This window comes from Tachysurus vachellii, chromosome 22 (genome assembly GCF_030014155.1).
Source record: "Tachysurus vachellii isolate PV-2020 chromosome 22, HZAU_Pvac_v1, whole genome shotgun sequence".
Classification (NCBI taxonomy): Eukaryota; Metazoa; Chordata; class Actinopteri; order Siluriformes; family Bagridae; genus Tachysurus; species Tachysurus vachellii.
This window is the reverse complement of record NC_083481.1, coordinates 8497191-8641369: the sequence shown is the minus strand read 5'-3', so window position 1 is coordinate 8641369 and position 144179 is coordinate 8497191. Positions and strand designations below refer to the sequence as shown.

The following is a 144179-nucleotide window of genomic DNA, read 5'->3' as shown; positions in this document are numbered from 1 at the left end:
ACATAGTTTAACAGTGAAAAATCATATAATAATTGATGATAAATAATTATCAAGAAAAGACAAACAACCTGTGTGTAACAAAAATGACAATTTTTGAATTACGAATCACTGCGTTATGAACTATAATTGTATTGGGTGGAAGCCTGAACTTTAAACTCCTAGTAACAGCACAGAATAATATACAGACTATATCCAACAGTTCATCCAATATTGCAAACTAATAAAATAGTGAAAAATTAAATGTAGTAATGTTATTTACAGGCATGAGACAAAACTTTAGAACAGAAGCTTTTATTTTGTCACATCCACATTACAGTTCCAGTAAAAAAAAAATTCTGCAAATTTCTCAACTTTGAAGGTTGGGGTCCGAGCACATGGTCAGCCATGATACAGCCCCATCCCCCTGGAGCAGAGAGGTTTTAAGGGCCTTGCTCAAGGGCCCAAGGTGGCAGGCAGCAGAACCCTGATCCTCCGATCAACAACCCAGAGCCTTAACCGCATGAGTTCTCTACATACACAGTCCATTGTTTTTTTAAATAGATTTTTTTATAATATCATATTTAACCAGATATTCCGGTCATTACTTTTTAAACTAGAGTGATCACAAATGCTAGCTTTACAGTTACACACACAACTACACTCATGGCCTTTAATTACTAATAAAAGCATATAGCCAAATAAGCAAAGAATTAAAGAACAACTAAACAGTTGAATACGAAATTTTGTTCTCTGGCTGATCTTCATGTAAAATCAGTTACATGTGTTGAATTCACTATTCCACACCTCTAACTGTGTGTACCGTCAACAAACTGAAGAAACCATCCTCAGGCCATTTCACTACAAAACTCCTTCCACCAGTCCTTCTACTAGAACATACCATACATGCTAGTAAGACTGGAATGCAGTTAGGGAAGAAATGATGAGTCATTATTAATCTTTTATTTTGTTACCTTAAGTGACTCTGTGTATTTTTACTGTCCGACAACAGGACGTGTGATGAAACCAAGCTGAATGTTTTTCATTCTAGAGGGACGTGATAGCTTAGCAGCTAATGTGTTGGACCACTGATCAGAAGGGCGAGAGTTCAAATCCCAGGTCCGTCAAATATCCACTACTGAGCCCTTGAGTCTGACGAGTGTTTAATGGCAGTTAAAATGACAGGTTTATATTAAAGTCCTTGTTTCTGACATGATGGCTCATTCACAGAAATAAATATGGTGGATTCTCCAGATAATCTCAGACTACTTAAATACAGATATTAAAATGTGTCATTGCTATTGTGAACATTTTTGGAAGGAGTCACCAGTGTCAGCGCTTCATAGCAGTCATAGTTGAAGCTCTGTCCATTTCATTTTTCTGCAACAGCAGTGTTTTTTATATACAGTAAGTTGTTTGTGCTGTACAGTTTCTCAGTAACATGACAGGCTGCCTTTTTTGACAGAGTCAAAAAAAGACCTGCTGGTGAAGGAAAGACTTTTATAGCTGCTCTGACACAAGGAATAACAAACATCCCTTAACATAAAAAACACAGAGATAAAAAGTAATAAGTGCTGGTCATTAACTGAAAATAAAATGCAGTTGTCTAACTGCTGTGGGAGAAGAGAAACAAAACTCCAACACTCAACATAGCATCCAAGTTTTCTTTACTAATTCTGTGAAAATCTTGACAGTTTGAGGTGCTTCCAACAAGTTGCTGTTACAGAAAATCATGTTGGTTTGTATAGCTTCATTTCTCTATCAACTCATATACTTCATCAGTGTCTTCGACTACAAATCCTAGATTACCGAAGCACAGTACCACATTTGTAAACATTCACCTGTATCTGTTTTTATTGGCTGAATAACAAAATTATTGACTTTTTTTGACTGAAGGTAAATGTTCCGCTAATCTCTGTTCAAGCTTTTTTCTATACTCATGCAACCTCTGGGTAAAATTATTCATAAACAGGGTATTAGGTTCCACTGCTATTCTTATGACAAATGTACAATAGTCATGAGTATCTACCTCCTACTTAATTCTGACAAGACAGGACAGTTTCTACTGGGACCACAGGCAGCTAAGAGGAAGTGTTCTGATTACACAGTAACTCTAGTTGGCCTTTCACTTACATCATGTGCAGTAATAGAAGACCTGTTATTATTGATGCCAGTCTCTTATTTAAAGCACGTTACTATGACAGCCTTATTCCATCTCAAAATATTGCTAGGATAAGAAATAATCCCAGGATAATTTCACTGAATTGTCTTACATTGCAGTACCTGAACTAACTTCTGTTATTTTTTTTAAATAATGCACCATGTCTGCTTTGATCAGAAGGTGAAGGTGCGGACAGAGTGTTCATCTACAAATCCCCACAGTAGGAACAAACTTCCATTTAGTTTTCAGGACTCCCACACAGTCTGACAGTTTAAGTGCGATTTTATTGAATACGATTTTCTCCTAAATTGAGGTGCAGATCTGGCGAGTTCAAGGAAATGGAGAGTTTTGGTAATCTGGGATGTTTGCATGTTGTCCCCATGCCTGTTACCTGGCTCTCCTAAATGCATTTCTATCCAGATCTGTAAAGCCATTTAGTTACCATGCTATTGTTAAAAGCATTATATAAATAAAATTCAATTGAACTGAAAGGCTCTAAATGGTGCGACACTGGTGGGTTGCCAAGAAAGTATTGGATAAAAGACATCCTGACATTGCGTCTCATATCTGCAGACTGCCTTACAAATGTCAAGGAGAACATTCCACTGACCAGATCATGACTCACAACTAATCACAACTCCAGCAAGCTGAGAAATGTTAACGAGTTCCTGCACGGCCTTTCTTCCTTCTTAGGTCTGAGTTATTTTGGGAGGTACTAACTAACAAGAACAAAAACACGATTAAGCTTTGGCTTTAGATTTTTAAAAAAAAAAAATGTTTTTAAAAGATAAACTAAATAGGACTTCTAAGAAATATCTGGATCTACATGTATATGCAAAGCTTGTAGACTCTGGTTTAAAGACCCCAAGATGCTAAAAGGTTTTGATTAACAGAAAAATGAACACAGAAAAGTGACAGTTTAGGGGGGCACGGTGGCTTAGTGGTTAGCACGTTCGCCTCACACCTCTAGGGTCGGGGTTCGATTCCCGCCTCCGCCTTGTGTGTGTGGAGTTTGCATGTTCTCCCCGTGCCTCGGGGGTTTCCTCCGGGTACTCCGGTTTCCTCCCCGGTCCAAAGACATGCATGGTAGGTTGATTGGCATCCTGGAAAATTGTCCGTAGTGTGTGATTGTGTGAGTGAATGAGTGTGTGTGTGTGTGTGCCCTGTGATGGGTTGGCACTCCGTCCAGGGTGTATCCTGCCTTGATGCCCGATGACGCCTGAGATAGGCACAGGCTCCCCGTGACCCGAGGTAGTTCGGATAAGCGGTAGAAGATGAATGAATGAATGAATGAATGAAAGTGACAGTTTTCCAGCCCATGGATATCATGTGAAAAATGTTAGAGTGTTAAGAAATGTTTGTTCATGCAGATGAAAAACTGCAGTTAGTGGCCTTTTATAAATCCTTCTTATAGTGAAATGTTGGTCTTAAGACTATGGCTTTTCCCAAACTGTTTCATAAAAATAAAATCCAGTTAGCCCCAAAAGTGAAAAGGAATAAAACAGACTTGTACAATTCATCATTTCTACACCATATAACATTGCAACAATATCCAAAGATCAAATACTGACATTCACTTTGCTTCTTATTTCCAACAAAATACCCAAATACCCAATATTCAGAAAAGAGAATTAAACATTTCTAATTTAGGAAAACTCTAGACAACAATAAGATTTTTGTATTTTATGAGAAACTATGACTGAATAAAGGAACAGTTGTTCATGTGCTCCATTGTTGAGCTCCTTGTCATATTTGAAACAAAACAAATCCAAAAACCTTACCAGCAGGGTAACGGAAATGAATTAATTAATAAAAACATAATAATAGAAATACCACAAGCGACATGGCATATGTAGTGTTTATAAATGTGTGAATTTAAGCGTTGGTTAGTGTGCTCATTCCATGAGATACTCAAAGATGACTAACATATGTTTGAATAAGACTTTTGGAGTGGATATACCTGGTGTCTCATTCACCTCTTTTGTGTTTGATTTGTGTTGCCATCACAACACAACGTTTTCACAAAGTTTCATTAACGTAACAAAGAATCTGAATTTCATTTTAATATGAATTATGTGGTCATAGATTCTGTTTATTCTGTTTTTGTTTCTGGAAAAAAAAAAAACCACACGTGTAAACGCACATGCACAATATGTGTAAGAAATAAAATCCAAAACTAGTAAAAATAAATAAATAAATAATAGTAATAATAAAAAAAATGTATTACTGAAAAAATCCAGAAAGGCAAAAATATCCTTCTCAACATTAATTTATTGCTGCACATTTTAAAAATATTCAGTAATCCTGGCAACTAAGATAATCACACCACTTTGCTGAATAACATCTTTGTCTCTCAAAGGTTTGGACAACAATCAACATACTTTATTAACACTTTGAGCTTCCTTGTCAAGCTGTCCTGTGTTCCTCAATAATCTTTTAAACTGAGCGACGCTAATCTGTGAACTCTTAACTCAATTGTGTGCTTGCTTTTCTCCCTTAACCTTTGAACCTCTGACGTTTACTTCAAGACCTTACGGCCATTACTCCACTCACCAGTGCTGCGAAGGAACTCTATCCTGCATTGCAAGAACACCATATTATAGTCAAAACATTGGCCAATGGGTTTAGTTAAGGGCATAAATATCATGTACTACATTAAAATCTTGGTGCAGATGGCAAAAAAATTGATGTTCCTTCTCAGATGGTGATGTTATGTACACAATCCCAATGAAATCTGCTATAGGGGGTTTTTGAAAATCTTTCACTTTATAAACTACCAAAGATTCATTTTTAACAATGGTTTGAACAATAGCCATAAGATTGTTTAATTTTCACCTCTTCAGACTTTTCTGTGTGTAAAGACCAAATGACAAATTTCGTTCCATCGTATGCCCACATGGAACAATTGTGACTCACAATCCTATCCTGCGAATCTCCTGGCAGCCGTGTTACATCTGATGCATGTTAACTTGGGACAAGCTAAAACATAAGAAGCTTAACAGCACAGCAATGAGGCATGAGACACGAACCTCACAAAAGAAATGGTGAGCAATTATGGACACGTCTGTCCGCCGGGAGCTGCTGGCATGTTGGGGCAGTCCGCTGAAACGATGACAAAGAACGTGCATCAATACGTCATGAAGGAGGGGAGGAAAAGTCTCAGAGAACCAAAAGGTCAACTTCCTGTATGGGTCTAAATAACAGATGCTAGTAGAAACAGTGTCCTGGCAAAAAAACGAGCTCTGTAAAGGCATGGAGGTCTGGCTCATTGTTTAACCCACCTCGTGTTGGCAAGAAGCCGTCAATGCTGAAGGTGAAACCTGAACCTCCTGCACTGCTGTGTAAACATCCAGCAGATGCAAGTTTCTTGTCCTGTCCACTACATAGCAATAAACATTTCACTTATCTGGGCAGCAATAAAGTTGTACAAAGCGTATCTCAGGAGTGAAGACTCAAGAGCAGACGCAAGTCAGAATAAACAAGACCCCAATAACACCAGCTTATAGTCTCAGATTTACAACACCTATATTTCACAGTGACCTGAACTTAAAGAAAGAATACTTTTTTCCAGCCATAATTTTCATATAATAGTGATCGTTGGGATTTCTTCTAAATTTATTACAGAATGTTCATTACACAAAGATAAATATATATTAAATCTGCTAGCTATAGTAGATAACTGACAGATATTCATCTTGCTTCCCTCTTTATTGTTAACTTGATAGAAACATGCCCACAACAGTCATTTCCAACAACTGGGAAAAGCCAAGATAGTAACAGACTTGTAATATTTCTCTTGTCCTATTATTGGGCGAAGTCCAGGAGTCCAAACAAGCAAAATCAATCAGAACCAGATTACGCTCTATCCCGGTCAATCAGAGTGGCACTAGCCAATCGTTGGCTTCTGTGAGCTTGTGACTGCTGAAGAAGGCAGTTAGCGTGTTCAGTTGCACTTTGACGTTGTAGTGGTTCTCTCCATGTGTCTTAGAGGAAGATGATGTCAGTCCTCAACCTCCCTGTTTGATAAGTGACAAAAATCTGGGATAAATCTCCCTAAGATTTGACTTTAAGTATACCAGTTGCCTTTGTAGTTTGGCTTAACTGAGTCAAAACATGTCCACCAAATTTTAAGAGAACTCATTAGTACAAATTAAAGCTTGGTCTTTAATTAGCTTATTTACAGTGAGTAAATATACTCTGGCCATGGTCTAGGCCTCTAATGGTATCAAAAGGCTTTATGCAATTGACCTGTGCTGTTTTCAGTCATGGGTCGGAGTAAAACCGAGTAGCCTGGAGAATCTCTGCAGTCATTTCCAAATCACCACCTGACTTAAATCAAAATAGCATAACTAGTTAGAAACCACTCCTTCCAAGTTAGCTGCATACTGTATTCTCACTGAATGTTGTTTCGTGGCCATAGATAGCAGCCAAAAGTGCACTTGAGCGAGTCAAAGCCTCTCCCTTGAAGTATTCCAGCAAGCAAGAGCATTCCTAGGATTTGTCTTAAAACAAATAAGACCAAAGAGCTTCAGTTGGGCTGCAGCATGCTATTGTGAAAACAGGTCAAGCGCATTGTGCGAGGACAAAAGGATGACGCACAAGAACAACAAGAGTGACATCACATCAGTTCAAAACAAAAACACAGCAGGGGGACTGTGGGGGGTGCAAACGTCCTGTCCAGCAACTTTTAGAAAACCCACAGTAAGTAAAGCAACTGAGGCGAGAACGTTCTGCTCCTGATTCTTCACTGTGGTTTCCTCTTCATGTATGTTTAAACGATCTAAATCTCTAAACTAAAAATTAGCTTTACCCAAGGAGATGGTAATGTAATTAATTCAGGTGTATCTGAACCAAATCAGCCATGTCAGTCATTTTTACAGACTGTGCAACCATATGGAAAGATTACTCTATATTTCACTTTGTTTTTTCTTCAGCATAGATACAGGAAGCAGTCTTTCTATCAAAAATAAAAAAAGGTTTTATTCAAGCTTCAAATGCGAAACAACTGTATTTTTTATTTAGATATTTACAACTAGACAAGTTGACACTTTCAAAATTTTTGGTGAGTTCCATGTTATGGTCATGTGACCTACTAAAGTTCAGACCTAAGACATGAAGCAATGCCTCCTACAACATTTAATTATAATTAAGATTAAATAATCAGTAATAAAATGTTGTTTATGCAGACTGAACCCTGTGTGACCTCAATCCCAAATCTTATACTTTACTTTAGTCTTTACTTTATACTTTAGTCATATCCAAGTTAAGCTGAAACTGAGCTTATGAGAAATATAACCTAAAAGTATCTCAGATTTTAACTTGTATGAGGATTGGTTTAATTATTCAGTTTCTCTCAACAGAGTGGGCTGCATGTTCACCCAACATGTGGTGAACAACATTGTTTAAGCAAGGCTTGAATATGTGTACTTTTTCAAATCACTAGGTCATGCACACCCAATCTCAGTAATCCTAAATGCCTGCTGAGCAGGATTTGTGTCAGACTTAATCTAGGAAGGAATTTATTTGACCGGAGAAATTGCAGGGTGATTATGGCGAGACTGTTGGCTGCGGAGTAACTGAATTTCTGTCTGAAGGTCTGCATGTTCTAGTTCAGATTTGAATCATGTTAAAGCCCTGACTGAAAAAACAGCTCTTCCTGTTCCCTGGTATACAGTGTTTACACTCTCACAATGCTGCAGCATTTAGCTAGAAAACTGGTAGCCTACTTTTACATTAATGCCAGTAACCAGGAGCAAAAGATTAAGGGATTTTGCATGGCCCTTGTGTGATATGATTTTGTAGTGATTTACTCACAGCCAGCTATGTTCCCAAAGCAACATTACATTGATGGAGTGCTGAGGGTAGAAATATCTACAATTAAAAGAAAATAGGACATGCTAAAACTGTTATGCTAAATGGGATTGGCTAAAAATGGCATCCTTCATTTTTTCCCAAAAAAAAAAAAAAAATACCACACCAACCTTCTGCTCTCTATTGGCTCATGTTTACAATTTTCATAAATTGGTAAGGTTAAAGCTTAATTAATCTTACACTGCAATGAACAAATACTGAATGTAAATGACTTTTATGCAATTCTACATCCTTTCTTAATGAACTATTTAGTTTATCACCAAAAAAAAAGATGACGTCACAAATCTGCAAAATAATATAATCAACATACTCTACAGCAAACGTTAATTACATTACAGTAACCATTTTGTGGTTGATTTGCAGTCTACACCAGGAACACAGGGTGTAAGAATTCACCCCAAAAGGGAAGACAGTCCATCACAGGGTAACACATACCCACACAATCACACCTAGAGGCAATCTACCATAAGTTGGTCAAAACTAGAAAGAAATCAGAGCCCAGGGGAAATAAATCTACAATATACACATTAAAAACTCCGGCTCAGGATGGACCCGGGGAGCCTGGAGTGGCAAGGCAACAACAATACACACTATACCGCTCTTACAGCAAATATCTCGCGCCACATTCTGATTGGAATTTGTCTAGAAGTATATTAAAGCCGCTTTTCTGCAAACATGTGATAACTGTGTTCAGCGTTTGGTTCCAGAGTTTGGTGTTTATCGATACAGCTTGTCCTCCACCGTCCAATTCATTTCGATAAGAAATATCCATATAAGAGATTGGCCTCGGTAGTACCTTGTCGGTATGCACAGCTAAAACTTTTAGTTTAAAATAGCAAACAATGGTACCTTTTTTTAGTGGAAATTAATTTACAAATCTAACCTTTATTTACTGAAGACTAGGGTGCTATTACTTTAGATTATGTAAACCAAAAACCTGATTATTACAAGTTACTACGTAGCACATTGTAATTGCCCAAACCAACATAAACCATAGTTTTGCTATCATGGATCCAAAATGTGTTTCAGGTATCCATTCATTCATTCATTCATTCATCTTCTACAGCTTATCCAAACTACCTCGAACTATCTCAGGCGTCATCGGGCATCAATGCAGGATACACCCTGCAGGATACACCCTGGACGGAGTGCCAACCCATCGCACAATTTTCCAGAGATGCCAATCAACCTACCATGCATGTCTTTGGACCAGGGGAGGAAACTGGAGTACCCGGAGGAAACCCCCGAGGCACGGGGAGAACATGCAAACTCCACACACACAAGGCGGAGTCGGGAATCGAACCCCCAACCCTGGAGGTGTGAGGCGAACGTGCTAACCACTAAGCCACCGTGCCCCTTTCAGGTATCCAAAGTTGGAATTTTATGGATAAAGACCCCTAATTGGACCAACTGCTTAATGAATCAGGTTGCACAGAAATACAAATCTGAAGCTGAAGCTTTTCTCTCTCTCTCCCATACTCACACACACTCACACTCGTACTCACACTCACACACACTCTCAGGATTACATAGAGACCTGGTGTTTATGTTGTATATCAGTATCACAACGTAATATTAATATACCGAATAGCCCATATAAGGCATTATATCATATAAATAATGAAATTATTCAGTGCGTACATGACTTATTGTAAAGAATACTGATTATTACTTACGTTTTTCATCATCAGCGTGCACTAAAGATGCTGCTCTTGACAAAACATCCAAAGGCGTTTCCATCCTCGATGAGACCCTGCTGAAAAATGATAAACCTCTGAATCCCCATGTTGTATACAGATGGGGGAAAATCTCAAATGTCAGGGATCTTTCTTCATCTGGACCAATCCAGTAGAAGCTCAAGCAGAGATTACTACGGTAGATTTAAAGCTCCAAGATACATCTAAGAGATCACTCATGTGAATATATGTATAGCTTGATTCTGTAAAACCTTGGGAGATTTCTCAGTGCTCGCCTTTGTTCCACGCGCTTCACTTCACATTCCTAACATACCGCCGCATTTGTACCGTGTTTACACTCCAAAGGAAACAATAAGCAGAACCGCACTCAGGTTTTACACTTGCGTTGCTCAGTAAACTGGTTTTGCATGTCCAAAGACTCATATGCTATCTCTCACAAAGAGAGAGGATCCAGTTCTATTATTTAAAAAGACATATTTTCTATTTTCTCTCACACTTAAGATGCACGATCAAACATTTTATTTATTTCATTTGAATTTACTTTAATTAATTAGTCAATTAAGTAATTAATTTATTTATTTATACATATATTCTTTTATACACACACACACACACACACACAATATATATATATATATATATATATATATATATATATATATATATATATATATATATACACATACAGTATATAAACATTTTTTACTATTTTAAATTAGTAACACCACGAAAACACGCGTGTGGAATAATCTTACCATTGAAAATGTATTAAAATAATAAATATTAAGCATTTTTCTGGGTAAATCTTGTGCTGCCCCTGAAGAGTCTCGAGCGCTTTTTTACATGTAAACAAACTTTTTTCAACGAATAACTGACAAACTACATACCACTTTGCAGCGCCACTTTGGAATTGTCCGAGACCACAGATAAGGTGCAGATAATTTAAAAAAGAAAGAAAAGCCGAAAATCAACCACGAACAGTCTAAACTCCAGGAGAAAGCGCCGAGTATCCAAACTTCCCGTGTAAAAGCCCAGCGAGGCGCGAGCGTTCAGGAAGAATGATAGGAATGAGGGAATTCTCTTCCTGGCAGGTGGCGCGAGCGGAGATTTTTGATTGGCCCAATGAGATCAGCATATATTATGCAAATCAGCCGATTACATCATATCCTAGTAACAGGTAGTTAAAGAGGTGATGTGTACATGGTGATGAGACTTCATCCTGCTTCTTGACTACATACAGCTTTCTCGTGCTAAAACTAATACCTTGTAGTAATGAAATGTCACTTGGTTTCTGTAGATGTTGTGAGGAAGCAGCATTGTACAATCATAACCCTAGCTGTTGTAACAAACTAATAATAAACAGACACTCAGTGACTGTAAAAAAAAAAACAGGATATTATTCTATAAAGGACATTATTCTTAATAACACTCTCCGGTGTTTCTAACAATGTATAATAACACCCTTCAGTTTCACGTAATTGTGGATGAGGTTCCTCTTTGAGTCTAATACCTCTCAAGGTTTCTTTCTTTTCCAAGGGAGTTTTTCCTCCCCACAGTCACCTCAGGTTTCTCATTGGGGTAAACACATTTAAATATAAGTCTAATATTAATCTTGATCATTCGTATAATATTAATCTTTGTATGATTAACTTTTTGTTCTATATTTCTTCTGTTCTGTAAAGCTGCTTTGAGAATTGTCTCAATGTCCATTGTTAAACGTGCTATATAAATAAAACTGAATAGAATTAACTACTCTGTTAGGAACAAAGAGCGATGCACACATTTGCACAGACGCAGGGAGAAAATGTGATCACTTTTGAGATCATTTTGAATATTTCTAGAACTGTGGAGCTGACAAGAAGGCAACGGGAACTCAAACAGTTACTCTTTACAACAGTGGTGAGCAGAAAATCATCACAGATTGTACAACACAGCAAATTTTGAGTTGGACAGACTGCACCTGCTGGAAAACACTCCTTGAGAGATGCCAGTCAGACAACAAGTGTTTGGACTGGGGGAGGAAGTCGTAGTAGGCAATGGAAACCCCCAAAGCATGGGGAACATACAAACTCTGCACACATTGGGCGGTGAGGGCAATCAAACCCATCGGAGGTGTGAGGTAAATATACTATTTTAAAGAGAATTCAAAATCATGAACAATTACTGCTCCCATCTAATTGTATACCCAAAAATATGTTCTATATATTCTATATACCCAATATAACTATGCTTTTTGTCATGATGCATCAAATCGCAGGTTTTCTTAAAGTTTAACTCTCAAATGAACTAATGTTATTATTTCTATAGTAACAACTCACTTTTTTTCTGGTGGATACTCCACATAATCAGATTAAATGTTTGTAATCATTGATATGGTGAAGTCTGTAAGGAGGTTTCTGTTTATTGGTCCTTTATAGAAGGGGTCTCCACTGTCAACTTTTTGTAACATTCAAAGGAAACCTGTATCTTTTTTTCCCCACATCAAAAAAAAAAAAAAAAAAGAAAAAATCGTTTAAAAAATGTCAATTGCTATTTTTTTGTGTTTGTGTGTTACCTACAAGACAGAACATAGGTCTGATCCATTGAAAAAATTACCCACACCCTCAGCTACTTGTTCACACAAGGATTGATTTTCCCAGTATTTTTCCAGCGGAATAACCTGCAGGCAAATATGGTGAATACAGCTGTGTAAAGTGTGTGTGTGTTTTCCCTCTGTTATGCCTGACACCTGAAATACCAAGACAGCAAAAGGGCCACTTATTTTGACCATAATATCTTGAGAATAATGTTTTAATGTTTTGTAATGCATTTACTCAACATACTGAAACAATTTTCATAAAAAAGAAATAATAATAAACCAATCCTGAGTAATCAGTTTTATGATACTAACCAGCTGCTTCGATATTAAACGATTGTCATCACATTATGCATATTAGTGATATATAATATATATTCAGTCTATATTCAAGTGCACACGTGTCTTCTATTGGGAAATTAAGTAAATAAGTAAACTGATAAAAAAAATCTGAAATCAGTAATCTTTATAAATGAATGTAATGATTTCATATAGATCTTTCTATGATGTTAGTTAATAATCCTAAACCAGTGTTTTCTTTTCTTTTTATAACGTTTGTCATTAAATCTTTTTTAACCAACATGAGCAACACAAGGGGATTTACAGCTGGACTGTTGTCCTATAAGCACCAGAAAGTGTCTTGTACCACACTGTGTTCAGTATCACTCAGTAAATAAAGGTTAGATTTGTAAATTAACTCCTTAATTTCTGCTTGAACATTTGACTGTTGTGTCAGATTGAGTGTGAATATGAATATCTAACACTTTCATGAAGCCAAACCACTAAAGAATACATATTATTTCTATTAATCATTTTGAAACTGAAACATCCAGACATTTTTATTGAGGTTTTGTTTTCTGTAGCATCTTTAATAGAAAAACCTCAAGCAAAAACAACCACATTCCAGCACATTCAGTACTGAAGCCTTAATATAAAGGAAAATTTAAGACCACAAAGTGTAACTTTACAAAAAAAAAAAAAAAATTACATTTAAATTAAATTTTAAGCAATTAAAATGTAATTGTTTTGTGGTTCATCCCCCAGAATGCATACTACTGTAGTAAGTTTAGCATGTGGCAATAATGAACGCTGATCAACTCTAAATGACAGGACAGTTGAATAAAGACTATATAATATTGACTAATTTATTTTAATAAATAGCATGTATAAAAAGTCCAAAACTAAATGTTTGAGGGTTTTTTTGACACACTAGCTGTGAAATGGTTGGACCTTGAACAATCAGATGTTTTTTTATTAAGCAAAACTTTTTGGCAAAATTTCTTTTATTCGAATGAATAGAATAAATAATAACCAGAATTACATCGATTTATTAAAATGTTGCAGTGTTTTGTCTATTTAATCTATTTATTCTTTTATCTGCAGTAAGTGTTTCTTCTTGGTCAGTTCTTTGCAATGAACACTGGACAGGAACACACCACGGATAGGATGCAGGACCATTGCAGGTCACCAGGCACATGTTTTTGAGAACCTGATAGGAATCCAACACACACAGCTTGAACACGAGAACCTGCACACATACAGTAACACAAACTCAGGATTTAACTGGGTGCCCTGGTATTGAGATGAAACCATGCTACTGTTTTGTTCAGCCATTGTTTAAACAGCGTCATTTTATTAGCGATTAAAGCCAATTCCTTATCACCGATGACCTGTTTTGCAATTCACATGTACATGCAAAATTAAAATAAAAGATGACAGAACACCCAGGACTGGGCAGTGTAATCAGCCTAAACATCTCACAGCATTTATTATGGAAATCAACACAAAAATCATGTTAACATAAATAAACCTCGGTCCTCAGTTCGCTTAAATAGTGCTACAGGATTACACATGTATTAGACATGACCATGTGGTGAGTTAATATCAAGAACACGAAGAGTATCAGCCAGCTAAAAACTCTCACTGTATATGAAATCATGGGGTCTTCCTCCTCCAACCTTTGAGCATCTTCCGAAGCTTTTTCACACTGTAGGACACCGTTTTCACGAGGCCTTTCCAAAAAAGTAAAAAATTATAATAGATTAGATTCATAACATAGGTTCAAAAAGCAAATGACTAAATATTATAACCGATTAAGAAGCACACCTGCTGTAACAATTCCTTTGGCACTTTGTGTTATGCTGGAAGTTTTCACAATTGTGGAGATTCCTATAAAGAGAAATGCATGAGATTATACACACAATGTCATAACACATTTATTTATTTCTAACCTAAATAAGCTATTTCACATAACATCTGCTTACAAATAGTCCACAAGACAAAATAATAACTGTATTTCAGCAAACAAACCAGTTCAAAAGTTTCCACACGGTTGAGTCTTCACACCGTTTGTGTTCTCTGGATGATCAGCGATTTGTTTTGTGATAGTTGTTTACTGTGGTTCAGAAAAAAACTCCAGCTCCTGCACATTCTGTGCTTTTCTAGCATTGTTTGCATACTAATAATAATACTACTAATTTACACCAAACGCTCTCCAGGCTTATGTTATCGTGTTGCCTGTTTGAGCGTCAGAGAACTTTTGCGGCTTTTGTAACAGTTGTGTAAAAGTCCTCAGTGTGAAAAGATGCATCTGATTATCCCATTGTCACTGATGGTAAAAGATATGTGTATGAAGGTAAAAGATATGTCAGATATGTAGAACATGTATAAAAAAAAAAAAAAAAAAAAAGTTACTACAGCTGCAAGAGCTGAAGATTGATCTGAGGAAATGTGGGCAGTTTAACTTCTCAGGACAAACAAGGGAAGATGATCACAAAACACAAAAACAGTGGTTGTTCATAAGGGTAACAACGCACAGTATGAAGAGCCGAGCAGATATGAACCGGTTTGAACTGGTTCATTTGTGTAAATTCAGTTCTTATTTTGTCCTGTGGACTATATGCAAACTATGTCATGTGAAATAGTTTTGCTGATTCGGCAAAGCGTATGGAAGTGTATGACCTCGACAACATATTCCTTATTCATGCACTTGTTCTAATACCTTATCGTTTCCATAGTAACAACTCACTGCCATGGACATGTCTAGAAGATGCTCCTAATCTAATTCACTTCATCTAAGTGAAGTTCAGAAATTCAGAAGTTTGCAGTGCAGAAGAGTTTCCACCGGTTTTTCAGTAAACATGACAGACTGCAATTTGTTTTTGTCTAAATAAATTTCAACAAAAAAATGAAAGATCAGAGCACCGAGTTTGTTTACAAGGTTAATTGTTTTAGTGTTTTGAAAACTGTGAACTCAGACACTCCTACCATTCTCTCACTAGACAGATGACAAAAAGGAAAGTAGGGCGAGGTTTCTGAAAAACGTTGCCCTATCTCACCAAACCGGCTTGCTTAGTTATGGACATGCAAAGCAGCTCGAGTTATTTTTTTTTTCTTTATTTTATTAAAAAGTGTCTTTGCAGAAATAAATAAATGCAAATCTATAAGACAAACAAGGTTAAAATTTAGGTCAAATTATTTAGCTGCACTGACAATTAAGGTGTGTGTGTGTGTGTTTTTCAGATCTGGTAAAAGCACAGGTGGCTGATGGTAAAACAAGCCGTGAGCTCATTAACTTTTACTCATGAGACATTTGAGTTTCTTTTGATTTGTGCCGATGTAACACCCACAAAGTGTCAAAAACACAGTCAAAACAACATCTGTTTTCTCACTCTCTTTATCCCTCTCTCTCTCTCTCTCTCTCTCTCTGTTAATCCCTCCATCCTGGCAGTGCTGTCAACGTTCGAGGAAAAGCAAGATGTCAGTGGTAGACACTGTAGTTTGGCATGTTTATCATTTTCAGAAATCCATCCATTCATAGCTCCCTCAATCCTCCCTTATTTTTACCTTTTCTCCGCTTCAGTGCCTGGTAGCCCTGCCCCTCTTTCACCAAGTAAAGCTGTGTGTTGAGTGAATGAAGTGTCCAACATTCCTTTTTTGTTTGTTTATGCACTTCAAGTAACCAGATGATGCATTTATTCACACTCCTTTCACTATTTATGTAACGACACACCTTGTATTTTAAACTACTAGCCATCATCGCTACTGAGTTGAAAGTCCATTGTACATCTCAGTTACCTTGCTGTACGAGCAGACCGCAGTCTGGGTCATGAGCGAGCTGCAGCAGGATCTCCTCCACATCACGGTTCTTCCCCGGAGGATCCACCAGCCGTGTGATCTGCTGCTGTAGCGTGTGAGGTAGAGCCATTAGCTGGGTAAACTGGCCTTCTGGACTCTTATCCACCTACCGGGAAACAAGTTCACAGCTCATTTACGCTTACACGTTTTCGGAAATCTATAGACATCAACACCTTCTGACCAATCAGAGTCCAGAATATAACATAACCGTTATATAAAAACCTTTAAACCCTTACAATCTTTGATCCAAATCTTATACTTATGAGGCCACAGACAGCCTGAATTTTTACGAATATAAAAGCATGATTGTGCTTCGCATCTTCATCTCATTACAGCTGTGTTTTCACAGAAAGGTCTGGGACAGCCTCCATGCTCTGGCACGAACCTACTGACTATTCAGCATTCTGTCTTGCTGCAATTATCCATCTTGATAATGGACCATCAATAGTATAAGCTTCTGGCAATATAGTCCTGGGCAAGTTTAAACAGCTCTAATGCGCTTAATATCAGGATATTTCACTTGGCAAAGAGCTTGGAAGAGTCAATAGCATACAACACCAAAATGAAGTCTTCTGAAGACAAGGCAGAGACATGATGTAATGATGGGACTGTCTAAACAAATCTTTGTCTTATTAATTTTGAAAGTAGACATAAAATTTTATGTAACCTAAAGAGCCAGCAACTCAGTAAGGAATGAAACAGGTGTGTCTGAATTTGTATTGTAGAAACATACTTCACTGACTACCAGTCAGACATCCTAGTCATGTGTCCTTCACTGAGACTGACAGGTACACAGGCCACGCCTCTGTCGCTTACACTGACAAGTACACAAGCCACGCCTTCTTATGGGAGACAGAAGCATGAAAGCTATACACCTCCTTTCACAGAGACAGACACACACAAACCACACCTCCTTTCACAGAGACTGACACACAGGCCACACCTCCTTCACAGAGAGAGACACACAGGCCACACCTCCTTCAGAGACAGACACAGATAGGCCACACCTATTTCACAGAGACAGACACACATAGGCCACACCTCCTTCACAGAGACAGACACACATAGGCCACACCTATTTCACAGAGACAGACACACACAGGCCACACCTCCTTCACAGAGACAGACACACATAGGCCACACCTATTTCACAGAGACAGACACACACAGGCCACACCTCCTTCACAGAGACAGACACACACAGGCCACACCTCCTTCACAGAGACAGACACACATAGGCCACACCTCCTTCACAGAGACAGACACACATAGGCCACACCTCCTACAGAGAGACAGACACACATAGGCCACACCTCCTTCACAGAGACAGACACACATAGGCCACACCTCCTTCACAGAGACAGACACACATAGGCCACACCTCCTTCAGTGACTGACAGACACACAGGCCACACCTCCTTCACAGTGACTGAAAGGGCTCAGTAAATTATTGTGCTTACTATCACCTTAAGATTGATCTTGATGTCTATCACCACCTACTGGACAAAAACTTTGATACCTGAACTCCAGCCTCACCTCCAGCTTCCCCTGCTGTGGCTTATAAACCACCTGTGGACATTCTTGGAGAATATTTTTATACAAGATCCGGAAGTGCTCCATGTTGTCCTTCACAATGTTGGAAACTTTGGATTTATCTTCACCAATCACCATCCTGAAATCCCCTACAATACATTAGATAATCACAGGAGAAACTGGAGGTGTAAATAGATACGATTCCTTAAAGCTAAAATTAAAACACATCAACTTGTATCCTGTCTGCATTTTGGAACATGTGTTTAAATCATTTGCTGTTATAATGAATGCGATTTCTTTAGATGGTTCTAGAGATGGTTCCTGAAAACAGTGTAAGCTACCTTTAAAATAAATCCTCCAATTGTACCAGTAATTGTACCAGTTGTTAGTTCTGCATTTTAGTTCAGAAAATAAACAAAACTGGTTGAAACGTTAACTAGCTAGAATGTATGTCATTAAAAAATTCTCTCCAAAATGCTCAGAGTTAAAAAACCCAACACAGCACTTCTTATCCTAAAGACATAAAAGTGGACATTTTTTTAATAATAAAAGGTGCGGTAATGTTGTCTAGCTACATACATACATGCTGTCTATATGTCTATGATGCCCAACAGTCTTTAGAGAATCTCTAAAACATCGGAATTTAATGAGGAATAAATCCCGAATGCAATGCGAGTGTGTGAATAAAAAATAAATCTATACATTTGATTTTCATAAGAAGTCGTCTTTTTTGAGTAAGTAGATAAAAAGGGTTATTTTTGTCACCGGAGTACGAGAGTCCAGCGATGTTGAGGAAAAGCTCTTCCTCTGAGAAACTCTCTGGAAGCATGAGGAAGGAGGCAATCACTGCACTCTTCAGATTGGCCACCAAAGCCGCTCGCAGCTTTGTGCTCTCCTTCTGCAACAGAATCCGCACCTGAGAAAAATAAAGTACAGTGTATAAGGCCACATATATGCATGTCCTAGTAAGAAATGTTAAACAAACGCTATATAAATAATAAGGCATGAGATCCGTGCTGAAAACCCCCCAGCTTGGTCTTAATACTTGGCTGAGCATCGTTACATCAAAATTTTTAAACTTTTCAATTAGCTTTAACGTTGCGCTATTTTGTTTTAAAACAGCTTGATCGAGAAACCAGCTTCAACTGCCTTCAGTTTTAGTTTTCCTACCAAACTGATTTATTTTTCCCCCAGCAAGGATTTCAATCCTAACAAACCAGACAATGAAATAAACGATGAAATCCGTACAGGTTTGTGCAGTCTGCCTGCTATATACAAGGTTTTCCAGTGAAGCAGGTCATCCATCAGGGCGTCCGTGCTGATGACACCATACTTGATCAGCTGCAAAGAAACATTTAAACACATTTACAGCATCACTTATGCCCCTTTTCCACCGAGGCAGTTTGAGTGCTGGTTCGGAGCCACAGCCTAATTTAGAACCAGTTCTTTCTTTTACCGACAGTCAAAGCACCGGCTCTGAACCAGGAAAAGTGGTTCTTAAGTAGCACCAAAATGTTGCTGGTCTACACTTAAAGGTAGGGTCTCCGATTTTTGAAAGCCAATGTTGACATATAAAATCATGTGTCTTGTCAATATGGGCAGAGAGAGTGTTCAGTGTGCATGTGTGACATTAACAATAGGCAAGAAGTAGGACCCGTGTTAATATAGGATCAGCTTTCCAGCGCTGGAGAGAACTGAAGGAGTGGGAAGTTAGCCGCATATTCACAGATTCAAGTTTCCCGAGTCAATAACTCCTGAGCTAAACGCTGTTACTACACAAATAACACCTCTTTTCTATTGTAGTAATGTAGAGAGGCAGCTACAACCGTGTTTTGCTAGTAACAGTGTTTAGCTCAGGAGTTATTGACTTTACTTAAGACACCAAGGCGCTTTTTTCCTTCTCGATAGGTGAGTAACGTTGGTTTTGATTTGCTTCACAGAACTAATGTATGCCGTCCTTTGCATGATTATGCTTGTGTGTCATTTTTGCTTGTTTGTTTATCTGCAATCGTATTGTTCTTCCCTTCAGCTATGATAAAGACACATTTCTTTCCATTTGTTGCCTGGGTTGCGTATGTACTGTATGTGTGGGCGAAGCTATCAATACAGGGGTGGGACCCATTTGGGTTAGGGACGTGTTTGTTTTGGTGATTTTATGTCAACATAGGCTTTCAAAAATCGGAGACCCTACCTTTAATACACTTTTACTTTACTGCAATATAATCAATTATCAGCAGACATGATAGTAGGTAGCTACATGCTAAGGCTAACATTTTTTTGTGTTAATGATAAAATAACGTTATGTACTTTCTCGATTACAACCTCCGTTTATACAAATTACATGGAGCTGCACGTACACGTTGGATTCGCCACGTTTGGATGCCAATGTAGGTTCACAAAGCCATGAGCAATAACAGTAAAGCAATATCCGCCATTGTTGATGTGTTTGTGTTTGCTGCTGCTGCGCTAACGTTGCTGGGAAACGTGAACCGTATACAGTGACGTCAGACTCGACTCTGTGATGCTCTCTAACCGATGGAAAGGCAAACCGGTTCTTAGAAGGTTCGCCAGTGGAATCAACTTTGAACCAGCACCAGTGCTAGCTCTGAACCAGCACCCGGTCCTTTTTGGTGGAAAAGGGGTATTAGGGATTGTATTATTGCTCAACACCTGAAATATACAGAACACAAAACACAATAAAAAAAATCCCTGATGATCATGACGCCAGTCCTCACCTCAAACACACCCGTGTTAATCTTCTGTGCTGTTTTGGGTGATACTGAGGGACAAACATACCAACCTCATCAAGATTTCTGATCAAAAACAAGCAAATTAAAAGGCTTTAAATTACTTACTAACCCTTTCCTCCGAGGGTATTAGGGTGTTGTAGTACACTCTGGCTCCATAGTCATTCTGAATGCTGCTGATGTATTTTGGACCAAGATATTTCAGAACAGAGTAATGTTTTCTGTTGTCTGTTAAGTTCATGCTGTGCCACTTGATGGGGTCATCCACAGCAAACACAAAGTCCAGCATGTTATTCTGTAGACAAAAACAACCACTTTAACAACCAATGTGCTGCGCTTATAATCTTATATTATGGTATGTAACTAAACTATATATACATTTTATAAATCTTACCCGCATCTGACCTTGACTGGCCCCAGACTGTTTAAATACTCCAGATCCATAGGCAAAAGCTAAGCTAATGTCTTGTGGAAACTGAGACAGAATCCTACGATAAAACACACCCGTGTTTTGTAACGCCGTGAGAGCCATATTAAATATATAACTACTTCTCCATGTTCCTTTTACAACCTTCAAATGAATTCAAGCTCATTGATTTAAGCTCATAGTAAAGTGCAATTTACACTTTAGCATGCAGCTAACCGCATAGTTAAGATACTGCAAGCAAGTTAGCTATGGTACAATCCCAAACGCCTTTCTGCGCTACATCTAGTGCGCTACATCTAGTGCGCTACATCTAGTGCGCTACATCTAGTGCGCTACATCTAGTGCGCTACATCTAGTGCGCTACATCTAGTGCGCTACATCTAGTGCGCCACATCTAGTGCGCTACATCTAGTGCGCCACATCTAGTGCGCTACATCTAGTGCGCCGCATGTAGTGCACTTAGCTTTATGTCATATATATATATATATATATATAGTGACCTAAAGTAGTATGAAGTAGAAATCTATTCGACTTTCAGCCCATTTAGAAAAGATTTTTAAGTAGTTTATCAAACCTAAGCGGTTTCTAACAATTCATAAATTAACATTAATTTAGTAGAATACATTCATTAGGAACAAAAATGTAATAAAGCCTCTCAAAATCAGTAGGTTAAACGTGAAAATATTTTTGAATTCGTCCTGTTCTTCTTCTTTTGGAGTTTAATGTCGTACATATGGCAGATTCCTGCCACCTATTGGTCTGGAGTTTGTAATGCTTTTGAATGCTTTTGTAATGCTTTTGACAGACAGATAAATAGATAAATAGATAAATAGATAGATAGATAGATAGATAGATAGATAGATAGATAGATCTTTAATCTATTGCATAGTACAGATACACAGCAACGAAATGCAGTTTGGCATCATATAATCTATTATATATAGGTATATATATAATCTAATATCCATCTTCTACCACTTATCCGAACTACCTCGGGTCACGGGGAGCCTGTGCCTATCTCAGGCGTCATTGGGCATCAAGGCATGATACACCCTGGACGGAGTTATAATCTAATATATATAGGTATATATGTAAACATATATACAGCATGTAAGATAGATAGATAGATAGATAGATAGATATGTTTACATATATATATATGTATATATATATATATATATATATATATATATATATATATATATATATATATATATATATATATATATATATATATACAGTATGTGGTTCTAAGGCTATTGCATTGGAAAAAAATGTGCAGACACTGTTGTACATTAACAACAAGTAGAAGGTTATAAGGTAAAAATTGTGCAAGTCCACTATATATATATATATATATATATATATATATATATATATATATATATATATATATATATATATATACGTATATATATATATATACATAAATATACGTATACAAACAAAACATAGACGTATGATCAAATTTCTTTTAATTCTTCCAAAAGATAGGTCCTCTGTCTTGCAAAACTCAATCACACAATCACAGTATAATAGAACATGATTGAGAGTTTTGCTGAGGTACTTTTACTGCAATTTCCAGACTGAATTTTTATATTTTTATACAGAGAATAATTCTGACATGTACACCCAAAGTGTCTTCTCCTCAGTTACCAACATTTCTTCTTTCAATACCTGATTTCCCTTTCTACTTCATCCCCCTTGCTACTATTTTTATAGCCATACTAATGAAATCCTTAACTTCTGTGTTCTAAATGAGATATTTGTCTATGTATGTGTTATATATTTCAGAGACTAAGATGGTCTACTACTTTGTTTCTATTCACCCAGACATGTGCTGAAAGAAAGAAAATCTCTATACCTTGATTATCCAACAAACAAACGTAATAGTGTTTTATGCTAAATATCTTGTCTGGAAGATCTCCCACTTAGTAGGCATGATGAAATGAGTCTGAGCAGATCACCATTCTCAAAAGGTCAAGTGTCCTCCACATCAAATAACTAACAAAATTGCTCTCACCTCTGGTGAGAATACTCCTACTTGACTATATTGGTGTTTATGACATTTTTATGTGAAAATGTGGAATATACACAGCTGCTGCAGCTCCGTTAGTTCCACGATCTTTACAAACCATCAGTAAAATTGTAACTGTACTATTCCAATAATATTTCTTCTCTGGATATTGTTTAAAGCACTACTAATTATTTCTTGTCATTTTAGATCCACTGAAGCCACTGAGAATAACCAAAGGGAAAATAAATGACACAACCACAGTAGCTGTCATATCTATATTTAACAATCCCAAAGACTCAAACCTCCAAGAAGGGTAGGAATGGAAGAAGATCTGAGTGTCCTGCAACATATACATAATAATACCTGACAGTGTATCAGATCAATTTTCAAGCATATTTCTTATGTCCACTTCTGTTTTTGTACATGGTTCTCACATGAGACTCTGCTCTGAGATTAAAAGTAAGGTGAAAGTAGAGTATCTATCTATGTGTCTGTCAGACAGACATATTCTGTCTGTTTGAGACTGGTAGTGCTGGTGTGTAATGTGCAGTAAGTCAGTTTTGCCACAAGAGGTACACTGTTGTACCAAAAAGGTTTTTGATGCAGCAGTACAAAACTATCATTTTATGAACTCATGCTGTGGCTAATTCCTGTGGGGAATGTGTTTGTTTTGCATTTAAATATAGCAACGAACATGTATAATTATAAAGGAATTATCCATTGGCTAAGCAATGACTACTATCATAGTAGAACACAATATTGCTCATATTATACAACCTTTAGTGCTGGTGCATTAATTTATTTGGTTGAGTACACGTATAATTCCACTTTATTGTTCACAACCATTACTACCAGTGTTCATGATAAATATGTGATATATCATCAGCAGACATGATAAATCATACAATTTAACCTTTGTATTAAAATATGAAAGCTCATCAGTTGAACTTGAAAATAAAGGGGCACACTTTTAATGGCTATGATCACTATGGGCTAGCGAGTTAGCTGTTAAAATGTCTTAGGGATTTATTTCTGCTAGCAGAGCATAAAAAACAGACATGCTGCATTACATCCAAAATTGTCACTTGATCTATATTAATTTCTTGTTTAAAGGAGTGTTGTGTATAAGCTTGCATAAGCTTGAGGTATAGTTTATATACATTGCTTTGATATTGTTTATATATTAAGAGCATCTAGATAGATAGATAGATAGATAGATAGATAGATAGATAGATAGATAGATAGATAGATAGATAGATAGATAGATAGATAGATAGATACAGCAAGTTTTAGCCATTTTATTTAATATCATACCAGCCATCAACGTGATAAAAAAATGAATTAGTAGTTATCTAATTCTTGTATATAAATATAGTGCTTTCCACCATATTTTTTTTTTTAACAACGTGTAATTCATGAATGCAGATTAGACACTCTTAATGTGGCATCCTTATCCTACAGTTCACTACTGCACATTGTGTCCTGATTGATATTTTGTCCTTTTAGATCGAAGCTCTCCATGGTGATGAGTGCACGTGAGTCTCTGAATGAATCTGAGTCTGTGCTCTCTTCATCTCCATCACGATGCGAATAGAGAGTGCTACTCCACTACGGAGGCTGTTGCCATGGTGATACACCTCCTATTTGGAGTTTAAACTATCTTCTGAGAACAGAGCTCCTTAACTGCAACACATTTCACACCACCAGCCTGCAGTCATAAAACTGTCAGTATTGCACTGCTAAAACAGAGAGGCTAGGTGTTAAATATAATGTTGCTGGACAGAAGACATGCATGTATATAACCTGTAGGTACAAAAATGGAAGTCATGCAGCATTTGGAGGGTAGGGTGGTTTGTTTGCCTCCTGTTTGCTTTAAAGTGTTAAAAAAAAGAGTGAAATATCAGTTACTAATTGCTGCTGTGCTTATTGCTGATATACAACTCAGTATACTACACTGCTCGGCCCAGGTTCTGTCTATTTATTTTGTTCTGCACATATTGTTCTGTTTATTTATTGTACTAATCTCAAACTACTGTGTATTTGTACATTAAATTGTCGTACTGTACGTACTGTACCATGGTGCTGGAGAGCCGGCATTTTGGGCTAGTGTACAGTATATGCTCTATATGTAAGCTCTATAAAGGAATGACAATAAAAACTTACTTGACTTAACATGACTTCACCTAATTAATTCCACACGTTTATAATCTTGCTCAAATGAGGGGATTTATTTGTGGGCATGAGAAGATATGAAGGTATATGTAAGATTATGCTATACTGGGTGGCACAGTGGTGAGCAGCATTGCTGCATTCAATATCGATTACGTGGATTACTTTGTTCACATGGGTTTTCCAAAGCACATCATTCTAAAATATCTTATAATAAATTGTATGACACAGAGGATGATTATACAGGTATAATAAAACATTGGAAGAAACGAAGGAAAAAGTACAAAGAAAAAGAAAAGTGCAGAGCACACATTTTTGTAAGTGTTTGTAAGCTTTTTCTTCTAGAACATTTACTGTACTTTTTAAAAGCCACTTGTATAGTTTTCCCACACTACCCCTTGGCTACACTCCTTCCACCAGCTTCCTGCATTAGATTTATCAGAATTACCACACCTGCGCTGCACCACTGCACTGTCTCCCTACGAAACACTAGCAGTGCTCGACAGCTCCCACCATCTCCCAGGGTACAATGAATGCATGCATCAACAATCGTCTCAGTTCTGGAATCTGAATTTGGACTGAACTTCCCTTCGATTTCTGAACAACTGAGTTACTAACTGGCTGCCTTCAAATGGCATCTAAAGACTTAAATCTTTATGGAGTACTTAAATTAGCATTTAAAACTAAAAAAGTCTGTGCTTTTCTTACTGTATTGCCTCCCAACAGATGTTCTAGTCTGCAAGTATTCTTAGTCAGTGACCTAGTGAACAGGTATTGCTGTATTTATGGATAATTGCTCTGAATTAGTGCATCTGCCAAATGTCATTAACATAAATGTAAATGTACTCAAGTACGAATATTGGTTATTCTCCACAATTCAAGATATAATGATTATAGATAAAGTTTTACTAGGTAATTAGAAAAATGGCAGACAATCAAGCAAGCACATTAAATAGATATCATTTTCTTGTATTCTAGTGTTTTAGATAACTTTTTTATGTTTCAGACTCTATCCATTATTTAGTCATGTGTTTACTCAGCATTTTTAAAAGTTTTTTTATTTAAGTTGTTTAATTTTTTTTTCAACTCAGTCCACACTAGGCTTTTATGAGTAGACACTAATGTCTTGTGGAAGTGCCCAAATACTGTAAAACAAAATGACTCGAATCCAGCCTCTGGTTCCAGATTTTTTGTGGGGTTCCAACAAATAAAGTCTGCCTATAATGTGGAATGTCTGCCTTTAACTGTTACTGTGGTTGAAAAAGAGTTGTTTTTATTTGTTTGGTGGTTTCGTCCAACCCTGTGGTCATATAGTTGTTGTCAATAATCTTTGCTTCTGGTACTGAGAAACCCAATAAGCCCATTGTTGGCTTAAATCTCAGATTGTTTTGCCGAGCAAGAAAGAACATCAGGGCAGAACAAGTGTGTTTTTATGTCAGATAGGGCTTTTCAAATGATAAAGATGGCTTCTTAGTTGAGATATTGTGCTGCACTTCTGCATTATGAATGTAATAACCACGGAAATAATGATAATGCTTCTCTGGATAAATGATATAAATTATGCATGTATTTTGCCAATGTGTTCTGGTTCTGGGTTTTTTTTACAATTATTAATGTGTGCCTATCCTCACTTAGTTTGAATCTAAATCAGTACCAGGTTTGTTTTTACATGCCTTGAGAAATGCATATGTAACACAGACAAGCACACAACACTTATTTGCAGCTTTAATTAAAATTGATATACAATATGTTATTGGCATTTGCACAATTATTCAGTACTATCTGGTCAAATGTAGTACAGCGATTCATTATGTAATTAGACAACATTGTTATGTAATTAAGATGAAATTAAACAGTATACCACATCAGAGATGATCACTGATGATTGTGATAAATAATTTAAAGAAAATGCCTGCAGATATGGATTAATTCTTAGATTAAGACATGACAGGGGAAATATTAGAAAATAACCATAGCGGTTAGCATCTGTGCATCACACTGCAGGGGTTAGGGGTTCAATTCCCACCTCCGCCCTGAAATTTGTGGGTCCAGAGACATGTGTTGCGGACTGATTGGCATCTCTAAGTGTGAGTAGTGTGTGAGTGAGTGTGTGTATGTGTGTGTGATTTTGTGAGTGGGTGTGTGAGTAAGTGCACGTGTGTGTGATAGACTGTGAATGGCACTCTATCCAGGGTGAACCCCACCTTGGCCCCAAGTCCACCAGGATAGACTCCAGATTCCCAGTGGTACAGGAAATAAATGGATGGATTAGTAAAACATGGCAAAGATATATTCAGTCATATTCTTTATGTTGTGTAAGAACTCTGTAAGGAATAAATCACAATGGGATGTCATTGTTTTCCAGTAAAAGCACATCCCAAAGTGTTTATTCCTCTATATACCACAGCAAGTTGTCTAGAACTTTATTTGTTAAAAAAACAACACATTCTTTTAAAATCTTATATATAATGTTTAGGAACATTCAGGAAACAAGCTAGTTACTAGGGATGAGCGAGTACAGCATTATCTGTATCTGTATCCGTATCTGTTAACCATATGAATTATCTGTATCTGTATCCGTACTCGGAGTGGGTGGGGCCTAACTTGTCTTGAAATGGGGCTTGTCTTGAAATGGGCGGGGATTTAACCGGTAATAATTAATTTGTAATATTTATAACACAAGCTTACTACCTTTATGTTTTTATGAAATACAGCAAAAACGTGTCAGACACTCAGTGTCTGGTTACTGGTTAGAGACAGCTGAAGGTTTAAAAAAGAAAAAAAATCTCCGACAGGCAGAGACGCAATGCGAGTCGCATTCTACCAAGCAAGCACCACGTCTGAACGAACCCACGTTTACCAGAACTCTACTGGTTAGTAAGTACGTATTATTAACATTACAACCCGAAGTAAAAAGCTGAAGAAACCCTAAACGTTAACGGAAAAGACCCGCGAACCCGAGTGACTGAGGGAGAGACAGAGAGCTGTTCTGTGTGTGACTGTGAGTGAGCAGAGCGAGACACAGCAACACAATACATCTGTATGTGTGTAGGGGAGGGGCGCTGTGACTAGCCTATCACAGAACGCTGACACAATCAGCTACCCAATGATGATTCTCATTCAATCCGAGCACAGATATTGACTCGTATTACTCGTATAATACTCGTACTCGGCAGAAGTGCTTTATCCGTACCGGTCTCAAACGAGCCAGATACTCGTCATAAGAGCTATTGTATAAACATCATAAGAGCTATTGTATAAAAAGCTGTTTCTTCACTAGCCTTCTTTTTTCCATTTCTCTGTTTTTAAGGTGATAAGATAAAGCTTGTGGCAAAGCACAATATCCTTAAGACTTTCCTGATGTACTGGTTGTTAGGAAGCACTGACACTGGTGCCTTAGAGGTATGTGGTAGGCTCAGTGGTTAAGTTGTTGGACTGCTGAGTAGAAGGTTGTGAGCTTGAATCCCAGAACCACCAAGCTTCCACCGCTGGGCCCTTGACCAAGGCCCTTAACCCTCTGTTGCTCAGTTGTATAAATGAGATAAATGTAAGTCGCTCTGCATAAGGACACCTGCTAAATATCATAAACATAAATGAGGCTTCTACAAATGACAAATAAATGTCTCCTTAACAAAAGCTTCATTTTGTCCCCAACAAATGTACAATTTTCTTTGTTAAATAAAGATGTTTTAGTTTAAGCTTTAAAATAAATAGGAACATGTAAGTAAGCTTTATACTCATATACATATAAGGCCTAAGCTTTATCCTCATTGTCATGGTTTCATTTAAAAATGGTTGGAATGATTAGAATTTTTGATCTGACCTACATTAGATCTACTTCTGATCTACTGATACAAGAAAACAACAGATTGCTGGCAGCATATCAAATACATGCATGATCAAACAGTTCTGTACATTATGTTCTGTTTGTGGTCAATGGCAAATCTAATACAGTGTAATTTACATTGTACAGAAATTTATATTTATAGAAGATAATTGTGCCAAATCAGAAATGCTGATATGCCTAATAGCTTTCATATTCCCAGTGTTTCCAGCATCAGTGTGCCTGTGTCTTTACATTTTCTAACGGCTGTAAAAGCTTTAACTAAATCATTATACTTGGTTATTAGCTAGCTTCCACATACTGCATCTGTATTTTCCAGTTGCCTAGCAACAGTATTCACATATATTTAACCAATTGAACAGCGAGTGTATGGTTTGTGCAGCTTCCTTTGCTCAGATCACAAATTCATGAGTTCTATTTGCACACATCAACCCCTAACATTGTGCCTTTGGTACAATGGGGTCTACCAAAGTGATGTTCAAGCAGAATAATTAGGATGCATTCTTCTAAAATTGGCAGACAGAATGTTCCTGTAAATTTCATTCTGTTACTTCCATAATGATTGATATCATCAATAAAGATGAGTGAATCTGTTCCAGAAGCAGCCATCCAAGTCCAAGACATGACATTACCTTCACTGTGCTTTAAAGCAGATCCTTTCATTCAAAACACTTTTCACTTAAAGGTCATAACAACCAAGAGAATAGTTTAGTTTCAGAAACTGGTGATTGCCCGAGTCCTTCTCATGCAGCAATGTCTAGAACAGAATGCAGTGAAAAGCTAAATAAATAAATAAATTACCACTCTTTATAATAATGGTAGCAACTCCAGCCAGTCATATGGACTACAACAGCAGATGACCACGTTCCACTTCTGCCAGTAAAGAACAAGTATCTGAATCTGCAGAATCACCAAATCACCAAAACATCACCTGATCTGATGAGCCACAATTTTTGCTGTGACATGCAAATATTGGAGTCAGAATTTAGCATCAACCACATGAATCCATGGACTCGACCTGCCTGGTGTTTAACAGTTCATCTTGGTGGGAGTTGTGTTACGTTGTGGAGAGTCCTTTCTCTGCAAACACTGAGTTTATTAATATCAACTGAATATATTTGCATGTCAATAGGTTATGAGCAAAGGGGAGACCTATCCAGTATTGGTCTACTGTTATTAATACAGTAAGATTCCCATACTATGGAAAAGAAACTATAGAGAGAATAATGAGATATCATTTTGGTTTTATTTCCTAGATGCTATTGCAGTGTACTCCAACATGAGTGCACAATAACCTAGATGAAGACTAGGTATATGGACAGTTCATCACCTAAACTGCATAGATAATCATTAAACACTTGCTTCTTGGATGAATGTCATTGTCTTATGGAGACATGATGTAAGCACAGAAGGCCTTCACACTAAGTAGATTGAATAGAGCACTTGCTGAGCTCCTCAAGGCCCTTTATAATGCTGTGAGTAAGATTTACATCGTCATTAACTACAGCAACAACACCATTTTCTCTGAGTTTTGTCTTCATTTTTCAGTTCTGGATGAGATCCACAGATTGAAATAATTTTTCTACACTTTAGTCTTGAGCTCCTTTTAAGTTCTGCATGCAGTTAAACCTCCATTAAAGGTTGTCCGTTATGGGATAGTGAGCTGAGAACACAGACTACTGCCAGGTTTCAGTTTCAAAATAAATAAAAACAGCTTAGAAACTTGACTATTTGTACATGCTGTCCTTTTGCACTTTACCAAAACATCACAAAAGCTGATTGAACATATCTGAATGTATAACTCCAAAAGAGCCTGGCATGGCAGGAGAGGGTTATAAATTTACTGTATGGTATTTTCAATACCATTTCTTCAGTAGATCATCCTGCAAAGTGTTTCTTTTTACAACTAAAAAAAGAATTCAAACATTATCAGGAGATATGGTTGAGGATTACATTGGAGATAACCTATAGTTTTTTAGTAATCTAGTTATTTCTTGTTGTGATGAAAATGATTTTTTTATTTACCCTTTATATCTGTTTAACTAATCACTAATAGCTAGGACCAAATAAATTCCTAAGTTAGCTGTAGCACTGAGCCTGCAAAATATAAAACAAGAAAAAACCAAAGGAACATCAAACTATTGTGGAAATTAGCCCATAAATATCATTGGTGAGAAGTGAAATAAATAATTAAACGAAACTAAAAGTCTGGTCTTTAAGATGTTTTTATTTAAAGAGAAGATCACAGTGTACATTTACAACATTTAGCAGACACCCTTATCCAGAGCGACATTTTATCTCTTTTTTTTTTTTTTTATACAACTGAGGGTTAAGGGCCTTGCTCAGGTGCCCAGCAGTGGCAGCTTGCTGGACGTAGGAAATGAACTCACAACCTTCCAATTGGTAGCCCAACACCTTAACCACTAGGCTACCACAGAGTAGCTGAAAGGAACAGAGCTCATGCACTGAATTATTGTTCAGCGGTCTTACAAATAATCAGTTCAAATGCTGTCTTTGTAATAAACGTCTCTGGCTTCTACTGTGATCATACTGTTATTTGTCACGTACACCAGAATGAGCTAACAGTTTCATGGATGTCTCCTGGTTATCACCTCAAACAGAAGATGGGTTCTGAACCATCAGATGCAGCAGAAAAAAGAGCACAGGTTCATCAGTTCATATTCAGGTAACAACTGACTCATCTGTACTAAAATATATGGTTACAAAACCAAATGAAGATTAAATACAAAATAAGAAATACAATAAGTGATTCATTTGACACAACAGAAACAAAAAGACTTTACAAAGACAATAAAATACAGATAGCACTATATATAGACTAAGGGCTAAACACAGAACGGTTGCCCACATTCAGGGAAAAGCAGTGACATGGGTGAAGACAGGACAAAAACCAAAACAAAGGCACATGATGGATGAAGCTTATTCACTGGATATCATCTGTCCTCTGTAGAGATTTACACTTAAAACTGCATCTGTTTTCTCATAAAGATTGTCCTGTGTTCTTCCCTATTCATAAACTACTCATACTTTATGAATTTTTAGTTCTTTATACTTCTGAACCTTTATACTGTAATGATTCAGAATTCCTCTGTCCATTCCTCTGTCACTCTGAAATTATTACCTTTTGGATATCATTCCTCTCAAGGTTTCTTCCTATTTTTGCCTCACTGGGTTTTGCTAAAGCTGCATTGTGGCAATGTCTGTGCAAAGAAAACTGAATTGAATTGAAAACACATACAAGACATATCTGAAAGCATTTGGATAGGATGCAGGTCAGGTCTTAGTATGTTTTACCATTTTCCATAAGCAGTACCTTTTCAGTGTCTGGGATAAGTCAAAAACTAATTGCCTATAGTTTAAAACCCAATGTTGTGTCAATTAATGCAGATGAATGGAAAAGGGATGCATGCAAGGTTCAATCAATACTTGGCAGTATACAGAGCCATCAGGCAGCAGTGTGAAAATGTCTATAAGTCTTAATTAAGCTTTGATATCTATATAGCTTTAGGTGGAAACATGAAACATTATTATTTGACCTGGTTTGTTTTTATTATTCATTGCATTCACATCATGTTAGATTACATAAGTCCTGCTCTTTATTCTTTCACCAATGAGATTGCTATTAAGTTTATGGCACACAGTATTTCAAAGGAATCTCAGCAATGGCACAAATTTCAATTAACCTTTGGCCCTTGCTTCGAGATACTGTGATTCAGAATTGCATTACCATAATTTAGCTTAACCATTAGCCATTTCTTACTGTGATATTTTGTACAACATACTGTTATTAAAAACAATCTTTAATGGATTTAAATAGAAATTCCGTAGCAATTATAAGAAAATCATTATAAGGAAATCAAAACAAACACAAATGACACACTTTTGTTTAGTACACCAAAACCCCATGAGACATGTTTGAATGTGAAGACGCAACATGCTGTTTTATTTTTAACCCCAGCATAAAATATTCAGGGCAGGATGAGCTTTGCATATCAGCATGCCTACAACTGTGATAAGCAGCAGAGCCGAGCACACACCCCTAGCTCATCACGTGATTTTATGTTTAGCATGCTCCACTGAAACCAACATCTTTCCAGTGATGCTGCAGAGATTTAAAGAGCAGCTGCAGCTGCCATTTTGCTTGTTGTCAGGTCTCCTTTTTATAACACCATCTGCGTCACTACTCCCTGGTCACACTGACGTAATTAGTGAGCTACGAGAATCAGAGAGATATAATTTTAAAATATTGGAAAGAAAAAAAGAGTGAGACCTCCTTTAGGTGTTATATAACAAGCATATTCTGAATGTGATCTATGGAAAGTGGCTTTAGTACTTAATTGCAATAAGCTTATTTCTTCAGGCATTAAATGCACTAGTATGCAATACACTTAGGCGTCGTTTATAATCAATATACATGTCTTGTATATAAAATCACATTTGAAGCTGCTTCCTTGCAAAGAATAGAGAACTGATTGCAGCACAGACATAAATAAAGTCAAGAGATTTCAAAAGAGGGTCAGGTCCTTGAATGGAAGTGAGTAAGGCAGGGATGTTGCTATGCCAACACTATTGTTTAAGGTCTGTGACCAAAAGAATATACAATAGAGATGTGTCAGATAAAGCCCAAGAAGCAACCCAATATCAGAAAATAGCAAACACAGAGCTAAAGAACATGACAATTCTTTCAGAATTAGAATGAGGTTTATTGGTATGTTTTGCACACACAACAAATTCGGTACTGTCTTTTGGTGACCCTCAAACGTACAGATATAAATAAAAAGTCAAGATTTCTGTATGCACATATTGATATTTACACATTATATCATTACTTGCACCTCTGGGGTTTGGGTAATGCTTCCTGCCTTTATGCTGTGTGAGCAATGTTTACAAGATCTCCCCTTGCTGCAGGAGATTCCTCTGGGTACTCGGGTTTCCTCCCCATTCCAAAAAGATGCACTGTAGGCTGATTGAACTAAATTTCTCATAGTTTATGAGTGGGTGTGTGTGCAATTGTGAGTTGGCATCCAGTGCAGAGTCCTTGATCTTGTGCACCAAGTCCCCTGGGATAGATTTCATGTACCCCATGACCCTGTGTAGGATAAGTGGTATAGAAATTAGATTATTTTTTTGAGTTGGAAATCATGATCACCTGAAAACAAATCAGATATGAGTGTTTTCCCATGGCCTTGGTATAATCATTTGTATGCAGGTTCCATTTTAGGGGCAATAACATCAGATATACAGCCACTTATAAATTAAAGCATTTTCCCCCTTAGGCCTAACTTCTAATACGTTTATCTTGTTCAAAAGGACAGAAGGATTTTATTTCTAAATCAGATATTAAAAGAGCAACATTATTCTTATACTGTTGTAGTTTTTTGTTTTGTTTTCCCTAAAGTTTTGAGTTATGATGGGAAGCGAGGCTGGCTGCCTTGGAGGAATATTAAACTGCTTTCATTGCTTGTCTGCGAGTGAAGGAGTATTATTAAGAATTATGGTCCTGCATTAGCATTAGAAAGGACAATTTTTCATGTTGACCAAAACAGTATAAGAGGTCTTTAACGCAAAGTAAAATGACATACGTTAAAAATACAATGTACAAATGTGTTTATTTTCTTGTAGTACATTTGTTAGTCATTTTTCTAATATTATTCTTCACTAATAACTACTGACATATCACTAATTGTTACAAAACCTATTATCCATCTGGAACAGGTATAGAAAGCATTCTGTGAGAAACAAAGCCTATGAATTACTTAGAGTTAGCATTCAATTATGGGAATGTGTAAGAATTTTTCTACCTGATTAATTATTAATGGGTCTGCTCACAAGACTCATAATGAGCTGCCAATTTGTTCCCACTTTGTTACAGAGATTTATTATAGTTCCTCTGGATTGATCTGCTATAAAAACTAAAGCCAGGCATACACCACAACAGTTTAAGTGCAATTTTAGATTTCTAGAAAAATATAGACATATTTATAGAATCTGATGTCATTTTTTGATCAAATCCAATTGTCATGGGTTAAAGCTTCTTGTTTCAGTTCAAAATGCCAGAAATATTATAATATATACTTATTTTCAGATGTGTCTTGTAGTGCAATATTTTAAAACATCAAACAGCAAAATCCATTAAGAAATCCAGGGTACCACAGAGATAGAAGAAAAGGTTTGGAACTCTTGTACGCTTATTAACGTATGTGATCTTAATTAAAATTCTGTGTGTTTGTTTCTTACATTTCATGTCTACACATTAAAGACAAAAAGAAGTGTCTAAGGAAGTTGTACATCCAGCTACATCACTAATGATACGTGTAGTTGATACGATAACAGGATTGGATGACACCTTGTGTAATCGTCAAGTACGTAATGCCGTACAACAGAAACAACTGAAAAACTGACATTTAATAGAGACGTTCTCTCTGTAATTTTTTTTTTGTTGTAGTGTGGTATTTGCCCACAGTACACAGTGGGTCATAAAAGTAATATCTTCTGGAAAGAGTAGATGAGTCAAAATGTTCAACATGAGAGTTAAATACAAAGATTGTTATTCATTAAGTCTTAAAATTAAATGCCTCAATTAGCAAGTGCTAAATTTGCTTTCATCAAGACTGGCCAGTATCAAATCGTCTTTGTGGCAAAATTAATATGTTTTTGTACCAAATAACCAACTAGTTTTTACCACTATCTGTCCCTAGAGAAAGATAGAAATTCTATCATATGCTTTTAAAGTAAATGTTCACACTGTGGAATTTATCAACTTCTTCTGACCTTTTAGAAAGAACAAAGTTTGGCATTTCAGTAGATGTGATTAATGAGAGCTACCAAAATCTAAACACATGCCTGCAAATTAGATTTCTAGGAGTGTGTGAGAGTAAAGAAAACAGACTGAAGGACACAAGTTAAATCAGTAGCAGCCGTCTTTAAAGTGGAATATTTACGGACACATAGGATCAGGTAGGAGGTGTGGCCTAGAAGTTGAGGGTATAATTGTAATATTGTCTTTATATTGTAGTTAATTAAACTGTTTATGTACAAATAATATAAATGATGCATGTATAAATGGACCTTGTTAATCAGCTTTTAGCACAATTTTCTTTAAAAATGAAATTCACTTTTAATTTGCATAACATTTGAGCAGCTTTATAAAAATATATAAAGGAGACGAATGACAGGAAAGGAATGTCAACATGTAAACTTTAACATTTTGTAGTCTATCACAGAGAATAGACTACTATACTACATATACAACATATTATGAATAGTATCATCAATGGTGTCAAAAACTGCACTAATATCAAGTAACACAAGAACGTTGACACAACACTGATTAGAGGCCTGTAGCTGGTCATTTCTGTTCTATGCTGAATGTTAATCCTATGTACTGTAGGTATGAGAATAAGTGCTGTGCTGTAACCTTTATTAGGATCTAAGGGGGGTTAATATTGGCCTATAGATGGATAACCAACAAGGTTTAGTTTAAGGTTAGTTTTATTTTTTTATCAGGGGTTTAATAACTGATAGTTTAAAGGATTTCCTGTATGTACACAGACTGACTATTTAAAGAGTCTGTGTAAAACAAAACCAAACAAAAAATACTTATTATTTAGAAGAGGTTAGAAAAGGTTTAAAGAAAGTTAAGGGATCAGATATAGTACACAAGTTGATGAGTTCCATGAGGAAATTAAAGAAATTAGTTCAGCCTTCCTAGGAGGAAAAATGTTGATGGTGAAGAGGGACGTTCTAATCGCTGTTACGGTTATATGATTACCTACATGTTTAGTTATGAAATTGCTTGGCTTTAAATTAATATCGTTAAATTTTCCTCTGATATTTTCAGTTTAGTTATTTTACATATTGATAGGTGTGCATGCTTCTGTGGTGGACTTTTTCCTAATTACTAAAGTATTAAATAAGAATCTCAGGCTGTTTTCTATTAGAGTAGAGAGATACATTGATCTGGCAGCACTAAGAGCTTTTCTAGAGCTCTAGAGAGTCTCCATCCATACTGTCTGGGATACTACCAATTTAGATTGACAGCATTTACATTCCAGTTTTCAAGTGAATTGAATGTCACTGTTCTCGTACACATAAATGCAAACCACTTACAAAACTTTCTAAAAAGGTCACAAACAATAAAATAACAAAAGGATAACTAGAGTCATCCTCTTCAATGCAGGTAAATCCAGTAGTCTAGCATGTCAGCAGCCATAGAACACACACCAACTCTTTTATATAGAATCGTTTTGGATTATAGTTTTTTAGGATTATATAGAATATCTTTTGGATTCCATTTTTTCAAGTCCTTAATATAATTAAACATGTAATCGGCATATATGTTCACTCATCGGCAGTTATATATGTCATTATAAATCAGTTATATATAATATGTTATACTGTAATACACTGTAATGCTATAAAACTGTAAAACTGTTATAACCTTCATTACAGTATACTGTATGTACATTTACACAAATGAAGGAGTTCATGAAGGATACGCATATAAATTCTCCTGCAAACAGTTTACAAATAAGTTCATTTTTGTCCAGTTTGACAAACCAAAATGAATGTATTTTCCCAAATCTTTGGTTTAATATTTTGCATGATGCTTAACTGGCATCATTTTGCATGATGCTTAACATGATGCTATAAACTTAGTGTCATTTACTAGAATCATAACTTAATTCAAAACTATTGTCTTGGCTGATCCTCATTTTAGAAACCTCTTTAATTTACTTTTATTCATTATTTTTTCTTATATTCATTCTATAAAATACTGTAGGTATCTATTCACTTTATTGTGCTTTACAATGATTACATTTTTGACAATATGTCTATATATCTCATTTTTGTATGCTGCATTCGGATAATGGTGTTATTTAAATATGCTAGTCAATACAAGGAATGTATCTCATGTCTATTTCAAACATTCTGCTTAGAGGGAATCAGTCTGCTTTTATGTTTAGTTTTAGCCTCAATGTATTGTGCTTATAAAATCTATGCATAAAGAATGTAATTCTAGACATCCCACAGCCCTGGGAATAGAAGGGGTTAAATAGTGTGTGGAATGAAGATGACACAATATTTGTTTTTCACAGAGCTACACTACCCAGAAGCTAGAAAGGATGAGAAGAGACGCTCCGCCCAATTAATTTTGTATTAATGTGTCCCCAAGTCCCTGTAGGTCACGTTGAAAAATAAAAAAGAAGAAAAATGATTTGGGGGACTGGAGATGGGAATGCCATCATTAAGGAGTAGAGGAGGGTAGTGCCCCCGCTTATGTATTTTCATTGGAAACCCCTACTGCAAACATTGCAGTACGACACAACTACGTCGGTCATGACGCTGCAGAGTGAGAAGGGGAGGGGTAGAGTGTGTGTGTGTGTGTGTGTGTGTGTGTGTGTGTGTGTGTGTGTGTGTGTGTGTGTGTGTGTGTGTGTGAAAAGAGAGAGGGAGGGGATGTGAGAGAGAGGGAAGGCTGAGGCAGAGCACGAGCATCTCTCGCTCAGGCTGTCAGAGCTCAAGCGCACAGGGAGCAGAGGAAGAGAAGCAGCATTTACTCATCATTAGGAAATCCATTTCAATAAACCCTTATTAGTAGTAAGTTTTACAGAATAGTGATTCAGGAGGTCCATCTCCATAAACACCTGAGCAGCTCTTAATCAATCTCCACCAAGGTTTAACCTTCACCAGTCGCAGCTATGAACTTCCTGCGCCGTCGCCTTTCTGACAGCAGCTTCATTGCCAACCTTCCCAATGGCTACATGACTGATCTACAAAGGCCTGATCCTCCTCCACCTCCTCCACCCAGCGCCGGCTCTCAGCAGGCCCCGTCCTCTTCTCCTGCTCCTGCTACAGCCACCGTTCCTCCTCCTGCTGCTCCGTCTGTCTCCCCAGCCCCTGAGCGCCGGCCCCAGGCTGCTCCATCCAGCTCTGGCTTCTTCAGCTCTATCACCAATGTGGTGAAGCAGACGGCAGCCTCAGCGGGACTGGTCGAGCAAAGCGTTGCACAGTCTTCCAAGAAGTTAAAGGTGCTCCTGGTGATTGATGAGCCACAGAATGAATGGTTAGTACACTCTATACCATGTCTAGTATGCAGGGCTGTTTTTTTTATCCTTTTGATCTCTGCTTGTGAATGACCTTTGAGAGTGTGCTGAAGTGGATGAAAAGCAATTCACGATTAGATTGCTTTAGTCTCCTATTGTTTTTTTTTGCACAAAATAAGAAAGATCTGGTGGATCTAGTTGATCTTAGTGGATTAAAACTGACTTTGACAGCTTGAGATTTGTAAAAATTGTAAAAATAAACATATTTGATGTCGACTGCTTCTACAGAATTATCTTATGTAAAATTATGTGCATGGTACATATATTTGTTTAATTGTTGTTGTCAGTAAATTGTCCTTGATAGTGTTGATGAAAATGAGTGGTGGTGTGTTGGGTGGGAGGTTCACGGCACCACTGAGGCCAATCCTGGCCAATTGGATGCTTCCTTCTCATGGGCTTTTAGATTATTAGAAAAACATTCATTGGTCCTGCTTACCATTCTGCTATTGAACAATAACATCTATATTGACAAGTGTTACTGGATGAATGTGTTATCATAATATTGAGAAATACTCTGCATATATATGATCTGTCTATTAATGGTGTTCGTTAGAGAAAAGCCAGACATCTTTCTATCCAAGGAAAAAGAAGCGACTGTTTTTCATTGGCACTATTGATTTTTCCTTCATGGATCATTGTGCAGAGCTTTTCACAGGATTGGCTGTGATAGCTCACCCACTTTTTGAAAGTAATCTCTGCTGGACTCAGTAAAGCATCCATGTTTATCTTCCATTTTTAAAGCCCGAGCATACATTTCATTTATATTTGAATAACACTGACCTGCAATCAACACGGTTTGAGTGTTGCATTTGATACCAATGAAATTCGCTGATACTCAAAGCATTTACGCATTGGTTTTTTTATTCTATTTTAGAAAATCATTATAATTCTTAACAGAATTAAGTAGTATTAAGAGATATGAGACATAAAAAATGTCCTCAGAATAAAATAAATATTGACATCCCTTTTAAAAGCCTTATTTTCCATTAACCCAGGGCATTTTGAGTTATTGTTTTTTTTGTTTTGTTTTTTGTTTGTGAGACATCAGTATTTAAATTCTCATTTAATGGCAGCTCTGAGCAAAAATGCTGTATGATTAATGTTAGATTTACTTTCAGTTACTCTCCATTTAAAATGGCCCTTGGCTGAATTGTTTTGTGCATTAAAACCTTGTGTCTCCTGCAAGGTTTCAATCTCTGAATTAAGGCATCTCCTTCTATATTCAGGACTGAATACAGGACAGGAAATGTTTATTTATTTTATTTTTTTTTTTACTATTTTAACACTATCCTTATGCATATCAAGAACATTAAAACCAAAATCTCAGTGGATGTTATGAGGCAAGGACATGTAAACTTTGATCATTTTAGCCACTACCCTTGAGAACCTCCTCTGTGTTGATGTAGAAGGACGGAGCTCTAGAGGCCTGGTCATGTGATTAAGTGATAAAAAAGGATGTGGTGAATCATCCTGCTCAGCCTGGGGCATGCTGCATCTGTGCCGACTGTGAACTGTGTGGGAGGATAAATGCACAAGCATGTGTGCATTCGTGTGTGCATGCGTGCGTGTGTGTGTAAGTGCCTGTGTTTGTGTGTGCACGTGTGTCTGTGTGTGTACCTTTAGTTTGTGCACAAGTGCATTGTTGAGTGGGAGGGGGGACAATATCAGGAATTATTCTCTCATTTTGTGTTCATCACATGTATTAGCCTTGACATGAATGTTGACACACAGTCTGCTTTTATTTGCATCTCTTTTGGTGTACAAAGGGAGCAGGTGCTGTTGGAGCCTGTCTCTCTTATCTCATCCAATAGGATGTAATTCAATTAAATTATTTAAATATATATATATATATATATATATATATATATATATATATATATATATATATATATATATAATTATATAATAAAGCTGAGAAATGATATATCAAGAAATTCTAAACTGAAGATAGATATATATATATATATATATATATATATATATATATATATATATATATATATATATCTTCAGTTTAGAATTTCTTGATATATCATTTCTCAGCTTTATTTGCTCAAAGGTGAACTAATAACTTCAACCAGGTTCACCGGCTCACAGGCAATATTAATTTGTCATCCTTTCTCTCCAGACATTTATCAATTCGGCAGTTAATACTTATCCTTAATTAGCTTTTGATCTCAAGTCAGTGTGTGGAAAACAAGAGAAGGCATTATCATCATGGCGGAATGAAAAATATGATTGATGAACGAACGACATGCATTTTATCAAACCCCTTAATAAGGTCAGATAAGCTGTTATTTTTTTTAAATGTCTAGAATACTGGATGTTTCTGGTTCTATTCTTGACATATTACTGATTGCTTTATTTCAGCAGTTGGATAATACAGACCATTTACCTAGAGTCAGTTGGCATATCAAACACGACACCCTAGGAAACAGGCTGCTTGATTTTTTGCCAGCAGACTAATTTGTGTAGGTGCTCTACACACTATACCAAAAACCTGCAACAAGAAATACTTCTTATGCTGGACTGCTCCTTTAAATGGCAGATTTCTTTGTAGCTGTGATTTTAAGGCTAAGCTCATATTGTAGCTTTAGATCCATAGTAACATACTTGTACCGTTATTGTATGCACTTAGATTCCACTCCAAGACACATGCCAGAAAGAACTCATTCCCAAAAAGGTTTAAATATCGTAAGTAAATACGTTTAAAACTAAATAAATAACCTTGATACATTTTTAGTAAATTAATTTTTAGATGATTTAAATAATAGTATCACCCGACCATTTGGGTTATAACACCTGTAACAATACCAAGCCAAGGTCTATGTGACCATGATTACCATTTAAAGACATCCGGCTAGACGATAGTATGACCCAGCCATTTGGGAGATACACAGTTCTTACACTCAGTATACTTTTAAAGTGAAACTCCATTTAATCTACAAAGAGGAAAAATGGTATAAAATGTTTGAGCAAGATTTAAAACTGTAATGTCATTGACTTTGACCTTGACATGGTCCTTGATGCCAGATGGGCTGGTTTGAGCTTTTCAGAAATTATTGATTTCCTATGATTTTTTATGCTTAGCAGCTGATAATTTACATAAAAAAAATCCTCTGAGCAGCAGTTCTGTCATTGGAAATGCCCTATTGATGAGAGGGGTCAGAAGTCAATGGCTAGAATGGTTTGACCTGACAGGAAGGCTAGGCAACTCAAATAGCAACACTTTACTCTTTACTGTGCAGAGAAGAACAGTAAAGAACAGTAAAGATTCTTCAGAGAAGAATCTCAGAATACACAACATGCTGAAGCTTGGGGAAGACACGCTACAACAGAAGAAGCCTATGTCTGATTCCGCTCATCAGTCAGTCAGAAGTTACAGTTGGCCTTAAACTGGAGTCTTACTGGCAATTGAGTGAAAAGACAATGCAATGTTCTTCCAACCTTTAACTCTGCCCACTTTAGCCTCAGACTCCTGATGCATTTACATTTATGGCATTTGGCAGATGCCCTTTTCCAGAGCGGAGTACAAAAGTGTTTTGAAGTCTATATCAATGAATACATTGGGTGTAAAACTCTCTTGGGAGATAATATAGAAACAGACGAACATATAAAACAAACCAGTATAAAAACAAGAGCTAGAAGAGGTAGGTCCTCACCCGTTGTTGAATATGTACTAGCTGATTGGATCAATGTAGAAGTGTTACCAATAATGTGACCAGTCAGGATATTTCTAAAGTTAGAGTAGATCAAAAAAACTTACTCATCGTGATATTTTCAACTCTAATTGTGTCTCCGAATTTTGCACAGCTTGATATAGCAAAGTCATAGATCACGTTTATAGTTTTTAAGTATCGTGCTTTAAGTGTTTAAAGTTTAATGCCAGAATCACTTGTGATTTACATAATGCATTGTGCGTGTTTTTTTTTTTTCTTTAGAGTTTGTGTTTAAAGGCTTACCATATAGCTCTTTGTCAGTGTCTGCTACTGAAATGATGCTGTCATCTCTGATGAACAGCCAACCGTAAAAAGCTTTTAAATCAGCCCGAATCGTTTACTGTTACAACATGGACTGGAAGAAAGAAGAATCACACTATTCGTCTAGTGATCTTAAACATCTATGTGTGAAGTAAAGCCGGCACAAAACATAGCATGAATGAATTTCACCTAGCCGGAGGCTACCTAGCAGTACTGTCTTGCCCTTTGCTACTTAACCAAGAAAGGCGGAATATCGTTAACATGCTAAATGATGCAGAATTTGTACATGTGTTCTGATAGCTTCCTGCTAGATGATTGGACTGGTATAGATTTTCTCATGCTGTCCATCAATGTCAGTTACTGATCTGATTTAGGTGTTTACAGTCAACAACCAGAAACCAATTGTAAGAATTAGCGATATTCATGCTTCAAGGTGCTCAAGGTCATAAGGAAATTCTCTCAGAAATTTATTTATTAGATTTCTATAAAGCTGCTTTGTGACAAAGTGAATTTTGTAAATTGTGTTAAAAATTCTGGGGCACGGTGGCTTAGTGGTTAGCACGTTCGCCTCACACCTCCAGGGTCGGGGTTCGATTCCCGCCTCCACCTTGTGTGTGTGGAGTTTGCATGTTCTCCCCGTGCCTTGGGGGTTTCCTCCGGGTACTCCGGTTTCCTCCCCCGGTCCAAAGACATGCATGGTAGGTTGATTGGCATCTCTGGAAAATTGTCCCTAGTGTGTGAATGAGAGTGTGTGTGTGTGTGTGTGTGCCCTGCGATGGGTTGGCACTTCGTCCAGGGTGTATCCTGCCTTGATGCAAAATGACGCCTGAGATAGGCACAGGCTCCCCGTGACCCGAGGTAGTTCGGATAAGCGGTAGAAGATGAATGAATGAATGAATGAATGTTAAAAATTCTATACAAATTAAAACTAAACTGAATTGAGATATCTCATATTGAATTTGCCCACCACCTGAAAATACTTAATTTGTTATTTTTTTAGTAAATTGTAATAAAAAATGTGTCTACTTCAGAAGGAAAGAGTACGTATCACTTCCAAAAGATTGCTGTTGTGTTTGCTGGTAGTTTTATTTTAATATCTCAGGAAAGATCCTGAAAGTTCTGTATTTACCAGCTAGGACATGGACTTATCAATTTAATACTAATGCCATTAACCTTTTCTGTATGCAGCGTGGTGTGAGGATGCTTGTGATACTGGTGATTATTAAGAGCCCTAGTTTTCTGAACCTTTTAATCTGAGGCAAATCTGGTCATTGGGATTAATCTTATTATCTTCGTGTTCATTCATTAGTGTCATCACCATGCAGATGTGACATTCTGTAGTATGTGTTTATGATCATAAAGCCCCTTTAGTTACTTTAACTACATGTAATTACAGTCCATTGAGTGATTTAGAGGGATATTTTGACCTTGAACCTAGCAACTGTTTCTATTCAAATATCCCCTTTGGGGTTTGTAATAATACAATACCTCAGACGAATCAGTTTTATATTATTTTATGAATAGGTACTGCATAATATATACAGTATAGCATTACTTGTCTGTAGGTTGTTGTTAAAACTGTAAAATCTTGATGTTGAAAAAATGAAGTATGAAGTTTAGGTTTGACAGAAATTCATATTTCTCTTCAATTGAATTTTCAGTGAGTTGCTTATCTGCCTTTCGGAATAGAGTATTTTCATTTTTAAAAAATCTCATTATGCCTATAGGCCTGAAGCTAAAATCCTCTTTATTCTGTTAACATATGTTGTTTTTATAACCACTGCTGATTCTGTTTAGAATAATAACATTCAGAGCTGTCATGCCTTGTAAAAAGCACACTCTCCTACTCTGTTTCTCCTTATGCTAACATTGATCTTTTGTATCCTGTAGTTTCTTACACACTGACATTTTCCCTAATGTGAATGAGTTGCATCACTTGCTCAAAATAGTCTAATTTTGTCAGTAATGTTTGCAGAGAAAATGAGAGCATAGCATAATGAAGTTGCTAGCATAACCATTCAAAGTGCAGTTACTCTCAAACATTCAGTTACTCTCAAACAATAAATCTTTACACAGATCACTAATTGATTAACTAATTTTACACAGATCACTGATTGAAATGTAACCTTTTATTGTCATCAAATTAAATCTCCCCTGCTACGTGACTATGTCTAAAAATGCATGCTAGTTACATGACTGTTTTAATTTTTTTTCAATGATAGCTTGTTTTTAGACTATTTTCTGTGATACTAGCAAACTTCAATAAGAAAGTTCTGTCCAGACTGTTTTAAACTGTTTTAAAAGAACTTCCAAATAAATACGATAAAAATAGATAAAAAAAAAGAGAGGAAGCATGCAGTACATTCTGTGCTGTCAGAGTGCAGATGAAGGTCTTGGTAAAGTTTGAGCTTTTGTCTAGCAGCTTTATTCTTCACCCACAGGTCAGTGAGTATGCCATTCTCCCTGCCATGATTCAGCAGAGGCTTTGCCTAGAAATTGAAAAGAAAAACTTAATCATACACAAAAACCACACCTGAATTTACAGTAAAAGGTTTCAGAAAGAAAGGACATATTTATATTCCTAGCTAATAGAGTAAAGTTAAGAACTGGAACTTAGTAACAGTATTAAAGTATTAAAACAGCATTTCCGAATAGGTTTGTACAAATTCTGAATATCTCACTCACTCTCACTCATTTTCTACCGCTTATCCGAACTACCTCGGGTCACGGGGTGCCTGTGCCTATCTCAGGCGTCATTGGGCATCAAGGCAGGATACACCCTGGACGGAGTGCCAACCCATCGCAGGGCACACACACACACACACTCTCTCATTCACTCACGCAATCACACACTATGGACAATTTTCCAGAGATGCCAATCAACCTACCATGCATGTCTTTGGACCGGGGAGGAAACCGGAGTACCACGAGGAAACCCCTGAGGCACGGGGAGAACATGCAAACTCCACACACACAAGGCGGAGGCGGGAATCGAACCCCCAACCCTGGAGGTGTGAGGCAAATGTGCTAACCACTAAGCCACCGTGCCGCCCCTTCTGAATATCACCTAGTGGAATTTTATACAATTCATCTAGCATAATCTTCTAGTTGTTTCAGAGAGATTGGAGCAGGGAACCTCCTAAGTTTCTCTTATCTCCAAAATTTTCCAGATTCGATAATATTGAAGTCAGGTGATTGAGCTGGACAGGGCAGATGTTAAAGTTCATACTGGTGCTCCTCAAACCAAGATTGTACTAGTTTGGCTGTGTGAATTATCATATTGAAAAATGGTATCATTGTATAGAACCAACATTTTAACCATAGGAGAAATTCTGATTACTCCATGTAGGCTAATGATGGGGCCAGCAAAATACCAAGAAATATTTACCCAAATCTTCACAGATCTACCCCCCACGTATGGCAGCTGGAACCAGACAGTCCAGATTGTACATTTCCTTTAAATGTAATTTCATTTAAATGCAGCTTAAATCTTTGGAATATTTTAAAAGTGTTATTTCAAGCTGATTGCACTTGCATAAAATGTTCGTTCAAGGTCATACCACACATGCAGATTTTCTTTTTACTTATTACCAGATGTTGGCTGAACGCTATAAAATAAGCCTATTTTGCATTTTCGAGAACGTGAAAATAGCAGTGCTTGCATTCTGAAGCAAACATGATGACTTAGTTATACTGGCAAGAGCATATAAGGCTGCTTCACCACAAATGGAACTGCCAGATATAATGTTATAGGAATCTAGCAAAATGGATACATCAAATCAAATCAAATTTTATTTGTCACATACACATACATACAGAGTACGACATGCAGTGAAATGCTTTGTTACGCCTGTCCGGTTTTCAAACATAGAAAGGAATGGAATTAAGGATAAAAATAAAACCAAAAGTAGGTAGATAAATACAAAGTATAAACTATATAAAATATATGAAAATATTTGTATATACATAAATGCGTAGGGTGGTATAAACTATATAAAATATATGAAAATATATGTGAAAGGATATTGGCACTACAAAATTAAAAATGCTTTTGTAATTGTCCTTAAATTGTCCATGTGCAGTATGTGCAGTATGTCCTTATACTATGTGCAGTATAAAGCATACACCCCAATGTGTAAATTGGGGTGTATGCCTTATAAAAAAAGATGGCAAAAAACAAACAAACAAGCAAAAATAAAATACATTTTATTTTTAAAATTTAAATTAAATAAAAAAAGAAAAGAAAAAATATTATTCTGCTCGCTATTTCATACTGCATGCTGCAGTTCGATTTCATGCTATCTGGCATTGGTTAAGTAGATTGCTATGGTAACACTACAGAGCCAGCCACAGTTTGTTTTGTAGCTGGAAACATTTAAGAAATTTGTGTTGAAAGATTCAGTCATCTCTATAGTATTTATATAATCAATGGGAATGAAGAATATTTTGAGTTTGAAATCTGAGGTACACATTTACTCAGAATTTACCTCTCCATTTTCTAAAGAGCTCACTATAATGTTTAATTGACATTGTTTAAACCTTTTCCTCTTTGTTTGTCTGTCCAATGGCAAATGAATGAAAATGTATTGTTGAACCCACATTCTCCTTCACCAACAAAGCAAAGAGAATCAATGGATTTAAACGAGAAGGTCAGTGAAGTCATGAATTTAAATTACCGTGCTTTGGCACTGACAATTTTAGGCATATAGGGCAGATTAAGAGATACCGTGTCTGTCGTAAGCTGCCTGTGCAGTAGATACAACTGTGTAGGTGTGCTCCCATCAATCTTTCAGCACCCACACACTCATGGAAAGTGGATGACACAGGAGCTGTCTTTCAGACCCACCAATACTCACACACATATATTCTAATATAAACACACACAAGACACTGTGATGTATCATCAGCCTCAGGTCAGTCACGTACCCACTTCTTCATGCTGGAGAATATGTGTAGAACCCTGACAATGCTGCCTTGTGGTTTACAGCCCACTTTGACTACTGATTTAGCGCTAACCTGCTTTTGATAGATGTTTTCTCTACCCATACATTTCAGTAAGGCTTCAGAGAATATTATCAAGCTATAGTGTGGCTTTCTGGGAACTAGATTTTATTCTCCAGCAAGACAGGCATTTTATTAAATAGTAGACATGATATACAGCCCACGGATGTTCCATTTACAGATAGAACCAATAAAAAGATCCATCTTTCATGTGGCATAGTGGACACCAAGAGTGGTGTCATTCCTGCTCATTCAGACTGATGATTTGTGTTAAAATTATTACATTTTGCTTAGGGATTTTTTACCATATTCACTAATTCATCTTTTGGTGACATTTACAATTGCTTCTTTATAGCTAAACTTTTATTCAGTTATTCTATTTACATGTATATTGTAAAATTTCATAGTTTTCTAGAATATTTGTTAATAGCCTGTGCACCTGTCTTGTCTGGTCTGTTTTGTACATTACATGTCAAATACATGTGCACTCACCAAGACAAATCCCTTACATTTGGAACCTAGTACTATGAGATTCAGACCCTGATGACAAATAGGATTGCAACCCATTTAACAAGATTTGACTCAGCTGTTTCTGTAGAAAATCACTTTGTCTGGCAGTTTACATCTCTGAGATCGATGGAAGGTACTGATTAGATTTAGGTAAAATCTAGGCACAAATGTGTGCTTTAAACCAATAAGAAAGCAGTTTGAGTTGCACTGGGGCAATCCTTCATAAAAAAGCAGATCTTTATTGAAGGATGCTTTCTTTAGAGTGACGGCTCTGCAATTTTAGATTTGTCTTCTGAATATTATAGTGCTGTGCTTTGTTGAATAGCCTTCTATTGATATTCCAGAAAATTCAAGCTATATTGGATAAAACGTTTTTATGTAACCTTTAAAAATATCGATACAGCATTTCTACAACGTTTTAGGAATTACAGTTTTAAAAAAAGGCTGTAGGCTTAGAGTAAGAATGATACTTAAAAGACTTATTTTTTTCATAACACTGAAGAAACATTTATAGTCTAAACCATTTTGGGTACATTACTGAAGAGCTGGGAATACTAGCTAACAAAAGCAATAGCAACCAACACTAGCTAGCTTCTAAGTAGCTACTTAACCATCCCCTAGCTACACAATGTTCTGGTGTACAACACCTTGTATACTAGGAACCTAACAGTGGTGCTAGCATGAAAATTGAAGCTTTGGGAGCTGTGTGTACAGATGAGGAGGTGAGGAAGCTGGACAAAATGGACTAAAGCTCTGCTGCCCCAATCTCTTTAGGCAAATAAAAAATAACTCCTATTGGAACCATTATCAGCAAGTACTCAAAGAGCATTGTGGGTAATGTAGGAAACAGTTAAGCAATGTCATTGCAAAATGAATCTCAGGTGCCACTGAAGTGTTCATCAATGTTTAGTATACAAATTAATATGCATGATTTTCGAGTGGCTTTTCTTATAAAACAATAATAAATCAAGAAATCAAGTAGGCTGTCAGAACTAGTAGTGAAAATTAGGAGCCCTATGATGCCTGATTGAATACATTTGTGAGAACAAGCAAATTGGATTTCAGCTGCTCATTTGTTCCCTGCCTTGTTGTGTTGTTGCATGATTAATTCATGCTGATAAGAGCTAGCTCAAGGTCTATGGGTGTTTCAGAAAGTGCATCTGATTTAAAACACTGAAAAGCTGAGCCCCTCAGTGCACAACAAACAAAATAAGAAAATTTTCGGCAGTATTGATTCTCAGACTCCGCTGGATAAATAATTTAGTTTGCACAGGAAGGCTTGCCTTCTTCACCATCACACCTAGTGTCACCCCGTAGAATCGCCTGCGGATCAAATATCGAACATCAAACAAGAAAAAGAGTAGAGAAGTAAACATGAGGGGCAGATGAGCCATGGTTGTGAAATGAGAATTACTGATGGTGGATATGATGACATGCAATACATGCTCCCTCAGCAAATGTCATGCCAAACAAGCTCCAGAGGGAAAGAGATGGAAGAGTGATGGTAAAGGGAGTACTGTGGAGTGAAGGGGAGTGAATCATTCCCTTTGGTTGCTTGGTAATGTTGGTAGAATGATATTATTGATATATAGTGGGATGGTTTCCATGGATAAATAATATGATGGAGAAAAATTAAGTGACTCATAAACAATTATTCTGCTCATAAACAATTTTTCACAAATAGCATCTTTTCTTAAAAGTCTATCTTTGCTCAGCAGGATAAACATGATAACATATTTGCTTGATTATAATTTCATTTAAGCATAATGGCATGATTACATGCTTTTGACTAATACCCATTTTGATTTCAGGAGAGGAGTTGGGAGTAAATGGATGCTTCTTCCTTTGACGCAGCTTTTAGTCACGACGCAGGCACTCCCTCTTCTCTTACTGGCAAATGCAGATTAGTGTAACAGAATGAGGGACACTGCATAACTAATGAGGCGTGTGCTTTTCTCTGTGGTAATCTCTGCCAATTTTATCTCTTAAGCTCATATACCATTGATTCCTGGCCACTGCTGTTATGATGATGGGAACTCTCTCATGGGCAGCTGCGTTTTTAGCAGCTGTAGTGAAAAATAAGACAGTGACCTTGGATGAGCTGAGAGAATAAAGAGCTTTATCTGTGACTTTCTCCCTGAGGCTCTTCAACAAGATATGTTGTTGGGTGCATGTATTTTTCTTTTACATATTCTACCCTATTGTGTGCTATGCCTTTTCACTGCCAGTTCTGTGAGAAGCCATCTATTAGATAATAATTGTAAGCTAATAATAGTACAACTGACATTTTTCAACTCAATTCACTCACTCACTCTTTTTCTACCGCTTTTCCGAACTACCTCGGGTCACGGGGAGCCTGTGCCTATCTCAGGCATCATCGGGCATGAAGGCAGGATACACCCTGGACAGAGTGCCAACCCATCGCAGGGCACACACACTCTCATTCACTCACGCAATCACACTCACACACTACGGACAATTTCACAATTGAAATCACACACTATCACAATCACAATCACAAACACACTATCACAATCACACACTACGGACAATTTTCCAGAGATGCCAATCAACCTACCATGCATGATGTCTTTGGACCGGGGGAGGAAACTGGAGTACCCGGAGGAAACCCCCAAGGCACGGGGAGAACACAACTCCACACACACAAGGCGGAGTCGGGAATCGAACCCCCAACCCTGGAGGTGTGAGGCGAACGTGCTAACCACTAAGCCACCGTGCCCCCCCAACTCAATTCAGTTCAATTCAATTCAGTTTATTTGTATAGTTTTTTTAACAATTCACATTGTCTCAAAGAAGCTTTACAGAAATATAGAAGCAGAAAAAAAATAAATAAATACAAATAATATAAATAAATTAATAAATAAAGTTTAAAATTATGTTACTATATATCTCTAACATCTATCCCTACTGAGCAAGCTGAAGGTGATGGTGGCAAGGAAAAACTCCCTGAGATGATATAAGAAAGAAACCTTGAAAGGAACCAGGCTCAGAAGGGAACCCATCCTCATTTGGGTGACACTGGACAGTAAAGAATGTAAATGTAAATAATTTCTTTTCTACAACAGTTTATAATTGTGTGACTAAGAGCTCCTGAGATACTAATGGGTCAGCACAAACTCTGAATTCACCATGGACTCAACAGTAGTCTTCAAATGATTGCTAATAAAGACCAGACCATACAGCTGACATGGGACTTAGATTTGCAAAAAGCCTATTTTTGACAAATTAAAGCATCTGTGTACTCAAAATTATAGGAACGTCTTTCAGAACGATGCCTTAGAATTTTCAAATTAAACAGAATGTTTATGAAAGGCAAGGGAGTTGGTTTTACATTCAGTATTCCGTGCATTATAGCATTATATATATATTTAAGAAGCGCTTTCAGGAACAATTACATTATTAATAGAACAAAGACTTACGTCTACACTTCTTAATTCTGTGTTCAACCTGGACCTTCTCCCATGTGTGTCTCTGTCTCTGCTCCCACCACCCTGTCTGTCTCCTCTGCTGTCCGGAGAATAATTAACCGGTAGACCATTGTGTGTTGTGCAGTGATGACACGTCCTCTAGCCCTTCATCGTGGCAGAAGTTTCCCACAGGTCTGTTACAGGGTGGAGGTTTTGGTTTGTTCTCAGAATAGACATTGAACAAATAATAAATACAATTCAAAATTAGAGAAATACAACAGAAGATCTGCTACAGAAGACTCAGTGGTTCATGTTCAGGAAAATTTGTTTCCAAAATGTTGCAGTTTTTTATATGTTTAACTTCTCTGATAGAAATTATTTTCAATTATTTGGCTCATTTATGAACTAAAATCTTTTGCTAGCTCTGCCAGTTAATAACCCAGTGCTAGAGGTACAAAGTGGTTAAAATGGTGAATACAAGAAATATTAATTATTTAAGCATGCAAGATGTATATGCAGTTAATGTTACTAGAGTATTTCAATTGTTTTGATGAGTTTGTTAGCAAGGATAATACTGGCTAATTCACTGTAATGGAGCATACTCTAAATGTACAAATTTCGGATGCTAAAACCTAACATGAGTTTGAATGCATTATTTGCAAGCTGTGTTGTAGGAACTGCCAAAATATTCCAGCAGTAACAGCAAAAGGGCATTTTGAAGAATCATTTCACAATTAAAAGCAACCTAATCTGCAACCTAAAAGCATCTGCTATGCTTTTTGCTGTATTAATTGCAATGCTAAATCTAACTCCGTAAGCTGTAAAAGCCTTTAGCTTCCCTCTAGAGAGGATGGTATTTGATTTAAAAATGATACAGGTCCAATTACCTAAAATCCCTTGCTTACAATTGTCTAAATAAGCAATTATGCCTGAATTAAAGCACTATTTACTTTTAATGCTACTATCATTTTTATTACTATTAACTATTCATTTTTTATGGCTTCCTAAAGTTGATCAGAGGCAAAAGTGCTGTGCAAACATGATATTGTATCTTTACATCTTTTCCAAAACCATTTTCAAGATTTGAGATTTAGAAATATGCAGAAAAGGCTAGTGTTATGAATGATCTGGTTTCAACTGCATCGACTCTTAAATCCTGGAACAAAAATGGCCATCAAGTGTGGCAACACTGAAAAAAAAAAAATCCTAACTTCTGAAAAGGTCTTAAATAAACATATATATTATTTCCTTTTATAAGACTAGAAACTTTTAATATGTTATATATTATTTTTTATATGAGGCTTTTAAATTTCAGATATCTGTGTTCCGATAATCTTGCTTTATTTTATGAGTAAATGTTAAAAAAATATCTGCCTATTGAACAAGAAATTAATGGAAAAAACAACAATGGCTAGAAATACTCTTGGCTTATATTTCTTTTATCGAACATCTTATATACACCTTATTTTATTTTATTATACATCTTATTTTATCGAACATCATATTGAACATCTTATAATAGAGAATAATAGATAGCTAGTGTTTCCACATTCTAGGATATGATTATTTGAAGTGTACAAAGAAGTGAAGCACAAAAGGCATTTGAAGTGATTATATTTTGTTTCCTGATAGTATTTCATGTTTCCATGTTCTGACAAACGACATGCACTCTGAACCGATGAGACATGTCCAGTTTTTTCAATAAAAGCATAGTTTATTTCTTTGTCCATTTATGTTTTAAAGCAATAATTATTTTTAAACAACCAATATGCTCACTTATTAGACTAGGAAATTAAAAAATCTGATATATGCATATAAAATATATAAGTACCTCCCTTTTTGTGCTATTTTTTCCAGGCCTCTGGTCTCTGCCCTGATAAGCTGCATTCAGCTAAATAATTTAAGTAAATGCAAAATTCAGACAGAAATCTGCTGCAGAAGGTGCTCAATGGTTCATGCTTAGAAAGTTTGTTTTGAAAAAATGTTGCTACAGAAAGTTATTTTTATATGTTTATCTTCTCTGATAGATTTTTCTCCTAAGGATTTGGCTCACTCATCTGCTAAAATACTTGGCTAGATCTGCCAGTTGATGACCCAGCGCTAGAGGTCCAAAGCGGTTAAAATGGCGATTGCAAGAATTGAGAATTATTTAAACAAGAATGAGTATTTAGCTTCTTTTTGAGCTACACCTCAGTCACTGCTGGGTGGTTTTGGTTGTAGGTAATATTGGTCATTTCATTCTAAAGGACCCTTTTATTTCACTACCTTTAATATGAAGACTCTGATTTGAAGTACATTCTTTTCTATACAGTATATATTTCAGCTGTGCAGTAGGACCTGAGAAACAAAGTTGAGCATATGCTGATTTAGCATTCTTTCTATGCTTTTTTTAATTTTTTTTTAGAAACTTTTTCACTCTTTGCAAAATGGCTAAGAATTCTAGCTTTGATATATTGTGCTTGACCGTGCCTCATGCTTGACTGGAGCAGAGCAGGAAAAAACTAATTAAAGAGGCTCAGGATCCTACCACACTGTTGTCTATCAGCAGTTAATTAAATAGCTAAAGAAATGAAGTAGCAGAGTAGAGCTCTGCATAGAGACATGTGCTTGCATGTTACATGGTTGAAAGCACCAGCTGCAAATGTTTTATTCTGCCCAATAGCCTGAAAAGTGTCAGAGATAAAAAAAAAGATGGAAAAAAATCTTTTTACACCACCCATTTGAACATGAAAGTATTTTCTGCTTGAAATAGAAACAGTGCAAAAAATCCTGACCTTTATGCATTAACTGTTTAAAGCAGGAAATATTTTACCTACTGAGTGGATCAATAGTGCACTGCATCTCATTAAAAGCATGTACATTCATTTATTTTGAAGATGGATGAATAGAATCCAATAAAATTTGTGGTTTTTTTTTTGTCTAGCCATACTAATGTAATATTGCCTACTGCCTGGTTTGTAGTCAGTTGATGAAGCAGGCATATAAAAAGCCATAATATCCAGTTAATAAAGCTGCTATGTCTTTGGTGGAACATTTGCTTGACTACTTTTCCTTATTTCATAGCTGTTCTATGTTTGTTAGCTTTGTCTGTGCCATTATTAGTCATTAAATTGTAGGAAAATATGATGTTTTGCATCTTATGTGTACATGTACAACAACAATAAAGTTGAATCTAATCTAATTGAATCGAATATGCCGGTTTCCCAAGCTTTTAGTGACATTGTGGTGCTTTAAACCTCAAAATCTCAGGACGTCTTATTGCTGCACTGCATCCTCAAAGTTCCATGGTTGCAGGTTCAATCCTGAGCTTTTGTTGCTGTTTGTGTGGAGTTTTGTGTATTCTCCTTATGATTGTGTGGGTTCAAGTATCCTTGAGTGCGTGGTTTTCTGTCACAGGCCAAGAGCACGCTGATGGCTATGCTTTGATAGCTAATTGATGCCAATTGCCCTTAGGTTTTATGAGTGGATATATGTATGCCTGGTGTCTTGTGTTTGTTCTTCCAGGTCACACACAGTATTCCCAGAAAGGCTCTGAAGCCATTACGACCATGACCATGATAATGTCGTTACAGATATTCAAGAAATAAACCCTCATCATATATTTTTAGTAATAGTCAAATTCCATTTGGTGTTCCTAGTGACATATATTAAAGCTATGTGCTATATTTTTAAACAAAAGGTTCTCTGTTACAAAATACACACATGGCATTTAAATGTCAGCAGTATGGAACACTGTGATTCATCTAGATCCGCCTGTTTAACAATTTTATTTTCTTGCTCTGTAATTGACCTCCTACTACAAATTAACCAGCATTACTAAACCAGGGTTTCTACTAGAGTAGAATGAAATGTACTGTAAAAAGGCTATTAATTATTCAAGGGTTCTTTAAGGTTTAATTAGATAATTAAATTATTTTTACCTTCCATGTGTTGTATGTTTCTACACACTGTAGAACCTTTAAGAGTCCCTCAGAGTGAAACCAATGAACCCGTAGAAACCTAATGCATTTACCTTTTGCCTAGTTTCCTAACATTGTAGAAAACCAAGATAAATTATCTTTAATGTACATGTATATATATGACATTCAAATGTATTACATCTAATTAATAAAATTACATGCACTGCATTGAAAACTCCTCCTAATAGGGAAAGACCTTTAGATCTTTCTCAGTTGAAACACCAGGATTTGTGACCAAATTTATTCTAATTCAAATGCATTCATAATCTATACACTGCTATCCTGAGTGAAGTTGATGAGCAAAATTATTCATATAGATAAAGACTTTGTTCACACAAACACCATATCACACACAAACACACATTTAAGCACTCTCTCTCATACACACACACACACATGCACTCCTTAACTCACTTCCACACACATTCACTCACTTACTTATTCATTCACTCTTACATACTGACATGCATTCCCTCACTCATTAACTCTCTTTACAAGGCACGGTGGCTTAGTGGTTAGCACGTTCGCCTCACACCTACAGGGTCGGGGTTCGAATTCCCGCCTCCACCTTGTGTGTGTGGAGTTTGCATGTTCTCCCCATGCCTCGGGGGTTTCCTCCGGGTACTCCGGTTTCCTCCCCCGGTCCAAAGACATGCATGGTAGGTTGATTGGCATCTCTGGAAAAATTGTCCCTAGTGCGTGATTGCGTGAGTGAATGAGTGTGTGTGTGCCCTGCGATGGGTTGGCACTCTGTCCAGGGTGTATCCTGCCTTGATGCCCGATGACGCCTGAGATAGGCACAGGCTCCCCGTGACCCGAGGTAGTTCGGATATATTTCTTTTAATAAAACTAATATAGGCAGTCTAACACTGTGATGTCAGAAAGGATCGTTAAGGATCACAGAATTATTTAATTTTCATACTTTGAAAACACATTTTTCATCACACTCAACAACAGTCAGAGGTTCCTGTAGGAAATTAATTTTAAGTCATTGTTTAATTTCCTTTATTTTTAGCATATTTCCTGTTGTATCATATAGAAGCCAAATCAAGTGACAATGCTGGTTAAATTCAAACTTTACATTAGGTTTGTGGTTCCGGTCTCACATTTATATGAATGGAAAGGGAAAGGTAACTAAAGGTAAAGATATCATCTGTCTCTTTGTGCAATTTGTCACATTGTTTAAGGTGGCTATTTGTTTCAAGGCATGAGTCAAGAAGGAAAGGCAAGCATAAGAGGTGAACTCATTCCTATGATATTGAAGTGGTCTGAGTAAGACTGTTATGTTGATGAGATTAAGGGTGGGTGAAATTCCAGGATCTGGTGTGGGGCTGTTACAACCTTATATGCCTCGATTGTCACCCGAGTGTTTTGTTTCTATCTGAAGGGCCTGCTCCCATAAAATGTGTATAATTACAATGCATTACAACTTGAAGTCAGACTTGATGACTGCACTACACATGCCAGTACTTGACTTGAAGACTCACGTTCATCGTGTCTCTACAATAACGACTACTACACAAGGAAATCCAAGTCTCCTGGTCTTCTCTGGAAAAAGTTTGCACCATTACTGAAGATTAGATCATTAATCATATAGTTTTAGATACCAGCAAATCACTGTAAACTGTGCCTTCAATCTTAATCAAAATCAGGTTTATTGCCAGGTACTGTAGGGTTTACATGTACAGGAATTTGTCTTGGTGTGTTGGTGCATAGTAATAATAAAAACTGAAAAAATAACTGAAATAATGAGAGGATGATCAATCACATCCCCAAGCCTTTTGCTCTTGTTATTAAACTCCCTAATAGGCTGCTTTAATGCGTCCCCTTATATTAGCATAAAGCAAAGCTTGGCTTTAATCCAGCTAATTCTATCCCATGCTGTTAGCTGTGTTCCACAGATCCACCATGGGAGCTGCTTATTTTTTAAACAGGGCACGTCTGGCTCTTGCAGCTATCCAAGTGAACTTTTACATTCCTTTGCTTATTTTAATGCAGGCTCATGCCCTCTGAAGTCAAACATGCTTCACACAGTGGGGAGCTTCTGGAAATCATATTAAGGCAAGAAGGAAGAAAATGTTTTCTCCGTTTGAAAATGAAAATATTAAAGGTCTACTAGTTGTTTAGTGGACTGGATACAATTCTTATTGAATTATAGTTGTATAGTTTTATTGTTATCTTTAATATGTTTCTCCTCAGCTAGAATGAGACACAACTTAATGACGATAATCAGTCAGTCCTGTTGTTTTGACCTACTTGTAGACTGAGAACCCTTACACACTGAGCATTACAACATTCATATATTATAAATGATTATTAATTTGCCTTTGCCTGAGAACTGTCTGACATTGCACTTTGATGTACAATTGCTCCAAAACATACTAAAAGCATCTGACATTCAAGGCACAAAAACCACATCATCATTTGGAGTCTTCAGCCACATCTCTCTCCCTAATCAGCTTTGTTCCAGTCAAAGCCTGTCATTTAGACTAAATGCCAAGAATTAAGGCTATAGCTTCATCCAGCCATTGAAGGCCAAATGAAAAAAAATCCCGCAAAACTGCCGAGTCCATTTTGTGGATATTAATGCCAAGAGCGGCAGATGGTGCCCACTTCGAATTCATTTTACCAGCGCCACAGGTCCAATACTGTAAATATGTTACTGGTGAACTGGTTTGCAATCTGATAAGCCTCTGAGGTTTTATATACATATTAATATGTACATGTGCCATATACCTATTTAGATCCATGTGTTTTTTGTTTTTTTCAGATCTGTTTACTGACTTTTCATTTATGAGATTTTATGCTGCAATTACAATATCTACATTTTGACCTTAATAACCTTCAGTTATGTTTGTTAATTTTGACTGATTTTTATATCCACTTCAATGTACACTCCAATACTCCATTTTCCATTAAAACAACTGACACCAATTATATTCTGATGGATTATGAGGAAGAACATCTGAGGTAGAAAGAGTTTGCCTCACTTTTCCTGGTTGGTAGTTGTCATGTGATAGAGGAGAGTTAACTAGTAACCTCATGAATATATATTTGTTATAATCTCCTTAAAACATTATAAATATTAAACAAATTTTTGCTTCATAGAGGGTCTATGTCTGCATAGGCTGAAATCATACATGAGATATGAAGATCAATAATTCATTCAGTGAAACTGAAGCGTATGCTGGGAACACTGGGTATGGGACACCAGTCCATTGCTGGGAACACTAGGAACACCTCTAATGGGACACCAGTCCATTGCAGGGCACCATGCATTCACTCATTCCCACCTTGGGCAATTTAGTACAAACAAACCAACTACTTGCATGTATTTATGAGGCAAATGAAAACCCACCAAGACATGGACAGAACATGTGAGCTCCACACAGAGATCAAGCAAAGCTCAGGATCGAATCAAGGACTATGGAGCTATAAAGCTGCAATTCTTTGCACTGTGCCACTGTGCATGCCAAACACCCTGCTTGCATACACACAAGGGGTCGCCAACATCACTCCCCCAAACCACCTCTGCTACCATTATGATTGCGGAGTGTTAAATTTGTACTAGACAGGAATAAATCTCCCAGAAACCTGCTAAGACACTGAAAGCCTCATGTGTGTGATTCAGTTTATGTTACATTATGTCTCTGACTCAGTGAGCGTAGGTCAGAAAGGTTTGTTCCTCTTCCTCTCCATGGGAGAGAAATGAATTTTCTCCTTAAGAGGATATTGAGTGATCCTTTAATGCTTTTACAGTACTCATTAAAATGATATAAAATTATATTGTGGTCATTCTTTATCACAGCTCTATGATAAATGCCTGTGTTGTCATAGAAATAATAAATATGGCTAATAAAGTCATAAAGCCTATTGGCTGCTGTGTTTGTTGGATCCTCTGCTAGGACATTCATTCATTCATTCATTTTCTACCACTTATCCGAACTACCTCGGGTCACAGGGAGCCTGTGCCTATCTCAGGCGTCAGACTTATACATAAATACATACATACATACATACATACATACATACATACAGTATATATATATATACATACATACATATATATATATATATGTATACTGCATTTACAAGTGCATTAGAATCCATTTTAAAGACATAGGTAGTTATGATGAATGTATATAGTGAAGTTATAGTGATGAATGTCTGAATTTTCCTCCACTGAAGTGAAAACAAGTGGAAGAAATATTGTCTATGATATAGATTAATTTGCAATAAATATGGTTATTATACAATATGAAAAATAAGGCGTAAAGAAAGATATAAAATAAAGAATAAAACGATGGTCCATGCTGTTAAAGTACAGTTGATTACTTTGTTAGTGTATTGTAATGCTGATTATTTAAATCAGCTGTAATGCAGCATGTCCCTGCAAAATGACTTGACTTGAAATGTTTTAATACACTTGGACGAATGGTGTTTATCTCTCCAGTATAGCTAGACAGAATCTTTCCAACAAACACTCAAGCTCAAATCTAGGAAGCCTTTCTAGGAAACTTAATGTTGGCTTTTCTTTCATTTGTAACTTTTCATTACATTTACATTGTTTGTCTATATTCTACCCACTCATTAGTCAAATCTCCACTGCTACATGACAGAGGCTACCACCTGTTTTCTCTTAGTGACATGATAGAGCATCTGAACATGCTAAGATGAGAGCCCTAATTAATTATATGAACTGGATATGAGGAAAAGAAGAAAAAGGTATAGAGATTCTTTCTCACAGCTCATTTCAGTTGTGTCATGTCAAATGGTTCAAAACAAAATCAGTAAGCTGCCTAAAATTTGTTTGCTTGCAAAATGATTTGATTTGATGCCTACTGTTGCCACTGTTCATGTAGAATCACCTAATGGATCTCATTCAGCAAAACCCGAGAATGGACTTAAATTTATGAAGCTTTCAAAAAATAATTCAGCACCGTGTAAAAGCATGATTACGCAACCTTTAAGAGAAAAGTAGGTCATGTGAAAGTGATGTGACCTCTCATAAACAGGAAAGACAATTTGTGCTCGCTGTGCAAAGGATGCATTTGTATGATGTCAAACAGAGCAATTGACTCAATTTACAGTATAGTATTATACATGCAAAACACTTGCTGATAATAGACTCATCATATATCATGATATTAAATTCACCCATATGGTCAATTCCTCCATCAGTACAAATGACCAATTACCAAAAAAAAAAAAGAGCTTATGTGGTCTTATGCAAGAAAAATCTTTGTTAATTTGGTGACAACACTGCATGATTGACTCTGCTCCTATATGGTCAGTACTGATTAATTCTATGGTCTGATAAATGTGACCCAAATTGGATGCACACACAATATGCATGGAACATAGGAATTATGTGTGCTGTAAATGGTGTTGCATATATCCCTGTATCCAGATATTGTGTTTTGTTCATTTTGAGATACTGTTGAGAACATAGTTAATATAATTTATAAAACGTGGAGATGGTGATAGTGCTGTATGACCCATTCATATGATATTATTGTGCTGTTTTACATTGTAAGAATAAAACCAAAATGTTCTAAACATGTGCAAATATAGATGTGAAAATGTTGGTTTGTTAAATTATTTCTTATATTGAATGTAGTGTTCTTTGAAGTTCTTTGAAGTGAATCATTTACAGTCCTGAAGGGTCAGAGTCCAGATAAAAAAATTTCTAATACACTAAGCTAAAAAATGGCTTTGAGCAGATAAATCAACAAACTGCCCAGGACTCTAACCAGCACTAGAATTCATGACCCCTTCCATGAAGCAGACCCTGTGATAAACAATGACAGCAAAGAATACTGTAGTTTATATAAAACTCTAAGCTCAAAGGCATACAGCCTGTAGTGTAACAGCATTATAAATATAGAATATATTGTTGATCTTCATGCTGACTAAAAGGTCAATGCTCAATGTAAAGAAGGAATTTATGTTAAAGCTATCAATTTATCCGAATCTATCTGTAGCACTATACAAATAAAATTGAATTATTGAATTGAATTATTAGGTGGATAACCCTACCAGTTACAGTGCTGGCAAAGGAAACAAAGTATGTTAGATTTATTATGGTTTTTCTCCATAAACCATCAGATTGCAGATCTATTGTGATATGTTGCTGAGAGGCTGAAGAGCTGGTATTAATGGTTGATGTGTTAAGTGTTGGTTAGGCTTGATGTGTTGAATTCACACTGTTTGATGTGGGTTTCACTTCAAGATCTCAGTTTCTAGGGGAAAGAATGGAAGGTGTTAGAGATAAATATAGTGCTGTTTTTGTATCTTTAGAAATAAAAATTCACTATAAATAGAATGTCTGAGTAGAATGTTAAAGACAGAGCTATCTGTGGTTGGATTTCATAAAATCACTGGTATACCTTTAAATATACCAGATGAACAAAAATGATCTTATTTTTCAAAGAGCAAAAATAAATAATGAAATGATGCCCTAAAAAACATTGTGTCATATTCCCATGTTCCATTTATGAAAATTGAGTCTCTCTGTCTCTTGTGACAAAACAATGAGAATGCAAAGCGATTGCTCATGTCCTCCACCTAGCTGCAGAACACTTAATCCTGGTTTTATTTTGTTGTAAAAAGAAGGATTAGGAAAGAGCTACCCCCCTTGAGTCTTATTTCTGGAGCCTGCAGCATAGTTTCCTGATGGGACACACATTTTACTTCTATTATATTCAGTCCAGTCCAGACCTGAGCAGATGGCATTTAGTGCTCTGGTCTATTAGTACTCAGCTCACAATGTGCTGGTGATGTGATGAGCGAACATGCTCAGGTACTCCACAGCCAATGTAACAGATAATTGTACTGGGGCATATTTTTGTCCTCTTTCCTGCAGTAGAGAGGGTCTGACAGGTGTCAAACCTGCAGAAATATGAGGAAAATATGGTTGAAAAAACACCATTGCTGAAATCGTGACAAGTCATTTTGCAGACTAATACATAAGAATTCCACATATCTTTCACTAAAGTAGCATGCCTAACTCTGACAGGACACTAAAAATGTGAATATCCAAATGGAACAATTATATCTAGATTAAAAACACCTACAGTATTGTAAGGTTTTTTATGATGCTGTGAATAAAAGTATTAATAGTGATTAATCTGTAAAACACAAGTAACACAAAAGTGCTTTAGTCAAACACAACACAAGTAACACAAAAGAACTTTAGTCAAAGTTTTAACCAGAGACAAAATGTCTAAACTTTTGACAGAAAGTGCATCATACTAGGGCAGATATTATCTTACTGTAAGTGAAAGCATAAAGGATTACAATGCCTTGGCTCTGTGTGAGTCTTGCTGGAGCAGCCATGATTGGAGAGACATTGATTTGTACTTCTCTTGTTCATAGTATTGTTCAGAACTAATTAAACTGTCCTTGAACGCTGTTGTGCACAGAGCTTTCTGTACCCAAGAAAGAGATTGTTTTATGAGATTGGAAAACATTTGCAAAATCATTGTGGTTGTTAGCAAGATATATTTAAAAATGAAATGCCAAAAAATTGACCAAAAATGCATTAAAATATATAATTATATATTATGTATGACTAATTCCCTGAGCAAGTAACGGGCCATAACACAACTTTCATTGGTAACATTTGTTTGTGCCAGACAGGGTAGTTGTTGAGTTTTTTCAGAAATTAAAAATCTCCTGAGATTTTTAACACACAATAGTTTCCAGAGGTTAAAAGGAATAGCAAGCAAAAACAAACAAGAAAAACATCCAGCGAGCAGCAGGTTTGGGGTTAAAAAGATGCCTCCTTGATAAGAAAGGTCAGAGTAGAATGACCAGACTGCTTTGAGTCTACGATAAAAGCCATACTTTAAAACTGTGGTGAGCAGAAAAGCATGTGTGTTCTATCTCTAGTTAAATGGGCTATAGCAGAAGACCAAATCAAATTTCACTCCGTACAGCCAAGAACAGTAGTCTAAGCCTTGAGAAATCTAAAATGTACAGCTTTATATTGGAAGAGCATCACCTAGTTGGTTTTTCCAATGTGAAGCTGTCTAGCTTTAGTGAGCCTTTGCTCACTAAATGTCAGTGAGCGTATTGAGAAATGTATGATTTATTGGAAGCAATGTGGATTACATATGAAAAGAAAATCCAACAGCTTAATCAGTTGGATCGATAATTGGGCACATGCAGCTCAACATATTTGTCTTATAATTGATAGTACTGCCTCTGAGTCCTTTATCTATAAACTTAACTGGTTTGCCCTGCAAATGAACCTGCCTTTAATTTATTTATATTTTAACAGATACCACAGCAGAGTTAAATTCTCAATTCTAATTGTCCAGAAGATTTAATTAAGTTTCTATAATAGCATGGCTCTGATAGCAGTTCTGGTTACAAGACAGATTAATGCTCCCATTGAAATATACTAGTTTCTATAGCAACAACTTAGACCAGAACTTGGATATGAGTTTTCAAACCTCAGCATGGAAGTCTTTACAGTTTTTTTACGGCAACAAGACAAGCTGTATTTTCTGTTTTCATTACCTTCAAGAGAGAAAAAAATTCTGACTAGTTAGGTACGTTAACGTTTTAAGCTAGAATGTAAGTGATAACAGGAGATACCTCAACGTGCAGACATTCCCCTAAATAAAACTCACCTATCAATAAATAAACTGTCTAAAGATAGCATACTTTACTATTTACTATTACTTTATTAATTATTACTAGAGGGAGAAAATGAGAGAGAAAAAGAGAGCATGCCATCACAGCCACCCAAAGAGTCAGACCAATTCTGCTCCACTGGCTCCTAGTCCTGGATGGCTGTGATATCATGTGGATTTGAACTCACGATCTTCCAAAACCACTGCAAATGGTTTTTGGTCGCATCACTCCAGGGCCCCTTTTCAAAGGCTGTTTTCCAAGTTGTTGCTTAACGACTGCTTTAATTACAAAATTAAAACAGATTTATTTCCTCAACATAACTAGCACTACTGCTGTTCATCCATATTTAGTTCTCTGAGTAAAAAGAGTTATTTATGCACTTACTGTATGGTATCATGAGAATCTTTACGTATGCTGTACATTCCTGTGCCTTCTAAATCAACAAAACATATGGCATCTATAGTATTTTAAACCCATTAATATAGTCGCTCAGTGCTGTAATGTTTTTTGTCCTTAGCAAGTTAAAGCCTGTTTCTCAATACCAAGAATGCCAAAGAACTGACTAAACATTCCAAAAGAAAGTTTTTGCCAAGAGCGAGCTCAGGAGAAGAAAAGAGTATGCCGCATGCATTCAACACAATCACGGAATGTCATTTATCCCTTAAGTCTTGTTTCCTGAGATATATGTGAATTGATGTGCTATTATGATATACACATTCAATTTCTTTCATAAACCTTACAAATCCTCCTGACATCAGACTGTATCTATCAAAGTTTCTTTCTATCTTTTTCATTAAAGCGTTCTTTATATAGTTTAAACCAAAAAGCTCTGTTTTAAGATTCACTGAATTCATGAGTTCTTACATGTTCAGTCCTATCATAATTATAAGGATATTACAGTGGAATTTCCCAAAATTGATTTTTGTTGCATATATGTTAGATTTTTGAATAAGCAGTAGTTCAAGACTGGATTTTTTTTTTTTTATTAAGTAGGCAAGTCTATGCATATTATATTAATTGAAACCTTATTTGCACATGATTTTTAATTTTATTCAGTTTTGTTTAATTTCAGATTTTAAACAGTAATGCATATATTTTTTTCTTAATCATATTATTTTCCTATATTTTCTTGCCTTGTGAATTTTGTTTGTTTTGTTTTTATTTGATTAGCTTTTTTTTTTTAACGTTATTCTATTGTTATACATATTTGCCTTTTGCCGCTTTAAAAAAGTTGTTTATTAATCAATAGGCAAAAGCCATAAACTGAAGAGATAGCCTGACACTGTCATCTGGAAAATGATCAAATGTTTATAGAGCAGCAACAAAAACCTTGTGATATAAACATGAGCACCATGAGCGGTGAGATACACTATCATTCCTTGTTGTATAAAAGCTCATAACGATACAGTAGTTGCAAAATTTACTGCCATTATGCAGCCACTGATCTCTTTGTTCTTCTCTCAGACACTCCAGACCACATGAACACAATATGTACTTATTTGCTTAGCAGCTTGTTAAGCAGTTTTATTAGTAGCTTTTTGTTTACTTAAAATCAGACAGAATAGAAAACGTTGGTGATAAATGCAACACCAAATTACCTTAGACTTGTTAGTATATGCTAACTTCAATTATTCAAGATTAGAATAGGTGAGAAATGCTTGCCAAGATTACTTGGGTGTAGCTAGAAAAGCCTAACCTAAATTACTTGATAGTGAATGTTTATGTAAATTATCTTAGACTTGATAGCGAATGCTAATTTAAGTGACATGAGACTTGATAAACATGAATCTAAATTTGTTGATTAATTGATACTAGACATCAAATGTATAAAAAAAATTCTAAAAGTTTCTAAATTAAATATACATTTTAATTAACTTTAAAATGATCTCAGAGCAGGTAACAAATAGTAACCAAGACTACTTCATGCTAGGCAGCAAATAATAAACTACTAAAGACTATTAATTACTTGAAACGAGGTTGCAAAGGTTAATGGAAATTTCCTCAGAATCGATAGTGAATGCTAACCTACAGTAAATGACCTCATACTTGATAGCAAATGTTGACATAAATTACCACAGAATTGATAGTGAATGCTAATCTAAATGACCTTAGACTTGATAGCAATTGATTACCAAATGATATCCTATATGATATATTATTAGATTACCATATGATATCCTAAATTATCTCCTATTTGAAGCAGATGCTATCCCAAATTTCCTCAGACTTGATAGCAAATGCTAACCAAAATAACCACAGTCCTGATATAAATGACCTCGGAATGCTAACCTACATGACCTCAGACTCCATGTTAAATTACCACAAATTTGTTTCTGAATGCTAACTTAATTACCTCAGACTTGATAGCAAAGGCTAACCTAATTCACTACGATAAACACTGAGTTATAGTAGGCAGAGATTGGAGAGATTTGAACAGCTCTGATTACTCCCACAGTACACGGTTTGATTAGTGCTGTCCAACAACACAGCAGGTTATTGGACTTTATCAGGGGTGGTTAAGAAGAGTGTGTCAGTGTGTGCATGTTGTAGAAAGTTAGTGAACAATAAGTGAGATTGATTGAGTCTAATGGGAAGTCAGAATATATTAGCTTAGTGTGGTGTGGGATAGGTGTCTGCACGTGGGTGGTGTTTTTTGTCTCCAACTGTGAAGTCTGTGTGCAAGTACATTATGAAAAGTACACAGACAGATTGTTTGTGTCCGTATGTGTGTGTGTGTGTGTGTGTTAATTCCACATAGACAACCTACAGTATCCTCCGGAACACCTGCCTGTGTCCTAATTAGCCAGATGTGTGGGTTATATCATGCCCCACTGGCCTTGTATGATCGTTTTAATTTGTTTTAAGTAATTTATCTCTGTGTAACACAAATACAAAAAGTAGCAACAGATTTACATTAAGAGTGTGTATTTCTCAATTTATGTATAATTTGCATCTCAGTACATGATGAAGCATCCAACCTATGAAAAAAAACAAGTCAATGCAATTGGTTTCTTGATGCAATAAGATATAATACAATATAATTCAGTGATGAAGCAAACGGGTAACTATATTAAAAGCTAAAAGACTGCGATTAAGTCTGCTTTTGTTAGAACCTTTAAGTTAGCAATCATCTTAGTTTAGTGTACCGTAAACAAGTGTTTACCTCAACCACATCTTTTCAGTTCAAAATATCTTGATTTCATGACGTTAATCATAGTAAGTCAAATCATGTTCATCTGAACTTCTGTATTTGGTCCGTCTATTAAATGCGCATAAGTCATTCGGTATGTGTTTAATAGACCTGGATAAACCTGCAAAGAACATAAAACAAATAAAAGTCAAGTGTTTAAGTCACTGATTTAAAATGTGGCAACAGAATTGAGTGATTTTGTTAATGGTACAAACAGATGGAACAAAGGCTCACCCAAACAGAACAATTTCTTTTTGCTTGTGTATATTAGCAGTTATTTACCTGAGAATTTCATTTGATCAAGGCAGCAAGATGGAACCACAGATAACATTCCCCCCTCACAGCTTCATTGTCTGCAGTATGAGCTGTGAAGGGTTTTGCAGGTTCTTCGTGTATCTCCAAGAGTTTACTCTAGGTTCTTAAGTTTCCTACAACCACCCAAAATATTCTAGTGGACTGGCCTAGGTGTGTGTATATGGTGTGAGAGAGTGTGTGCATGTGTGTGTGTGTGTGTGTGCTTGATGCCCTGTGATAGACTAGAATTGTTTCACTGTGGATCCCTGCCTCATGCCCAGTGCCCCCGTGTTCTGGATCCCATGTGACCCTGACTTGAATATAACAGTTAATGAAAAAGACTGACTGAATTAATTTCTTTAGAACCACTATGTTGCAGTCTGCATTTATAATAACCTACTTTCTGGTTGATGAATCGCTGCCATTTGGCTTTGCAGACTGGGTGTAATCTATGCACCAAATCCGACTCTAGAGGGTAAAAAAGATATTGGAAAAAAGGTTAAATTGATTAACTTTATTTTGTACTTTTAGCATTTTACTGAGTCACAGATGCATTTGTGTAGCCAAGAACATAATCAACCTAATTGATTTGATTGTCAAAACATTTTATGTCTTGGCTCTGTGCAGTGAAAAACTTACAGCACTTTCAACATCATTGAACAACTTCAGGTTTTGGCAGTATAGTGTATATCATCATCAGAAATATCACTGAAAGCTGGGGTGAATTAAGATTAGCACAGGTTGTATCCTACTTAGCTATACTGTTGCTTTCATAAGCTGTCTAGGCATGCATGTACCAGACATAAGACAGAATTGACAAAGGTACAGTACAACACACTGAGGATCTGCAGCTGACATTCATACCTTGGTTACCTACAATGCCTTGCATAAGTATTACGCACAACCACACACAAGCTTTTTGAACTTTTCCACATTTTGTATTGTTGCAACATGTAACTGGAAACTTAACTGGGATTATAAAATTAATGTACAAAAAATACCCCATTATATTGAAGATGATATTGTGTTTGTCTGAGTTGACCATCAGAGCTGTCAATCTCTCCAGCTCCTTCATAATTACCCTTGGGCCTCTTGGTTTCCCTCTTACCCTGATGTCAGTTTGTAGTGTACGGCTTCATCTAGGCATAAACTTTCCATTTTTTAACAACAGAATTAATGGTGTTCTATGAGATTCATAAAGATTGGGCTCTTCACACTGTGCTTAACCCCAGGTTATCATTGTTCTAATCACTGCATTTAACCCTGGGTAGAGGAACGATTCACACTGGTAATTTAAATGCAAGGATAGCACTGCATGGTGCACTGTACATACGGAACCCAGCTCTGAAGTTGTTGGACTTTATGGAGTTAATCTTGCATTGTGGAGTCACATACAGTGGTGTGAAAAACTGTTTGCCCCTTCCGGATTTTTTATTTTTTTGCATGTTTTGTCACACTTTAATGTTTGAGATCATCAAACAAATAAAAATTTTAGTCAAAGATAACACAAGTAAACACAACATGCAGTTTTGAAATGAAGGTTTTTATTATTAAAACAAAATCCAAAAGGTTATAATGCCATTTCTAAAGCTTTGGGACTCCATGTAGATTTGGATTTTGTTTTACCTTAATAATACAAACCTTCATTTAAAAACTGCATGTTGTGTTTACTTGTGTTATATTTGACTAATATTTAAGTTTGTTTGATGATTTGAAACAAGTGTGACCAAAATAAAAAAATCAGTAAGGGGCAAACACTTTTTCACACCACTGTATGTACAGTGTGAAATGATGTGGTGTTAGAATTTTATGGCTAGATGCTTACCAACATAAACCCAATCAGAAATTAAACAGAATGTGTCTCATCATGTGAAAAGAGCTTCTTGGTTTGATAGCTCCTTGGTCTTCATTACGTTTTTAGTTTAGGTACGTTCCCTTACTAAACTCTGGAGAAAGTTTCAAGTTTCAGTTTTTCAGACCTAGAACACTACAAAAAGTGGAAAAGTTGAACAGGGGCAAATACTTATGCAAGACACTGTACTATTCTGAGCAAATGTACAAATGATTATGTCTCATTTATCTATGATATTTTTGCCTCAAACAGGCCTGGTTTCAATATAGTCTATTGATTATTTGTCATTTCTAAAGCAACATGATATAAATCTAATCCAGGGTTGCAATGAAATCAATTAAATCAAATTCTACATTATGATGTGGATTTATAAAATGACTAAATTTTAAATCCACATCATAATGTAGAATTTGATTTAATTGTTTTCATTGCAACCCTGGATTAGACAAAAATTAAGCAAAATATCCATACAATGTCAAAACTGCCTGAAAGACACATATGCTTTAAGGTGCAATTAATTGCACTACTTAGTACTACAATAGTAATAGTATTATAGTTACCACTTGAATTTAAAGGGAAGTAAATGCCAGTATTTAAAATGAGCAAAGAAAAAGACAGAAAGACAAGTTAAATTGTACAAAACATATTTTTTTTGTTTTCCTAGTAGACGTATGAAAGCAAGCTTTAGTTGCATGGTGCATGTCTGCTGTTTTCTGAGTATCTTTGATTATATTTCTACGCTTTATGTCAGGAAAGTATGAATAGATTTCCAAGATATCCCAAGATGTTCTTGCTGGAAAGTACTATATCATATATCTTAAACGTGATTCTTAATCTTGTGGTGTGCCCCAGGTTTAATGATTATAATGTTTTCTTCCCTTTCTTTCTCTCAGGGCAAAACTGTTCCGTGGGAAAAAGGTCCAAGGAGAATATGATATCCGAGTGGAACAAGTAAGATACTTTACTATGATTACTGGTGAGAGTGAAGATAAGATATTGCTCATTTGCTGTTATGTCACTGTCTCATATCTCATATTTCACATCATTTCACATTAACTGTCATTGTGAGGAACATTTTTCTCCTTTTTCAACTGTACACCTTCCTGTGAAACTTAGGTTGACCTGCATTGAATCAGGTTAACAAATGTCACAGACATTTCCAGGAACTGTGCAGCATGTGGCAAATTTCATTATGCTGTAGACCCATCAGTGATGTGTAATTTGGCCTGCCGAAGCTGATGCATCGAATATCACCTTGAAAGCATGCAGTCTTGTAAAGAGGATGACTCATGAGTTTAAGCATGTCTGACTGTGCATTAGCATACCGACTCTAGCTGGTGTCCTAATTTAGGAACCTTGTTGCTTTAAAAATAGAAGCATTCACATCATTGTGGTAGTGAATATTTATGTGACTGAAAGAGTAGTGTTAGCCAAATCAATGTCAAATTGTGTCTGTGAGCTTGTTATTTGATCTGAATGGCCCAAAGCTACATTGGTAAAACTTTACAATAACAGTACATGAATAGTTCTGCACTAATACCGGAATTAATGCTTACTTAAATATGAACTAATGACAAGTTAAGGAAGGTTGTAACTAATCAAGAGCTAAACTACAATGTCAGTCTTAATAGATGTTAGTACATGTTTGTTAGTTATGTGTTAATTAAGACAGAGGAGGAAATTAAAATAAAAAATTACACTCTGAGAAATAATATGAAATAAAGGTGCATCATTTCAAATAGTTTACTCTTGTGCGCAAAGGAACAGGGCATGTACTAGAATTGCTTTTTGAAGAAAAATGGTTGGAGAATGTTGCCAAAAGGTTTGAGATGAAATTATTGTTGTTTATTATTATTGGTCTTTCAACTGTATGTTTGATAGGGAGGATCAATGTAAATTATGTAAATTATTATATAGCACTTTGTAATGATGTTTTGAACATAGGTTGATACACAAATTATATACACAATATGAAACTATTCACAGTCAATTCAACTTTACATGTAAATTACCATATTAACTAAGAAAAATCTAGGTGGTCGTTATTCATGCATGAGTTCATTAAACTCATGTCGTAGTTAAGGTTAACCCTTCAATTGTTTGTGATTAGTCATTAGTTCATATTTAAATAAGAATTAATTAGCAGGTAATAGTTCAGGATTATTCATGGTACTGCTGTTGTAAAGTACATCAATATTTATGCCTGGAACTTTGTTACCTGCTAACGTTGACTTTCTGAGGGCCTCATATAGATTATTCCAATAACCTGCATGTAGTTCAAAACCTCTGAGATTGCAAGAGTTTCACAATAGTGCCTATAGCATATAATCTTTTTTCTTTGTTGTCAAAAGTAATACAATGTAACAGGTTAAAAATATAAAAAAAAGACTCATAAAAATATATATCATATAAAAATATCATTAAATGATCATATATAAATGAGAAGATGGCAAGCACTGCAATAATCTGGTAGGAATCGAGTTTATTACCAATATATTTCTACACAACTGGACCTAACTGTGATTCACCACATTAAATCACTTTGAGTTTGATTTTGTTTAACAATATAGCTTTAACTTCTTTATCCATCAGCTTATAATATAGCACTTGATCCAGTGCATCTTATTATTTTGCATTTTATTTTATTACAGTTATTATTACAGTTATTGCAGTTTTATTTCCTATAGCTGCTCCTGTATACTGTAGCTGTTTGAACAGAACTTTAGTCTGTTATGAAACACTATACACTATTGAAACCCAATAGTTATAGTCTGGAGTAAATCATTCAAAAATAACATACTTAACATACATTTGGGGAGCTGTGTGATATATAGGTATATCTCCTGCACCAAACTGAAGTAAATCACAAGACCGCTTCAATATTAGCTGATACTTAATCTGTGACGACACCATTTCTAGGGAACTGTCTAAAATGCCCCCCAGCTGGCTGATCATTGTTAGGCTCCAAGTGAATGATATGCTGCTCAGACCTTCACCCTTTTTATTCACATTGATTGATTGCTCAAAACCCGACTCAACATCGCTGTGTGCACACAGCATAATTATCTCAAACTACAGACAAGACATAATTATACAAAAATCGTCAATGTAGCCCGGAAAATAGGGATTAAAAAGACACACTGCACTGATTACATGGAAAAACACATTCAGGGTGATACACAACACAGTTTATGAAAGGTTTATACACTTCTGTTGAAAGCTATTATTAAAATGACTAATCTAGAGTCACAATGTTTCGTAACTTTGAAAGAAAAAACTGATATAACCTGTGGTTGGTGAAATTACATGTTAGGGTAATGACTAATGACTTTAATGGCTTTGGGTTGAAAAGTAATGGCTTTTCAATATAGCTGATGTATAAGAATTTGTGGAAAGTAAGAGAGGTTGTCTAGTATTTTTAATGTGTGTAAAACAGAAGGACATTTTTAATACATTTTATGATTTGTGTGATTTGGCTTGTAAAGTAGAGGAAGAAGCATTTCACATTTGGCTTCTACTCTGGTAGCCCCGGTATAGTCTGCAGTAACATCTTGACTTGCATGCCTTCATCCTAATTACTTAGGCCAAGCTAACTTACACATATAAATGTAATCCAAATAGCTGCTATGTCTTTTTATTTGAAAGACAGCTTCCTTCATAGGATAATTTATAATACTATCTGGGGAAGCATGTTTGTCCTTTTTGCTTTATATTTTCTTAATAATGTAACAGGAAACGTATTCCATTTCTTCTCATTTCTTCTTAAACAGAAGCAGTGAATTATCTCCTATTGTGTGATGATCGAAATATAAAATGTATCGACTACCTGTTTTTTTTGTTTGTTTGTTTTTTGTTTGTTTGCTTGTTTGTCAGAATATATGGGAGTTGCAGTCCTAAATCTTTTGTAGCAATTGCAGTCCAAAGCTATCTTCGTGATTTCTAAGTGGTACCATACACAGTAATCTCATGTATCCCTAAGCTGTCCATTTAGACCATTATAATATGCACAGCAAATGGTTTCCAAATGATGAGAACTTTAACCAGACAAGGTCAACAGGATGGATTAGTCAGGTCCAGAGAGCAGAAGGGGTCAGGATAAATGGGATCCCAGGAGTGTAGGACATGTATAGGACATGTATAGGTCATATACGTAGACACCCCCCACCACCACCACCACCACCACCACCACCACCACGTATCAGAGACTACCACACTCTGTTACTGTTTTACACTGTCATCTATAAGATAGCACTTCCATATCCTCCCAAAACACAAGAAGTAAATTAAACAACACGTAAATATGTTTTGGATGTATTTATTTTTGAAACAATGAAATTTTTATTGTGGTGTCACTTTGCCCTCTGTTCAAGTCTGATTGATTCTTGGAATGTGTTCAATTGTGACCTCATTTCCTGTTGCTGTGGCTGGTTCGACATGGCTATCCTAAATATTTGCACTTCCTAAAAACAGTTAAAACCCAAGTAGTAGATAATCTCTTCTGTATACTGTAGGCTTACATATACTGTCCATAAGAACTGCTGCTGCTGTAATCATAACTATGACTGCACACTGTGCCTATGATCTGCACAGTGTTTTATTGTATGCAGCAGTAAAAGTGTAATTATTTCTAATCTCACGTTTTCATTTCCCTTTAAATTCAGTTTTCCTTCATGTCACCACAGTTTCCTTCTCACTCTTGTATTGTGTGTTATACCTGTGCCAGTTTTATTGCTAAAAATGCTCTACAAATAACTTGAACTTTCTATCATATTTAAGGCTGAATTCTCTGAGATCAACCTTGTTGCACATACGAATGGAACATGCAGCGTGGACATGCAAGTCATCAGGAATGGGACTAAAGTTGTTCGGTAGGTTGATAACCTAACTATAAAACCTATTTGAATCTACAGCAAGCCTGATAGACAAAGAACAGGAAACTGAAATCACAGCTTACACAACACACATGACCACAAACCAAAAGTCTTTTTCAATAAAGTTTCAGGAACGGTATGATAATAATATAGGTCACTTTCACAGACTGCTTTGCAAAGCAGGATATTACTACAACCTGGACATGTTCAGGCATGTGAGAGTCTTTGTGTGAGTTCAAGTATGTCTATGGGTGTGACTAGGTGTGTTCTCCCATGCATTTACTGTATCTGTGCATGTGGATGATTGTCATGTGGATGCCATCAGGCATTTAAATATGTAAGGAAATACAATTTTTTCTAGTGGTGAACTCTCTCTTAAAGGGAAACCTGCCATTTAAACTCTCAGCATGACTATATATAGCTGCATTACATTCTGGATCTTTGGGCCCAGTGTTTGCTTTCTCCATTACTTCTACATTGGACTAATATGGATTAATATAACACTGAACATTGCTAGTAAATGGAGTCAGAAAAGAAGCTCTTAACATTTTGTTTTTAGAATCTAACAGCAAATCCTTATGTTTGATAATATTTTCTCCTATTAAACCCCTTTATCAGTAATTGTGCTAGCAATATCACCCTGTCACATTGTGATGTATGAAAACAATTCCTCACCAACCAAGAAGTTAGCACAAGAATCACTAAACACAGGACAAATATTTGAATATAAACATATTTCACAAATTTTGTGGTGGAGTTTTTCTTTAATATGATAACACATATAGTATATGTCACATGCATAACTAGTGACATACACTCTATTACATAATATTGAACACATTTCAGTACTGCTGTTTGCTAAGAGACTAGCACTGCATAAACACTCAGCCATGACACATTCTACTAGTGTTCTTTTCACTTGTGATTATTATGGAGCTTCATTGAAATTCTGTGTGCACAGAAGCTTTCAAATAGGCTCAGTGTTTATTCTTCCACAACCACATGCACAAAAGAGGAGCTAACACTTGCTCACTGACCTGAGGAGACCTAGCACACTGTGTTGCCTTTGTTTTATTTCTGCTCTGTGAAACTTGGTATCTCTTTCTACCTTAGTTGCTTTTCTAATGTCTCTAATAGGCCACCATATATTACTATCATATTATAGCATGAACTGTCCAAACTAACTGATAAAACTGCATAGGTTCCAGAGTTTCAGAAAAGAAAGTGAAGAGAGTGAAGCACATTTAAAATGTCAATATTAGTTATAGGAGTCCTCATTACAACCGCTCTCCAAGGCCAACATGCCAAATGAGATTTATTATGGTTTAGACATGGTGTGCTTTCCCAAAAGAAACATTCCTGTTTCTGTTAATTAAAAAGAATGTGCAGAGTTTGCATGTTCTTCTTCTGATCCAGGGTTTTTGGGTACTCCCATTTCCTCCCTGAGTTAAAAGACATGCGATGTTGTCAGTTTGGCATCTTTATATTGACCATAGTGTGTGAATTGGTGTGTGAGTGTGTGCTTGATTATGCCCTGTGAAGTTTTGACACCCTATCCAGGGTGTCCCCTCCTTGTGCCCTGACTATGTGTAGAAAAAATGGCACACTGGATGGATGGATGGATGGATGAATAGATTCAGGTGATTTGAGTCTTACAGATGAGAATCTGTGAGACAATAGTATTTTAGATCAACTGTGTCTAGTAAATATACATGATACTAGACAAACCTGAACTCATAAAAGCTGTTATGAAAACTTTGAATTCTACATTAGTACTAATGAAGCCATTGTTTATCCTGCAGATCATTCAAGCCTGACTTTGTACTGGTCCGACAGCATGCTTTCAGCATGGCCCAGAATGAGGACTTTCGTAATCTGATCATCGGTCTGCAGTATGCTGGGATTCCCAGTGTGAATTCACTCGAGTCTATTTACAACCTTTGTGACAAGCCATGGGCGGTTAGTCCATTTTCTGCATGGATAAGTTTTCATTTTAGATGTGAAATGTTTCTGAAACTTTTCATACCGCTTTTTATGCACACTTTGAATTAGTGTAATTTTCACATGAAATCTCACTGTATGTCAATTAGTGCCAGTACAATAATCATGAGGATTTAAATAGGGGGGGATTAAATACTGTGAATCCAAAGCCAAAGATGTGAACATTTAGTGACAAATATTACGCTTATTTAGTGCAATACTTTGTAAATTTCTACAATTATCAATAACGTCTTAGAGAAAACTGTTGCATGGCTTCATCAACCAATCATGTCTCAGTATATTGCAATGCAATAAATCATGTAGATAAAGGCAAAGATCTGCAATTACTGGTTCATCAAAGATCAGAATGGGGAAAAATATGATTTTCGTATCATGAATTTTGGTACCAGTTGGTACCACTGGGAATTTCATACACAGCTCATTATTAATGGATATTGATTTGATGTTCATGCATTCACTACTTTTTGCATTAATGCTTTGCTGTTGTATACACAAAAAATAAAAATGCACATTTATTCCAATATATTCATGATCGAAAATATTCCATTATTGTTTTTCACTCCCTCAGTTTGCTCAGCTGATAAGCACCTATAAGAAGCTTGGACCTGAAAAATTTCCTCTTATTGAGCAAACCTTCTATCCAAACTACAAGGACATGGTAAGTGTACAGTATTTATACTAGCTCAGTATAATTTACTCATAATATTAATCCTACCGATACATAAATGCTTTAAAATATCTGACACAATTTAGTCTTAATTTTTAATGAGATGCAGTATTGAACATTCTTGGCACAGTAAAATAGAGTATATTTCTAAGAGAAATAAAAATACATGTAGATATATCAATGCTGTAGTAACACAGTATTTATAAGCAGTTTTTATTTAAAGCCTTTATATAAATGTAAAAAAAAAAAACATATTACAACACATTGATGAGTGTTTGTATACAACAAGTAGTTTTTGTGTAGAATTCACGACTAATGATTATACTAATGCCATTTTTTTACCCCCATGTAAGTAAATATTAGTATTAATGAAAATAGATTGCAAATTGATTCAAATCAAAGCAACTTAAATTTTATAGATAGAAGTAAAAATTGCTGCATTCTTAATTAATTTTATGTATGTTTATTTTATGTCTGGCTTCAAGCCCTTTTGCCACAGCATAGTCGTTAGCTTAATAATTAGCTTACATTTTTAGCTTATTTTTATTTTATATATATATATATATATATATATATATATATATATATATATATATATATATATATATATATATCTGTAAATATTAAGCATTCTATTTTTCCTACTGTCACCTTTAAACAGGTAAGGAAAATGTTTTGTTTGTAATGGCTTGTGGGTAAGTTCTCTAGTTATCTGCTCCTGAGGTTTATAGTTATGTTGTCTTATTTATTCAATTTCATCTGGATGAATTATCATATTCTGCTTGAATGAAGAGACTGTGTCACATCTGGGCAAATTTAGAAGAATCTCCCTTAGCCAAGTATGACAAGTTATGAATGCTTAAGATCAGGATGAGTGCTGGGGATTAGTGCTTGTAGCTTATCTTACAAACTCAGTTTCTGTGAGTCAGCCCTTATTGTATTGTTTCTGTTGGCACGAGATTTTTTGACCTCTACAAGTTTTTGTCCAACATTGTGCTGTGTATGGGAGCCAGAGCTGTTTATGTACCAGTTGCATGTGCCGTTGGTCCGTTTGAGGCATACACCATGGAGAGTTTGCCTGCTGTACGGATACCATGCACATTCATTTTCAGACTTGGCATGGCAGTTGGATTTGTAACAGGTGGAAATCTGGAAGTACAAAGTGCATAGGTTGAAATTCAATATTTGAAATAAAGAGCATCAATAAAATATGTGATACATAATTTGACCTTCTATAGATGCTAGAAACAGGAAATCATACATACATCTCATACATCAGTAGTATAATAATAAAATATATTTACATGTACTTCTGGAATTGCCAGAATGAAACCCACAAGAAATAAATAACACATACTTTGCACTCGCATCCTTTTTGGTATCTGTACTTGAGTTTCTTTTTCTGAGACAACAAGAGATTTTTCCAACGCCTAACGATGCCACATAGTTCGACTAGCACTTTTCCATCATGCCACAGATGTCCTGTGAAATAACAAAAAAGAAACAATAAAAGCCTGTTTTTATTTCAAGACATTGCATTATGAATACTATGAACATACATACTGTGTGATCAAATTCATGTTGAAAGACTGTCCGTCTTTAACTAAGACATTTCCACAAAATTGATGTCCTTCATACAGCATATTTAATTTTGGGACATTTAAATGCAACATACATTTCTAGTTTGAGTGAATTCCTATAATGTCAGGTTCTCGTATATATCAAACTTCATTTCCCAGAATGCATCATGGGTTACTGTCATGGCCACTAGGGACTCCACTTCCCACAACACACTCCCCAGACTCCTGGTTGCATTACACATTTTTTCCATTACACACTCACTCCCTGTGCAGCTTTATATTCCATGGTTAGTTTGTGTTTGAGTGCTTGCTGTCCTGTTTCTGAATCTGCTTTTGTTTTTGTCATTGTCTAACCTCTGATATCCTGAGCTATGCCTGAATTTCGATTGCCTAGTGCTTTAGATTATTCTACCTGAGTTCAAGAAAACCATGTTAACCTTGTACATGTATTGTACCATGTCCTGACACATGACTGAAACATTACCTGAAAGCAAATATTGAACCTTGTTTTTGGCATCCAGGTAAACACCACACAAAGATTCCTCCACTGAGGTATAGATGTACTGAATAGTATCAACTTGGTTAAAGCCTTTGAACATCTGCAAAGCAAAAAAAAAAAAAAGAAAGAAAAAGGGAGGAAATAAGGAAATGGTATAAGGGAAAATGACAATTACTGTATTTCATTTAGTTTTTCAGCTTTAGTAGACAAATGGTCAAATTATCATTAGTTGTAGGCAATGAGATTTTTATTAAGTAAATTTCATTTCTTCAATCACAACTCACACATGTAGACTGATTTTAACATCTGTGTTAAGAACTTTTTAAAAATGGTTCCATCAGAAAATCACATTTTGTCTTCTGTTTGAAAAATGTAATTTTCCTTACTTGTGAATTCACAAGGGGCAAGGACAACTCACCTTGATTAATTTAATTTTGTACTCAATCATCTCTTCCCCATGTAAGCGGTAGCTTGGAGGTGCAATCTTCTGCTCAATTATCTTAGCACGAAACACTAAAAAACAGAAAATTCATCTTAAGTACTCAGTGTAGAAAGTACCGGAATGTAAATGTGTTCAAATTGCTGCAGAGTGAATTTAGTTCTTTTTTTGCAAGTCATCAAACTATATAGATGTCCTTTGAATTGAATCAATAATAAGTTTTGTATTAACTGTGGATTAGACAGACTTGGAATTGTAAATAAATAGACCTTGCCTAGATGTAGTGGACAATTCTTGAATCTTTCCTGCAATGATGAAAACCAGCTATCACAATTCTAGTGATGTTAGAAACGCATGACAAAGGTGGATGCCTTCCCAAGTGTGATGGGACTGAGACAAGCAGAACAGCTAATAAAAAATGACAGTACCCTTTAAATCTTTTTCACTATAGCTATCAGTGGTCATCAGTTACAAGGTTCAGTATGTTCTCGATCCTCTACTCAACATATTGTCAGATATAGAAAACTAAAAGTGTTTAAGACAGATTTCACATTGTTATTTCAGCTTGTAGGCTCATCCATATCTCTGGCATTGTGATCTAGATCTACAAGGATGAAATAAGACAAAATTAAATGCAGGTTGGATATATGAGGTGAATATAATAAATGTGTGTCCAGTAGGTTTGGTGTGTACATGGTCCTGCTGGATCACTACGTCCTAGAAACCTACTTCATAAAAAATGTTTCAAAATCATAGCCTAGCTTTTTTTGAAGGCAAACCTGAAAACAATTTGAAATGCTTGTACAAGGACACACAGGAATTATACAAATGCACACTAATATAAATAAACTTGGAAGGCTTGGAATTATAGAAACTAGAATAAAAGGTTCACTGGAAAGTTCCAGGTAATCCATAGGGCGCAGTGAGCCACAGATGATCAGATTTCCGCCAAGGTTAAATTAGCAAAAACTGATGTGGATGGTACAGCCTCAGGGGATGTGATAGATGTTTGGATGTTTCTACAGCAGGTGAAGTACATTTTGTGATGGGTGGTTCTGAGTGAGGCAAATACAAGGGATAGTTCTGTGGCTGACAAATGAGAACAGAATAACAAGTGTGTAAAATAATTACTCAGAACTGTAGGAACGGGGTAGACAATAAAAGGGAATTTGCATAAACTCTTCATTAGCACTTTTTTTAGATTCTAAGAGCCACCTCTGTTTTAAGCCACTCCCTCCTCTGAGTGGATCCGGAGTCCCCCTGTAACAGTATATTCGCTGTTATTGATGGTTTGGCCCGCAGCTTGAAGCTTCGTTTAAAGGCACTTCCGCTACCCCTACCGCTTCCCGCCCTGGACGGCTACTCTTTGGCTGCTGGGCCCATAACCATGCCGGCAGATAGGCTCACCTTGTGCATGGGCCCTCATACAGAGCGTCTGTCGCTATATGTCACTCGGCCTTCCAAGTTACGCCTTATCTTGGGCTTTCCCTGGTTGTGGCAGCATAATCTGGGAATAGACGGGCCATGTAGTCAGTCGCAGTCAGGGGCTCTCAGTGTGCCCAGAGCTGCCTCAGAGGAGCATCTCCCTCTTCGCCCCAACCCCGCCCCCCCAACCAGGGTCTGTGGAGCCTAAATGCTGTTACTGTAAAGGACCCCCACCCCCTTCCCGAGATGAACTTAGCTTTTGACCGCCTGCAACAGGCCAGAGTTTTCTCTAAACTCGACATCCCCAGTTCATACAACCTGATCCGCATCAGGGCAGGGGATGAGTGAAAGACTGCCTTCATCACGCCTTCAGGGCATTATGAATATTTGGTGATGCCCTTTGGCTTAATGAATGCCCCGGCAGTCTTCCAGCGCCTCATCAACAAGGTCCTTAGGGAGACCCTGAATCGCTATGCCTTTGTGTACATGGATGACATTCTCATCTTCAGCAGTTTGTTTAAGGAACATGTCATACAGTTTGGGTCTTGCAGCTTCTCCTTGATAACGGCCTATACGTAAAACTCAAGAAATCGCAGTCCCATGTGAACACCACCTCTTTCCTGGGCTTTATGGTCTCTCAGGACGGCCTAAGCATGGATCCCCTAAGGATCAGGGCAGTCAAGGAATGGGAGTCCTCCTCAGTCTGGGCGGTCCAACACTGGGTTTCACTAACCTTCCCTTCATTTATATTTGCACCGATTTAGAAACCTATCCTGTCATCACTCCCTATCCAGCCACATGCTTTCTCTTAGTGCTCCAGACGCCTGTCCACTTTCCTATCCACTACTCGAGTGGATAATGTGCTGGACTCTGTACCTTCTCCTCTGAGTGGAACAGGAGTCCCCCGTAATATAAACTTGTTATTTTGAGATGATTGTTAGTGGTTTAATCTGATTGAAGTCACAAACAGCTGGAATCAAATTCCTTGTGTGTGTCAACACACTTGGCTATTAAACCTGATTCTGATTGAAGCTGAACAGTAACTGTCAACATATGTCAAAATATGGTATTAAATGTTTGATTTGTCTGTATATCAATTATTTACTACTAATGTACATTATGTGCTGACTTTTCTTATAAACACATGATGTAGTTATTGATTTACCTTTAAAGTTTTACATGTTTTATAAAGTATGTGCAAACTTTTGTGATTTACTAACAGGATATACAAAAAATTCTGTTTGTATATTATCATGAATATTCAATTTGGAGCATTTCTACCCGAAAGTGCAAAATACATTGAGGTGTCTGTGCAAATAGATGAATTTACTACATAAAAAAGTCACTTCAGAAAATAAATAGCACCAACAGACAGGTATTAACATAGGCCTGCATCTGCCTATTTCATGGTTTCTCAGTATATTGAGAAACTATGACTATGACTGATATAAATGAAAACAGGATTTAAAGAGAGCCTTCCAAAGGCTTCATTTACATAAATGCTTTAAGCAGAACAGATACTCCTGTTTACAGATACTCATGTGTGAACAGTGTTTGCTAGCCTCACATCTTTACTCTTCTTTAAACAGTATCTCGATGTGCAGTTCCACATATTAGCCATAACATTTCCCAGCAGATCAAGAACAATTATTCAATCGTATTTCTCATCAGTGATGTAATTCTTTGTAAATGATTTGTGACTTGCTTCACTCACTGCACACATACAGTAATTTATCCAAGTCCTCTCATCACAGGTGTAATATCAGGAAACAAATGTCTCGGCTGCATTGCTACGTTTCATCTCAAACACTGATAGACATTGCAAGTAATATAATAATTAATACATAAACAGATTAGAAACCTAAACTGTGAAAATATTTGAGGATAAAGTACCTTTACTGAATTTTTAGTAATTGCTGAATGATCTGGTAAATTAATTGAGTATTAATCGATCATCAGACAGTGGATTAACAGCCAACTCATAGTGTATGTGTTTTCCTTTTTTTTTATTGAGAAGAAAAAATAAAAAGTTATTTTTCTCCAAATCGTTCTCTTGGTATGTTATAACCCCCAGAGTGGCTTCAGAGTAGTCAAACTGGTCGGCTTTATTTGTCAATATAAAAAAAGAGTTCAGGCAAGAGAAGTTTGTCATGCTTATAAAACATGTCTCAACTCCTTCTCAACTAGAAAAAGACTCCCAAAAAGGTAGTCTGAAGCATTATTGACAAATTTGGTATAATTTGGGAAAAGAGCATTTATGGTACCTTTTTTGGTATATAAGTAAATAAGTATTTTCATTATTAATTGCACAATAACAATATACAGTACTACATTCTACCATTTAATGTTGCTTAAGAAGATCAGGCCAAATACTTTTTATTTTGTGTTAAATGGCAAAGACTAAAAGCTGTTGCTGTTAAATCTTGAGGACAGCCTGTCGCTTGCATTAATTGAGAGCTGTTCTAAAGGTATTAAATCGCACGTTGCAAGATAGCTCATTGAAAAGCAATATGTGTCCTCACTTTTGAAAAGCTCATTGACACATGAAAACTCATAGGTAATACAGTTCTGGATTTATTAAATGAGATGCCAAAGATCATTCCACTCAGGATTTCTTGAGAAAATTAGAGGGAAATGTTTCTTTCTTTCAATTAAAGTATTTTGTTTCAAGAATGTCTGTATAGCGATATTCACCTAAAGTTTTTGTATATGTATTACAATCTATCACAGACTAAAGCCACTCTGTGTGTGTTTGTGTGTTTGTGTGTGTGTGTGTGTGTGTGTGTGTGTGTGTGTGGTACATACCTAATGGAGAATAGCAGAATAGATCTTGTAAATGTGCGTGAATACAGCTACAACCCTCTGCCACTGGAGCTGTTATGCCTATTGCCAGGATGATCAGCAAGAACCGCTGCACTTTTACTTGGGCCATTACTTCAGACTGTTAAAGAAAGCTAAAAGTTTAAAAGGAAAAAAATACAATCACTTCTTATCCTTGGCTGTGGAACTTATGTAACACTCCACAGCGCTCTCTCTCTCTCTCTCTCTCTCTCTCTCTCTCTCTCTCTCTCATGTTGCACTTGTCTGTGCCCCTCCTACAGACTGCTAAGTGGATTGAGAAGTTTGCATGGATAAGGAGGAAGAAAATAGACTTAAAATCCCAAGCCACCAACAATTTTGTTGCATTTCAATTCCTTCCTTCCTTACTAGTCTATTTTGCACTGTAATCTATTACAGTACAGTCAGAGATTAGGATAGTGACAGGGTTCATTTTAACAGTATAGTTTAGTTTCTGTCCACATAGTGATGCCTTAGTGCGGTGTTGTATTAATACAAAGCAGGAGGGAATTCCTCCCATTAGTTCCCATTAGCATTAATAGCTACAGTATATATACTATATTCAATAATATAGTCATTATTAGCTAATACACTGATAAGCCACAGCATTAAAATTACTGACAGATGAAGTGAATTAAATTAAATATCTCGTAGGATATATTAGGCAACAAGTGAACAGTCAGTTCTCAAAGTTCATGTGTTGGAAGCAGGAAAAATTAACAAGTGTAAGGATCTGAGTGACTTTGTCAAAGGCCGTATTGCAGTGGCTGGATGACTGGGTCAGGTCTTGTGGTGTGTTCTTGGTAGGCAGTGGTTAGTAAATATTAAAGTGGTTCAAGGAAGGACAACAGATGAACTGGTAACAGGCTCATGGGCATCCGAAGCTTGTGTGAGCAGTGGAGGCTAGCCTGTCTGGTCTTATGCCACTGAAAAGCCTCTGAAGCACAAAAAGCTGAGAAAGTGAATGCTGGCTATGATAGAAAGGTGCCAAGAAGCACACTGCATAGCAGCTTGTGAAGAAACAGACCAGTCAAAGTGACAGTGCTGACCCCCTTCCAAAGCGTCTACAAAGGGCACATGAGCTTCAGAACAGGACCATGGAGCAATGGAAAATAGGGGCCTAGTCTGATGTGGACAGCCAATTGTTCTAATTTCTAATTAAGGCTATGTATTGCTACATTATTATTATTATTATTATTATTATTATTATTATTATTATTATTTTACATATTAAGTTTTTATCTGAATCTAATGTCTGCACGTTGGAAATCCATTGTTTATTATTTTATTAGTTTATTATAAATTAGTAGAATTAGTTCCCATTGAGTTCCCAATTAGTATCAATGTTGTACCAACATTAGTACCAATGATGTCATGAAATTTATAACAATATAATAACTTCATAAAACTAGAAGATGCAATAGAATAAAATAGAAAGAAAATATTTGTGTTTCAGATCTCTATGCCAACATTCCCGGTGGTGGTGAAGATCGGACATGCCCACTCTGGCATGGGAAAGGTAGGACACCATCTTAAGTTGAAGCTTTTAACCCTAATTCTGAAATGCATTACATGTAATACAATATTAATGTTAGCATGGCAAATACATTATACAGTATAATTCATTTGGTTGGCCTCTGCATTTATTTTGAAACTGGAGGTGCCTGCATACTGTGTTAAGGAAATCTTAAATTCTTACTTGTTAATCTAATGGCATATCTTATGATCTTATGATTATCTTATAGTTTCATAATGTTGTAAAATATCTATGTGCTTTCCATTTTAAAGACTAGGATGCCAAAGCAAAGCATTATGATAGGCGACATAAAAAGAACCTATGTACTATCACTGTATCACTAAATTGAGTGATAATATGAATATATTAATAAGATTGATTCATATGATTCAAAAATTTCTTTTTGAATTCATTTTATTCATTGATTCATTTTATTTCAGTTTATACACCTGAGCAATTGAGGGTTAAGAGCAAGGCCCTTAACCCTCAATTGCTCAGGTGTATAAACTGAAATAAAAAAAAGTAAGTCACGCTGGATAAGAGTGCTGCTAAATGCTGTAAATGTAAATGTAAATATGAATGTATCAATTTAGACTATTTAACAAGATAGAAGATCCAAGACACACAAATAGGTTAAATTATGTGCATATTAATCTAGATGAAAAACAGTTACTTACCTGGGGTTCTTAACTTAATGTTTTTTTTAATTATCAATAGCAGGACTTAGATAGATAGATATTCATCAGAGTGGGAAATTCACAAATTCCAGCAGTATCCACAAACTTAACATTTATAATATGTACTGGTATCTATTTCCTGGTACAGTATAAACAGAGACGACTGTGTTCTGAACTAGCTGAATCCAGCTGGATCTAGGTTACAAGGCAGCTGTGGAGGAGGAGCAAAAAAGAGAAATTTCCAGGACACCTTATTGCACAGTAGAGAAATAAATATATTTGGTCAATAGTGTGAAATTATGCAGGGTACTGATATCATGCAAGAAGGCATGGTGCTTGGAGTTAAACCAAAAGTGCAAGTGTCTGGAAGTGTCCAGACCAACCTTGGCCAAACCATGTCTTTATGGAGTTTGCTTTGTGCACCAGAGCACAAATTTGGTGATCTTTCTATATCTGCATTCTATATAATTGTGTATTTCAACTTTGTGGTAATCATTTGGGGTTGGCTTGCATATTATATACAGTACCATATTTAATAGTTATGTGTGCCTACAATTTTGGCCATGTATTGTACTGTACATCATGCTTGTTTTTTTCTAGTTAATAAAGAGTCATTAGGCATCCTTGAATTACGCTACAAGTTTAGAATTATATCCCTATATTTTTTGTTTGCTGGTTGGTTTTTAAATTTTTATTTATTTATTTATTCATTTATTTTGTGGTTCCATGCCTATTTAAAATATTAAACCTTTATAATCACTATAATTGACATTTATTGGAAATGGTGACAGGTTAAAGTTGACAATCACAGCGATTTCCAAGACATTGCCAGTGTGGTGGCCATCACTCAGACCTACACGACTACAGAACCTTTCATTGACGCCAAGTATGACATCAGGGTCCAGAAAATAGGCACCGACTACAAAGCTTATATGTAAGTGTACAAATTCCTTTACAATCTTTTCTGGTTTATAAAGTCACTATGATGAGCATGGTGAGCATGGTGATTATTATATGTGTGCATGTTGTTGTGTACATTTGCCAAAGCTCATATTAAACCCATAATGCTAGTTAAGAGTTAATAATTTTTAATTTTTTTAATTTAAATTTCTTTTATTTTAATAATAACTTTTTTGTTGCATTATCTCATCTGATACTTCTGTGAACTTTACTGTCTTTGTGCTCTCTTTTATGTTTTATAAACCACTGCAATGTATTTTGTTTTTGCCTTAAATCATACTGACAAGCATTGCTTGTGTAGAGAACACCTCCTATCCTGTTCACCAGCAGTGATAGTGTGAAATAATACTACTAATAATTATTAATTGCACTCCTTTTTTAGTCAGTAGGTTTTACATAACACAACAACATATGTTATGTAGTTTAGTCTCAGCTAGTCTGTGTGTTCACTGTGGAAACTAATTTGATCACTTTGGAAGTATATCACATTTTATTCATTTACAGGAGAACATCCATCTCTGGCAACTGGAAATCAAACACTGGCTCTGCCATGCTGGAACAAGTAGCCATGACAGAGAAGTAAGTGGGCATAAAATTATGCACTCTGAAATTTTCACTTTTATTTATATGGCATATGCTCCAGGGAAAGTGTGCCTGATTTTTATGACTGCAGAGTAAGAATTTCCTGAATACAAACATGCCTATTTTCTAGTTTGTATTAATCTCACTCTCCATTTGAATTGCTCTCAATATTTCATTTGTTGTTGTTTGTATGGTTTTTGCATTCAATGTACAATCAGAACTGTCTTAGTATAAATAGTATAAATTTCTAGTATAAATTTTGTTACTGATGTTTATATATATATATATATATATATATATATATATATATATATATATATATATATATATATATATATATATATATTTAAAACATCTGTAACAAAATTTATACTAGAATGTTATACAGTAAAAGAAAAATATTCCATTAAACAAATTAGTAACAGGCTGCTCAGGTTTTAACACAAAAAAGAAACCAACGGAAAGTCTCCATGAGAACTGTGGCACTTTCACCAAACATAAACACTTTCTTATAAAACTGCAAAAGTATCTGAGTCTACTGATATATTATTTTAAAAGGTAAACAGTTGTCAGACCAGATACTGATTTTGTTTATTCTATTACGATTCTTTAAAGTACCATTGGTACTTAATAAAAACTCACTGTTAATAGTATATTTATGCAGAAATGTGAAATTAGTTTTCAAGCACCTTTGAAAAAAAACTGTGTATTGACTATGAAACAGAATATTTAATGACTTGAATTTTATTAACCCTGTTAAGGCTCCTAAAGGATACAAGAGAAAGCCTTCAGTTTATCCTCAGGAGAAATGCAAATCTTGCCACAGTATCTTGGCCAGGAGTCTAAAGGCCATAATTGGCTGTGGTCTAAGTGGGAAAGGCAGCAGTGCTCTCTGAGCAGCATTAGCCAATGTTGGGCATCTGTAGGCAGATAGAGCTTTCCTTATAGTGGTTTGAAGGAAGCAGTGTTTGGCTTTTCCCTGAAACCAAAACACCTACTGTAGAAAAAAGAGCTAAATTTATGACTGAACTGAAGTCTAGAAAAATGTTTTAGACGCTAGAAAATTCACAAGTATAGGTTTTATGTTGTCTTACTGTAGATGATTATTTGCAGCCTGTTTAAAGAGCATGAGCATTTGTGAGATAGCACTTTTAAATATCTCCAATTAAAATACCAAACAGCCAAGATATCATATCATATTTATTGTTAAACCCTTTAGCCTATTTGAAAGGAAATTACTAAAGAAAAAAGTAGTTAAGTGAAGTGAAGAAAACAATAATATTCGTGTTTATTTTTTGTATTTAATATTTGGCTGGACGCTGATGGCCTTTGGTCTTTTTTACCACAGATACAAGATGTGGGTTGACATTTGTTCAGAAATATTTGGAGGTCTGGATGTCTGTGCTGTAAAAGCCATTCATGGAAAGGATGGAAAAGACTACATTACTGAGGTAAGATAGTGTTATAAGCAACAATTGTAATTGCAAACATTTAACACTGCTGCCTAGGGCATCTGTCGATATGTGGGGATCAATATTGACAGATTTATATACATCAGGTGCAACCGAAAATGTTATTACTTCATAAAGCCACAAAATGTATTTTAGACAATGTCACAAAGTATCTTGCAGGTATAGAGCATTTCTTAAGGCACTGCATGCATGTTTTTTATATATTACTTACATATTATACGTACATAGACCCACATATGATCACAAGTGTATTTCTTTTGTGAGGTGGTGACTGCTAAGGCAGTCAAGAGAGAAGATCATCTACAAAATGCACATTCTGTGAGGCATAATCTGTTGTAAAAACATGATAAAAAAAAAACAAAAGGCTTTAGACTAAAGAGGTAATGCAAGCTCAGTGATGATGATGATGGTGATAGGTAATAAATTAGGTTTTAAATAAACTTATTTCATGTTGCTCATATTATCTGATGACCCATTATTGCCTGATTGTGTTTAGTGGCTCATGTTGTGCAGGCAATTGGAGGAATATAATGGTGGTTTCCTGGCGGAGAGATGATAAAACCTTGACAAAAACCTTTAGAACTCAAGCAACCTTTTTTTCGATTTTAAAACACTGTAGTCTGTGTCGGTTGTGAGAAAATGAAAGACATTCTATCAAAACTGATGAGGCCCTGAAAAGGAGGCACAGTGCTTATGTAATCTCTTCTCCATGTGACCATGTGACCCTCGCCAGCTGTAAGCTTTAATCTTGTAAAAGAGGGAGGCTTCAGTATAAACCACTCACAGTCTAGATACATATAAGGTGTCACATGCTTATAAAGTAACTTACATCCAAAAAAGATCTAGTCTTCTCATGTAATGTTCAATTGCATGGAGGAATGACGGGGTTCCTAGCTGTTGAGAATGCTTAAAAATGGTTAATTGTACTGCATGCATGTTTTTGTAATTTTCTCCTAAAAGTATGTTTGTGTTTTTAAGTGTGCAGTTTTTACAAAGTAGCAGCATAGGAGAGGGGCAGTCTAGACACACAATGTTGTGTTTGTTTGTGTGCGGGAGGAGGGGGTGGATTGGCACTATCAAGAGTGGCCCCTACTCTTATTCAAGCATCATAGTACACCATGTCACAATTTTTCTCACTAAACGTTTCCAGGAACACGCTGTCTTTTCTTCTGTTGTGCATAATTGCCAGATCTCCACCCATCATCTTTGAGATAAGGTACAAAGAGTCTTGCAGTTGTCTTACACAGCATAATCATCTCTGCATGGTACAACATTACTGCATATTGCAGCCAGCATCAAGTAAAATCCATGCCCTGATGAATCTGTGCTGTACCGAAGACTGAAAGAGTAATCAATAGGTGTACCTAATAAACTAGAAAACTCCTTCCTATGCCCTCATTAGCTTTAAGCTTTAACCACGTAAAATTAGGGTGCTACAGTATATACAAATCCCACTCAAAATAAGCATTAGATAGAGGTCACATACATATAATGAATGAATGTACATCCAAAACAGATTAAGACTTTTTATCATGTTATGTCCTATAATTTTCAATTACCTGGATGAAGGACAGTAGATCCTAGCTGTTGAGAAATTGGCATAAAATGGCCATTAAAATTATTATAAAGAATCCATATTGCCAAACTTATTGCACGCACGTGTTGCAGCAAGTTTCTCCTAAAACTAATCAATAGTACTTAATAAACTGTGAAAGTTAGTAGATACAGTTGAAAGCTGTATTGGACAAACATTAAAACATTACTAAGATGTCATCTAAGTGATCGCTATGCACAGAAATTCAAGAGAAATTGGTACAAACATTGGGTCTCATTTATCAAACAAATTTATTCAGAAATCATACACAGCAGCTTTTACAAAATATCCTAGGGTTAGGGTATTCATGAAAATCCATTTAGACAAAAACAATTTGCATGCAAAGTTCTTTCAAAGCCAAAAGCAAACAGGTCTTTTCTTAAATGAGCTTTATAGTTGATCAGTAGATAGAAAGATACAACTATTTTTGTATTGTTTTTCTTCAGGTTGTGGGTTCCTCCATGCCTCTCATTGGAGACCACCAAGCAGAAGACAGGCAGATGATAGCTGATGTTGTCCTGGCTAAGATGAACCAAATAGCAACTCGGGCACCAACTCGAACTCCACAGCGGCCTCCAGCTGCTGTCCAGCAACCACAGGTAGCCATTCCATCTTGCTACATCTAATCTGACATCAAGATTTAAAGAGAAGAGTTCAATTCAGCTCCTATACAGTATATGAATTTTTCACACTTAGTTAGTAGTTACTTATTCCTTGGTAAATATAAATGTAATCCTGGGTTATTTTTTTGTTTCACACTGCTCATACTTTACCTGGGGTTGACAGTTAATTCTGGATATGCATGTAAAATTTAAAGTAAATTTAATTTGCATATTTATTATCATGTGTCAAATACCATGACTGGATAAATATACCGTGCAACTGGTATAAATACTGGCTTGTCTCATGCTTTCACCTCAGTGAGTAAAAAAAAAACAGGTCTCCTATTCTGCTCCCGAGTAGGTATCATTTTCTTTCACAGGTTCTAATCTTTTTTATAATTTGTTGGTCAGGTGTTCTTTGATATCCAACTTATGCTAATGTTTCAATGTCATGTATTAACCCCCTCTCTATGTTGCCCACTTTGATGTTTAGTGTTTTCCACCTGATGCTACTAAGCTGTTTTGTTAAGTGGTTGTTACGTCAAGTGATATGCCACAAACGCTGATCATTATCTGATTGGATGTCTGTTGCTAAGCTTCTAGCCGTAACATGTAACATTGCAACACTACAAAACATATTTGCCTAATGAAAATTTTTTTCAATTATCAAAGTGTGAACATGGATTACTGTAGAGTTATCATATGGTACTACATAAATAATGTTACTGTTTTAATGGGATGTCCAAAATATTGTACTAATGGCGCCACCTGCTGTTGAGTCAGACTTCAACACATAGACACCAGATATTGTAGGTCGTGTATAATATGTGTGTCTCCACAGAGCTCTGCTGTAAAGGAAGGCCCGGCTGACCACAGCAAGCCTCTTTCCCAGCGTGTCCCTCCTCAAGGTTATTTACAGTAAATTTTTGACTGTATGAGGCTTTTAATGCTATTAACTCATAGAAGAGCCTGAGTTTAGTATTTAAATAGGGACATTTTTTACAGGTTAAAAAAACACCAAATTTCGGCTAAGTGATTTAAACATGGCCTAGAATGTCTTTCTTTTTGTAAAAAATTTAAATAACAACAACAACAACAATAATAATAATAATAATAATAATAATAATAATAATAATAATAATAATAATAATAATAAATAAATAAATAAATAAATAAATAAATAAATAAATAAATAAATAAATAAGCTTTGTTCATTACTTTTATTAATGTGTTTTACTACTACTGTACTATGACTGTTGAAAACCATCAAAAATAATACTGTGAATTTTTTGCACCTAGTGTGAAACAGTAATGGTTTTGTGATGTAGTATTTTCAGAATATTTTTAGTGATATTGTTGAACTTTTTTCTCTATCTTATTTGGCTCTATAGAGATGTTTATTAAGATAAAACACTCACACGATTGTCCTAATATTAAATGTAAAACATTTCACAGTAGAACAACAAAGTGTTGCATGTCTCAAAGTGATGCATGTTTTCTAAAGTGGAGATATTAATCAAAAACCTTTAAAAATATTTGTTAATGTTTTGCATTGTCTGCTGAATTATCACTGCATTGTATGCTTGAGTAACAATATAATAATGAGTTTGTGGTTTTTGAGCCTGGTGTTTATCTTTAAATCCAGTACATGAGTCACTTTGACTGTACACTGGACAGTTATGATTGCACTGTTATGCAGCTTAACCCTCCACACCTTCAACCCCCAAAGTCCAAAGTAATAAAGTTCCCCTACTTCACCATTTGTGTATCCTATTTTATTTCATTTTCTGTTTATTATTCTTGGTTGTTATTCAGTTCTTACTCTCCAGCAGACACACACATAATACTGTTGTACTATTAAGAATCACTAAATAGATACCATGTGGCAGAAATGTGATGACGAATAATGTAGAACAAATGCACACACTTGTGTGATGCTGTTGAGTAAATATTATGTGCAAAATTTCATAAATTATTTTTCAAAAAATTAGCACTAGTAAACTTTACTTTATGTTTTTTTCTTTATTATCTCTATATTTTTATATTAACAAACTTTATTAATTATAATTTAGTATAATATATTTAACCCTTATGTTCTGTTTCGGGCAAAACTGCTCAGTTTCACTGATAAACATAGAATATTTGTCATATCATAGTTCTGACAAGACCAAAGTTTGTGATTGTTTGTGAACCAAATAGTGATGTTCCACTCCTTCCATCATTTATTTAACATGTCCCGAACACATTTAATATATTACTCTAAAATCTAAAGATTTGGCCTGGGATGGTGGGACATCCAGTCTTACATAGGGAATAAAATATGAGGGTTAAATAAATGCCTTATCCACTATCTATGACAAAGATATTTTGTCCAGAATTAGCTAAATTACAGCTACCTTTTCAGATTAATCATGTCTTTCTTTCTTTCTTTCTTTCTTTATTTATTTATTTATTTATTTATTTATCTTTTTTAAATCTCACTTAGTAAATTGAAACTAGATATTATTTTTGCATCCTCACCTTTGATTATTTTGTATTATTGTTGGAATTTCCATCTGGTTTGTTTTTCTCTGTAAATGAATCATTTAATACAAGTTTGTACTCACCTGTCCCTTTACTTTGGTCTGATTTGTTTGTTATATGGTCCATTAGTAAGAGCCTGTGGTGCTGGATTTAAAAGGCTAGGCATCTGTGAAATGTATTCTAATGTAATAAGGGAGTCTGTTTTGTATTAAACCCTAGGAGCCCCAGCAAAGCCCAAAGAGTCACAACCCAAGACTCAAGAGCCTACGACCACATCAGTGTCTAGCGCTCCAGCCCCAGACCCTGTCTCAAAACCAACTCCATCCCCAGCTCCTCCACCCACAACCCAGCAGCCCAAAGCCCACCCTCAAGCATCACCCACTCCAGCACCTGGAAAACCAACAGATTTACCCCCAAAGCCCCAGGTTCCGAAACCACTTCCTCCAAAGCCAGTGCCTCCAGTGCGCAGAAACTCCAAGCCACAGCTCCAGCCCAAGCCCCAGACCCCACCTTCAGCAAAGGCCCAGGCTAAAGCCCAGCCTGGACCAGCAGATCAGGGTCAAATCCAGACCGATTCAGCTCCAGCACATGTTCAAGCCTCACCCAAAGCACCTCCTAAAAACCAGTCTCCCACCAAACCACAGGTCCAAACAAAGCCTGTGCCTAAAGAGCAAGCCCAGGTTGAGGCTCCAGTTCAGAATGTTGCCTCGTCTGATGCGACACCCTCGGCCCCTGCACCCTCTGCTGTAGAGGAACAGCCTGCACCACAACAGAAGTCATCACATCCTTTCTTAAAGTAAAGTTTATATACTTCCTGCAATGACTGAAGCTCTTATCTTATCTTATTTTAAATAAATAAATATCTTATCTTAGCCATCACTGCAGACTCAACTGTTCATATATAGGGCTGAATTTAGACGTGGTATCCAAAAAGTCAATAAAAATCAATATTTATGTGGGGAAACTTGAGCATATTTGGCTTGTGGGTTTGGCTACACATATGTTTAAATACATTTTTTCTAACACAGCAAAAACATTTTCTTGAGTAGATATCCAAAGCAGGGTTTTTCAACAGAACTCAGATTACCACCTTTCAACACAAGCACTTGCCTTTAAACCTAAAAAAGCCTTTATAAGAGGGGTAGAATAGCTTTAGCTGTAATTATGTAATTCACTCCAAATTTGGTTAATTTAAAAAAGAAAATGGCTTCCACCTTCATTTCAGATTATTTTACAGTTTTTATAAATCAAGTACTAAAAGTTGCTTCTGCTTACAACTTAATGTAGCCAAGAGATATTAAACTGAGGTTATGAAATGTAAATGTGTGTGGGATGCTGGTTTTTTTTAATCACACTATTTTAAAGCTGATTGATCCTATTAATACATTCAAAGATTTAATACTTACTGCACACTTTGTGTACATCATTTTTTTTCCATAAAAAGTTTCTTTCCATGCCAGCACTTTAAATAATTCTATTTATTAATTCACAAAGTTTAATAGTGTAATTTTTGTTATTATTGTTTGTGTCTCTTTTTCAGTAAATCCCAGTCACTGACCAATGCCTTTAATGCCTTTGGTGACACCTTCCGTTCCAGCAATGAGGACGAAGCCAAGGCTGAGACCATTCGAAACCTGAGGAAGTCTTTTGCCAGCTTGTTCTCTGACTAGTGACAAGTTTGTGGTTGAGAATTTGTTGGCTATGGACTTTGAAATTGACAAAAAGCGTGTCCTGGTCCGAGGTTAAGTCTGTGTAGCTGTAATACATTGTACCCTCCTCCCAACTCTGCTGTAAATGTTCGAAAGTCAAAAAGAAAGTAGAGTGTGATGTACAGTGATTGTTTTGGCAAGGTGTTCTGTGAGATTTGCTCTGGATGGAAACATTTGCCATATGTATAAGGAGGAGGCTGGTAATGTTCAGATGCGTGGTTTTGGCTAAAAGGACGTCTAAGGCAGTCAAGAGAGAAGAGCCTGATGTGTGCTGACGTTGTCTGTTGTAATACCCCTTGATGTTGTAGCCTTATTGTGGAAGTGTATTTCAGTTGCCCAAAGATAAAATATCTGTGAGTAGTACCCCCTTGTCCCTCCCATGCAGTGTGTATATCTAGTTGATCTGTTGTAATATGAAATAGTTCAACAATACCTCGACAGGACCTTTATACAAGCACTTTGTCCGATCCAAGTTTCAGACAGTATGCAGTGCTTGGACGGGTCTGATTTTAATGCAGTAGTGACGTTTCAGTGGAATGCCTGATGTTTTTGGTGTGGCTTGGGTTCCTCACGTATTAACATGTTAAATTAATCATGAGTGCCATGTAGAATCCTTACATATCGTATTGTACTGTATGTTCAGCATCTCAGGAGGTTAATTTATTTCTGGTGTCATATATTGTTCATGTTGTGTTTTCTTTGGTCTGAGTGTTACTGCTTTGCATGACTCTGTGACAGTTGTTTTTTCTGTACAGGTGTCAATAAATATGTGGCACTTCATTCCACTAATTCACTGTTATTCAGTATGTGCATGTTCTTTATTTTGGATTTTGTACGATAGTTTTATTACCATTGCAACTTTATTAATGGGAGGCATGTTTGGTCATTATTGGTATTCAAGTGTCAACATCGCCAATAAGAAATGTATTCCAAATAACCAATTGTATGTACTGTACTAAGTAAAATGCTAGTGTGAAGCTAATCTAATCACTATTTTTTCAGCATTCCACATCCTACACCTTTCCCCTTAAGCAAATTACAGTCATTTCTGTGCTTGGGGTACAAACAGGTACCTGACAACCAAAAGAAAACATTAAAAAAGACCATCCATCTTATATAAAATTCACCATAGAAGTAACAGTTTCTAAAAACAAACTATGAAATATGGTTAATAAAAGACATATGGGTTGATTTTATAATGTCTCAGTAGTTTGATTGATGGCAAATAATAGTAAAATTTAGATTTTTTTTATGGGTGATAAAACCTTTCATTAATTTTCAGTAATCACTTAGTACTGGTCAGGGTTGTAGTGGGCAACACTGGGTGCAAGGCTGGAGAATTTACCCTGGATGGGACTAATTTACACATCGGGGCAATTTAGTGTAGCTAATACACATACCCACATGTTTGGAAGAAATCAGATGACCTACTGTACATAGAAACAATGTATGAAACAGTACAGTAACTTGAGTCCAGAACCATGGAGCTTTTTTATTTTCTTTTAATTTTTAAAAACTAAAAACATTTATTTATTTATAAAACTTACTTACTTATAAATTTTGAGTCTTCCGGGCCACAGAGTTTACATTTGGTTTTGCGCTTCCAGTTCAACAGATAAATAAACCACACTCACGCCACAAAGTACAGTATCATCAGTTTCTCACTGAATACCAAGCCCGTTTATTTTGCTATGCATCGTCCCGTACCATTGTGCTTTACAATTTTTTCGTGCATTTATCACTGTTTTCTGTTTTTGCACGCGGTCTGTATCTTTGGTACTGGACGTGTATTTTTTGTCTGCTCTTTGCATTGCTGTTTTGGACTTTGCCTGTGTTTATTATAATAAACGGCACTTATAAGCCACTTGAATGGATCCTGCTACCCAATCCTAACAGGATACTTCCCTTATTATGGATCCAGCGGGTGTACTCTAGGTGTACTCCATCTCTAGGCTATCATAGTTCAACAGGGACAGGGATTCACGGCCTACTAGGAGCAACTGACAGCTCTCTAATCCACAAATAGCCAACTACTCCAGGCTCTTTCTAACATCACAGCTTCTGGGAGTATAATAGGGCCAGAGGTATTCTTTACTCAATAATCAGGTTCCTCGGATTTGCAAACTTTGACCGACGGTTCATCCGCAGGGTACAGTTCGGTGGCAGTTCCCCTCACTGCAATGCTCTGAGGAAAGCTCAGTAAACTCCACTGGTCTTAGGTAGCACAGTTTGCCTTCAAACAACTTAAGTAATGTTTCACATCCACGCATATACTACAGCACCTTGACCCCGACTTGTCGAATTTGATGCGTCATGCTGCGGAATAGGGGCCATGCTGTCTCAAAGACAAAGGACTCCAGGAAAGCTCCATTTGTGTGCTTTCTTTTCTCAGAAACTGACACCAGGGGAGGATAACTATGACATGTGAAACCATGAACAACTCTCAATCAAGGAGGCCCTTGAAGAGTGGAGACACTGGCTTGAAGAAGCACGCCATTCGTTCCAGGTATTGAAGGATCACATAAATCTAGAGTACAAAAAAAGCAACTCAACCTTCTGGTGGCCATCTATGGCCATGGATGTAAGGAGATGCATTGACACCTGTTGTGTTTGCACCCAGTCACACATATCTTGTCAATTGCCTGCTTTTTGGAACTGCTTCAGGTGTCATTACTCCCTTGGGCTCACATAGTCACTGACCTCCCCAGTTACATCAGTTTCATCACCATCCTGGTGGCTGTGGATAGGTTCTTGAAAACTTGTCCTTTTGAACGACTTTCCCATGACAAAGGAAACGGCTCTGTTCGAACACATGTTTCAGTATTCTGGCTTCCCAGAGGACATTTTCTTAGACGTGGGTGGAGTTCATGTCAAATTCATGTCACTGAATTCCTATCCTGGGTGCTCCAGAAAGCAGACTCTCTCATCCACCTTACTAACCACAACAGATGATCTGGATCTCCACAAAAAAATTCCGCCTCAAGCTACCATGCTGCAAGCATAACCCCAGGTATATTGGATCTTTTGAAAAACTCAGTAACCTACCAACTATCAGCTAATTACTGCATTGCTTCATCTTTTCACGTTTCCCACTTCAAACCTGTTTACACCAGCATCACCATGAGGGACTGCCCTACACCACCCCCACCACCCACAGAAGTTATAATAATAAATTGGAACAGATGCCTAACTTATGTTTGCTAAAACATATTTAACAATACTGATATAGTCTTGCAGAAAGTATATCATAAATAATTTGTGGCTGTAGTATGGCTGGTGATGCACTTCAGTAGCGCTGCTATCTCACAGCTCCAGGGTTCAATACTGAGCTCCGATTACTTTCTCATTTTCTCCTTATGTTTGCATGAGGTTCCTCTGGTATGTCTGGTTTCCTCCAAGTGTCTAAACACAAGTAGGTGGGGGATAAGTTATTCTAAATTGCCCCAAGTGTGAATAATTGTGTGCATAGTAGAATGCTGTACAATGGAATCCCATCTCACACCTTGAGCCCTTCTGAATAAGACACAGCTCAACCATGACCATGGAAAATGTGGGATAGAAAACATCAACCATTTTATAGCTGTAAGTTGTGTTACTGTAACACTGAAAATGTATTATGTATGCCATGTGGTCAGTTCTCGTCATAAATAAAGTGGACCAAATTCTGAATGTTTCTATGGTTTGCATTTGTTTCTTATATAAAGCACAACATAAGGCTAAAATTTACACAAAGTTGTCCAGTCTATATGTTCAATAAGAAGCTATTTAGGATTGCACTAGGTATAAAGCTAACTAGTTACAACAAAGTTTTAAGCAGTTCTTCCTTTATAGATGTTACTGTAAGTATGTTCTAAGCTAACGCTAAATATATGTATTAACTAAAACATTAACTAGTGTGCTGCTTAACAATCATGTATAACATATAACTAGCATCTTCATATGTATAACATACAGTATAACTAGCATCTTCATATGTATAACATATAACTAGCATCTTCATATGTATAACATAACTAGCATCTTCATAATATCTCATTAATAACTGAAGGTTTGCCATTTTTTTATTGAAATGAAATGTATGAAAAAGCAGATTTGCAAGTAGATGGAGTTTTTGAAATGAGCTAGATGGATGAGGTCTACTGAGGCACACTTAAGCCGTCTGGTAGATCTGTCACTTCTAAGCCTGAATAGAGAAATAACATCAAGCACTCTGTTGGGTGGTGAGACAGAATCAATGTTATTCAAAGTTTGTTAAAAAAAATAAAACACCCTGTGAGTTCACTGAAAAACTCTATCTACTTGCCCGGGATGATGACATCCCAGAACAATGACAAGAATTACAATGGCATGCTACAGACACACTGCCCTTAGTGATTCTGAAATAGATTCCGTAGATAAAAACAGCATTCACCAATTTAGTAGAGTAGTGTAACAAATGCTTGCAATCATGATTTATAAGTTTATATAAAATATAATATAGTCTTTTGTCCTGCACTGTCTCTTTTGTCTTGTCCTGCACTGTTTGCACCAGGTTGCACAGATGCACTTTATGTACTGTATACTAGGACTTAGTAAGTCCTTGTAACTCTGTCTTTGCTTTATGTAGCACCCTGATCCTGGAGAAACATTGTCTCATTTCACTGTGTACTGCAACAACTATATATATTTGAAATTACAATAAAAGCTTCTTGACTTCTTGACTTCTTGACTTGACTTGATATAGGATGATTTGTGATAAAGATATGGACACACTATGGTTTGGGGCCAGAGTTTATTGTCTTGTAGGGGAAAAAACTTCAGATTGTACATGAAAATTCCATATTTGTGATGTAAATAATAATAATACTCCAAAATAAATGGTCAGAATTGTTCTAGGTTTGATATGCAATTAAAGCACATAAAATTGACATGACAATCGGAAATATAAGGAAAATGTGGTGATGTGACTGTGTTCAGAATGAGCCAATCTCATGTTCTAAAGTAATTATCTTACAGTTAGGTATATGGATAGGTGTGTGGGGTTTTTTTTTGTGTTTGTATGCATGTGTGCGTGCAAGCGTGCATGTGTTTGAGATACCCAACAATAAACATTCTTCCTGTCTAATGTGAGTGAGTTCCTGCTTTGGGGGATTTAAGATTGTAGACACATTGGCGCTGTCCCTTTTGGAACTATACTAGAACTACCCTTAGCAACAACACTGTACTGTATGTTTCATCTGTGCCTTTTAAAGACGTGTTAACATTTTACATTATAGTCTGAAGTTGTAATTCTCTATGTACTATATGTTACTATATGTTATACTAATTCTATATGTTTTAAATAATGTGTTCATTATAGTTCATATAACGCCATCATTATATGAAATTATTTTTTTCCATCTTACTTTTGGTATAAATAAATAAATAAATAAATAAATAAATAAATAAATAAATAAATAAATAAATAAATAAATAAAATTCTCTAACACACAGGAATCTTTCACTGTTTAAATGCTGAGGTATTTTTCCATATGCAGAACTAAATACACAGATAAAACCTCTTTCCACAACACCAGACTTCCAGTCATATGCCTCTGGTGATTCTAGATTTTGCAGTATGCTGCATTGAGAAATGTCAATTCTCAATGCAAAATAAATGCCGTGCTTTTGCCACAGGTATGGATATTTTGGCGATTCTGTACATGTCCAAACCATCTCAATCTAGCCTCTCTGACCTTGTCCCCAAAACAGCCATCCTGAGCTTTCCCTCTGATGTGCTCGTGCCTAATCCTGTCCATCCTCGTCACTCCTAAAGCAAACCTCAACATCCTTATCTCTGCTACCTCCAGAGAGTGTGGCATCAGGAAGGGCATTTTTTAAATCCATTTAATGATGGTAGGTGAAATATATTACTCTAAATATATTACATTGCACAGTAACAAGTTGCAAGATTAATTGGCCGAAGATTTTGAAGCACTTTGGAGTTGTCAGATCTAGAAAACCTTAATTTTGTGGGGAACATAATTAGCTTGTGTTAATTGGCAAACTGAATTGAGGACAAAAAAAATGCAAATATTGCGTCAGGTCCTTGACATTCATTGTTTCAGCTGTTTCAAAAACTATTATTTACAGTTTGTCACTGTGATTCAGTTTATTTTTTACTGGATCAGTTTTACTGGATTATACAAATTCTATTATTAATAAACTATTATTATTATTATTATTATTATTATTATTATTATTATTATTATTATTATTATTTTATTAATAATAATAATAATAATTATTATTATTATTATTCTCATTATTATTATTATAATAATAATAATAATGATAATAATAATAATAATAATGTAAATTTACCCTGGGGGCACGGTGGCTTAGTGGTTAGCACGTTCACCTCACACCTCCAGGGTCGGGGTTCGATTCCCTTGTGTGTGTGGAGTTTGCATGTTCTCCCCGTGCCTCGGGGGTTTCCTCCAGGTACTCCGGTTTCCTCCCCCGGTCCAAAGACATGCATGGTAGGTTGATTGGCATCTCTGTAAAATTGTCCTTAGTGTGTGGTTGCGTGAGTGAATGAGAGAGTGTGTGTGCCCTGCGATGGGTTGGCACTCCGTCCAGGGTGTATCCTGCCTTGATGCCCAATGACGCCTGAGATAGGCACAGGCTCCCCGTGACCCGAGGTAGTTCGGATAAGCAATAGAAGATGAATGAATAAATTTACCCTAGTGATCAGTTAATACGGTATTGTAGTTACTGCAGACAATAAAAAGTGTCACAGAAAGTACCACTGATGCAAAGCATAGTACAGTTAAATGCTGTACAATCTACAATAAGAGTTAACCATGAGACCCAGACAGAAGTACTGTATGTTGATAAAAACATCTTTTGAGTGTAATTTACCAGTAGGGGGCACTATTTGATTTACATTAAGACACCTGACCTCAGAAAGCACATAAAGGAGTGCATGTGTTTTAAATACTATGAAAAGATTCGGGGATATTCTTTTCTTTTCTTTCTTTCTTTCTTTCTTTCTTTCTTTCTTTCTTTCTTTCTTTCTTTTTTAGCCATATGAGATGAATTCTGCTATGTGTTTGTACTGTAATGCATGGTAAATAATATGATGGATTATGAAGTCTTATGCTGAAAAATTGAATACATTTTGCATATTACAATTTCTTGTTGTTGCTTTATTCATAAACATTGACGGATTATTTGTTTAAAGGACGAACTGATGACTTGATGCTGATCATCACTGGCTGAAGATATATGTTGGTCCATAACAATGTACAGACTTTAAATAATGTGTAAGGAGTGCAGTTTAAAAAAAGCACTATGAATATGCAAGTTTTATTAATAGACATCGACATATAAACTTATAACGTTATCCATTTGTAGTTTCAATGAATTTTAAAGAGAAAATTTAAAAAAGAGAAATTTTTTTTTAGTGGAAAAAAAAAAAAACAACAACACATGCATAAAGTGTACAAATAACCTAGTTCTTATGTATGTTCCAAATATGCCAACATTCTGCATTGTGGTAATTATATAATTTATGAGCATTTGCTTCCATATAAATGGAATGTGTATAAATGTGCGTATAACCTGAAAGGTGAATAATATCACCAGTAATTAACAAGAACATGCAAATGAGTTTACACATACTGTATACAATACAAACTTTAGTTTTCATACTCTAATTATGAAATGGATGTTGAAAAAGAACGATAACACTTAAATCATGTGCAATACAAGAGGACGAAAGCACCAGAATTGGTCACAGTGGTCTGACTGAAAGACTCTGGCACAGACCCTATAGCATTGCTTCATGTGTAGGGAGGAGAAAGGTCAGGGTTGCCAGATTGTTTTTTTTTTCATCCCAGTTCATGTTTGGTATGAAAATGTAGCATTGGTGTATTGTAGGTCTTGTTTTTATTAGATGAGAGTGAATTTTGGGGAATTTTTGATAGGAGGCAGGAGCCCCTCTCACGTTTGGTTACATATGACCACAAAATGTTGATTCGTTGCAATCAGAAGATGATATGGTATATATAGCTGTATTTTTGCCTGACTTTTGTACACCTGGATACAAAAACTAAAATTTTCTGTTCATATTTGAAATATGTTTCATATGTTTCAAATACAACACAGATAACCTCATTTGTGTTGAATCCATCCCAGATAGTTTAAACGGAGCAATGGCGAAATAGAAAAACAGGAAATAAAAGATTACAGTCTGTGCGAATGAGTAACAGATTTGAAATGTGTCACATGAGTACTTTTTTTGTACATCAAATAATGCTTTTATATATTATAATCATTTATTCAATGATTATCAGTAACTACTATACAATGGTCAGGATCCAGAGTCTATCCACTGGGTGCGATTAGTCTAGCCTGTGTTTCAGAGGCTGGAGATAACTGGAGAACCCTGATAAAACCCACACTGAAAAACAGACAGTAACATGCTTAGGATTAATCTAGCTGGAATTCAAAATAGTGGTTTATATTAATGCCCTTGTTCTGGGACAGTATTATTTATCTAGCATACTGTATACTCTCTATTTAAAAAGATTTGTTTATTAAACAAAGTGTTATTATTAATATCATGAAGCTTTCTGTAAGATTAGTTAGCATTAATGGAAGTTATTTCAGGGTTCTTTCACAGGATGTTTCCCGGCCTAGGAACATTTTCAGGAGGTCTTAGTGCACAAAGGACTTTTCTTTCTCAATTTATTCACCTACCAATTCACAACAACCAGTCAGCTTCCAGTAAGGAAGGCTAGAACTCCAATATACTTGAAACCAGTGTTATGAGGAGAAGCGCTCTTTACCCTTTTTTCATACATCAGCTCACAGAAGACCATGATTTTCTAGTGTCGCATTGGTCAAGTTAAGCTACAGGCACACAGAAAGTGATTTTATCACTGCAAGTCACCAGTAGGCATTCCTATTATTAGTTACCACAATAAACATGTTTATTAGTAGGTGGTGGGACTCCATGTGACAAGAAAAGTAAAGCTTTTTAGGCAGGGACACATCTAATCACCACTACTCATGTCGACATAAGTTGCTAGTTATCATTGAAAATAGAGTCGCTGTATGTGTCATCCCTTCGATGGGTTGGCACTCCGTCCAGGGTGTATCATGCCTTGATGCCCGATGACGCCTGAGATAGGCACAGGCTCCCCGTGACCCGAGGTAGTTCGGATAAGCGGTAGAAGATGAGTGAGTGAGTGAGAGAGTGTATGTGTCATCTTAGCATGTGTGTGAGTGTGTGTGTGTGTGTGTGTGTGTGGGAGAGAGAGAGAGAGAGAGAGAGAGAGAGAGAGAGAGAGAGAGAGAGAGAGAAGCCAGTGAAGGACTAACTGTTTATAGCTGTTATAACATAAGCATTAACAGGAAGTAACTTGTCTCTCAGGCGTTTCAAAACCCGCATCACAGCACCCAGTCGTTGATTATTTTTCCATTACAGCACACACACACATCACGCTTTCAAGGAAGTCTATTTCTTATATGATACTGACTACTGACAGTGTGTGTGTGTGTGTGTGTGAGAGAGAGAGAGAGAGAGAGAGAAGCTGGGGAAGGACTGAATGCTTATAGCTGTTACAACGTAAGCTTTTACAGGAAGTAACTTGTCTCAAATGCAATCCACATCGTGCATCGCAACACTTTGTTGTTGATTATCATTCTATATAAACACACACACACACACATACACACACGCACAAGCACACCTCCCCAAAATGGTGCATTCCTTACATGATACTGGCATCATTAAAGCAACATATAAGCTAAAATGTATGATTATTATGAAGTTTAGCCTTTACCCTCAGCAATTCCACCCTTTTAATAACCCCCCACCCCCACCTCTTGCCCTCCACCATGAATAAAATCCAAGAACCGCCCCTGTAGGGGTTGAATGCTGGACCCAACCTGGCAACGCGCACAGAAAACTCTGCTCTCAGCATCAGCGCAGAGGCAGCACCTGCCATCGGACGATAAAACCGCAGCATTTCAGCTGAAAAAAGTTACCGAGGACTGGTTTTAACCGCCAAAACGGACTGTTACACGGTTACCGGAGGTGGAGAAACACCGGTGTGGACCCACAGCACCAAGGAAGAGAGAAGAGAACAGAGAGAACACGTTAAACGCACACACGCAGGTGAGCGGTTCATTTACTAAACATTCAAACTCCGGTGTGTGTGTGTAAGTGTGTGTGTGCGTGTGTGGGGGTGTGTGAGAGAGTTTAGCTATCACAAACTCAGAAAGTTTCAGAAGTAAGTTTATCCTGAGTATATGTAAACTTAACTAGGTGTTAAGTTTACAAATCATTTATACACGTGCTCAGTTGTATAATAATAAAATCAGATTTTGGTAGTAAATAAATTAAATATTGTATTCTTTAAGACTACATTGTCCCGCATGGCATTTGTCCTGTGACTCAGCAGTTTACAGATAGACACCATGGTTATAACCTGAAGTAAATCAGTAAGGGTTTTATCTATACACCATCAGGATATTGCACTGAAAAATCTGGCTGCACAAATCTCAAAAAGTGAAAGATATCGATCTAATGTGCACCTGAGAAAGCATTTACAAACTGATTGATGAGAAGTGAAGTGAGAATAACCTTCAGAGGATAACCTTCTCTATAAGTGGCCAGAAGGTTGTGAGTTCGAATCCCAGAACTGTCAGAAAGCCACTGTTGGGCCCTTGGCCAAGACCTTTAACCTCTGGGACTGCATTAAACGTGCGTGCCAAAAAAGAAACAGAAATAGAGATCATTCAGAAACAGAATGCTTGATTTCTTATATATTTAGATTTTGATATATTTAAAAAAGAAATAATTAAGGGTTGTATCTATACACTATCAGGATCTTAAATGTTTATTTTCATTCTCAAAGGATTTTTTTTTGTGCAGGAAGTGACACGACACAAAGTCACAATTGATTTCTTTTTATTCAGCTCATGTTGTTTCAATGATGTTTTAATCCATTACTATATTGTGAACATGAAAGCATCGAGCGCCATTTAAATAGCGATTATCATTCATTATTATACAGTTTAGTCTTCAGAAGCTTATTGAGTTCATAGATTGTTAATACATATGAAAACAAAGAATATAGGATATATTCTTTATATATAGGATATATTCCTGTTCTTTCATAAAGTGTGACTCATGTTTACTGGCAAGAGTGAATTCTTAGCCAATATCACAAGACCGAGAATGAGTATTGGTTTGAGCTTTGGTTCTTTTTCGATAATGTCAAAAATGTGGTGATTTAATTTTTCTTTAATTAGTCATCATTAGTGACATAAGTGACCCTTATACAATTGTCATTGTGCTACAGAACTGGGTTAATATCAGAAAGATGAATCATGTTCTAATTAAAACAGTAATTTACAGTAATTGACCAACACAATTTGCACTGAATCGATTAAAGTCGGTGGCGTACTGCTTTGTGTGCGCCGTGCGGGCACGTGTATGTGTTAAAAGTGTTAGACTATGCATTCCCCCCCACACACACACACACACATTTCCTCTTATCAGTTTCTGATAATGTGTTATGATATTGTTTATGCTGGTAATAAAAGTCAGTGAACATTGCAAATCACAGCAGAACCAAAGTCACTCTTGTGACATTCACAATCAGGAGCTAGGACACTATTTAAAGAAATTCTTAAAAAAAAAAAAAAAAAAAAAAACTTGTGACACTGAATTGTGAAACCAACAAATGTAGTAGCAGTTCATGGCATTGAACGTTGTTAATATATCAGAGGTCATTACTCATATAGAGTTACTTCTTTTACCTGGATTAATAGGATGTGCTTATAGAAATCACATCATAAGTAGAGTTTATTTTTCATCTTCTAGTATATGATGATATAATAAAAGTTACAGTAGATCATTAAAATAGAGAGCGTTATTAAAAGTATGGCTTGATGCTGCCGGTGGGGGGTGGGGTCGGTATGGGTGTGTGCGGATTCTGGTTCATCAAAACCATCTTCAGCATATTTAGAAGTTTAAGACGTTGTTTTTTTTCTTTGCTATTTGTGCTTGTGTTGCTTTCGTATAGCACTTTGAGGTCTGAGGACCACACGATATACAGAAAACAAAAGCTATCATTATTAAGCTAACCTCAGCAGGGACGGCAATATGTATTAAATAATGATGTGCTACATCCATATATGATTTCATTATTTCCTTCATTTCTTTGTTAAAATCTAATTATGGAAGAAGAAAAAAAGCCCTCATGCGAATGAGGCAGGCAGTTTGTTAATGCTGAAAACTGATAAAATCATAAGTAGAAACAAAATATTGTGATTTTATATTGTATAATGAGAAAATATCTATTATTGAAAGATAATTGTCCAGGCATAAGCACAAGTGTGTTCTATGTGTTTTAATGTTTAGCATAGATTCAATAAAATTAGTTAGTAACATTTAGTTAACCAGGATAAAAACTCATTAATTCAAGATTAAATCTCTTTTAGAGAGCAACCTGGTTAAGAAGGCAGCAAAACACACAGCAACATTTAAAATATAAAATTTGAATCAATGAATAAATAAATAAATTAATTAATTAATTAATTGATAAACATTATCAGGATATAAGCATAACTAGTGTTAGGGTTTATGTGTATGTGTGTGTATATATGTGTCTGTGTGTTGCCTATGAAGAAAGTAACATCGTGTGGAATGAGTTTTAGACGGAGACGTGTTACATAAATGACGTACTACGTGACGGACTTTGCTCTGTTGTTAAAAATGTGCAGCGGATTGATCTGAGGGAAGTAGTGTTTACATTCGGACACATTCTAGTAGAAAACCGCCACTAAAACAAACCTAAAGTTGCTTTCTTTGCTGGCATCAGCAGATTTTGCGATTTTTCTTTGAAATTGCGAATACATGCTGGTGAAATGGCAGTATGTGGGTGGTTGTGACTCGTCAAGTGTGGCCTTTGTTTTAAATATGAGTTTCAGGATGGGGTTAGAGTGCAGACATTTAAACAAGAAAAGCCTTTTTTCCATCTTGAATAAGAAGGGGAAAAAATGTCGGAAAAAACCATGTCGCTACTGTAGTGTAACGTGTAAATAATAGTCTACTGGTTCTTCATCCCAATCCTCCTGACTATAACAACTTCCTGAAAACATCAGTGGACTGATATTCCGCTGATTAGGCAGCTCTGATGCTCTTGCTGTTATGCATGTCGCCATAATTAGTTACATACCTTGATATTTAGTGAATCCTGTCACTGTCCCTGTGTTCCATTTGGGAGGAGGCTGCCTATGTAGGCACCTAGGTTATTTTTTGCTCGTGCGTTTATGCTAGCAAGACAAAGTCGCCTTGTTCAAAGGCGACATAGTTTTCGGAGAAGATTAAAAAATTAAAGAAAATGGCAGATAGAGCGTTCATGTCGAATATTTTGCTAAAACATCGCCTGTTGTGGACAGAGACAGGTAAGCATATCGTAATGTTCTTCAAAACTTTGCTTTGATAATATGGGGCTAATATGGACTAAATCTTCAGGTGGTTATTGTGTTACTAAGTTGTGTATACAATCTCATGGCACAGTTTTATCAACTTTATTAGGGTTGATGAATTGAATATGAAACTTTCCTGTGCCTTACGAATACATATTCGATCAGAAATCTGCGTCTGCGTTTCTCAGTTAGCTTTCAACATACCTATGAAACCCGGATGAATCGGTTTAACAGGTACAAGGAAATCTTTCCTATAAGGGTAGCTTTGAAACATTTTTTAAATAAAGTGATGCATTTGGGGTTTTTTTCACTAGTGTTCAGAATATTGGCTGTACACCAGACTTGTTTTTAGCAGAACCACCTAAAACGTTTGAGACATTTCAGTAGTCACTGTGTTCACGAATGGTCGTTGCTGTATCAGGCAAGTTTAAAATGTTATAGACTTCAAAGACCAAAATGACCTACTTGGCATTTTTACATTTTAAATTCCGGGTGTATTGCTTCTCTCAGCAGATACACACAGACGTTAGTGTGAAATCAACAGCCTGTTCTTGGCTTTGCTTGCTAGTAAATTTGTGTTGCAGTATTTTATTTAAATAATCATAATATGCTGCCTTAAAAATCCTCAACAAAAGATAGTAGCAACCATCAAAAATATCTGTATCAGCAGAAAGCTTCAGACAACCGCAGCTACAAGCCAGGTTCAGATGAAAGTGTTGCATGACATCTGAATTGTACTTTTTTTTCCTTTTTATTTTTTTTCAACCGACACAAAGTGTGTTTTAAGTTATAAGACGGCATAGTGACATATTTTTGTATGTTAGCTATTTTGTATCAACCTATTTAAGGTGTATGTGTGTATAGATAGATAGATAGATAGATAGATAGATAGATAGATAGATACATACATACATACATACATACATACATGCATACATACATACATACATACATACATACATACATACATACATACATACATACATATGCCCCAGAATTATTTATTTTTTATCCACTGGAACAGTTAATAAAAAAACTATACTGATTAATACCCATCTTCCCCTTACCTTAATTAGAATTGCTGAGAGGCTACGGTGTTGCTTGTTTATAAAAAAGATTTTCAGATAAGTGCAGATGTGCACCTGTGGTGTGTGGTTTCCATTCAGTGTTTGAATTTTTTCCTTTTTGGGTTTTACAGCACTATGAAATATGGCAATAGATGTACATAAATAAAAGATCATCGGGTTATGTGTGCGTGTGGGCACATGTTTGTGTGCGTGTGTGTGTGTGACGTGAGGTTTTGAGTAGATGTACCTGACTGTGTGTGTTAAAACATCATGCCATGCTAAGATTTGTAACACATTTGATCTAACGTCTTACCTGCCGAATGTTTTTAGTGAGTGGATCGTGTGCATGCTGCACGCTTCTGGTTTTATTGGTAATTATATAGAGCACATCAAAATTTGAAGCACTTTAAATTAATAACATTAAATTACTTCTGAGAGAGTTTTGAGCTATATAGTTACTTAATTTAAAACTTTAAACTTTACAATTGTTATTCTGTTTCTATACTTATGTAACGCTGCTTATTATTTGTGACAATCAAATAAGAATTGAATAGAAATAAATTGAATTGAATTGAACTTTTTTAAGTAAGCATGTACAGTAGAATTTCAGTACATGTGCATGTGCAGAGATGAAATACTGTAAGCGCTGTGAATGTGTATTGGCGTGTGAGGTATGGTTCCCAAAACCATCTTAAGTGTCAGGATTAAAGAAGGAAACAATTGAAATCAGATGAAATAAGTTAGTGAAAGTGACCTGAGCACTCTCATGCCATTTAGTGCACTCGCTGTAACAGATTTATTTGCTGCAGTATAATTCAACTGATATGAAATATTACATAGACGCTTTGCCTTGTTTCTCCACAGGTGAGACGAAGCTTTGTATCACCTTATAATGATATCATTATGACCCAATATTGTGTTCTTACTGGGACTCATCAGTTGTATTTTAACAGCACTCAGAACAAGAGATCTATAAGTCATTATGTCAATATGTTAAACATATTGAATTAATGCAGCAATTTCTGGTTAACTCATTAGGATGTTTTCTGGTGTATGTATTAAACAAATTAAAGGTGAACGCTCTAGCGGCTGGGATCCCGTGCTTTCATTGCCATGGCCCAGGTTGGATTCTCGATTAGGGAACTGACCCAGACGCTGGTGGTTGTACAAGTCAGCGCAGTCTCAGTGCCGGATTGTATTGTGGACTGTAGCCTGGCATCCAGCTAAAACCTCTGCCAAATCAAATATGAAGATCAATGATCTACTGTGGCGAACGGCAGACAAGAGAGGGAAAAAAATAAGAAATATCTGTAGCATACTGGGAAATCCCTTCATATTGTTTGAAACACTATATGAAGGTTTGAACACAATTATAGCAATTTAAGGTCTGGCTAAAAGGGATTAGGTGAAAAGGGTCAAAATCGCATTTTTCCAATTCCACTGATGCCCTGATAGTCTAAAAGAAACTGATATTTATTTGTTTGTTTGTTTGTTTGTTTAAGCATCAAACAAATCATGTGTATAGCATAGATTTGAGACATGCTAATAAAATAAAAGGTCTACCTCTTTATACTGGCCATTCTTTTGCTAAAACCTATGATCTGCTGATTCTATTGAATTCTGATTTCTTAAAGCAAAATTGTAATTTACATTTAATTGGTAAAAATCAAAAGGAAAAAAATCAGAATCATAACAGCAGAACAAAAATATGCAGAATAAGAACAGAACTGCAATAAAAATAGAATACATAATAGGAATAGAATACAGGTATGAATGGGGAAAATGTATAGAAAATATATTTAAAAAGTATAATATATAAATACAGATACAGTAGTACTGAATATGAATAGAATATGAATAACAAGAGGTACGAGGTGCATTATAGAAACAAATAATTCAGCTACAACAACATCTGATGGGTTTCTCCCAAGTTGCAACACATAAATCTGAACATTGGAAGAAAGAAAGTAAGAAAGAAAGAAAGAAAGAAAGAAAGAAAGAAAGAAAGAAAGAAAGAATACCAGTATTGTGATGGTTTTCATCATATTACTCTTTCTAATTGAACTCCGTGTCGCTTTGGTTATTTTGACTGGTGTGCATGTAGCCTACAATATAAAGTAACTGAGTTAAAGTAATTGAACCATTTGTGGTCAAATCCCCCAAACAAAACCCACACCCTAACAAAACCTACAATTAACAGCTGAAATGAAATTAATCCACGTGGAGGATTTCGTGAACTCTCAGAGAATGTAAAACGTCACAGGAATTATAACACTAATCCCTGCCTTTTATCTCTTTAATAACTGCAGACGCTATTTAAAAAGGTGTTTCTGTGAACATATGAAGACGCCCTGTTGGATCTCTTTCATTGGAAATAATGATTCCAATGAAGTAATCAGTGCTGCATTAAAAAAAGTGAGTGAGAGAGAGAGAGAGAGACAGAGAGAGAGAGAGAGAGAGAGAGAGAGAGAGAGAGAGAGAGAGAGAGAGAGAACATCACACACATTGGCAGTGTATGAATTTTATATACGTCAGTGGATTAAATTAGAACGAAATATGTCCATTCTTTTTATCTCTCAGATACAAATTTTATTTGGCAAATACAAAGATATAAGCAGTGAAGTACTTGTCCAACTGTGAAGTAAAAATATAAATAAAAAATAGAATTTACATACACCATAATATATGTATGTACAGGATAGATAGATAGATACTGTAGATACAGTAGATAGATAGATAGATAGATAGAATATTGGGAAATTCTTATGTTACAGCGGCATGTTCAGTAACAGGATACAACAAGCGCACAAACACACACACACAAAATATAACATAAAAAAAATTAGCATATAGGAATGATGAAAATATAATAGGGGAAGGTCCAATAACAACCCTAAGATTGAATGTATGCATCAGTTATATCAGGTATATAAAATGCCATTTAATTAGGCTGGAGGTTATTAAAGAGCTTCATCCTGATGCCAGGCCTGCTGTAACTGGGAAACACTTGACATTGCCTACCAAATAGTACATAATGTTTCATAAAGTGCATAAAATGCATTCTCAAAAGCCTGACATTTGTACAGAATTGTCGGAAATGATAGTAAACATATTTGCCGCACTTAGGGAGTGTCATCTACATCATTCAGCAAGCTGACCTTTCTCAGAGTGTTTGGACAGGAACAGCATGGCCACATGGTTTCGGTCAGCACTGTGAATCCCCCGCTGTGCGTCCCTCCTTTTTCCTGTCCACCTCGAGGAACGAGGGAAGAGCCCTACTCTAGTGCGCAAGGTTTGAGGCCACGTTGACTCACATAAGCCCCTTTCTTATCCGCTAAGGAAGCTGAGGAAGCGCGGGAAACCTCAGGAGAGACATCAACTGTTAACTCATGCCTATTAAAAGCAATTGGAGGAAAGTTCATGTCCTCCAATATTGTGCAAGAGCAAATTCCCAAGGAGCTACACAATAAAGATTGCGGTGTCCAACATACTCACCAGAAAGCAGAAAATCTGATTTGTCTTCAAGGGTCTGGAGAGAATGTTCAGGTAACCGATTGCTCAATATCCGTCCTCAGTTATGTACTTGTGCGTGTTTTAATGTTTTCTCCAGGGATTTGGATACAAGAGCATGAGATCATAATTAGTCATGTGCTGGAACATTAGAGGAGTTGCAATGTACTTGCATAAATGTGTGTGTGTGTGTGTGTGTGTGTGTGTGTGTGTGTGTGTGTGTGTGTGACATTACCTTGTGGTCTACAGCAGCTGATTAACTAGCTCAGGATCATTTGCTTGAATTGCAGTCTGTAAATGTCCAGTCAGCTGTTGTGGAAACCAAGTTTCTAAGTAGTGTATTTTTGACTTTTTTATTTCCACTTTTTTAATGTTAATGACTTTTAATGATTTTTAATGGTAGGGTAGGGTACCTGCATTGTATGAACTTAATTTCACGCTAAAACACAAACAAAAAAAAATAAATTACCTCACAAAAAAGGATTCAAATTACTGACTATAGGTGCATCAAAAATTTCATAGGTTTGCAATATTCTTTGCCATTTTGTAGTAAAAATTGTAGCAAGTTAACAGAAATTCTAACTAGTGGAAGTGCACTTGAAGCATGCCGATGACACACTTATTCAACCTAATAAACAGCGAGAGGAATGACACTTCAACCCTTGTAGCTTTATTACACAAAAGAAAAGGGGCATTGAAATTTTTTATGATGGCCACCGAACATTGACTGGAAATCGGTTTATACTTCCAGCGTAGTTTCCCATTTGAGACGATACTACCCTAAAATTCATACACTAGACAGTAAAGTGCATAGTGTAAGTGCTTCATTTGGGACACAGCTGACTAGACTGGATTTTACCTCATTTTTAGGCATACATATCTTAATTTCGTGTAACAAGCCCTCTTATTTTTGGCAACACCCACTGGACAAATTATGCTGTTACCCAACATGGTGGAATGATCTGGAACAGGATAGCAGCAGATTTAGTGTTCCTGGAATTTTAGCTTGTACCTATGTAATTAATTTAGATAAGTGGTTTACATGACATATTATCCATATTCTCTAAAAATGTTTTTTGTTTCTCAGTCTGGGTGAAGTTGGGTGCACCAGACTGCAGACTACACCATTTTTTACAGAAGCTTGTTATTACAAAATGCTGTCTGTGTGAAAGATGCATGCCATGTTCCCTGAACAAAACCTAGTTTTAGCACAAAACTGTTTAGCAGAAAATGGTTCATTTTAAATGGGGAAGGCTTTGTTATATATTATTATCTAGAAGCAGTGATGTTGGCTAAAAAAGCATTTTGCTTGAATAGATTCTTTTTTTTTTTTTTATCAGCGTATTTGTGGTATTTCAGTGTGCAACTTAATATAATACTGTGTGTGTACAATAACATGATCTTTATTGCCAGTGTCTATTATTTGCAAATGCTTAATGTGGCATGTGTGTATTATATGGAATAATTTTTCCAGTATCAATGAAATCTGTTAACTTGGTATAAGTGCTTTTTACATGTTTTTACACGAATCATTTAAACATGTTGTGTGTCGAATGATAGAGAGAGGATCAGAGCTGCATAGTTCAGCATTTAGCCTATTAGCTTAATAAAGACATAATACATGCATAATATGTATGGTTACGGCACAAATGCAACATATTTCACTATAAGAGTTTTGTATTAACAAACACAGAACCAAATCAAACACACACACACATACAAAGAAATCTGACAAAGCATCTCATAAAGCTATTATCGGTCATCCTGACTGTCATGATCATAGGATCAGAGGTCAGGGCCTCTCAGTAGTGACACTGAAAATGTCACAGTGTAGAGAAAGCATCTTATTACGTCAGCTTCATGCTATAAATTTAGCCAGGGGAAGAAGTGATCCATCCAGCTTTCTGTAAAGAGAAGTGGAAAGCAGAAAAGCAGTGGGTGAAGCAACAGGAAGTCATCTGGCTAGCCGATCACCTCACAGCACAACCACATGATGGTTAGCTGTCTGCACTTTTGCTGAGGCCATGCAGTGTAAAAATCAAGTTCCTGTTCAATTTGGTAGAACCACTTGCCCAGTTGCCAAAGTTATCTTCAGTGATTACGAAGCTCAGTGTCACCAAGAAATTCAGTTAATTGGCACGAGGCTCAAACCTTGAGTTTTGGGGTGAGTAAGATCCTTTTAGATCCTTATCATTTGATTTAAATGTTAGTTTTAGCTGGTTTTCACTCTCACTCTGAGCTGTGAACTGATTCAAGATTCAAACCACCCACACTGTGGCATGTGAGGAATCAGTAGATTTAACACTACTACTGATAAATTCATTAAATTTCAGACATTAATAGCAGTCAGTGAAGGGATTTGTCATGACAGTCATGTTTTTGGCCACACAGATTCACTATTCTGGATGTTTTGGTCTGGTCAGACACTGTATGGTTGCGTATTGTGTAATTCCACCATAAGTTTTTTTTTTTATCATCTCTGAGCTGAACCTTTATTTCCTTCTCCCATTATATTATTGCAATTAACTCACTATTGGAAATTTAGGAAATTAACAAATGTTCCAATAAATACCAAATCTTTATATTTATGGACTTATGTCTGCTTTTGTGTTGTTTTGACACTGAATGCATGCTATATCAAAGGCCAAGGCTCTTGTGTGGTGAAGCAGCTGATGTAAGCTGAGATTTTTCTTATAATATTAGAGTGAGAAAAGAAATCCAGATCAGTTTTTTTTCTAGTTGGTGCTAGATCATTTTTCAGTAAAATCTTTTCCAATAAAAACAGAAGTGTATTAACTTCTAGCAGATTAAACAGATTTGCTTGATTTCTTTACTTTATTATTATATATAATTTCATTGCAAATCATTATTATTATTATTTATATATTTTTTTGTTATGTTATATTTTGTGTGTGTGTGTGTGTGCTTGTTGTATCCTGTTACTGAACATGCCACTGAACATAAGAATTTATTTATTATTAAAGTTATTATATTTGCTATATTATGAAATATATTTGATTATATATATATATATATATATATATATATATATATATATATATACATATATATATGTATATATATATATATGTATATATATATATATATACATATATATATATATACATATATATATGTGTATATATATATATATATATATATATATATATATATATATATATATATATATATATATATATATATATGTGTGTGTATATATATATATATATATATGTATATATATATATATATATATATATATATATATATATATATATATATATATATATATATATATATTCCTGTCTTTGTATATATTATATAATCTTTTTTGTTTTTAATTAGCAATCATTTTACTTCAAAAACTTCATCCTCCTTCTCTCAAGAGACATGGCTCTTATCTTATCTGTAACTCATATGCTAAGAAAACTTTTACAGAAATCGAGAGTGCCTGTTTCCTGATTTTTATACATCAGACTCATCAAAACGCCTAAAAATGCATCCTGTTGCCTGATTCATTTCAAAACATGGAAGTAAGATGTTTCTCCCCAGCAGTTCAGCATATCAGCATCAGAGAAGGAGAATTATTTTAGTTTTTTTTATTATTTTTTTTTTAAATGTATTTTTACCTAGAATAATTGTATTTTTTTTTTGTGAATGTTAAAATGGGTTTAATGAATTTTAAACATTTTTGTCTAAATCATGGAGTAAAAGTGAGAAATCTGCTTTAGGAGTTCCCCAGTGAGGAGAGACTTTTCTGAGTAATCACACCAAGAAATCAGAGTTCACGTGTGCCAAGCTAGACAAATCCATGGCAAACAGAATGTGGTTTTAAACCTGTGTATTTTAATTGCTGCATCAATGTGTGCCTAGTAAGTTCAGTAGTAGCCGTGTGGGTGGCGTGACAGCTTTATTGTCTGGGTTCAGTCTCAAAGCGAGAGGGCACGGCAGAGACAACAGCAGAGGGGAAGAGTTTTCTGCCACTCACTCTGGCACTGATGTCAGGAAGTCACATTTCTCTTTCTGCAGCTTGCTATGACAAAGCCTCGAGGTCATGGCCTTTTCTGATAAAAGTGTTGCACCGACAGCCGTACTCTATAATCGTAAGTCATGTTCTGTGTTTTTCTGAGAAACCAGAGTGTGTCTATAAGAGTCAGTGTGGAAAAAAAAACACTTTGATTCCTACTTATGCGCATGCACACAATATGGTCACACAAAGGTGTCTACAAAGGTTTGAACCTCCACCTTAATCAGTCCCAACCACCACCTACAAACATGTACCACGCACAAACAATTAAAAAAAAGGAATTATTAAGTAACATTAAAAAAGAAAGAAAGAAAGAAAGAAAGAAAGAAAGAAAGAAAGAAAGAAAGAAAGAGAACGTAATTCCAAGCAAAACCGTGTCGGCTGGAGAACCCAGACGTACCCTTACGCAAACAAAAGCTTATTGGAATAAAAGAGAAAGGTTAAATGACATCAGTGAGCTCATACATATATTATAAGAAGTCAGACAGAAAGGATTACCGCAGGCATATAACAGCGATTCATATCGTAATTACCCTTAAGCAAACACAATCAGCATTTTGTAAGAAAATATTCTTGGAGTGATTTTGTAATTTTCTCCGGGCAAAATCATATAATAACAAACATACTGTATATATTACAGGTGTATTACGCTGTCTATATCTAGCCACCTGTAGCCCAACGTATGTCCTACGTATCAGTCTCACGCCATTCTGATTTTACTGCAAGACAGAATCACACAGCAATTAAATAAGCATTTTAGATGCTTAGCAATAGACATTTCTCTGTGATAGTATTGCGACTTTAATGTTTCACGGGGGTGACTTTTGAGAAATTCCACCAGGAAGACCAGTGCGTTTTCGCTCAACTGATGAATGTGTAGATGTTGCTGAATGCCGTCAGTCTGGTTCTTCTTCTTGTACACTCACGATTGCTCCTTTACCACGAGACACGGAGACATCTGTGATTCAGCGTGATTTGCAACCTCATACATATATTTAGAAGATCTCTGAATTATGTCAGTTTGGTAAGTGAAATTTTTGTTTGATTTTGTTTAGTGGATGCTTGTCTGATTCTTTAGTCCATGTCGGAACATGTTTGTCTCTGTGATTTTTCTGTTTATTACAAGAAGGTAAAAAAGGTCCACTGGCGAGCTGGAAAGTGTTTTGTAAGTGCTATGTCAACATAACTGACACGTTCGAGTACTTTTTTAGATTTTTAAAAATCCATTCATTTTTACTTTTAGGTTTGGTTGTTTGATCTACTCTTAGAAGTGAGGGAGTTGAATCCAGGCAAGTCAGAGCTGTTAAAGAAGTGAACATAGATTCAGGATTTTTTCAGGAAGAAAAGAATGGCACACAACTAAATGCACAAAATAATCATATACTAACAAAAGCATAGGATCTGCTACTGAGCTGCAGCTCAACTGTACAACTGACACCGCACTCCTAAAGCAGTGCCAGACAACTATGTAAAGTTTCCTAAACAACCTTTTACTGGTATGTTAGCTATTTTTATTTTTAACAAAATGAACTAAATTATTTCCTGTCGCAAAGAATCCTTTCGCATAATGTAGACAATCATTTTTGTCTGACAAAGTAGTGACGGTTGGTGAGATTTGCAGTTAGAGAAGTAAAAACGAATTGTTCTACCGATCTATAAGTCAGCATTACTGTATGTAGCTATTAGTTCAGTTTATTTTATTTGTATAGCGCCTTTAACATTTTTTTTCAAAGTAGCTTTACAGAAGCATGAAAAGGACTCTTTAAGTTTAAAGGGTTGTGTTATTAGATTTTAAAGACTATTAGGGTTGTGCCTTATAGCACGGATATCAATATAGGCATAATTCTATAATAATTACACACAGGAACACTGTCACTCACTGAAAAAGTGATATACTTCACATATTTGTGCTTCCTGATATTTTAAGTTTGTAATTATGAATAGCAAGAATAGCAAGTTATTTAAACAAAAGAAAACTACACTTGCCTTTAGACAAATTTTTAGTTCAAGCCATGCAAAAGTTACTGTTCTGTTCCTTGGTTCTTTATGTAGTTTGAACATCATAAGCTTAATACATTTTTGTACATTTCCATACCCTAATTTGCTAATCTGCCATTTCCTGATCTGCTCCTCACTGACATACAGTATGACCGCTACCAGGGAAGGAGATTGAACGTTTATGTCCTTTGAAAGACGGGTTTGCAGGGAAAACATTAATCTAAACCCTTCCATGCATGAGCTTACTGATGCCCATGATTGGCTAGTATATCTGTGATTCACACCAGAGAGAGAGTATGCCATCCCTCCAACTATAAGCACTTCCAATTTTGCTTTTGGTGAACAATTTGCTTTTGCTAGCTCCAAAAAGGCATTTTGTAAAACAAACAAACAAACAAACAAAATGGAGGGACAGGATGGCTTAGCGGGTAGCAAATTTCCCATGCACCAAGATCAGGGGCTTGATTCCTGTGTCTCTCTTGTGTTTGCAGAGTTTCCACATTCTCCCTGAGCTTCAGGTGTTTCCTCTGGGTACTCCAGTTTCCTCCCCTAGTCCAGAGACTTGCATTTTAGGCTGTTTGGCATCCCCAAAATAGTCTTCCACTTTGTACCCTGAGTCTCTTCAGGCTCCAGGCTGCCCATAACCCTGTGTAGAATAAGCAGTAGAGAAAACAGATGGATGGAATTAATGACTGAGGAAGAAATCCAATGCTAATAATGCTTATTACAATGCTTTTGTCTTTCACATGAAAGTTCTTAATGCAGCACAATGCTGCGCAACTCCATTGATGTATTTCGCAAATGTCAGCAAAGCAAGCTTAAATAAATTCTCCTTACTTGACATGACTGCTGTGAATAATACAGTGATTGAGTCTATAGACACAGCTAGAAAGAAATCAGCCCCAGTCTTAACGCTAGTGTTTTTGATACAGTCTCTGTTGCTGCTGGTGTTGGCTAGAACAATCTACTTCCAATCATTTAACAGCAAATAATTTGATGTCCATGCTTTTCTTATTTTTATGTATTTATTCAAGAGACTTTTCTGACATTACCATCTTCAAGTGATACAATCCTGACACTTTAACATTACCAATGCACATTAATAACAATATATACATCAGTGTGGGAGATTAACATCTTAGAATATAAAATGAAAAATGTTTTTGTTACTCCTTTGCCTTGGCTTGGCCATTATGGCTCTTAGGAAATATTAATGGAAAACATTACATTTCTGTTGCAATACTGTCCCTGTGGAAAAGATTTCACATCACACTCTGTGAGCAACTCTTTTCCATAACTTTCTTGCATGAACAGAAGCAGAGCCCTCAAACGAATATTGTCTCACACTCCACTGTAGAAAGAGTTGTACTGTTAAAACAGGAATTTGTACAGTAGTTGTACAGGAATGTTTTTTTACTTGGAGACTTTAGAAACACTGTTGTTGTAATTACTAACTATGCCTCTTCCACAATTTACAAAAATGTCGTTAGTTATTTCGGTCGGTTTTGAGAGTGTTTTTATTTGAATATATTTTTCCAGAAAATTGTGTCTGGGATTATCTTAACCAAGAAGTACACATGCAAAGCTCCTTTTAAACAAGGAACCTTAGAAAATGCTGTCCTTTTGTTGCTTTCTGAATAGAATTAGCTGAAGTTTCGAAACTTTTACTCATGTCTAGTTCAGTCATGAAATTCAACCTTTGCGAGGATTGGTTCGCCGTGGCCTATCCGCCGTGCTTCCCCATCCACATAACCCTTTATTATCTCAGCTAAACTCCCAGGTTCGGTCTCAGTGTTCATCAAGAGATATTGCTCCTTATCTTCCTCCTCTTGAGCACCACCTTTTTAGATCTGCTGCTGCAGAGGTTTATTTCTATGTTTCTTAATATCAGTACTGTATGTTTACCCAGGTTAAACGGTTTAGTCTCCATACACACCAAGCGGCAGCAGTGGAATAGCAGATCTAATCTGCTGAGACCAAGCCTACCTACATTCCATTCCTATCAATAAACTTTCGTTAAATGCACTCTGAGAGTAATGATTGACATATCATCATGTTCAGGTTGATAGATCGTCCATTGTATGGCAGCTTGGACAACATGAGCACTCATTTAAGCAGTTTTATATCACCCGAACATACATTTTACCATAAAAATGAGCATAGTACACAATTAGTGAGGAATGTAGATTAGATTGTGTAACAAAATTTTAATCTTTTACTGTTTTTTTTCTTTTATTTTTTTCCTTCAGTTTATGGTTGACCAGATAGCCGGCTGGCTAGCAATCGGTTCAGATATGTGGCAAAGAAGAACCCAATAAATGTGAACGTATAAACCTTTCAGTATACACAAAACATGATTTAGTACTTCTAAATAAATCCAGAAAAGTTGACTTATTATGATTGTTATTATGATTTATGAGTGTTTCTCATGACAGTGCTACTAGCCAGAGCTAAGCAATGCTAAGCCTTTTCTTTTACTTTTTGTACCATTATCATTTCTAATTTGTTCACAGCCTTGAACTTCTGGTGTGACTCTGATTTAACTATTATTACATCATATAAGATGTAACTGATCATTAGAGTCAACCAAGTTGGTCAATAATAAAACTGGCTCACAAGTTTATTATTTTAAGTCTGTGACTGACCCCAAATACTAGTGTCAAACCATCTATCTGTCTTCTGAACACTGCAAGATCAGGCTTGACTCGGACAGAACCCACAGTGTTTATTATCTGTTGTTCACACAAGCTGCATTTCCGTCATCTTGCTTTGTTAATAATGTTTTGTTACCGTCACTTCAGTGCCCACACAGTCAAGTCTTATAAGACATGAGCCAACACGAGAGCCTCTTTATTTAGTTGACCTTGTTGGAAAGAACAGCTAACCAAATACAATTTTATCATTTCTTTTTATGCATTTTTTTTACAATTGCCCATGAAATGATAAGCCTGTGGTTTCCACCAGAATGTGATGACTAAATATCACCACTGAGAAAGTAGATTGAGTGAAAGGGAGGATGTGCCTCACCAAACCAAAAGTCTGACTCTGTATCTTCCCTGTTTTTCCAAGTGGAGCAAAAGCCTTGGGAGCAACATGTTTACTACTTTTCAGAGTGGACACGTTAGGGACGGAAAGTCATGGCAGTGCTAAGAATAGACTGTTCTTATTGCCCAGCATTTCCTCAAAAAGCTCAGCAGAAGCGTGCCCAGGTGATTCTGTAGAGATTCCATTCATTCATTCGCATTCCATGAAGGTGAGAAGGGAAAAAATAAGTCGTTGAGCAGAGGATGTTTGCAGCGTATAGGTATTTTGGGAACACTGCTGGGAACCGTATCAACAATTTAGCTATTTTTGGTATATTGAAGAAATACAGTGGGCACTGGTTAAGTCCAATTTGACACCTGGCCTTTTTTTCCTCAGCTTCATACACTGAAGGCTAGAAGTAGACTCTAAATGGAGAAGACTTGAAATATATTTTCATCGTATAGATATTTTGGGAACATTGCTGGGAACCATGTCAACAATTTGGCTACTTTGGGATTATTGAAAAAATATATTGGGCACTCTAGAGTCCGGTTTGATACAGTACCTGGACTGTTTTTTGTTTTTTGCCCCAGCGTAGATTCTAAAATAAAATTCCCATGGAGATAAAATTAAAACAGGATTTATTTATTTATTTATTTTTGCTAAACTTTATAAATCCCTCATGGGACATACAGATGCACAGCTATCTGGCTATAGAAGCAGTTCTTTGCACAACAGCCTGCTTTGATTGTGTAAAATCTTGATGATCGATATGGAGGGACTTTATATATATATATATATATATGATACAGAAATACAAATAATGGCAGACTTCAGTTTATATTCAACCCTGTCCTCTTTACTATGAGTGCACTCTGGAGTTTTAAGGTGTGCTTTGTAGTGTAAGATCTACCCCATATCCTCAGTGATCTACCCCATATCCTCAGTGATCTACCCCATATCCTCAGTGATCTACCCCATGTCCTCAGTGATCTACCCCTATATTTTTTAACGGAAGCTTTTCATTTTTATGTAGTCAACCTCCCAAAATAAAGCATGACAGCTACAAATTTTGTTCCTCACAAACTAACCTTACATGTAAAGCTCCCTGAAACAGTTTTTAATGGAAATATAAAATAAAGTCTGTTTTCTGACTTTAAACTGGCAACAAATCCTTTATGGACATCACCCTAGTTATAATTATTGATTAGAGTTCAGTGGAACTTCTGTGGAACATTAAAGTAAATCTTTTGCTCTTTTATAGTTGTTTTTATGATAATTTTCTTTGGCCAAAATGTTGCCTCAGTCACCTACTCTGTCAGCATTTCACAAAATATACACATGCTGAAATGCTCGTGCTATCTCTGTCTGTCTGTCTGTCTGTCTGTCTCTCTTTCTCTATCTCTCTCTGTATGCTTTCTCTCACTTTCCAGTGCACACACAGTGTTAGGCCAAGGCCTTGATACTTGCGTCAGTGGCAGACCTCAGGCTGTTTTCATGAACTGTAAGGCCACATGGGACAGCAACAATCATCTTAAGCAACTCAGTGCTCTTTTTTTGCCTTTCTTCCATGCAGTATTATGGTAAAACGTTGAACTGATTTAAAACTAGCAATGTAATGACTTGTTTCAGTGAAAGAATAGATACAGTTTCATTGATTCTGTTATCTATAAGCTGGACTAAGCTGGATGGAAACTTTAGTCTGATAGCACAACTTAATGTCTTATTACTCACACTGTAGCATATCTGAGCATGCTTAAAGAAAAAAAAAAGAAAAGATGACGAGATGACTGAGAGTTCAGAGAGAGGGAATAATAAGTTGGTCCAGTTCTGTTCTGTTGCCTTTTGCCTCATTGCCTTTTGCCTCGTTCTAAATCTGTGTTTCTGTCTCTTGGGTAGATATGGTGGACACACAGACGTTTTCCTGGCCCATGGGATTTGGTCTAAGCACTCTGGACCTGGAGGGACTTGACGACAGCTCACACTCTCTGGACATGAAGCCTTTTTCCACGCTCAACGACTATACACCCATCTCTGGCATCGAGTACGCTCCCAGCCCAGGCCAGGGCGAGACAACTCACATGATGGATCTGACGCACATGTACAACTACAGAGCCCAAGAAAACAACTATAGAGCCCATGAGAACAACTACAGACTGCAAGAGAACAGCTATAGACCACAAGAGATCAGCTATAGAGTACAAGAGAACAGCTATAGCACACAAGAGAACAGCTATAGAGCACAAGAGACAAGCTATAGAGCACAAGAAAACAGCTATAGAGCACAAGAAAGCAGCTATAGAGCACAAGAGAGTGGGTATAGACCACAAGAAAGCAGCTACAGAGCACAAGATATCAGCTATAGACCACAGGAGAGCAGCTACAGAACTCAGGAAGACAACTACAAAGTACATGAAACCCAAAGTATGCACCATGTCTACTTTTTCATTACTATTAAAGTCAACAGTATTTTTTCTCTGAGTAAATGCGTTTTGTTTCACATATAGCTGCTTTTGATCACGGATTAAGCCAGTTCTTGTTTATCATTGAAAATAATTCTGAATTCTTGTCATAGAAATGTCCTCTTTACTTTTTAGAATCCTATATGTAGTAAAAAATGTTTGTAAATTTGTAGGCCAAACCAAACTAAAAAATATATGAATGATGACAACAAAGCTTTGTAAAGGTTTGCAAAAATAGCTTTTGAAATCCATATGTATCTCGTGTCGAGTTTGTAAGACGTTATTCTACTCCTCATCCAGTATGTTGTGGTCTTTCGTTCAGGTTTGATTAAGCTTGAGCCCGAGTCTCCACCACTGTATGCAGAAAACAGCATGACATTCACGAAACAGCCCGAAGATCCTTCCACCTCGGTTTTAAACATCGAGTGTCGTGTGTGTGGGGACAAAGCTTCAGGATTCCACTATGGTGTTCATGCCTGTGAGGGATGCAAGGTACTAATGAATAATGAATTCCTTCTGACAAATATCATAGGATTGTGTATTACTGAGCTGAAAACAAATACCAGTTGGCATCTTAAAGACAGAATAAAGCCACACATTAGTCCTAAGATCATAGTTTAGTATCATTAGATATAGGACTCAAACCCAAGTAGGAAGCGTTTCAACAGCTGTACATTAAATGTAGATGACACTACAGTTTTGTATTGTATATATGAATCTATCATTTCTGCATACACATCAGTTTTGTTTTGTCATTGTTCTAAGAAGTGTGTGCAGTTGTAACTGTTCATAACAAGATGCAAATATAGTCTCTATATCTAACTTATCTAAACTACAGATGAACATCATCCACTCATAATATAATTTACTCTTTTATGAGCAGCGAGTGCCCCAAAAAAATCTCCCTTCTGTCATTCAGCTAAATTAAACTTTCATTTCTCACCCAGACATGTAGACAAGGTCAAAAGGTGTCTGGATATCTTTCCTCCGTCTGTCACTAGAACCACAAAAGCCCCAATGCAAGTTTCCATTCAGAGAAATATATATGGGCAGAGAGATGTGTCTGAATAAGAATAATCATGTGAGTGGGTGAACTAGACTTCTCGCTTACATTTCCATTCCACACACTCTAGACACGGGGGTTTGTTAAAGTAGGTAGACAGGTAAGTGTGTGGGTTTGTTACACCTTTAGAAAACTGAATAGTATGCCAACCTGAGTGTAAATGAAATTACTCACACTTGTTCAAAATGTTCTTGTACAGTTTTGGAGGGGAAAACACATGGGTCATGATTTGTTGATGATTCGTGTACTATCACAATATCGAGTTGAATTGTATATGTTACAGGAAACTTCATTTGATTGACATGGGTTTCTTAGGGGTTTTTTGGAAGGGTGTATTTCTCCTGATACACCTGGTACAGTAAGACAATACCTAAGCATAATTTTTATCCTCTACTCTCATCCTGAACAATGCCTGAGGTTAGGTTCAGCCAACCAGGTTAATACACAAATTGTTCTAAAATACAAAAGCCATTTTGGGTGGAGTGTTATTCGGTCCAACTTCCTCTTTCTATTTATAGACCGTAATGCTGCTAAAAATAACAATAAAGCGATCGATGCGGACAGAAGTTACATGGAAAACATCCTCTCCATTTTATAATGTTTCCTTTTTGTAGACACGGTTTGATGCTATTAAGACATTCCGTAGATTGTTTAGTGGAATTCTAATAGAAATTTCCATAAAATAATGATCAGTAAAACGGACAAGGGAATTTATTCCTTTCTAAATAATCCTGTGTAATGTGGGCGGAAATGTTGTTATTATTATTATTGACATAAATAAACCTTTTATTTTTCTGCTTCCGTTCTATTAGCTTTAGAATTTGTTAATCTAAATTCATTACATTTTGTAAACGATTCAGAAACATGGAGGATGTTGGTGAGATTCAGTGATTGTCTCCAACTCCTGAAATGTAAGTCAATGCTGAAAATAGTCAATGCTTTAAAATGAAAAATCTGATGGTGCCTGAAAGACAAACGAAAGCTGAGAAACTATAGAGTGTATACAAAAATACTGATATGACCCTGGAGGACTAAATGTTCAAATGGACACACAGGTGGGTGGATGGGTGGGTGGATGGGTGGGCGGTTAGGTGTGTGTGTGTGTGTGTGTGTGTATGTATATGTATATATATATATATATATAGAGAGAGAGAGAGAGAGATAGAGAGATAGATAGATCGATAGACAGATAGATAGACAGACAGACAGATAGATAGATAGATAGACAGACAGACAGACAGATCGGTAAATAGGTGAGAAAATACAATTACGTTCTGTCCAAAGTCCAATCCTTAAGATTCTGCTGAGTGTTAAGATAAACATTGCCTATCACGAGCCCCCTTATCTTTGAGTGAATAATGGCCTTGCTCTCTGACTTTGGGCTTAAAGCTCAGGTGTCCAATCTTATCCGCAAAAGGGCGTTATTACTGCAGGTTTTCTTTTCAATCAAGCAGGAGCCACTCCTTATAGCTGATTGAAGGCCAGAATCAGCTGATAGGTGAAATCATGCACCTTCAGCAAGATTGGGCAATCCCATCTTAAAACATGTATGTATGGAATAAGGAATATGTAATAGATAAAAAAGTTTACACACCCCTGTTAAAATAGCTGGTTTTTGTGATGTAAAAAATATAACCAAGACAAATCCTAAAAAAAACTAATTAAGTGAAAAACTTTACTTAAAGAACTGTTTTTTAGGGAAAAAAGGAAAAATAAAAAAATCTAGGTGCGTAAGTGCTCATGACGTTAAACTAATTAATGATTTTATTTACAGTAGCTCACCAGTCTTTTTGGGTAAGAGCTAGTAGCATGGGTAACATCTTGACAATATTTTGTCACTGTAGTGCTCCGTTTTCTGTATTTGTTGATGAAGATCTGTATGGTGTTCCCTAGTACATCCAATATTTAAGAAATTATTTTATATCCCTCTCCTGATTGATATCTTTCACCAAGTGAGCACCATGTCTTCAACGGTAAGATAAAACCAAGAAACTGTGAAGAAAATCCTACAGTAACAGCTGATTTGGGGTTGATCAGAATCATTGAATTGATGACAGTGTAAGATAATTACTTAGTTACAATACACTTACACCAGTGTATTGTAACTTTTCTATTTCTTCCCCCAATAAGTTTCGGATAAGTCTTTCACTGGTTCTGACATGATGTACTTGGGTTTAATTATTTACATCACAAAAACAGCCATTTTAAAAGGGGCAACTAGACTTTTCATTTCCATTGAATATTTCATATGTACTTTTATTTGAGAACAAAAATAAAACTTAACCCACTCAACTTTCCCATTGCTTTAGTTAACCATTATATTATAGTGTTTCAGTGTAGGGTTTGGTCACACCATGTTCATCACTGGGAGAATTTATAAATTACAAACCTTGGTTAACATGGTGTTCTATAGTTTTTGAGGGGACATCAGGGTTATTGATTTGTGTATTGTTACAATATAAAGTTTAAGTCAATATTTTACAAATGTTATTTGAGGATTTAAAAATACATATCATATTTTGTTAACCTTCCAAGTTTATTGTCTGCAAATTTGAGCTCAACAATTTCTTACTAACCCTCACTTGTCTTCTCAGGGGTTCTTTCGCCGCACAATTCGCCTAAAGCTAGTCTACGATCATTGTGACCTGCACTGCCGCATCCATAAGAAAAGTCGCAACAAGTGCCAGTACTGTCGCTTTCAGAAGTGCCTGATGGTGGGAATGTCACACAATGGTGAGATTCGGTTTTACTTTATGTTCTGTTGTAATTAATGCCCCACTGACCAGGTCTTAGCCTTAAATTTCCCAAACCCCCAGACTGTTAAATGTACTGTATATCGTACATTTACAGGCCACAGCTATCTCACTGGTAGTGCTTACTTTGGTGTGGCTGCATTTCCATGTACATTTTTTCTCAATTCAGTGAAGAAAAAATCTGTGATTGGTCAATTGCAATGCCATCAAATGGCATCTGTCTGTGAAAGCTGTTTTTGGTTATGTTCAGTGATTTTACAGAAATCTGAATTTTGAGCTAAATAGTAGTACTTACAAACAAATAAACTACTTATAGAGCACTTATCAGGGTACGTAGTAAGTCAGTGCTGGACATTAAAATAGGAATTAAGCAGTGCAGTGGAATAAAGAAGCATTAAATAAAAATATAAGTACAAACATAATTACAGTGTAGGTTAGTGTAAAAATGTAAATAGAATCAAATAAAAATAAAACAACACTGTAAATGAAAAAAATGAAAGCACAGTGGAATATTTTAGCCAAAACTGATTATATTGCTAAAAATAGTCACTTTGCTTAGTTTCAGCATTAGTGGCATTGCCATTTTGGATAAGAGCTATTCCTTTGCTGGAAGGGACCGCTGCTTCAGAGAAAACTATTTCCGCCCGAGGCACACGTTCAGGGCATGTTGCTGTAGCAGTAAGGCAGCAGCACTTTGGCTCCTCTCATTGCTTCCTCTTTGCGGTTGCCAGCTGCATCGACTGTGGCTTTAATGTCAGAGCGTGCAGAGCGCTTAAACGTGTGCCGCCACATGACTCTGAAACAGACTTTCCTTGACACGTAGCACCCTCATTCACACCCCTGCAACCTCAAAACAAAACAGTACTATTCTAATATCGGTAACTGTTCTGTGAAAGGTGCCATCAGCCGTGCTGTTGTAGCAGGTTTAGCTGACCTTTAAACAACATTATAAGCTAGATGTTCTCTCTTAAAATACTCGCATTGCATTCAGTTAACAAGACAGTTAAAGATAAATGTTAAATGACAATGTTAGAGCCAGATTATATTGCAAATGCTTTGCTTTTACAAAAATTAAACATGAGAACAATAGTAGTAAACACAAGAAAAGCAAACGATATTTCTACCCTCGTTGCACAACAGTTCAAGGTGGTCACATGTATAGGATGTACTGTAAGGACGTCCTGGATCTTGCAAGACACATAATGTTGTCTGCCTGCAGGTTTGGATCTTGGGAATCTGTTATAAAAATATGACAACAAATTCTATAGAATAATAAAAGGATTTGGTATGCAATGTGTAAATAACTGGCAACTAAAGGGGAAAGCTTGAAGTAAATAACATTAAGATCTACCTGCAGAAAAAGTCAATAACAATGGGTTTAAGGACATTGATCAGAAATAACGTTAATAGTCCACCTTGTGCAGCCAAGGCACCAAGACGTTAGAATCAGTTCCATTGTAAGTTGATTAGACTTTTGTTTGTCCAAACACATCCCACAGAAGCTAGATCAGATTGAGATTTGGGGAATATAGAGGTCAAGTCAACATCCTGAACTCTTTGTCATGTTCCTCAAACCTTTCCTGAACAGATTTTGTAGTGTAGCAGTTACAGTAAAGCTACAGTAGCTGTGAAATCAAAGTACCTTTTGAGCCCAAGAACCTGTCGCTGGTTCACTGGTTGTCCTTTCTTGGACCACTTTTGGTAAGTCCTAAACACTGCATACTGGGAACACCACACAAGACCTGTTGTTTGGAGAAGCTACACCATTCTGACCCAGTCACTGACCCAGTCATCTAATCATCAAGACTGATAGATCACTTTCTGTCGAATATATATATCCCACCCAATGAGATAATCAGTCTTATTTTCACTTCACCTGTCAGTGGTGTGAAGTGTTAAGTTAATGTTAAGTTAATGGCTGAATGGTATAGGTACAACTGTTTGATGGATTTTATACAAGAAGAACGCTGACAACTAAAACAGTATAAGTGTAAGTCAGTGTCAGTGTAAACTTGAATAAGGATAAACTAAGTAAAATGTATTCTGTTTTCTTTAATGGATAAAATTGAAAAATGTAATAAATCTTGGTAGGTTTAGACTTATGAGGTGTTCTATTTTCACCTTTCTTACATGTATTAACTCACCATGCAGAAAACGTTACTATGGCGTATGTATAAAATGCTACTGACTAACCAGATTCAAGAATACCACATTAAACAACTGACTATCCTCTGTTTTGTTATATTAAGGGTAAAACACTAAAGATTAGTTGAAATTTAAAAATATATCAAAGTAATTTAATAAATCTATCCCGCATTGCTGTTAGAGCAGTCGCCGCTCTTCACAGAAGGCTTTCCTCTAGAGTTTGGAGAGTGGCTGTGGGGGATTTGTGCTCATTCAGACACAGGAGGTCAGACACTGATGTCAGGTGAGGAGGCTTGGGGAGTTAGTTTTACGGTTCATCCCAAATGCGTTCAGTGGGGATGAGGTCAGGGATTTGTGCTCGACACTCCAGTTCTTCAACTCCAACCTTGACAAACCTTGAGCTTGCTTTATGCACAGGAGCATTGTCATGCTGGTTGGGCCTCCTAGTTCCTACTGCATACAGAGTTTTGTGCTTTCAACTTTGTGGCAGCAGTTTGGGGAAGAACCACATATAGGTGTGAAGGTCATTCATATAGCCACATAGTGCTGCTGTCAGCCATTTCAACTCTTTCTGTGCAGGATGTGTTACAAGAGTGAAGAATGCAGGTGTTGCTCACTGAGTGACAAGGTTATCTGAGTTTATCCTTATCAGCACCAATGGCTCTCGTTGGCTGCCTTTGTTTTCCCTCGGCTCACATCGCGTGCTCGCCCTCCCTCTATCCCGCATTTTACGTGGGTTGGGTAAAATCTCATCAGACTTTTCTTTTTCTTTATCAATGATTGATGAAGGCACAGCAGTAAACACGCTGGGTCACTGTTGTTGGCTCACTGCCGCCTTGTTGTACAGTCTGAGTGATATAAGGAGGCGTGTGCACGTTTACAAAAGGTGTGATGCCCGTGCTGGCTCTCTTATTAATCACAAGTGTTTTGCAACAAGTCAGGGCACATGGAGAAAAAAAGTCGGCATCAGCTTCCATTAAAAAAAAGTTAGATAAGTTTAAACCACTGGTTTGTTGGCTTAAAAGCACAGAGGGCTCGACGCTTCACACGTCATCTTTTCAACCACTTTCTACCCCCAAGACAAATACTTATGTGTGGGAGAGAACCCAAATTACAGGTTTAGAAGATTTGCATGGGGCATCTGTGTTTGTACATGTAATGAAATTTTAATGCAAAGACTAACAGCCTTTTAAAAGAAGATTTTTCATCATTTTTTTGACAGATCAATATTGGAAACTACTCAAACAATAATTTTAGTAATAATTATTATGTATTATTATTATTAAGTACAAGTAATGGTTTCAAAAATTAGTAGCAGCACCCGTGAAATGTTCCTAAATGTCAGTCCAAATTGAGGAAATCAGTTGATTTAATCATCAGCCATGAATAAAATCAGTGTTATCAACATCACACTCGCTTGAGTAAAATGAATGCGTGACTTAAAATCACGGCTGTCTTTTTCGGCTCTTGCCTTTGAACCAACACCCAGTCTTAGAATTCTGAGCACTGAGCAAGGACAAAGCACAGATTAGTCAGCTATTGCATCGGCACAAGCAGTCAATTTAGAGGCAGTATAATGTCAGGGTACCTGATACTGAGTCATCAGATGATACTATGCCGTTGCATGCTTTCCACTTTATGAAATCATCAATGAGAATCAACCTTGCGTGATTTTCTTAGCTTAATCCATGAGAGTGCTAACACTGATTTTTTATGTGATCCTATATAATAATTTCTAATGGTCTTGGCCTAAACTAAAATGCATTTTCAAGAGGGATACCGTATTGAAAAGTGGAATTTTAAAAGGAATTTTAAGTAGATGCAGGAAAGATACTCCTCAAATAGGTCACACTGACATTAACCAACTTTGTCCACGCACTACTAAACAAACTCCCTATTTCTTTTTATACATCCCACCCACTGATCCCTGGAGTGGCCATGTTGTAAGTTGACCATGTTGGATTTGGGATTTTCAGAAGAGTTTATTTGAACATTTTTGGCCTGTTTGTCTTTTTCCCAGCCATTCGCTTTGGCCGCATGCCCCAGGCAGAGAAGGAGAAGCTCTTGGCTGAGGTTTCCTCCGATCTGGAGCACATGCACCCGGAGGCGGCTGACTTAAGGTCCCTGGCCAAGCATCTTTACGAGAGCTATCTGAAGAACTTCCCCCTGACCAAAGCCAAGGCCAGGGCCATCCTCTCAGGGAAAACCAGTGACAACGCTGTGAGTTTGCTTTTTATCTACAGTGTAGTATAGAAAAAAACTGCATTGCAGTTCAGCTGGAAAAAAAAAATCTTGTGTGACTTGAGTGACCAGTCAATCACGCCTATTCAAACTGACGGTGGCTGCCTACACGGTTTGACCTGCATGTTAACTTTGTTTGTTTTACATCAACAATTAAATAGTAATAGTATAATTCACATTAAACAAACCAATGTAGAAGGGAATAAAGAAACCACAAGGCAGAATATTTGGTTATCCGAGCCATTTATCCACTAACAGAAGTGATAACAAGTTAAATTCCAGTTTCAGGTTTCAGATAACAGATGTGTCAGTGGTTATGTACACTACTTATCTGAACTTATCATAGACGCCAGTCTAGAACAGCATGTTTTTGCAGCTTTAAGGAAGAAATTCAGGTTTTTAGTACATGTTGGCCAGATCACCAAATATTTTGCCACTTTTGAAAACATCCATGATGTTCTAGACTGATATTAAGATAAGTAGTGTAAAAAAAAACTGACATACCTGTGTATCTGTAATCTGAAGATCAGATTGTACTCCTGAGTTAACATGTTTGTAGGCGAGTAAATTACAAGGCTTCCTGAATTTGTTGGCTAGATACCTTATAATTTACGAAGGCAGCAGCACACTATAATTTCATAAGCCAGTTTTTTTTATATATGTCAGGTTTATGGGCTATGAACGTAAGAAGTCAGAACACTTTATTGTGATAGGTACAGACTGTTTCCCACAGACATTAAACAGTAAATCCAACAACAATAACAGTAAATAGAGACAATAGGACATGGACATGTTCAGACAGAACATTAAATATCAATCAGACATTATGTTCAGTAACCAGCAGCATACAGAGACTGAATAAAGTGGAAGTGGACGTCAGTTAAAGTGCACAGTATAATTATATGAAAGCACATGCTAGTATGAACTGAAAAAATAAATAAAGAAGGAACAACAGATAAAAGTTTTCATTTGTTATTGCACATTTTTACAGTATGTATTTATCATAGTGTTTGCTATTATATAAAAAAGAAAAATCCTTTGGTTCGTTTGTGCAATCAGTATATTTTCACTTAAACCAAATATAATTTCTATCCTCTGTATTAATTTTTTTTCCTTTTTGGGTGACAAAGTTTAATAATAGTTAACTCTTTAAATATTTTTTCTACATTAAAATAATTCTTTATTAAACTAAATTCTTAGTTTTTTATTTATTTCTTTTCCTTTCTTATTTTTTTTTAACATTGATAAGTCTGTGAAAAGGTTAATACAGAGATTTTCGAATACAAATTTTCTAACAAAGCATCAAAAAAGATTTTTATTCAGTCACTGCAATCATAATTATTGTTGTTCATGATGAATATTAACCAATATTAAGCAGAAACATAAATAATAGTACATAAAAGTGTAGATTCAAGAGTAACAATGTAAAAAACATAGATATTCTTGGAGTAATTATGCTGTAGTTTGAGTCTTATTTAGAAGTTCCTATGTATTTTTATGAGACTAGACATACATTTAAAATGTTTTATTCAGAAATTCTTACTTTAAACATACGGTGTAGCCACTAGCAGGAGATATCAGCAAGGCTGTTGGACACTTGTTTTGACTGGCATGGACTGCGATATGAACCGAATGATACTAAACACAGTTGTGTCGAGAATGTGGAAATGTTTATGAAGGCCACAGGATACTAAAGCTCTAAACCTGTACAGCTCTTGTTTCTTGTTGCAGGACTAAAACATGTTCTTACCAAAACAGCAGACTTGGCTTAGTCTGGCAGGTTTTTTTCCCTCAAATAAAATATTGCTTGTACTTTCACTGCCACTATCATAAGCCCATAAACTATTTTAAACCAATTCTTAATTCACTTTTACTAGTGTTATATAAAATATACAAACATGTCCACTCCTGCAAGCGCTCACACAGCACGCTCGACCCAGAGGTGATTAACTTAAGGAGAAATATGTCACCTTGGGATTTCAGACAATCAGAATATTTTTTTTTTTGCTTATACAAGAGTAAACACCTCGGGGATGATTTGTCTAGAATCCCAGACACCATTTTAACAACTAATCCCTACCATGAATGCGAATGTCTGCTGTAGTTCAGGTTAGAAACCTTGCCTCATTTCGTATGCGACAGCACAGCGAGGACAAAAGGACAGCAGAATGCTGCTTATTCTGAAGAGAAGTGAGGTCTGCTGTGCAATAGTAAAAACAATAAAGCGGTGACGAGGATAAGATTCTGTCGTTACTCTATTGTGTGTGATCATCCTGGCTTTTACAAAACTCTGCAGATAAGTTCAGCTCTAACATAAAGTGAAAGTCATAGACGCTATAGATGTGTCAGTATACATCTGGTTTATAGACTTTGATATCTGTTTATTCTGCAGGAGGCTCAGCTTTATCAGTGTTATCAATAACGATGGCTATAATAATAGCACATATTAGATATTAGATAGACTGCACATCGTTTTGCCTTTGTCAAGCATTTATTTATAATGGTCATGAGAAACAATTTCTGTTAATACAGCAAAGAAAAATAATCATACAATTAGAAATTTAACAATATTCATGATTTTTTTAATGTCTGGTCTCTAAAATACCCTTTTTTTTTGTTAGAACTTTGGCACCCTGTTGTCTTAGTATTCCTAGTTTTTATCACAAACAACTCTCCAATATAGGAAATAGCAAAAACTAAATTCTGTTAAATAAGTAAACAGCAATGTGATGGCATACAGTTAAGTGTGAAATAAGTCATAAATGTTAAACTATAATAAAATATATTGTTCATGGACTCCATTACAGAGTTGGTCATGGTGTTCAGTGTATGTCAGTTTGATCTATGATGTAAATGGCAGTTCACTAAAGATTGGACTTACTGTATGGATAATACTAAATCCTAAATTTACTAAATACTGAATGGTTTCTTGTGTTTCTGTGTTATCCACATAATCCACATAAAACTAATATTGGCATTATTTCTGAAACCCATTAAATACTGAAACTTAGTTCCTTTTAGCCCACAGCTCATGTGTTATTCAGATAATACCTCATCACACAAGTGACATTTTATGCTCGTAAGCTCGTAAGCTTAAAGATGTTTCTTTTGCCCCGCAGCCGTTCGTTATCCATGATATGAAGTCTCTGCTAGAGGGTGAGCAGTTCATAAACTGTCGTCAGATCCCTCGGCAGGACCATCACAGACGTCTGAGCGTGAGCTCGGTTCAGTCAGATCTGCAGCGCGAGGTGGAGCTTCGATTCTTCCACAGCTGCCAGTCGCGCTCGGCCGAGGCAGTCAGCGAGGTCACAGAGTTTGCCAAGAGCATCCCGGGCTTCCTGAACCTCGACCTCAATGACCAGGTGACACTGCTCAAGTATGCCGTCATTGAGGTTCTCATTATCATGATGGCACCGCTCATGAACAAGGATGGCACGCTTATCTCCTACGGCCAGATCTTTATGACCCGCGAATTCCTCAAGAGCCTGCGCAAGCCATTCGGCGAGATGATGGAGCCCAAGTTTGAGTTCTCGGTCAAGTTTAACATGCTGGAGCTCGATGACACCGACATGGCGCTTTTCTTGGCTGTCATTATTCTAAGTGGAGGTAAGGCACAAGGGCAGGAAGCAAATCTATTCAAATCCGAGGGGAGGATTACAGTCGTGCTGAGCCAAGCTGCATTATGTAAATGAAAAGCCTCAGCGACGTCTTTTGGGTTTCCATTGATTTAATAGTTAAAACGGATTGAATGATCCTGCTTCACAACAACAAGCGATAAAGAGTTTCACTTTCTTCACTCACATTAAATAAACCGTGAAATGTCAACTAGCACTTTATGGAGCATTACTTAATAGGTGTACTTGCTCAATATCACATGACAATTCAGTCAAGACGTATGAGAGAGTTTGGTTTGGGTTGTAAATAAACATTGTCATACTGCTGATTATTTATTACTACAGCCGTGTGACCAGCACCAAGCATGAAATCACAAGAATGACAAGCAAACGATGACAAATGCATATGACAAATGTCTTTGTACTTCTGATTAGAGCTTAGCTTGGCTGCTCCTGCACAACAACTAAATTAACTTGTTTTACAGCCCATCTGACATTCACGTTTGCTTATAATGTAGGATAAGAGTTCTGACATTTTTTGTCAATAGTAGTCATTTATCTTCAGTAGTACTCTAGAATTCTCTAAAAACCTGGCTTGATGTTTTCGAAATTGTCTTTCTGTTGAAAAAGCATTATAGGTTTTACATGTGCCAAGTAGAAATGGCAAGGTTTGATCTGAGGTGATAGCAGGAGTAAAAAATGTAGCTAGCTCACTAACTTCATTAAAAATTTAAAGTAAAACACATATATTTAAGTAAAGCTTTACAAGAAGATTACAGAAACATACCAACCCTTAATTACGATAGTTGTCAGTTAATGATTGTCGGCTAATGTAACATTATATAGCCAGCATGTAGGAAAACCAACTTAAAGCTAGTTTGCCATAATATCCAGTCATCGGGAATCCTTTCTTTCCTTGATTGTGTGTTGAAATCACAACCTGCTGAAATTTCTCATGCTTCTCTGCATTTCTGAGGTAAACTAAGCACACACTGCTACGTATCCCAGAAATCTGTTCTTCTCTTCTTTTATTTGTAGGCAGTTTTAATCCTTGAGGATTATTTAGATACAACAATTTTACACAACCAGCATTTTACCTCAAACAGTTTCTCTTGTCAACTCCCACGTATGTATGACTCATAGCATGTTCATATTATACCAAACCCAGCTGGCACTCGCATGGATTAGCATTTGATTTGAACTCATATTGAACCTGAATATACAGCTTTCTATTTGGTTGATTCTGCATATTGTTTATCATTACTGTTGCTTCTCATCTCTATATGAACAACATGTCCTACAGAGTTATCTCAGAGATTTATTGGTCACTGTTTTGTGGCCATTTAATAACATCTTACCCTTGAACTTTGATTTTTTTGGATTCACACGTGTGAAAAATTAACCTCGAGGACAAAATTAAATCACTCACATGTCATTAATATATGACCTGTATGGAGTAGGAAGGTTCTGACATTTGAATATTTAACAGTCTTGTAACCTAACCACTTTGTGTTGACTCATATAGATCGTCCAGGCCTGCTGAATGTGAAACCCATTGAAGATCTACAGGAGAACGTTCTCCACTCATTGGAGCTCCATCTTAAAATGAACCACCCGGACTCGCTCCATCTTTTCGCCAAAGTCCTGCAGAAGATGACTGACCTGAGGCAGATTGTTTCTGACCATGTTCACTTTATTCAGTTGCTCAAAGAGTCCGAGGCCAACATGTGTTTACATCCACTGCTGCAGGAGATCATGAAGGACCTGTACTAGTGTATTGATTGGTTTATGTTAGCTGAACACTTGGTGGTTTCTCATGGTTTGTTTGACTGCTGAGGGTTTTTTTATTATTATTATTTTTTATTTTTTTTTGCTTGAAACAGACAGAGGAAGATGTGTTTATCTGTTTAGCAGTATGAGGATGTTAGACAGAAAAGGTCACTTCTTCAACAAGTGAAATGCTAGAATGGGAAAGCAAATATATTCTAGGTTTTATTGGGTTTATTGGGATGCACACACATAGTTGGAGAAAGCTGCCTTTGAACCTGGATTGGAAATCTTTTTTTTTTCCCAAGAGTGCACCTTCATTTATATTGTTTGCTATGGAGAGTTTTAAGAGTTAGTAATAAAAAATGTAATATGTAATAAACCAGAATGGTATAAAAATTTTAAATTCTTTGCTGACATGAACAGTGAAAAAAAGTAATATTATCTGTGAAAGTTTTGTACATTGTTCTCACTGGGAAATTCTATGTGAAAGCTTTATAATTTTTGATTCTATAATGCCTTTTGTAAATACAATAAAGAGATTTTTAATGCCAGGCCTTGTCATGGATGTTTTGAATTGAAAAAAAGGTTGATGAAATGCTTGAAATTGTAAATAAATATTTTCACATAACATCTGTCTCGACTCTGACCCTGATTGACACTTGTGCAAGATATAGCATGTTCTACTAAGTCCACCTTCTTGTTTTGCATTTTTTAAATGGCTTCCTTCTGATCGTTGGACTGGCAGACTCATATACACGCAAAGCCATTTCCCAGGCATTACGTCAGTCGTTTATTGTGCGTGCCTCTCTCTCTCTCTCTCTCTCTCTCTCTCTCTCTCTGTACACACCCTGTAGTGATTGCAAAATCTGACCTCCGCCGCTCCCCACAGCAGCTTCACATCTGCCACTTAATCATCAAATTACAGCTGACAGGCAGAAGACTGAAATATTTTTGTATGTCATTTTGTTTCACCGATTTCTAAACTCAGTTGATATATTGGGTAATGCAGAGTGACTGTAAAAACTAATGGATAATTCACAATGTTAGAAAAGGTCGTGTGCTTCTATACTGTAGCTTGCCGTTGGAATGCATGCATGTTTAGGATCAAGCAACCCACATTCCACACAAGGCGGTTGAATCAGTAACACCAGACAGTGTCATAAAGTAAAATATACAATCTACCAACCATTTTATTATGAACACCTTTACACCTGCTTATTTATCCCATCAGCCAATCATGTTGCAAAAGCTCATTGTATTAAATATTATGAACAAGAGCATCAGCTAATGTTCACATGTTCACATCAAACATCAGAATGGGGAAATGTTCTGTGTAAACCATGCCATGAAGTATTTCAGAAACTGCCGATCTCCTGGGATCTTCACACACACCAGTCTCTAGACACAAAATATTGTGAAAAACAAAAAACTTCCAGATGGAAAATGGCTATACTTGTTTGAACTGATAGAAAGTCTAGAGTTGAAGCTACAAAGGACACAGGTTCACAAAAACTGAATATTTGAGATTGGAAATACATCACCTGGTCTTTAATCAACCTTGGTTTCAGTGAGCCTGTGCCCATTGTGAAGGCCATAACATATGTATGATGATTTGAGTTGTGATCTTTAACCTGTCTCACTGAATGAGAGTGAGACAGGTTAAAGATCTATTTTGTTTTTATAAAACTTTGAAAAAAAAAACTTTTGAAAGATGTTTCTATTTGTATTCATTATGATTAGAAAGAAGGTGGAGCTCGTGATCAAGGTTACTAGTCCCTCTGAACTATCATTGTGGGCTGGGATGCAAAAGAAGACATTTAAGTCTCAGGACTCAGCTCTGTTCTCGGATTGGACTCTTCATTGAAATCACTTTAGATACAAGCATGAGCCAAATATCAAATCCAACAAACAATAATAGAACTGTAAAGTAAATAACAAAGGTCTGTAACAAATTAGAGCTTGTATAACAATGAGGTTATTTCATAAACTCATAAGCTTGTTGAGTGAGAAGCCTATTCTCCACAGGCTTGAGTACAAGCACACAGCAAACACATGGAGCTGCAGAATGTTCTGGAGCGATCCCGGCCATGCTGTTTTGATGATGATGATTAAATGTGTTTTTTGTGTTGTGTCAGCATATCCTTACTTTGTTACTGCCGAGTCTCCAATGACCGAGTCCTGCCAAGATCCTTCACAGATGCTGCCAAATCATTTCGAAAAAATACATTTCCCTGCTTTAAGAGTCCTCAAAGGAAACATGGCCAAAGACAGCATTTAGTTTAGGAAACAATACTCTTGTGCTGTTTGTGGTCTCTGAAAAAAAACACAATGCTCCAGGTTTAAATGCTATATACTGTATAAATCTGAGAGTGTGCGTGTGTATGTGTGTGTGAAGTAATAATAATAATAATAATAATAATAATAATAATAATAATAATAATAATAACAATAATAACAATAATTATTATTATTATTATTATTATTATTATTATTATTATTACTACTACTACTATTATTATTATTAAAATCTTCAAGCAGCGTTCAGTAATTCTAAGCAATATGATATGTTGTAAAGCCATAATAATTCATTTAAAATATATAATAAATATGATTCATTCTTAGCTTACAATTATTTTAATAAATGTATGAAAAAAAATGAAAGCACAAAAAATTTAACAAATTAATACAAAAATAAATCAACTATAAATCCTAAATCATTTTTAAAATAAATGCTTCAAATTGAACATTCCCTATTTTGTCATTTTAAATTTATAATATGCAATTATACAATATTTTACACAATAGAATTGTGTGTCTTGTTCATTTTTATTACTTTAGTAAAATAAATATTTTTGGCTATAAACATTTTTCCATATTTATTTTATTTTTCAATGTGTTTTTCCGTCTTCGACACACACAACTAATTAAGGTTTCAATTTTAATAGTGTGCTGTTGTCTCAGGTTGTGTGACTCACACTTACAGATATTCACTCCAGACGCTTCAGACGCATTTGGTTACAGTTTATGATAGAATTTTGTCAGTAACATCCTGTTTCTCTTGAATCTGTAATGTATAGCACTATAATTATTATTAAATAATTCAGAGTTACATAAATAAATTTACAATCAACCAATTAGGCAATCTTAAATTAAAGAGTATTATAGCTAATTATTAAAGAGAGGAAAAGGTCTTTAACTATTGTAACATATAATATTGTATATTTAGTAAAAATAATTATAAATAAATAGATAGATAGATAGATAGATAGATAGATAGATAGATAGATAGATAGATAGATAGATAGATAGATAGATAGATAAAAAATATCTTCTATACTAATCTTTAGATTTACAGTTGTTAATTGTTAATCTTTTTTTTCCAGAAATGTTTAAATACAAAATAAAACAATTTTGAATAAAATCTTCTGCACAATTTAACACAGATTTTTAGTAAAGCCATTACAAGGGGGGGTCAACTTCTTCCTGTACTTACACTGTATGACTTATATATGACAGAAATTTTGTGATCTGAACTTACCGGAAGCCTGCGCATTGCTCTAGAATTCAAATGCACTTCAGAATAAATCTAATGCAGAAACTCACTAGATCATCTAGGATCTGGAAGTACCAACTTCTGCACTTATTCTTTCCACAGCTGACTACATTTAACCACACAGTGGTTTCACACTAAACTAATCATGTTTCTAAAGATAACCACAATGGAAAAAAATGCTATTTAACAAATGTTGATTATGCAGTCCTTAGACATGATCATCAGAAATGCTTAAGAGGTTTTCAGTGGTGTTAATTGTTATTCAGTGGTGGTACACCAGAATTTCAGACACTTATTGAAAAAAAATTATGTGTTTGAAACCTTTGCCTTGTGTTTTTGCCTAAGATCCTTGTGTATATGCATATACATGAATGGATATGGATGAACCCAGCACTTAAACTGCGGATCATATCAAAGTCACAGAGAGAAAATGTTCTTCTGAACCTCTTTTTCATCATTAATGTGTAAAGAGGCACCATGTAAAGTGTGTGTGTGTGTGTGTGTGTGTGTGTGTTTTTAATTATTTCTAGCTCGAGGATTTCTTGCTTCATCCAAATCTGTCTTCTTTACATGTTTCTCAGAAATGCACACTTTCACTACAGCGTTTTGCCTTTTTATCTTTAACTGTGTGTCCTCTCAGCTCAGTTATTATACACACATTCAGTGTCACGGTTTTGCACTCACCCAGTTTTGCACGAATGATGGATTTTGTAGGCGGTTTTTGTGCATGGTCATGTTTCTGTTGTGGATTTTTGTGTGTTGTATTTCTGTTTTTGGGTCATATACACAATACAAACATAAAGTTGTGGAAACATTTTAATTAATTTAAAAGTCATTTTACTTTTATTCTGTTATATGTTATTTATCTTCTGAAGCTTTTCATATTTAATCTATATATATACATATATATATATATATATATATATATATATATATATATATATATATATATATATATATATGTATATATATATATATACATATATATATACATATATATATGTATATATATATATATATATATATATATATATATATATATATATGTATATATATATGTATATATATATATATACATATATATATATATAGTCCCTATATATAATTATTATCATGCTTGATGCCCAATATGCCCCGAGGTGCCTTACAAATGCTGGCAACAACCGATTGGTATATAATACCCCCTACTGGCTGATGAAAAACTTTTACAGCTGTAATATAAAAAATGCACTGTTTATACAATATAATCTATATGAGCATTTCATGTATATAGTGTCCCTTTATATGCATTAACGTGAAACTGATAAAAAATCCCACTATCATCCAAAGCATATAAAATAAAATTTAAGTTTAAAAAGAATTAACAGTTCAGTATTTTGTTACTATATA

The 144179-nt window shown here is 36.1% G+C and overlaps 5 protein-coding genes across 13 annotated transcripts in view; 2 read left to right on the top strand and 3 right to left on the bottom strand.

The window, feature by feature from the left end:
• Window positions 1–10741, bottom strand: part of vgll4b (vestigial-like family member 4b) — a 38071-nt gene extending 27330 nt beyond the window's left edge. Inside the window, exons 1-2 of one of the 3 annotated variants that reach the window (XM_060857789.1) lie at window positions 10593–10741; window positions 9685–9764 (exon numbers count right to left, since the gene is read on the bottom strand). In XM_060857789.1, coding sequence (XP_060713772.1) covers window positions 9685–9748 — 64 coding nt within the window. In that variant the 5' untranslated portion in view covers window positions 9749–9764; window positions 10593–10741. Of the gene's footprint in view, window positions 1–9684; window positions 9765–10460; window positions 10474–10592 lie in introns of those variants that run through there. The other 2 variants (XM_060857790.1, XM_060857791.1) reach the window with 2 other exon arrangements.
• Window positions 10742–13545: 2804 nt separating this feature from the next.
• On the bottom strand, window positions 13546–21410 carry tamm41 (TAM41 mitochondrial translocator assembly and maintenance homolog). 5 transcript variants are annotated; one of them, XM_060858478.1, is made up of 9 exons: window positions 21092–21410; window positions 20810–20992; window positions 19199–19291; window positions 18716–18866; window positions 17954–18099; window positions 16358–16523; window positions 14387–14449; window positions 14205–14292; window positions 13546–13808 (listed from the first exon to the last, which is right to left on the bottom strand). In XM_060858478.1, the coding sequence occupies exons 1-8, from the start codon at window positions 21227–21229 to the stop codon at window positions 14216–14218; spliced, it is 1017 nt and encodes a 338-aa protein (XP_060714461.1). In that variant the 5' UTR covers window positions 21230–21410; the 3' UTR covers window positions 13546–13808; window positions 14205–14215. The 5 variants fall into 5 exon arrangements, with proteins under 5 accessions (XP_060714461.1, XP_060714462.1, XP_060714460.1 ...); XM_060858479.1 differs by having other exon boundaries at window positions 13546–13769; XM_060858477.1 differs by having other exon boundaries at window positions 13546–14292.
• Window positions 21411–38668: 17258 nt separating this feature from the next.
• syn2b (synapsin IIb) lies at window positions 38669–99794 on the top strand. Its single transcript, XM_060858147.1, has 13 exons — window positions 38669–39241; window positions 71032–71089; window positions 74915–75006; window positions 76812–76968; window positions 77579–77668; window positions 85915–85977; window positions 87443–87585; window positions 88116–88190; window positions 89542–89644; window positions 91706–91858; window positions 92703–92769; window positions 94604–95180; window positions 95925–99794. The coding sequence occupies exons 1-13, from the start codon at window positions 38877–38879 to the stop codon at window positions 96052–96054; spliced, it is 2073 nt and encodes a 690-aa protein (XP_060714130.1). The 5' UTR covers window positions 38669–38876; the 3' UTR covers window positions 96055–99794.
• On the bottom strand, window positions 78237–84839 carry LOC132838045 (metalloproteinase inhibitor 4-like). Its single transcript, XM_060858148.1, is given in 6 exon segments — window positions 78237–78630; window positions 78632–78826; window positions 79035–79159; window positions 79742–79856; window positions 80175–80269; window positions 84426–84839. Coding segments are annotated over 6 exon segments (678 nt in total). The 5' UTR covers window positions 84553–84839; the 3' UTR covers window positions 78237–78609.
• A 6233-nt stretch (window positions 99795–106027) lies between the features above and the next one.
• Window positions 106028–139788, top strand: pparg (peroxisome proliferator-activated receptor gamma). Of its 3 annotated transcripts, none has more exons than XM_060857514.1 (7): window positions 106028–106240; window positions 125089–125613; window positions 125974–126143; window positions 129309–129447; window positions 133633–133832; window positions 136973–137459; window positions 138993–139788. In XM_060857514.1, the coding sequence occupies exons 2-7, from the start codon at window positions 125091–125093 to the stop codon at window positions 139238–139240; spliced, it is 1767 nt and encodes a 588-aa protein (XP_060713497.1). In that variant the 5' UTR covers window positions 106028–106240; window positions 125089–125090; the 3' UTR covers window positions 139241–139788. The 3 variants fall into 3 exon arrangements, with proteins under 3 accessions (XP_060713497.1, XP_060713498.1, XP_060713499.1); XM_060857515.1 differs by lacking the exon at window positions 106028–106240 and adding an exon at window positions 116134–116304; XM_060857516.1 differs by lacking the exon at window positions 106028–106240 and adding an exon at window positions 119057–119191.
• Window positions 139789–144179: the final 4391 nt, after the last annotated feature.

What these genes read in the sequence shown, in the direction of transcription:
- tamm41 (XM_060858477.1), bottom strand. Translation starts at nt 21,229, where the DNA reads ATGGCTCTCACGGCGTTACAAAACACGGGTGTGTTTTATCGTAGGATT. An exon ending in CCAGTCAAGGTCAGATGCGG is followed by an intron (nt 20,993 to 21,091) that starts GTAAGATTTATA and finishes TTTTGTCTACAG; the next exon opens with AATAACATGCTGGACTTTGT. An exon ending in TAATACCCTCGGAGGAAAGG is followed by an intron (nt 19,292 to 20,809) that starts GTTAGTAAGTAA and finishes GTTTCTTTGCAG; the next exon opens with CTGATCAAGTATGGTGTCAT.
- syn2b (XM_060858147.1), top strand. Translation starts at nt 38,877, where the DNA reads ATGAACTTCCTGCGCCGTCGCCTTTCTGACAGCAGCTTCATTGCCAAC. An exon ending in ATGATATCCGAGTGGAACAA is followed by an intron (nt 71,090 to 74,914) that starts GTAAGATACTTT and finishes ATCATATTTAAG; the next exon opens with GCTGAATTCTCTGAGATCAA. An exon ending in TTTGTGACAAGCCATGGGCG is followed by an intron (nt 76,969 to 77,578) that starts GTTAGTCCATTT and finishes TCACTCCCTCAG; the next exon opens with TTTGCTCAGCTGATAAGCAC.
- pparg (XM_060857514.1), top strand. Translation starts at nt 125,091, where the DNA reads ATGGTGGACACACAGACGTTTTCCTGGCCCATGGGATTTGGTCTAAGC. An exon ending in GGTGGGAATGTCACACAATG is followed by an intron (nt 129,448 to 133,632) that starts GTGAGATTCGGT and finishes TCTTTTTCCCAG; the next exon opens with CCATTCGCTTTGGCCGCATG. An exon ending in TGTCATTATTCTAAGTGGAG is followed by an intron (nt 137,460 to 138,992) that starts GTAAGGCACAAG and finishes TGACTCATATAG; the next exon opens with ATCGTCCAGGCCTGCTGAAT.